The sequence below is a fragment of the Cupressus sempervirens genome, chromosome 7 (genome assembly GCF_028749045.1).
Source record: "Cupressus sempervirens isolate cs-2001-9-10 chromosome 7, ASM2874904v1, whole genome shotgun sequence".
NCBI lineage: Eukaryota > Viridiplantae > Streptophyta > Pinopsida > Cupressales > Cupressaceae > Cupressus > Cupressus sempervirens.
Window position 1 is genome coordinate 716,138,444 of NC_143124.1, and position 144,179 is coordinate 716,282,622.

The following is a 144,179-nucleotide window of genomic DNA, read 5'->3' on the forward strand; positions in this document are numbered from 1 at the left end:
TAAGCAACCTAACTATCAAACTAAATAATTAATCAATTATTTTTTTCAATTAATAAACTCAACTTCAATTGAGTTAGTTACAAGAGTGCCTAATATGAATTAAACTTGGAGTAAGGTCAACCCTAACAATGTGGTATATTTAGCTTGGAAAAGTCTCTTGATAGCAAATGACTTACCTCTAAATCACTATGTCATGCTAGTTCATCTATCAACTAGACAACAAATTATTTTTGACCTTTATAATGAGAACACAATTTCTAATTAAAAAAGCAAAAAAAGCTCTTGATTTTCCTAGAAAAATCCAATGAGTAGTGAGAGTAAATGAAGGAATGAATGATTTTAATGATGTCCATGAGACTTATCTTTAGACTCTTTTTGATATTGGATCCCTTACTATGAATGAGTGGATAGATGTAAGTTTTAAATAACATCTACGAGACCAAACGACCTATGGGGCCCATAGATAGCCACATAACTGATAAGTGATAAGAACCCAAAGCTCGAACAAAAAAACCCAAAACACTATGCCAAAATAATCTCTTTTCCTTATGCATCTTGTATCTTCTAGTGTGTATCTTAATACTTCAACCTTTTTCTCTCACCTTTTTCTCAATAATGTGTTTTCGTATAATACAATGATCAACTCTCGATTGAAACTAGCTTGCCCTTTCTCATGTTTATGCTTTTCTTCTACCCATTTGGTAATACTATTTTCTACCATGTTGGCAGATAGTTTTTCAAACCAAACGATTAATCATTATCCTTCTCTAATTAGAGAGATCATTGAGATCAATGCTCATAAAAAGCGGCAATGCTAAACTAATTGTCCAATCTTTAGAAAATCTTTGTTTGCTAATATTACTGAAGAGATTTTCATAATACATGGTAGATGCATTTTCATACCCCACTTGAAATACTATGCTGCAAGCTCAACCAAGTCTTTTTCTTACCAAACACCCAAGTTTTTAATATTCATACGTAAAAAGATTTGTGGTATTATTGATCAAGATTGCCACATCAACACCTCACACTTTTGTTCAGAAAGAGGGCCCCCAAAATAACCCAATTTTGACACTTGTTGAGATATGAATCCTACCAGGCACATTGATTGTTCAACTTCTCATGACTGTTCGTTGATGGTCATTGTGAATGTAAAAATAGATGTATTATGTCATGTATGACATCAATGTATCATACATTTGATTAATATAAGAATTCTCTACTGAAATGTAGAGATAGCCACAAATTGTGACGGACAAATAAATACTCTCTATTATGTTTCTTCTCCTTTGTTCTATTTCATTTAATTTCTTTGCTCATTTAATTTTTAAACACACATCCAATCTATTTTAGCTATGGAGGGGCCAAAATGCACCTGCATAACCAATTTGTTTATATTTTTTAATAAATTAAAATTCATAAAACTGTTATAAGTAATTTTAAAATTAATTAATAAAAGTGCCCATCCAATCTGAAGAAGCTGTAGGCCCTACCATGTCATTCTTCAATGATTCCAATTCCCAACGCCTTGCAATTATTACTCTCTCTATTTTCAAGCTATGACATCACTTCCCAAACATCAAGGGATAAGCGAGCCAGTGCCACGTCAGCGGGCCAGATTCCCAGCCGTGTTGGACAGCCACGTGTCATGACAAAGCGGCGACTGGAAGTAGATTCGAACCAGACTTCTGAAAAGTGAACAGAAAACAACAATGCGAAAGTAAGCGGTCGACGCAAGCAGGCAGAGAGGTTAAAGGCGAGGGTTCGAGAATCTCGATGATGAAGGCTTCGATCCCTCGACCTGTACTAGGTACCTATGTCTCTTCTTTCAAACTCAATTCACGCAGAAAATACGATAGCACCATCGCTTCCCAGAGCGGCACGTCATTTACCTCTCAGTTCGGAGAATCCGGGGTCAATTTTCCTGGTAACCTGTCATATTTCTCTCTTTTATCTTTCTGAACTTTTTGCCTTTAGTGGAAGTTACGTCTCTTTCGATATTTTCATGATTAGTTATTGCTTGCACGTTTTTCTCGCTTTGGATTTGGGGAGAAGTTACGCACTTTTTCAAATCACGGGGTTCGGCTTGTAATTGCAGAAATTGTGAAAGTTTCCAGGTGTAATTGTTTAAACCAGGGCTTGTGTTGTTGTTTGTCATTTAGAATTCGTTTTGGAATTTAACTTTTACTCGTACAGAAACGAAAGTCTGATTTGTGCAGACATCAAAATAAAATGAAAACATTTTTGTCGTCTCTGCAGAAAGACCTAATGTAAACTCTGTGCTCAAGTCCAATTATCTCTTCTTTTTTTCAATAATGCTGTGCACATCTGTAGTTCGGCTAAGTTACAGTGCTGCGAAGTTTGTATTTACTGTGTCCAATTTACCGCCGGCTTGCATCTGGCCTTCTGCCATATTCGTACTTCTCAATGCTTAGAATTTTGTGATTTGTATGTTAGGTATTCTCTGGTGTTATTCTTTGAAACATTGTGCCTTTGGAGATGGATGGTGTAGCTTAGCTATTCTTAGAATTATAAAAAAAATTTAGCAAGGAAAGGTAAGTCTTTGTCACGAGTGCAATTAGAACAAATATTTGTCAGTTTATGTTTGTTTTTAAAGAATGCACGGGCTAGATAGATAGAGCTTAACTAGAATAAGTGTCAATGTGAGATGTCTATATTAACATAAAAATTGTCATTGACATGGGAGTTTCGTAAAAGATAACTGGGATCATCAGGACACAAAACTGTTGTTGAAACTTATAGCTTTTTCTGGATTCATCACTGCTGCAATAACCTTTATGTAACATGGTCTATTTCTTTCCAAGTATGATTAGACGCAGTATTTTAGTATAATGGCAATATCGAACTGGCATTTTTCACAACTGCTAGAGTTGCTTTGTGAAACATCTGTATTTTGATAAGAATTATTACTAACTTTCGCATTTTCTCAATACTTTAATATGTATTATTTTCTGCCGTGGCAGAAAATATGCCAAATAAGAAATTAGTGGTCATGAGAATAATTTTACAGATAATTTGTTTATTTAGTGTCAATGTGAATTTGCAGTGGCACTTCTTGTAATGCTTAGCATAAATATTGCCATTGACATGTATTTAGCAATCACGGGAACTTTTGTAAAAAGAATTTTGGAGCCTCAACACTAGAATGACAAATACTCATGATCATTGCCACTGCTTCTTTCTTGATCCATCATTAACAATGGATCAATATGCTTAGCCGTTTAGTTTTCTCTTTTTAGAATCTGTAATTCCTTGTCTGTTAAGTTTTCTCAATGCAGCACTTGTTGGACAAAACCATGGAAACATGGGACTTTTCTCAAAGAACAAGAAGACCAGCAATAAAAACCAAACATTTTATATCAGAAAAGAAGAAAGAAAGAAAAAAAAAAAACTATTCAGTGAAAGAAACAAGACATGAACAGGAAAAGAATCTTAGTTGACAGGAATTCTTCTGATTCTCATTTGTTTTGTATGCATATTGGTAGATGTGATTCCCAGCATGTGCTTCTGTGTATTGCTAGGGGTTTCTCTCAGACTCAATTTGTGAACTGGATATAGTGGCAGCAAGTTTTCTCTGTAGTCAAGGATCTCTACTAATAGATTAGTTACATGAAATAAGTTTTGCCATGTAATCAATCTTGTTTAAGTTTATGCATGATATTAATATTTCTTGTGGCTGTTGTTGGAGTCTAGGCTGGGGAGACCGTGAGGAAACTGTATTTTTATTTAGTGATCACTTTATAGCATAATTTGCAATTGCATAATCTTTGACTTATAGTTTTGAAAGCAACGTCAGACATTTTTAGAATGAGATTATGTAAAATTATTCAGATTGTTATATCTTCTATTTTATATAGTGGAAATGAGTTGAAAATATTGAAAATCATTTTCGCAGTTTTAAGTTTCAGGAGGAGAAAGGTTGGCGGTGAGCTTGGAGCAATGCTTAGCAGTCAGGGAATGATTCAAACAGTGCAGCAAGATGGAATGGGTGCTGATATTCAACCTGATCATCTGCTAGTCCTTGTTCATGGAATCCTGGCAAGGTTTAAATCACTTTAAGAGTTTCTAAATTTTTTTCTTTGTGTTTATAAAATTGTAGATCATACTCTCAAAACTGAAAATAGATGTTGCTTGTGCTTTGGTAATTTTATTCACATATTTGTTGAATATTTCAATTCAAGAACTTGTTTTCCACATTTATGATTTAAGGAATAATCTATTTAATCCATCTTACATGGATTTAAGTTCCTTAATTAATTAGATGGTAATTTTTCATATTGCAATTGATCAAATCTGTGCGGTGGGATTGTAGACAAACAAATTTCACAGTCCTGCTATTTTGCATTTATTACTAAAAGGATTGTTTTATTTTGAAATGTTCAAGCCCAAGTGACTGGAAGTATGTAGAAGCAGAATTGGAAAGGCGGCTTGGAAATCGGTTCTTAATATATGGTATGGTAACTTTCTGGCATTTTACCTTATTTGACAATTCATACAATTTCATAGGATTGTGTCTACATCCTTAGCATTTCCCTATTCTGAAAGTATATCTTAAGCTGTTCTTTTTTCTTTTTTGTTTGATTAATTGAGTGTTCTATTGGGGTCCTCACCCACAAAATTATACATAGTACAATGGTTGGATATATCTGAATGCCAATTACAACTGCCAACATCCTAATATTGGCCAATTGAAAAATCCCTGTTCCTGCAGTTGCATAACCTAACTTCCTAGACTCCCAACCTCAAAGGACAAAATCCATTAAGCTTACAACTACCACTCTCAAAACGGAAAGGCAAAAGGAGGTATTCTTTCACTATAGATTAGGGATTTATGCCATGTCTTTGAGTGACAAAATACCCCATTACGTCTGTAGAAGGTGCAAACTTTTTAGAGTGGCCCATCCTCCACAACCACACTCTGTAATCTTGAATCATGTATATTTTTTTTAATGATAATACAAAGCATGCAATCAAATAGGAATGTTTGCAACAATACCCAAATGAGATAACTAACACTAATTAACACTGATATCTTAATTTTTTGAAATGTTCACAAGCTGCACTTAATTTTCAGAACTGTTGCAAAGTTTGAACAACAATATACAGATGAAAGTAGCCATAGCCAGATGGCCAAATTGTCTCAATATGACCATACTCATTTGCTGCTGTTGCAAATCAAAATGCGTAATAACCCAGCCATTAGATCAATATTTTTTTTTGATAAAAATAAAATAAAATTTGGTACATAAAATCAGCATGTATAAGAGTACCAAATCCAATTTAGAACAGCCATTGCAGATTGAAATCATACTAATAATCGTATAAGAAAATAAATAAGTACATGATCATTAATTCAGATTTCAGCCAAGAAGATAATTTGTAAGGGTCATGTTGATCATCATGATTGTCTGGGTTTCCTTTTGTGTTTTTATGCAGTGCAACAATCCCAACTATGTGAACTGATGCCCTATCCATCCAATCCATGTGGTCCTAGAAAGCTATCTCAAGAACAACTTGTAAGTGCCATCATTGTAGGCTTAAAGGGTGATTGGCTTGATGAAAGTTCAATAACAAAGAGGTTGCAGTACATCCCATACTACATTGTGGGTTTCTCCTCATCGCAATAGAGTTAGGCCTGAGTCAGTATAAGATATGTATGCAGGGAGAGCATAACTTAATTCCATCCTGTTCTAGTGCAGGCCAATATAAAAGGAATGTTGGTGTATTGCATGCTACATCATGGATACCATCTATTTTTCAGTCTTCTGCACCAGAAAAAAAGGTAGCGAGCACGAGTCAATAGGCATTGGTTAACTAGGTAGAGGATTCATTGTATCCCATACTACAATAGGATCCATTCTCCAACCCATTAGTCATATGGGCTTAAGAGAGAATGCCAAGGAGTGAATCTCTCAACCCAATATATTCCACCTAGCATCACCTATAGGCCATTGACGAAGATTTCCACCTAGGAAGAATTAGCATCCAATATATAACATCTTGTGATCTAAGTGATATAGTCAACTATCTTCTTCCCAACCCTAGTAGCACATGGCATTGGTCACCCTTGTGCTATAGGTGATTGCCAATGTATCCTTTGATACAATGACTAGGTACTGTTAATGTTAGCCACACGATAAGGTAGCTATCCATGTAACCATTCCCATATCATATCTAGGGTAGTTTTCAACAATTCTTTAACTCTGTGAACCAGGTGAAGGCTGGCTAATCCCTAGCAATAGCCCAAGCATTTTGGCAAGGTTCAATGACTGTCATTGCTTGAATAATTTCAAAGGTTCAATCTTGGGTCATCTCTTGCCAGGGGCTTCTAAGGGAATCATTTCTAGTCTATAGAATAATAGAGGAGATAATTTGTGAGCGATAGTTCCAACCATAGTTTAAAAAACCTGCAGTATTTCATCAAAACTTCAAAATATCGTGCAACATTTAGATTGCCAAAATAAACATAGTATATATCACAGGCTAAATAAACTCAAATAATGTTTCAATTTTTCCTATTCATATTGTGTGAAAAACAAAAAACACGGTGAAAAAAATGTTGAAAAGTCATCTTTACTTTAGGTTTTAGCAAGCCAACACATATTGGACTTAAAAGTTAAAGTTTATCAGTTTTTAGCTAAGGCGTTTTGTTCTTTGATGATGATTTTTGGATTCCATTTGGCGACTGTGGATTCATATTCCACTTGCTTTTGCAAGCAACTCTGCATCGCAACACATTGATTCGTTTTTTGAAGGAGGTGAAACTTTTTTTTGTGACATTAGAACATTGTGGGGATTCATCAACCTTTAGATTCAACCTCCACAAGGCACTTCCAGTGGGTCTTTCTCACAATGACATCACCCATTTGAGTTGGACATCCATATTGAGCTGACAGACCCCATTCTCACTGCACAATCCACTCATCGCAGGCTGCAACACTTCATTCATCACATTCAATCATTCATCACATGTTGCAAGTTGTTAGTTTGTGGTGACTGATCAAGAAAGTATTGTACATACTTCATAATTTTTTTTTTGGTACTATTTGTAGATTCGCCACTAAAGTAATGGCTAATATTCGCCAATTTATGGCTGACATGTAGTAACCCTAAAGTGGTTTAATACTTGTATAAAAGGGCTTAGGGTTAGGGTTGTAGTATAGTGGTGATGCGAAATTGGTTCTTGTGGCAGTATTGAGCTGTAAGGGATTACGGATTGTAATCAGGTTGTAATCACTGGATCATAAAAATATTAGACTTGTTGTTTGCTGGATGTAGCCCAAGGATTGGGTGAACCACGTTAAATCTTGGTGCCTTGTGTTCTTTTTTGTGTGATCTATTATTTTCTGTTATTGGTTATATTTGCATATAATTGTTATTTCTATTTGCTGTTTAATCCTAACACAAGTCGACACTTCCAAGGTAGGTTTAAAATTTAAAAAAATATTTTGCAAATTTTAATTCATTTGTAATTTAGTTTAAAAAATGTTTAAAACTTAATTATTTTGTGAAATTAAATGCTAAAAATTAAAACATATTAAATAATTTATAACTTTTTTATTTATTTTTGATAAATTTTTTAAGGTTTAAAATACAGTAAAATTCATAAGTAAACTGTAAGTCACTGTATTATTATTTAGTATTTATTATTTAAAATTGACTATATTACTGTTTTTTTCGCAATTCATATAATTGTTATCCAACAATATTTAACAAATTAACAATTGTTTTAAATTATAATATATTCAAATTTTAAAATACTAAATTATAAATCTTTAAAAAAAATACACCTATTACTGTTATATATGAATTATAATAATTAAATAAAATAGCATTACTGTAATTAAATTTACAGTTTGATTGGAATTTATGTAACACTATTTAGAAAATTTACAATAATGCTATTTTATTTAACTAGTATAATTTATATATAACAATATTGGAAGTATTTTTAAAAAGATTTATTATTTAGTTTTTGGATTTTTAATAGATAATGTACTTTTTCTAACTATACATTGTCTATTTTTTGTTCGGTTCTCTAAGTCTACAAGATGACTAGTGGTGGCAGAGATAAGGACCCTTTAAGGAAACATGGGATCCCAAGGGTAATCAATGGAAATGTCCAATGTATTCATTGCCTTAAGCATATGACTTCAGGCATAAGACGATTGAAACATCATTTTGCAAAGATTCCAAACAATGATATTACATTGTGTGATGTATGTTTAGAAGAGGTTACGAGAGAGGCTTTGACAAACCTACGAAAATATGCACAAACTAAGGCAGCAAAAGAGAGGACATTCGAGGCCATGACAACATTAATGGGGAAATTTAGTTCTACAGGGTCACAAATAGGTGAGAGGGTTCTATTGGGCCTCAGGTACGAGGATCGGGAAGTGTGAGTGGTTCTTTAACAGACCTTTGGGTTCCACGTAACACTTCTTGTGCTCAACCCAACTTTCTAGGCATTGCATGGAGCAAAGAGATGCATGAGAAGACAAAGGTGGCGATTACAAGATTTTGGATCTGCAATGATATCCCTTCAATGCTTTATGTAGTCTGTATTGGGATCAAGTGGTAACTTAATTTTCTCTTTCTAGTAAGGGGTTCAAGCCTCCAACTCCTTATGAGGTGAGTGGATCATTGTTAGATGGCAAGGTAAGAAACATTCATCAGCTTGTGGAAGAGCAAAGAAAAGTTTGGGAACAGAAGAGCTGCACTATTATATCTAATGGGTGGATAGATGGAAGGAATAGGACGCTCATCAACTTTATAGTTGCTTCAAGGGGACACTTGGTATTTCTAAAATCAGCTGATGCTTCTGATCAAGTAAAAAATGTAGAAAATTTGTGCAACATGTTAGATGAGGTGGTAATAGAAGTGGGAGTGTTATCTAGATTGTGACTGATAATGCAACTGCGTATGTGGCAGCCGGTAGACTTTTGATGGAGAGACATCCCACATTAATTTGGAGCCTTTGTGCTGCCCATTGTCTTGATTTGCTTCTTGAGGATCTAGGGAAATTGAGGTGGGTGGAGAAGGTGGTTGAGGATGGAAGGAATATTGTGAAGTACATCTACAATCATACATGGGTCTTGAGTTTTATGAGAGAGCACGCTAGTGGTAAGGATCTTGTACAAGCAAGGGTCACATGCTTTGCTACTAATTTTCTACACTTGCAAAGCATCTCTGAGACATGTTAGACTTGAGGGGCATGTTTCTAGATAAGAAATGTGAGGAAGTCTGAAGTAGAAAAGATTGTGAGGATTGGGTTTGATGCTAGCTTTGAAAAGCTAATGGAGGAGATCCTCAAAGTAAGTTTTCAAGTCTTTATTGATAATTTAGTATTTAATTTTGAAATATTTTCATTGGCTGATTTTTGTATAAATTTTGAAATATATTCATTGATGATTTGGTATTTAATTTTGAAATATTTTCATCGGCTGAAATATTAGTTGTCGGTTTAGAACCGTTGGTGAAGGTTCTATGAATTGTGGATGGGGACAAAAACCCCACAGGGTTTCTATATGAGGCTATGAATAGGGCCAAAGAGGTCACTCAACACTTATATAGGTCAAATGAGACCACATATAGATCCATATGAAACATCATTGATTGTAGGTGGAATTGACAACTCCACCAACATATTCATGTAGTTGCCTACTACTTGAACCCCAAGTTCTATTTCTCCAACACTTTTAGAGTAGATGCAGAGGTTCAAAATGGCTTGGACACATGTATTCAAAGATTGGTTGCTGATTTGGACCTCCAAGACCTCATACTTGATGAGTTGTAGAGCTACAAGAGGGAATAGGGGCCATTGTTCTCTTATCTTGATTGAAAGCATAGGAGATACTCCTTACAGCCAGGTAAAAAAGAACATGTGTTTAGTTCTATCATACCATTTGTTTCACTCATAAGTTTATTGGAAGTTTTACCACATCATAAATGATTTTTTTAAATCTTTGTAGATTTGTGGTGGGAAGAATATGGTGCCACAACGCCTAATCTTCAAAAGCTTGCCATTTGAAATTTTTGCAGACTTGTAGTGCTTCTGGTTGTGAGAGAAATTAGAGTACTTTTCAGAACATACACACAGAGAAACGTGATAGGTTGACTCAAAAGCACTTGAATGATTGTGTTTATGTGAAGTACAACCTTCACTTGCATGAGAAGAAGGTGGAAGGGCAAGCTTGATATGCAACACTTGACTTGGATGACATTGATCCATATTCAACAGATTGGATTGCTCTTCTTGATGGTGAGGATGCAGATGCGGATGTGGGTGATCCTTTATATGAGCAGCTAGCTGAGTTTGATATGGAGGCAGATGATTGGAATGCGGATATGGAAGCATGTGAGGAGGAGCATGAGCTTGGCCATCCATCAGAGACTTTTGTCAAGCTTGAGGCACCTATTCAGGCACCCGTTGAGGATATCGTCACAATAACTACTTAAACACCACCCACCTAGCAACAACAATCTCTTTTGAGAAAGGTTGCATGGGTACTCGTACCCATACCCTTGGTATACGTACCCACCTACCCAAGTACTGAGTACACATATCCCAAGTACTCGGTACTCAATGGAGAGCATCATAGCTAAGGACCTTGATTAAGATTTCTGATTTTTTTTTTCAATTTTTTGTGTGTATTAGCTTGCATCATCTCTGCAATTTCTCCCAACTCTTTCTCCTTTCCTGCTGCCACTTGTTCCTTTACTATCCCTTGCTTCCTTCGTCACTCTTGGGGACGGTGTCATATTCATAATAGCCGTACGCAATTGTGGCATTGTGAGGAGGTCATTTAGTTTAATAGGCACTTTTGTTTGCATTATCTGCCTCATCATGTTTTGTTCCGCCAAGTTCGTTTTTGAAGTTTCGGCAGTGTCTTTGACTAGTGATTTCTTTGCTTTCATCTGCTTTTCTATCTCTGTTCCTGCTTTTTGTAGCCTCTCCTTCTCTTCTTTTGCATCCGGGTATTTCACTTTCTTCGCTTGCTCCCGTGTAACTACCAGTACTTTCTCATCACACGTTTCAATGCTTAATAGATTTACCCCTTGTTTTGGACATTTTGCATCTTCGTGGTTCCCTAGACCATACCATCTGTATAGTAGTTGTGATGTCTCCTTCGTAGTACAGTCCCTAGCAAAATGGCCCCAAAGATTGCATGCCTGACACTGTATCATTGGCCATCCACTTGCATCGTACTGTATTCGACTCTAGCCTCCATTGTTACTATTGTTGTTTCCACCCCTTCCGCATTTATTATTGTTGCGATATCCCCCCGAAGTTGCATCGTTGCTTGTGTTATTGCTGTTGGATGCTTCCTGTGTTAGTAACACTTGTTGGTGTCTTTTTGATTTAATGTTAAATGGGCACTCTTTTAGGGAATGTCCGACCACCTAATAGATGTCACAAAACTGTTTCTTTGGGCATGAGCCCTTCGTATGGCCATCCCCTTTACAGTTTGTGCACCACAGTTCTTCCTTCATTGTGTCTGGATTCCTTTTCAAATTCTTAAATTCTTTCATCATTCAGAGCATATCTTTCTGTAATGCTCTAACCTTCTTGTTTGATTCCTCATCACTACTGCTACTTTCAGATGATGAATCGTCTGAATCTGAGGATTTATGCTTTTTCTTCTTACTTGTATTTTGTTCACTTTCTAGATCCATTGCATGACTATACGTGTCAGGTGGTACAATCTTCATCTTCTTTTTTAGGGCCGGCCATAGCCCCTCCACAAACCATCATTTTTTCAAACCATTTGCCGGTTGACTTTCCATCTTCCCAACCAGCTCTTTCAGTCATCTGGCATATAGGCCTGTACTATTTCATTCTTCCCTTACTTAGTACTATATATCTCCGCTACTATTTCATTATCATTCCGAAGCAATCTGAACTCTGCTATGAACTCTTCTCTAACGTTTGCCAATGTAGTCAGTTTCTGAGGGTCGGCGTCGGGAAACCAATCAATTGCCACACCCCGTAGGTTTGTTGGGAATTGTCTGATCCAATCGTCCTCGTCTGTCACACCATTTGCCATCCATATGGTTTCGCACGTTTTGCAATGTCGGATTGGGTCTGCCGTGCCATCACCATTAAACTTGGGTAATTTTTCTTTGGGACTTGCCATCGTTACTTTCTTTTGATTCTTAGGTACTTGTTGAGCACCCACGCTGTTCTGAGCACCCATGCTGTTCTGCACACCCACGCTGCTTTGGATAACAGCCTTGCTTCCAACAACCGCGTTGCCTGGTAAAAGGTCTTCTTCAAGTGAAGTTGTTCGATTCTCCGCTTGTATCCGTTCGTCTGATGTATCAAGAACGAAGAGTTCACTCCACATTTGTGCTCCTTCGACACTTCAAGCCGTGCGAGTTGCTTCCCTTCTGTTTGGACACTCTCCCCTTGGTGTATACAGGTTAAGGAACTCCTCCTTTGTTTCTTCCACCAAATTTAATCGTTGTCGAGTCTCCTCTAGCAATTCGTCGACACTCCTCAGTCTACTAGGTGACTGCACTCCCTCTGTCTGTGCCTCTTCACCCCTTCGGTGCCTGTCAGCAATCTGCTGAAGCTTCTGCCTGTGCTCTGCTTGCTGTGCTAAAATTAAAACTTCTTGTGTTGTACGTATTTCATCTTTGTCTCTTACCTTGTTCCTATCTTTGTTAAGCAAATTCGGCATTAATCTTCATCACATTCCTTTGTTCTAGGTTCGTCTGACAACGACGCCAAATGTTTACTGTACAGGGTAAAAGGATAATTAACACATGTAGTATAGCACGATACAACACAGAATAGATACTTTATTCATAGATGCAGTCAATGATTACAATCCGAATACAATGATTACCATGATGATCCAAAGTCCATCTTGGACGGTGTACATATATCTTCCGAAGGGGTGACTCAAGCATCATGTGCCCGTTTGGTACTATTCTACCCGTCGGCTACAATATAGATTTTACTAACAGCACCAACCATGTGGAGGTTTTGCAATAGCTCTTTGTTATAGTTTCTTTAAAATCTAAATTGTGGGTTTAATGCTAGATATCTATTGGTAAATTAGTTGGATTTTCTTTATATGAGAGTTATAATGAGGTTTTCCTATTACGAAGCCTCCTCAATACTTTGGAAAAATTCTTGGTATCAATGCCTAAAATACTTTCCAATAACTAAATTATCTTATGGTTGGTTCCAGTGGGCATGAAATTTATGTATAGTGTTGACAGGGAAGAAGAGTTGTTGTTATGCATGGAGACACATAATGTGCAGTGAGTTGTAGGTGATTGCCCTTGTCTTTAAGGATGCTCTTTGCGAGATAATTTTGATCAAGTGAATTAAGATAATAAGGGAAAATATTTTTTTATATAAATGCAAGAAATATTATAAAAGAAATGATGAGCTGGAACCTTATTATTGGCAACTTAATTCAAGCTGTCCTATGTTTGCTTCTCCTTAAGAATGTAACAGGGGTAAAGTGTGTTTCTACCTTCTTAAACTACATATTAATCAGGACATCATCATGGGGAAAGAACAATGAAACTGCTCACATGACTAGAGCAGCTTATTAATTTTTTAATTAACCCTTCTAACCCAGGTTGACACTATCACCAAGGTTTTCTATTTCTAGTGGAAGTTAATGCTTTTTAACAGTCTTGCAATGATGATCTTTTCCTTACAAGGAGGTTGGGCTGTCTATTTCCCAGAGAGATGCATCACTGGACTGAAAATGAAGGAATATTAAAACTATCTTCTATGCTAAAGGTTGCTGCAGGCTGCAGTCTGGTTATTAGGAGTTTCAACGGCTAGATCAGATTACCAAGTTGTTCCATTTTTTATTCAACACAAGAAGATCTATTTAATTCCTACATCCACCATGGTCATGTAGGGTTCATAATCTAAAAACAATTTCATTCTAGATGCAAATAAATGAATAACCTTACACCATAACTTCTACAAATGGCATGGATTAGCCAAAATCACAAAGATTTGAGAGGGCTTAAAAAATTAGTAGAACCTGGTTGTTGGTAGAAACTATGGGAATTTGCACTTTTCTTGAGGGATTCCTATGCCTCATGTGTTGGAGACTGTAGCTGCAATAGAAATCTTTATCTTTGGGCATTAGTACCGTTATGGTCACCTTCAGCTGAAAAAGACATTTATGATAAATTGTAATATTAAATATAAAGACGTGTCATACAACATGTGTTAAGGCATGGAAATATGAAGAGTTGTATTTGAAAATAAAGAGTTATTGTTTGAAAATTGGAGAGACCTTTGGTTGGAATGTAAAGAGTCTCTCTTTATGTTATATATGTCGCTTCAAGCGAAAGACATTGTACACTTGAATTTTATTATCAATAAAATGAACTTTTGTTGTGTGGTTGGGTTTTTCCCTTCATTCTCGAAGGGTTTCCCAGGGTATCTAGTGGTGTTTGTTTTAGTGTTATGTTTCCCTTTTTGCTGATTATCATTGATTTTTGGCTTAGTTACTGGTTCAATTTTGATTCGAAATATGGGATTGAAGAGCCGGTTCGTCAGTTCGGCAAAATTTTGGAAAGAATTTGAGTTCGTTTGGATTTGTTTGGACAAAACCATGTAAAAGTTATAAATAAATATATACACACACACATATTTTTGAAGCCTAGAAGTATAGAGTATCATAAAATCATATGATTGAGTTAATCATTTAAACAAAAAAAACACCATAGGCATAAACTTTAAACTTGTAAGTTGTAATCATAGCATCATGAATCAAGATCATACCATCATATATTTCAATTTTAAATTTTCAAGTTCAGCATCAAAGATTCAAAACATTTAAAGTAAATCATGATCCATGAATCATAACATCAAGTTCAAGTATCATTGTTTCAAGTTCAAGCTTCAACAAATCATATTGTATAAAATATTAATATTCATCTTCTTCTTCTTCTTCTTCTTGTAGTCCTTTCGTATTAGTTGACTCAGCAATAGAGCTAAGGCCAATGGGATCAACACCAACAACAATAGTATGGGCATCAAATTCTTCAAAGTCTTCAATTGTAAGCCAAGAAGCAGAAGCATCCAAGCTGCCAACTCTACATCTACATCCCATCCCTTTGTCTCCCCTTCTTTGTATTCTTTAGTCTTGTGTGAGAGGAGACACAAGTTGTAATGCACAAACACCAAGTTCTCTGCTCTTTCTGATTGCAACCTATTGCACTTCACTAAATGGATGAAAGAATATGTGCTCCAATTTCTCTTTGAAGCGGATGAACTAGCAATCTATGGAGACATGACATGTAAACAAATAAAAGACAATTTAAAATTTAAATTATTTATCATAAATCTTAGAATTTCTACCAATTTATGAAGACAAAGGAAACTAATAACATTTTTTTAAAAGATTAAACTTACTTGTGATATCACTTTGATTGCAAGGGGCTGCAACGTTTGCAATCTGTGGCCATGGAGGTACCACCAACTATGAGCATCCTTCTTAAACCGATGACGAAGAGTACCATTACTTAAATTTTTTTGCATCCACAAACTGTATGAAGTCATCCGTAATCAAATCTCGCCTTTCATCATCAGGAAATAGTCTTTCAAATGCTGCCTTATATCCATCAAGCACTTATATGTCTCTATAGGGTGGTAGCCTTCTTGGTAGATCAGTATACTGGGTCCTATAGTATTTGGGCGTTAATGCATAGGCAAGCGAATGTAGAGGAGTGGTCATTTTGTTCCCATCTCTCTATAACAATTGCTTGTAATTGTTTGAAGAAGGTCTCTTGAGGATCTTGTTCCTTTCCATTTACAATTTGCTTGATCTTCTCAAGCATTGAGTCTATGCCATCATAGATCTCTCCAAGGCAAGGCCCATCCGTGTTTGCGTACCTAAGCATGATCATAATGGGTGCGGTGAGATTTATGAGATATTCCACACGTTCCCACCAACTTTCATCCAATATCCTCTTCCTTATTTTGGTTGCCTTCTCAGTGTTGCTTTGCCTCCATATAGCCTAATTGTTGCTGATTACCATATTGGTAAGTGCCTTTTTTACTTGCATAAGTCGTCTCAAGATGATTACATTTGATGTAAAACGTGTCTTAGCAACCTATAACATAAAATAGAGAAAAAAAAATACAAATTGTTAGATACATACTTGATAAAGGAATACACATTATTACATAATCAAAATATCAGAAATTGTAAGATACTATTTAAAAAAAAAATCAAGTAACTTGAGTTCAAGTAACAACTCCAAACATGAGAACATTATGAATATCCCTTGAGTCATGTGGTGGTTTGTGATGAACATCTAGATGTCCTCAACTTCTGCATACACCTCCTTGATCCACTAAATGCTCTTCCCAATATTTTGTAGCATAAGATTGAATGAATGAACTGCACAAGGTGTCTAAGAAATATGTTGGTATCTCTCTTCAACCAACAACTCTACAATTCTTTGTGTTGTCCATTGTGACTTGGACAATGTTTCTTGCACCCACTTGTTCAATAGCCTCAATTAGTATAGTAGCAATAAATGGCCCATCTTTTACTTTCCCCTCACAATCCACTACTTTCAAAAACATTGCCCCTTTAGGGGACACCGCCAAAACATTGATCAATGGACGATTTCTAGCATCTTTCCACCCGTTTGAAACAATTGTTACCCTTGTCTCAATCCATGAATCCTTGATGGGCTTCAATTGCTCATCCATCAACTTGGCCTCGTCATCAAACAAGGTGATTCATACTCTCTCAAAACCAGGACTTGAATACCCTGTAGGTGCTTTATTAGCACTTCTCAACATTTGCTTGAAATATGGAGAGTGAACAAGATTGAAAGACAACCCATTTGCATACAAGCATCTTGCCACATCAATGTCGGCAATTTCTGTATTCTGATTTTGAAATGTAGTTTCAAGTGGTCCCTTTCTTTTGTGTGGAATGGGTACTTCATTTTGAGAATTAGGGGCAATTGAGGTAGTATAGAAGGGGTGATTTTCAATCCAAACATCTAGTTTGCTTTTTTCTTATTTTTATTGCCATCAATAGCATTTTGTCTAAGTTCATCTCTCTCTTCAGCTAGCTCATGCACTTCAATATATTTTATTACTAATGAGTTTGGCATAGGGCATTTATTTTCTAGGACATTTCTTCACTCCTCTACCAGGTATCCACACAAATGACCCACCACACTATAATATGAACTATTTCTTTCTACATCACAATCTCGACATTTGCAACGGAAGCCACCACCTCCTGGAAGAGGTTGTATAATATCCACATACTTCCACAAGGGAGAATCAGATGGAGGTTCTATTCTTTTTGGGATACTGGCATTGCCTATTGAGGAATATGTAGATCCCTTTGAAGCTCCTTTTCCTATCAAAGGAAATTGTGTACATATTGACATATTGTTATTGAGAATAAAATTTTAGCCTTTAGGGAATATAATAGCTAGATCTTATTGGCAATCAAAGATATTTGAAAAAGTAAACGAAAAAAGCTTAAACAAAACATCGAAACAAAAGAAAAATAGAACAAGAACTTACCTCTTCCTATCATTGTAAGCTTGCAAAGATGTAGCAATGAGACACAAACACTTCAATATAGCAAACATCCAATCTTCCAACTCCACCTTGCACAAACTTACTTTTGCTCAATCACCTATTTGCTCACAAAATCACCTATTTGCACACCACAAATGATGTTAGAAGCCAAAATAACCTATTTACATTCACTTTTTTGTGCAATCAGAACTCAAAAAATATCAAATTTGTTATAAAAACACTTGCAAAGTGTCTGTCGGCGCAAATTCGCCTTGATTTGCACCAAATTCAACTTGGGCAACATAAATTCGCCCGAGTTTGAATTCTTGGTTTGTGGGTTTGAACCAGCCCAAGGAAAGCTAGCCCTGTTCGAACTTGGGCCGAACCAAACCAATATTTCAAACCGGTTCAAACCTAGGTAGGGTTCTTGGGCCAAACTAGCAAATCCAGGTAACTAAGTATAAACTTGATCACCACTTTTTTATACTTTATGATATTTATAGGAGAGTTCCCATAATTACTCTCTAACATAGATGAGTTGATGTAGAATGGTAATTAACACAAATTATATAGAGCAATATAACATAGATTCAATAGTAACAATAGAACATTTATTACTCGTACTAGTAATACCATGATGGCGAGAAAATATTATTACTTTATTGATTACCAAAAACACAAGCACATCATCCATATTCCAAAGTTCTTATATGATGGTCGGTTGGGAAAACCAATGGACGCATCCCCTCGCCTCCTAACTACCCATCCCAACAAACGAAAACTAATGCTTAAATACAAAATTACATTAATATATACTATAGTTTTTTTAACAGCTCACAATGCAAGAAAAAAGAACTCGCAGAAACAATATTGTATACATGATATTCAAACAAATCATAAATACTCATGGCTAGTAACAAACTAAAGAAAACTAACAATTGACTATTAGACACCAACTAACCTAAAGCTATGGGAGAGTTGTGATGCGATTTGAAAGCTTAGATTCCTAGATGAGGACAACTACTGGTTTTAAAATGATAGTAGCCTTTTTAGCAATCTTTTCTTCTCATGTGTACTAAGGCCCCTGAGAGTGTAAGAGAGAACCCTTACATCTCCATGGATAGATCTCACTCTCTCCCTCAGTTTATAATTTGTGTGATTTAATCTTGTTGACTCTCCTCAATATCAACTTGAGTTTCATGGCGAAGAGCTTCTGTTCTTAAAGGCCTCTCCCATTTTCTTGTGTTTGTTGTATCAAATTACCAATAGCTAACATTGAACTATCTGTCAATCCATGGGTTTGCCTCATGATCCACTTTGCACAGGATTGACCTCCTTTGATTTTGAAGGTTCCCATTAGAACAATGATTGTAGGCTTGAGGATGCCACCACTTTCCTAGAAGTTAGAAGCACCCCAATAACTTCATTGTCTTCAACCGCTGCAACAATCACTTGTGAAGCTACTACCATAGGCAAAAAGCATAGTAACATGGGGACGCATCCCCCCCCCGTTTTTGTCCTATGCACCGGGGATTTGGGGACTTCGTTCCCCTGTCCCCAGTGGTGCCACCAGATTCCACCACCTCCACCAAGGATGGGGGGACGTCTTGGTGTTAACTACTTGCTGATTTGACTATTGTTTAATGTTTGATGTTCCAATTCAATATAATGTTCAAGTATTTACTCTTTTACATCTTTATATCTTATATTGAAATAAATCTTTTCATAACTAGCATTTTAAATACCATATGTATAATATATACAACCCCTATGATCCCCCTATCGCTGTCCCCTCGTCGTCCCCCTGCTATTGTCGTCCCAAATTAAGGTCCCTTTGTCCCCTTGTCTCGGAAACTTGTCCCCTCGTTCCCCCATTCCCTTGTCCCCCAGGGTGGTGTAACTATGCAAAAAAGAGCCATTGTTAGAGCAGTTTACACACTTGGCATTGCTTTTGTTGAAATCTCCTTGCCTAGTAGGGGAACAATGGCGGGTGTTGCATGTAGAAGCAACAAACACTTAATCCTTTTTAGGTTTTTTCATTTTAGTGCTGAGGCTTGTATCTTGTGCAGAATTTTTCTGAAGCATAGGTCTGAAATTGAGGCCATCATGATAGAGGTAAATGTCCTTATAATAGTTTGTACATCTGAAAGATAAGTTCTCATGAGCCATGACCAACCATTGAACACCAATTTGAGCCACATCAATGCAGAGTAAAATCCTTAGGGAAGGGAGAATTTAACTTTATCTACATGCAGATCTGCGCAAAGGCTCCTGCTATTAGGTAAGCTTCTTTGTATATGCATGTGGTTCTACATAACACATTGCCAGTCTCACCAAGAGGATCCTTGCTTGAAATTTCCCCTGGCAACAAATGTAAGATTCCAGTGACAAGACTAGGAGTCCAGGAACAAAGGGATAGATATTCATTTTGAAGAATGACTAGCCGCATGCCAATGCTTCTTGGCATGCAATCAGAGAGGAAAACACAGCCAAGAAAAAAATCACTGGTAAGAAGTGAAGCCCTACAATCAGAATGGAAGGACCAATGATATTTGGCCCAACCTAGAAGGTCCTTTGCAGACATCTAGGCTCCAGTGAAATATCCAATAAGATCCCTGGACTCCAGTACCTTCTTTCTGGTTTGGATCAGTGCCCACCAAAAACTTGATGTGGACAGGAACATTTGCAGCAGGAAGACAACCAGACTTCCTGCTTGTTGATATTATTGTAGCTATGGTCGGATTCCCTCAAACCGAGATAGAGGTCGTGATAATATAATTATTGTATTAGTTTAAGCAATAATTATATATGAAATTGGAAATATAATTATTATATAATAATATGATAATTATTATATTACATTAATAATATAATTATAATTACACCTTAATGAAAAGTGGTGTCCCTTGGCTATGGGGCACCACAAACATATATGTAAGAAGATTCCATCTTTCTATAAGGTGAATTAAAATATACATACAATGAGATCCTCAACACCGCTCACCCAAATTTTCCTCATTTCTATTGGATTATGGCACCAAGAATCTTGTCTTTTTGCAGTTGTAGTATTCATTTGAGACACTTGCATATCTGCTATTTTCCCTGAAAATGCAGCCTTTCTTTTGCTTCATGCACACGTTCTTTTAACTGCTCTTTATTCTTGTAAATATATTGAGCAGCTTCTTATAATAAATAGTATTTGACCATTGCCAGACAAATTTATAGTGTTTGTAAAGCTCATGAGTCATGTTATATGCCTAAACAAATATTATAAGTTATCATGCAGCAAGTGCAGGCAACTCCTACACCCAAACTTTACATGGAGTTGACATTGCTGGGAGACGTTTGGCGGAGGAGGTAAACTGCTTACCCAAGTATCTCAAGCCTTACCAAGTATCTCAAGCCTCTTTAATCTGTGCATTGCGGTCTATTTTGATATTTTTGTGTCACTGTGTTTAGGTACAACAACTCATTCAAAAGATGCCCAGCCTGAGGAGAATTTCATTTTTAGCCCATTCTCTAGGTGGATTATTTGCCAGATATGCAATTGCTGTTCTGTATAGAGAAAATTCTGAGGCACATGGAACTTCTAGCAAACAGGTTTTTGCAGAAAAAATGTCAGAGAATAATAGTACTGATCTGGGTGGTCAAGATATGGGAGTTTTGAAAGGTAGTAGTATAGGTGGATTAGAGGCTATGAATTTTATTACATTGGCAACTCCACACTTGGGGGTACGAGGAAAAAAACAGGTGAGAGGTTGAGTAAAATCAGAAGGCTTATGGGTACTAAGTTACTAACATGTTACTTTATTTCTTTGGCTCAAGAGTAGGAGCTGCTACTTTAAAAAAATACAAAAATTCTTACAAACATCAGTATTCAGTTTTTAGTTCAGTTAAATTATTTGTTATCTGATATATATCTGACTGTGGTACTTGATGCAGCTTCCTTTTCTTTTTGGAGTTCCTTTATTGGAAAAGCTTGCTCCACCCTTAGCACAATATGTGATAAGAAGAACTGGTCGGCAGCTATTTCTGACAGATGGAAAAGCTAGTAGGCCTCCACTTCTTTTGCGTATGGCATCTGATTGTGAAGATGGAAAATTTATGTAAGTTAAAAAATTAAAATCATGCTTATGAGGGATTCTTCAGGGTTTCTGAGTTTGAGGTACTACTTTCACTTAGAGTTTATTGAATCTACTTCTGCAGCCATTGTTGCTCACCTAGTTTGTGATTTTACAGATCAGCTCTTGCAGTGTTTAAATCAAGAATACTGTATGCAAATGTTTCATTTGATCGTATCCTCTTTTGCTAGTAGCTTTATTACATTCTATTGCTTCTGATAATATAAAATTATAAATTATGCTTAATTTTACAGCATCACATTTCTCTAGTTCTGTATATTTCTTATCTTCTGGTGGTTGTCCATGTATAAAGCTTGGTTTTTTCTGTAATATTTATCTTACATAATACAAACATCTGAGAAGGAATTTCAGTGTTTCTTTTGACTTTTTCAAGATATGGTAGGGTGGCGGACGTCCTCCATAAGAAGAGAATTGGAGCTTGTCAAAGTAAGTGCTTCTTGTTGTTAATATTTTGGGAGGTACAGCTATGTAATTTGGTCTATGCTATTTGAATTTCGTGTGAATATATCAAGAGTACATCAAGTGACCATATTTGAGATTTTTTCTCTTTAGCATGTTTGTGAGAGATCATTGAGAAATTTGCAATTTGGAAGCAGATTAGAAAAAAACATTTCCTAGTCTTTTAATAATATAAGTTTATTTCATATGATGCCCTAAGTATTAGAAACTAAACCCAAAGAATTAAATCACCTATAAAATCAGCAGAGAACATTGAAATAATATTCTCAAGTTTCCTGGCAGAACTTGTAATATCCCTTTCCGGATATTTACTAAAAACCTTTGATATAAAACTAGCAAATTTAAAACGGAACAGTAAACCAATATTTGATATAAATTCCAGTACATTAATTGATTTATAACCAGCAGATATGCATACGAGAAAACCTATAAAAGTGCGTTTATTTCTTTCAATATTCAGAAGTACATATTTAAATGAGCAATTAACACAAATAGTTGCCAACTGACATTGCTGTATTATACAACAGCAATACAATAACAGGCAATAATCTAGAAAATCCAATCTTACAAATAGAAATAACAGTTAGATTGGCAATATAGATAAACCTGTAAGAAGGCTAGGTTTGCGTCCAACCTCCAAAGCTTCTTCAAGGGTTTGCGTCCTCGAAGAAATAACCAGTAACTGTTTTCAATTTTCAGCTTAATATTTGTTTTGAATATTATAATCTTCATAACTTTCCATGTGGAGCCTGTTGTACCTTTATCATGTTTCCCAATAGGATGCATGCTCTTTCAAGCAATGTGGGATAAAGCACCTTTTTTGTCCTTTAGTCACTTAAGTGAACATAGTAGCCTTTTAAATAAAGTGACAAGTTAAATGAACTTTAATAGTCACTTAGTCAGTAAACCATATAATCATCAGGCATTAAAATAGTTGACCAAATGAACCCAATAAGCACGTGCAATAGCTTGTTGGAAAGCTCTTTGCAAGATGCTTCCAAACCAACACTGAGGTATCGAAAATACTGTGCTTTGTTTACTTACTAAAAATAGTAAGCATCCGGATAACCTGCCAAAACTGCTCTGATGGGTCTGAAGCTGAAAATGTCATGTTCCCTTTTTAGCGACACAATTCCTATAGTAGATTTGCCTATCACCGACTCTCGTAGGCAAATAATCTTGGAGAGAGAGTCATCTCGTCGCCAGAAGATTGCATTTTGCTACATTCAGTAAATGGGGTCTACATATTCTAATAGTGAATTAAGATTGCACTTTTAATTTAATTAAGTTATTTAATTTTTATAAAAAGTTATTTGATAATAAAAGTGCATTATAATAAGATATTATAAAGGACGATTCTAGAAGCTTCCAGTGATTTCTAAAAAAAGTGAATAAATAGAGGACAAGAGGCACCCATTTGGACAAGCGGTTTTGTGGATTCGACTTCTATTCCAATTGGAGCAATTTGTAGTCATTTGGTCTGCAAATTCTCAGATTATCTTTGGGAACGATAACTCCCATTGATAAGCGATTTTGAGGGTGGAATATCACCCGAATTATTGCAAAATCTAGAGGTGACGCCACAGTCATTTCACCTGAGCAGAGATTTGAGGCCTAAGGCCAAAAATGTTGTAGCTTGATGATCATTGAAGGGTCAGTAGAAGAAATTAATTATTGCAGAACCGGAGGAATTTGGAGGAAATCAGAAATACAGTGGAAATCATAAATCTCTCCTGATCTTAATTGCGCATGAATTATTATCAGGTCACCCGACGGTTCAGGTTTACATCAGGTCCAGCTTTCGATTGAAGGTTGCAAATAATAATAAAATCGCATCAAGCCAATTAATGTGGAAATCGCGTGCAAAATAGTTGCAGGGTCATCATTAATAACCAGACGGCTCAGTCTTCATCTGAGCAGGTAGAACAATGGAGGGATTGAATATCGCGTCTAGCCGACCATAGGAGAAAATTAGATCGGAGAACAGCTTGGGAATTTCCGGTTTCGTCTCATTCTCCTGCGGGTAGCTGGTTTAGAGGGTAGAGGGAGGTCAACGGACGGGAGAGGCGTCTTTAACATTAACTCCGGCGACTTCTTCCGCAGATTTTATTGTTGTTAGCATAGAATTCGGGAGGATCGTTTTAAAATCGCAGGCATTCCTAATGTATTGCAGGGGTCGCCATTGATTTGTAACTACGGGTCATGGATAAATCCACAGCAAGACTAGCTAAACAGGCGGAATGAATCAGAGCTTAATTCAACCCAGACTGACTAGTTTCAAGGAAGAAAACCGCCATCAGTATTTCATGTGGAGGCTTGAACTTCAGGTTTTGACATTCATTTGGTCGTTATAAAAATATAGATGAATTGTTATTTATTTGCAAATCAAGTTGCGTCTGAACCAGGCTTGTTGTTCATTTCCATTATTGAATACAAGAAGAATTTGTTCCTTGGTTATAGATCTACACTAAATACTGTTGGACTTGTTATTTTGGGTAAATTGTTATTACATTCTTTCCTCATGAGTATGCCAAGTATTTGACAAATTTCCGCAGACCAGTATTGTCCTTACAAGGCCCTCGTGGTAAGGGTCATTTTAGAAAATGTCTAGGCCAAACCTTGAACTTAACCCCGTAAAGAACCTTTTCGCCCCCGAAACCTAGGCAAAGTGAGCCGGCAACTTAGAATTATAATGTCCCAAAAAAAGGGGACATTACAAAGCCTCCCTTCTCAAAGATTGCTTGCCTTCAAGCAATCCGCTCATACCTACAAAAACCAAATGCCAGGATCCCATACTCGCCTTGAGAATGAGATTCTACACCTCAGCTGATGTACCCCGACATGCATCTTCCCTAACTCGAAATGGTGAAACAGTACAATAGGGATCGATGTGCCAAATAACTGAATGCTAGGATCCCAAGGCTCACCATTAAGGGACACCAATTGCCATACACTGTTGCCCTGTGTACCAATACCTTTAGTCAGAATGAATGTCTCACTCCATGAGTGACCCTGCAAGTCTCTATTGTTAAGTGAAGATGGGAGCTCGGCAATATACCAATATCCACCACAAGATAACAACCAAACTCTCCTCCTAGCTTCCCGATAAAAGACAATACATAGGGATGCTCCCCTTGGATCCCAAGTGAGAACTCGTGCGCTATTTGAGATACCATTGACCAGCTCCTGTAATATTTGCACCACTGTACCACTGTACCACTCTTGCAAAAGCTGTACTGATGATAATGACCGATCCGGCCAATCTGACTCCACTATATCACCCTGGTGGAAACAGAGTAATCCTAATCTCTGGAATTCTAATGTGTTAGAAGGTTGAAACAAATAGATCATAATCCTGTGACTATGTAACAACACAATATAATCCTCCAAATGTAAGATACTATTAACACATGGATCCTCGATCACCCAATCAACATGATCCTGGATTAAGGAAAGAGTGGTTGGTGAATCACCAACATCATGAAGGCTAACACTATCTTCTACTGCTGAATAAAAAATGTAGACACCTCATGTGGGATGTAGGATAATGTGTGTTCTCCCCACTCATCTACAAATAACTCACTGACCCTTGAAGGCCAAATAGAATCAGCGAAAATACTACTAATATACACAGGTAAATCACTAATAGCTGGAATATACAAACAAGTAAAATCACCAATCAACAAGTAAGCCATGGCCATCTCAGAAGAGCTGGGTGATAAAACTCTAGGTAAGCTGAAAAATCCCTCAGAGCATACTAAGGATAAATTTGAACTTCCTACTTCACCATAAGTGCCCTTACTTGTGTCAAAGTCTTCGTAAAAGGATGGTTCACCATTAATAGAAATCTCTAAATTACCCTCACTTGTATCACTAACCATTTGTTCATGTGAAGATATACAACTACTGTCATAAAAATCAGAATTTCCAAACTCATCAACTAGCTGATCCATAGAAGTTTTCTCATCATAGAAAGTCTCAGACGGGGAGCATGTGATTGAATTACATTGTTTCCCTTCACATCTACCCACTTTATGAATTTCTTCAATGATTTGCATAATTTCTTGTCCCCTTGAACCACAATTATCTTCTTCATAAATGACTGCCCCACTCATTTGATTTTCAGCTTTGTAGATGGAGTAATGTGTAAAGCTTAATTGAATGCATAGCTCATCTACCTCACTCTCCTTGTCCCTTCCAAATTTTATTGCTAGGACTCTATCAATTAATAGTTGCAAGTACTCATATTTTATCATTTTCAAAGTTTCAATAATAGTATGTAAAAGAGGACTTGTGACACCACATACAATACCATGTCTCTCTTCTATCACAATCTTCCGCATGAGATTCTCAACCAATTTGGAAGAATCATCCATCCTTGTCAACACTTGGACAATCTTGTCCTCTTTGACCAAAAGTATATCCAATAAGTCAAGGAGCGATAATGGTTTTTGACCATCTCCTTCAAACACAAGTGGGCTGCTCTCCATAGAATTTTCTGATTTTTCATCACTTAGGGGAATAGCATTTTCAGATATGTCCTCTAACTCAATGCACACTAGATCATCTGTGCTGCCAACATTGCGGTCCATTTGCTCCTCAAAATTTGACATAATTTTCAGTCTAGTATCACCATAAAATTTATCAAAGTTAATTTCCATGTCACCAAATACGATGCTGGTGTTTTCCATGTTTAAATAAGATGGGGAGTTGTCAACGTTGGCGGGGGCCATCAATATACTCATCAGAAGGACTAGTGTAAATAGCTCCATAAGATACTTCTGTCTCCCAATTACTTGTTAGTATACTTGTGCCATTATTAGTACTACTATCAAGTTGATTGCTCTCTTCCCTATGCAAATTTCTGTAACTATCCTTTGCAAGGAGATCTCAAGCCAATGCATAGTATTCGTTTCTTATTATATCCGTCTTGTTTTGCAGTTCTAGCTAAAAGTCCACATAATTAATGAAAGAAAATTCTTTTTGAAGCTTTGACAAAAATTTGTTATAATCATCATATAATCTCCTTACTTCAGTTTTACATTCATAAGGATCTTTGGCTTGCCCATCATGAGTGTACCTAGAATTCTTATTTTTTTGAAGGTCTGTTGTAGCCATGATTTGTGTCTTCAACAATTCTCATCTTCCTATACTTGTATTGAAAGACTGATCAAGATTATGCTTTCGACTCAATGCCAATCACTTTAATCAACTTCCCAATTTCTGACCAATAATTCGGTGAACTTAAAGCTACAGTCCGATTGCCAATTGTTGCTGAACTCTAAACGTAAATGGTATTTTGTCAAACTGCTGTAATAAACTTCACAATTCTAACCTGAACAGAGAGTTTAAATGTTTGCTGTAGGAATTTGGTCAAACACTTGGTGTACATTCTCTGATGTTTGTATGGCTTGCAAAGCATAAATAAATGCCAAAGTAAAATGAATGGCTGGTGATGTTTAATTGGGCTCTTTTTCCTGCCTCACGTCTGCTGCCAAAGGTAACAAATTCTGTTTTCTTTCTACGAATATTGCTGCTTCAACTTCGTTACCAGCTGTAGATGGTGTGGGGTGATTCCTGGTGTGTACGGCTAGGTGTAGTAATTAATGAAATTGTTGAATGTCCCATTCAATATCACTCATCTGAACCGAATTTGCTATTTCAATCAATAACCAAACTGAAGCCAAGAAAATCACTTCTTTATGTGGCACTAACTCCTCTCCTCATGATGCATGGTCCAGCTAATGCATTAAAATAATTATCAAATTACTTCTTCTGTACTAGTCTGCTAATTCTGATATGAAATTTCTGCTCTTTAGAATCTTTAGATACTTCCAAACAGCATACCTTCTGCGAAGATAATAATCTTATCCAAAATTGATACCACTGTAATAAACTTGACTAATTTTAGTAGCAGAATTCTGAGACTGTAATTGGGTAATTTTGTCAAACACTTGTCAAGAAGTCCAGCTTGGTACAAAATACTGAATATTGGTGTAGAAGTTACTAGCAGAAAATGATGTATTGGGGATTGCTAAACAACAAAGAATTTGAATTTTTTCACCAGGTCTCTAAATGATCTCCAATATGTTTAATATTGCAACAAGAGTAATTTAATAACCAATCCGATAATTGAATACTTAAATCTTGAGAACAATATCAATGAGTAATGCAATGTTAAAAAATAGACAAAGGTGTAAATACAGTCAAGTTGGAGAGTATCCCAAATGGTGGTTCCATCTCACTTCTTCTCATACTTTGACCCATCACCAAGAATGCTTGCCTCTAACACCTCAGTAAAACCCGACTGTATGGTAAGTCGGCGACTAAAGTTATTAGACTTCACGTGCTTTGTTGTGATCCTTATCCGTGATATGATTAAGTTCCTTGTTGTTGCGGACAAGGAACTCAAGCTTCCTAAGGCTGCCACGACACACCCAAGACACTTACTGTTACTTGCGGAACCTGCACCCTTCCACGACTGGTGAACGCTGCACTAACAGTCGGCTCGTGAAGAAAACTCTCCTGCAACCTTCCAATGCCGATGAAGTATGTGCTGAGTGTAGAAGATGCCAATATAGAAGGTTCTACTGGTGAACTGAAACTTTGTCTTTCCTGCTAGTATACTCGTGCTCCACACTACGTTATTCTCCTTGGTCACTTCGTTCAGATACCAGCCCTCGCATCCAAAAGAAAAATGGCTCTACCACTGAAATTTCGAAATCATGGATTCAAACTATGAGTTGTTGGCTTGCCTAAATGTTCTTGCCTCCATTTACTACGACTTTTGAACATCTTTTCCATTGCCGATTTTTCGGCCCAACCTACTGCTGTCTAAGATTTGGTCTCAACCTGTGGGAAGTGTAACGCTTAAAGCAGGAGTCGGCTTCACCCGTGGAGAGTATACGCGTACTGTAACGTTTGACATTTACCTAAACAATGTCGAGCTCACCCCCTGCTTTCCTTGGCAGTCACGTTCTTTGTATCCGGCTGGAAATGATGACTCCAACACTCCCAATAGTTTGACGTAAGTTTCCTTAGATTTGTGATCCCTCATTGAACACTCCCGGCTGGTTATTTCAACCTGTCCATATAGTATTCATGGTAGGTATGTAATCTTCAGGTATGTTAACTTCTTCCCCTATGACCTTAAGTTTGTCATTTTACTTTGCCGACTACCCAATGCTGAACCTGATAGACTCTAAAAGCCTTATTTTAACTCACTATAGAAATAACAGCATGCTCTTGTAGTTCAACTCAGCTTGCCAATTTCTGCCTGGTATTATTAAGTTTTTTTCCAAGAAGGATTGGGGTGACGTCCAATTTTACTCGCAACTCGAGGGCTTTCGTCCTCAGAGTTTGCCCAGTCACTTCAAAGCAACCAGAATTCTAGAATATTTGAGTTCATAAATTCTTGTGTTAATTCCTTCTGCGATTTAATTGCTGATATAATTTCACAGGCTGGCAGGATGCATGGCTCTGATACCATTGTAATATCCCTTTATGGATATTTACTAAAAACCCTTGATATTAAACTAGCAAATTTAAAACCGAACAATAAACCAATATTTGATATAAATTCTAGAATGTTAATCGATTTATAACCAACAGATATGCATACGAGAAAACCCAAAAAAGTGTGTATTTCCTCCAATATTCAGAAGTACATATTAAAACTAGCAATTAACACAAATAGTTGCCAAATGACGTTATTGTATTATACAATAGCAATACAATAACACACAATAATCTAGAAAATCCAATCTTATAAATAAAAATAACAGTTAGATTGACAATATAAATAAACTTGTAAGAAGGCTAGGTTTGCGTCCAACCTTCAAAGCTTCTTCAAGGGTTTGCGTCCTAGAAGAAATAACCAGTAACTGCTTCCAGCTTCCAACTTAATATTTGTTTTAAATATTATAATCTTCATAACTTCTCATGTGGAGCCTGTTGTACCTTTATCACTTTTCCCAATGGGATGCGCACACTTTCATGCAATGTGGGATAAAGCACCTTTTTTGTCCTTTAGTCACTTAAGTGAACATAGTGTCATCGGTAGAAACTGTGTAGCCAACGGGCTTATGTTGTCAGTAAAGATTTTGTAGCTGACAGGTAGATTAGTATTGTTATGTAGCCGACGGACCCCTTCGGGAAGGTTCGACGAGAAGTATTTATACCCCATTTGGGATCATTGTAAATCATCTTATCAAGCATAATGTAATGTCTCTGACATATGCGAATAATACAAGTTCTACTGTTCTTTTCTATTGCCTGTATGCATTAATCTCTTTACCGTAGTACGGTAAACATTTGGTGCCGTTGCCTGATGGACTTGGAACAAAGGTTGAGGAATGACGACTAATGTCGAATCAATTAAACAAAAATAAGAATAAGCTGAAGGACAAAGATGAAATCCGCACAGCTCAAGGAAATTTAATTTTGGTGCAACAGGCCGAACGCAGACGAAGGTTTCAGAAGATTGTCGACGGACACCGAAGCCCTGAGGAATTGTTGGAGACTCGACAATGGGTGGAATTGGTGGAAGAAGCAAGGGAGGAATTTTTGAACTTGTATTTGCCGAGGGAAGAGAATCCAGACGGAAGGGAATTAACTCGCACAGCTCAGAGTTTCGAGGGAGCACAAGCGTGGAGTGAACTCTTTGTCTGCGATACACTTTTGGAATGGGAAGACCCTTCTTCACCAGAGAACATAGCTATTGGAGATAAGACAACTGTTGGAGAGAGTGCCGACGTGGGAGTGCAGAGCGCCGGTGTGGGAGTGCAGATCGCCGGTGTGGGAGTGCAGAGCGCCATTGTGAGAGTGCAAAGCGCTAGTGTGGGAGTGCACAGTGCCGGTGTGAGAGTGAATAGCGCCAGTGTTGTAGGACCAAACAATGCTCGTGCACAAAATCCAGTAGTGATGGCTAGACCAAAGGAAAAGCTGCCGAAGTTTGATGGTGATGGTACAGCTGATCCAATCCGACATTGTAAAATATGCGAAACAATTTGGAGGGCGAATGACATCACAGATACAAACAAATGGGTCCGACAATTTCTGGCAACCCTACGAGGTGTCGCAATTGATTGGTTCACTGATACAGATCCCCAAAAGTTAATCGATTGGGGCAACATTAAAAAGTAACTTATCATAGAATTTCAATTGTTGTGTGACGACAATGAGATCGTAGCAGAGATATACAATATAAAGTAGGGGAAGAATGAAACTGTCCGAGTATACGCCAGGGAATCAAAAGACCTAATAAACAAAATGGAAAATAAGCCAGCAGATTGGCTGCAAAAAAGATTCGTTGAAGGCCTACGTCCGAAATTGCAGAAGAAGATGAAGATTGTGCTGCCGTCGTCATACACTGAAGAATACAATTGAGCAATGAACTTAGAAAGTGAGCAAAAGACAAAAAAGAAAAAGAAGAGTAGTTAATCTGATTCAGATGATGACGTGTCCTCGAGAGAAGATAGCAACGATGATGAAAACAACAGCAAAAAGGTCCGAGCTCTCTAGAAGGACATGATTTGCATGATGAAGGAATTTAAGAACATGCAAAAAGAAATGAAGGGAAGTGAACTATGGTGCACAGAATGTAAGGCAAAAGGTCGCACAAAGGGATCCTGTGCAAAGAACCAGTTCTGCAAGATCTGCCAGATCATGGGACATTCCATAAAAGAATGCCCCTTCAATATGAAAACTAGAGGACCTCAACAAGTGCTCCTGACACAGGCAGCTTCTACGTCGGGAGGGAATGAAAACACAAACATTGATGGTACCACTTCGGGTGGGTATAGAAATAATAGCAGAGGGCAAAACAACAACAACAATGCAAACAATAACAATAACAATAACAATGGCAGCCGAAGTCGAATTCAGTACGATGCAAACGGCCGACCGATGGTTCAATGGTGAGCATGTAATTTGTGGGGCCACTTTGCCCGAGACTGTACAATGACAAACGCATCGAAATTATTATGTAGATGGTGTGGACCTGGTGATCATGAAGATGCCAAGTGCCCAAAGTCCAGAGTGAACATGATCACCATCGGGACAGACGAAGAGGAGGTTCTGGCAATCACACGGAAGCAAGCAAAATTATACCCCGACCTGACGGAAGAAAAGAAGAGGTTGGCAGAAGCACGGGCGAAAATTGGAAAAGTAGCATAGGTGGAGACATCTTAGTTGAAGGACACCATCGGTACCTCAGCAAGGAACTGTGTGGAACAAAACATCGTACGCCAGATATTACAAACTGAGGTACCCGTCAAAATAGGCGATCTGTTGCTCATAATGCCTTGACTTCGATCGGCACTCATAAATATCGCGCCAACTGCTAAGTTACCAGGAGAACCAGGAAGAGGGAAGGAAATTGCCCCAAGTGGAGAAGACCCAATGCTGCTAGCACCCACATTCGGCGGTCGTCGAGATGGGGATTTTGGGAAATGTGCTAACGGACACAATTATCGATGGAGGGTCCGGCGTGAATGTCTTACCCGAGGATACCTAGAAGAGGTTGGGACAACCGACGTTGTGGCCACCTATATTCCAGTTGCTGACAGCAGACCAACACGGCATTAAACCTCTCGGCGTCCTGATGGCACAATCGGTGACAATTGGAACACAGCCATTCCTGCTTGACTTTGTCGCTATCCCGCTGAAGAGGAAAGGGTACGATGTCATTCTAGGCCAGGGATGGCTCATACAAGCTAGAGTTAAACACGATTGGAAGAAAAACACTCTATCACTTGAAAGCAAAGGGCGGAAATTCGTCATTGATTTACACACAAATGGTAGGTGAGGAGGCAGCGTCGTCAAACTCAGAAGGTGAAGGCAAAAGTGACGACAAAGGAAAGAAGAGAATGGAACTGGACAAAGGAGTATTGAGACTAGGAGGATCGAATGATGACGACCTAGAATCAGTGAATGGCCTTTTCCACTGGCAGATAGAAGACTACGAACTCTTTCCGAGTTGTAATATGTTAAGGGTCAACGAAGGTGAGAAAAAAAAGGAAAATTAATGTTTGAAAGAATACAAAGAAGCAGAAGAAGGAAAGGCGATTATGGCTGAAGTTGGGGAGAAGAACATACAGTATGAACCCAGAAAAAGGAAAGATCCCACCGTCCGGTATAGGGTGAACGGACCGCACAGGAAAAAAAGAATACATCACACCATAAAATTAGTTGAAGGGTGCCGACAGCAAGGAAATAATCTGGATGAGCGACGACCGCAGGCACAAAGGGCCATGGAGGTGACACAAAATAGATGCAAAGCGTAGCATGATAAGCACCTGGAACTGAACAGGTTTCACTCAGGGCAGTTGGTGTTGAAGTATGATGGACGAAATAAACCAGGGAAGTTTAAGGTCAGGTGGGTTGGGCCATACCAAATCCGGGAGGTAGGTGATAATGGAGCAATAAAATTGTGGACTTTAGACGGACAAGAAGTACCCTAGGTAGTCAATGGTTCCGATCTAAAGATGTACCATGCCAGGAAGACTCTCATTGTCACAGAATAACGAAGTCTGCACGACTCCCTCATCATCACCGCATGGCGAAGTTTGGAGGGAAAATTGAGTTTGTTGTATTTAAAAAAAAAGAAAAAAAGAGAAAAAAAGAAAAAGAAAAAGAAAAAAATGAAAAAAATTAGAAAAGTAAAGTGAGGCATGACGAGGACACGGTCTTGCGGACAGGTCTCCACGGGACAACAGTGTGTTCCGCGAGCAGTTTGTCTTTCTGTGGGAAGTTTTTTAATAAAGCCGCGCATTCATTTCCATGGGTGTCTTTTATTTCCATGGCGTTGCACTCCATCTTCGGTGAAAGTGTTAGACTCTGGTGGTGTTTTTCCATAGGATGGTGTTGGTATTTTAATGCCATGAGTTTTTCATTCCCATGGCTAATGGTTATCTTTTAAATCCTCTGCAGACGGAATAAATCACAGTCCTGAGCATCCATGCGCAAGAGGAAGGAAGAGATGGCTTCATCGTAGGCAATGATAGTTGTTTTCATTCGTTGGGTTCAAGTCAGGCATTGAATTTTTGCAGCGGCAACACTCTCGTGGATTGTTTTTTTTCCCGTCCTTCGACAAGCAGAGGAAGGAGAAAAAAAAAAACGATGACAGATTGAAACAGTTCGGAATGAGTAACACATGATGCCAAAGGGAAGAGAAAACATAAGCAGTTGCCAGAAAGAGTGTGGAATCGGAAGAAAATAACAAAAAAGGTTTATTCCATGCAGTTTTGTGTGGGTTTCAGAGTGGTAATTTGGTGTTGGTTGCGGGGGCGCTGACCCTTGACCCCGCCTTGTATTGCGACAGGGAGCGCACCTCGTGGGGGCGCTGCCCCTCAACCTCGCTGGGGGTGTTGCCCCCTAGACTCCCAGTCGTTGCAGTTAATCAATCATGGGAAGTATGACCAGTTGATGAGACCTGGAGCTACTGTAGGCATAGAGTGGTTGTATACTAGAGGTGGAGAGAACAACAGAGCAAGCCTTTTGAGAGGGGTGATATGCTTTGAGGCACTTGGAGTAGGTGTTGGACGTGAAGCTATCTTGGTGGATGCATAGAGAGCTCGAGAGGAGTTGATCATCCAGTTGAAGGCAGTTCAGCAACACTTGGCTTAGGGTACCCAAGAGTTGGAAGCAGAGAAAGTCGTACGGGTGGCTATCAAGGTCAGCTTGAACAAGGAGACAGTATTGTGTTAGTAGAGGCTGCAGATGCAACGTGGTTTGGAGACCAGTTTGGTGTAGGCACAGGACGAATGTGAAAGTGATGTGACAGAAACAGATCTATCTTTTTGTAGTTCGTGAGTTAATGTATTTTGTTTGTTAATTTGTCTTGGATATTTTGTAATTATCGTCAGGAGACAACTTTTCTTTTGGGGGGGATGATGTCATCGGTAGAAATTGTGTAGCTGACAGGCTCATGTTGTCGGTAAAGATTTTGTAGCTGACGGGTAGATTAGTATTGTTATGTAGTCGACGGATCCCTTCGGGAAGGTTCGGTGGGAAGTATTTATACCCCATTCGGGATCATTGTAAATCATCTTATCAAGCATAATGTAATGTTTTTGGCATATGTGAATAATACAAGGAGTTCTGCTGTTTTTATCTATTGCCTGTATGCATTAATTTCTTTACCCTAGTACGGTAAACACATAGCACCCTTTTAAATAAAGTGACAAGTTAAATGAACTTCAATAGTCACTCAGTTAGTAAACCATATAATTATCAGGCATTAAAATAGCTGACCAAATGAACTTAGATAAGCACGTGCAATAGCTCGTTGGAAAGCTCTCAGCGAGACGCTTCCAAACCAACACTGAGGTACCAAAAATATTGTGCTTTGTTTACTTACTAAAAATAGTAAGCATCCAGATAACTTGCCAAAACTGCTCTGATGGGTCTGAAACTGGAAATGTCTAGGCCAAACCTTGAACTGAACCCTGTAAAGAACCTTTTCGCCCCCGAAACCTAGCCGAAGTGAGCCGGCAACACAGAATTATAATGTCCCAAAAAAAGGGGACATTACAGAACCAAGAGCAGTATGCCCTCCAGAAGGTCAATGTAGGATCCAAACATAGTTATCATCCTTATTTGGTTCTTGGAAGAAAGCTGCATGTAAATGCTCCTTGGGGAGGTTAACATAGTTTTGTAGCTTTTTTCATTCTGGGAGAAGGAAAGTATTAGGTGATGCTTCTACCTCTTCTTTTGTCCATCTGGTTGATTAAGTTGTGGTCACTGAAACATGAATATTGAAATTTCAGATGTTGGCAGCGTATCAATTTTTTGATCATTTGATTTTCTAGTGGAATCAAATGCTTCTATGTGCTATCTTCTTCTACATCTTTTTTGAGTGAATCTTTGAAGGGCACTAGTGAAAGCTGCCCAAGAACTGTAATCACTAATTCCCCTTCATTGCGAGGCTTTTGAGGTTGAGTCGAACCTTCAAATATTTCAAAACTGTTAGTGCACAGTGAATCCTGATCACATATTTTGTTGGAATACAGATACTATCTAGTAAAAGTTCCCTTTGCTGAACTAGTTGGTGGATGGTTGTATCATTCATTAAAGGCTTAAACCTGGCATTGGGTCTGAAACATATAAGCCTGCATTGTCCTTCCAAAGACCATTTGCCTGCTATCATTTGTTTGGATTATAAATAACATAATTTTTTTGCAAAGATCTTTTATATCATGGACCTTTGGGCTCCATGGATTACCAAAGAATTTTCCTTATTCTTAAAGGTATAGCATTTATCTTGAATGTTCTTTACCCCCATGGCTGACATGACTTAAGATTAGTCAGAATCCAACTTCATAGTCTGTGCTGGATTGAATTCTAGAGTATTTTAGAAGCTAAGACAACCCAGGCTTTGGGCTAAGTTAGTTTTGGAGCAGGAATCGGAGGGAATTCAAAGTGATTTCAACACTTTGCAACGATTTTTTTTGCATGATTATGAGCAATGTCCTCGTTAGCTCAGGATTTAGGTAGACTAATTGTTTCATAACCTGTGATTTTGGCATTAAATGAGATGCAAAAGTGTACTCAGATTATAGTGTTGATACTTGCGAAGGACCCAGCGAGAGTAGCAAGTCATTATCTGAAGCACCTATAGCGATTCTGCCGATTAGACTTGCGGACTCAGCAAATCAGAGTCTGGAATCACCATGTCTGCAGGGTTGGCAGGAAAAAGATCATTTAGAAAAGTAGTGCACTTAAAAAAAAATTCCTTTGTCTATCCTAAAAACCTGCTAGCCTTTTAGAATATTCACTTGCCACTTGCCTGTTAAATTTCATACTGATTTTATTACGAAGTAATTGGTAAAATACTTGCTTGTTATTAGACCGAGAGGTCTATACATACAAAAGAATAAAGCGATGTTTCCTTAGGAAACGATCGTAAAGAATAGAAATATTCTATTCTAGCCAAAAGAAAGCTAAAGAAAGCTAATGGATAACTACAGCTAACTAAATATTAGAAATACTCTAATATTTACAATAGATAACAAACAGATAACCATTAACTAATAATAGAAGCTTATCTATTATCATAATACCCTCCCTTAATGGTTAATCTATCCACAACACCAAGTTGTCCTTTTAATTTGACAAACTTATCATGACCAAGAGACTTGGTGAGAATGTCTGCAGTCTGATCTGTGGTACGAACATAATGCAAGTTTATTGTCTCGTCTTCAACCAGTTGTCATATGTAGTGACAATGAACATCCACATGCTTGGTTTGTTCATGGAAGATTGGATTTCGTGCTAACTTGATAATGCTTTCATTATCAACAAACAAAGTGGTCGGTACTGCTGGTGACATTTGCATATCCCCAAGCATCCGACGAAGCCAAACAACTTCACAACCTTCCTTGACTGTCTCTTTATATTTGACTTCTGTAGAGGAGAGAGTAACCGCCTGTTACTTCTTATCGGTCCATGTGACGACACTTGATCCCCAACTGAATAGTTATCGAGAAGTTGACTTTATATCATCAATAGAGTTTGTTCAATCTGAATTTGTGGACCCATTGAGTCTAGGATTAGAACTTCGAGAGTAAAGAAGTCCATATTTGAAGTGCCCTTCACATAACGAAGCACACACTTTGCCACCATCCAATGATTAGCCTTAGGAGCTATCATAAAGCATGAGATGTAGTTGACTGTGAAGCTGATACTAGGCCTAGTAGCAAAGAGGTAGATGACGCTGCCTACTAGTTGCCTATATGTAGTATCATCAATAAAAGGAGAATTAGACTTGGTTGATAACTTGAGACCTTTCTCCATGGGTGTAGATGCAGGCTTGCAATCTTGCATATAGAAGCTGTCTAATAGAGCCCTAGCATATGTGGACTAATAGATAAATATACCAGAAGATTGTTGGCAAACCTCAACACGTAGGCAATAATGCATGAGCCCAAGGTCAGTCATATCAAAACACTAGCTTAAATTTTGTTTGATTCCTTGAATCAAAGATGTCGAATTGATAGTGATGATCAAATTATCCACATAAATAACTAGAAGGATGATGTCATCGTCAGTAGTCTTGATGTACAAATTTGAGTCTGAAGAACTCCTCTGGAAGCCTTGATCATTGACGTACTTATCATTTTTTATGTACCATGCCCTAGGGGCTTGTTTCAAGCCATAGAGAGCTTTCACCAATCTGAGAACCTGATGGTGGTCTTTATCGACAACCTTGAACCCAGGAGGCTGCATCATGTAGACCTCTTCATGGAGATCACCATTCTTGAAAGCACTCTTGACGTCCATCAGATGGACCTTCTAGCCAAACTGTGTTGCCATGGCTAGAACTAATCTTTGCAATAGGAGTGAAGGTCTCTTCATAATCAATGCCCGAACGTTGAGAAAAGCCCTTCGCAACTAAATGAGCTTTGTATTAGCCAAAGTACCATCAAATTTGTATTTGATTTTGTAAACCCATTTGCAGCCAATGGGTTTCTTCCCTGGTGGAAGATCAGAAAGGACCTAGGTGTTATTCTTCTGTAGGCTCTAGTGTTCAGATGTCATGGCTTGTTCCCACTCTGGAATTCCTTTAGCCTCAGAATATGTTTGAGGTTCAAACACACTATGAATGATGGCCATGAGAGAAAAGTTAACAGACTTTGTAGGTTTACTCTTTTTTCGAGTAGTTCTCTGATCACTGGGCTCATCATTGCAAAGATCAACAAGTGTCTTAACCGACCACTTAGGCCGAAGAGAACAACTAACATTAGTATCAGGAGATGCTTGGTAATTGGTTTCTCATCAAAAGAATTTGGATCAAACTCAGGTGAAGCATCTACAAATCAAGGTGATTCTGCAGGAGAAGTTGGAGGTGTCTATTCAGGGATCACAGGTATAACTAGTGTTGCAGGAGCTATTGAAGCCCTCTAATCAGGTGGACCTAATGGAAGCCTAAGTCCAAAATTATGAGCCTTCATAGGTTGGTCTGTTGGATTAGGAACAAGAGAAACAAGCATGAATGGTCGTTGCTGCTCATCAAAGACTACATCACGACTGTATAGGATGAGATGCCTTAGTGTCGATCAAGCGGTAGGCTTTGTGAAGACTATTGTATCCAGCAAGGATGAGTTTCTAACTCTTGGCATCCAACTTGGTGCATGATGCATCGGGGATCCAAACAAAAGCAAGGGAGCCAAAAACCTTAAGGTGACTAATTCTGGGCTTGCAATCGAACCAGGCCTCTTTCGGAGTTTTACCTTTGATTGCCACGATGGGTGACGGGTTCAAAAGATAAACTGTAGTGTTAACTGCTTCTACCCAAAATTTCTTTGGAACATCTCTATGTTCAAGCATGGATTGAGTCATCACAGTGATTGTTCTATTGTGAAGTTCAATGACATTGTTCTGTTGTGGTGTGTGGAGTGTGGTTAACCAACATTTGATGCCATGAGTATCCAAGAAGGTAGAGAAATCATTAGAACAAAATTCCCCTCCATTGTTTGACCTTAGAGTAATAATAGATTTCCTAGACTCTTTTTCAACTAAAGATTTGAATTTCTAAAATAGAAGAAATGCATCTGATTTCTTTTAAAGAAAATACACCCACATTTTTCTACTGAAATCATCAACAAACAATAGAAAATACGTGGACCTAAGAATAGAAGGAGTGGTCATAGGGCCGTAGATATCGGCATGAACAAGCTGAAGTACTTGAAAAACTCGCCATGAATTGTCACTGGTGAAATGTATGCAATGTTGCTTCCTAGCTTAGCATGCATTGCAAACTCCAAGCTGTTGAGTCTGAATCTCTGGCAAACTGGGGAAAAGCTCTTCCTGAGCAAGCTGAAAGAGATAATCCACATATAAGTGCCCATATTGTTGATGCCAAAGTGTGCTAATAGAAGACCGCAGAGTAGCCATAGCTAAGTCTTGAGAGTTACTAGAATTAGTATGTTAGAAAAGACCATGATCCTCAAGATCCACTGCAATAATTGGTTGAGTCGCCCTATCAGTGATGGTACACTAATGTGAATTGATGGTGACATCCAACTGTGGAGAATGTCGCAGTAATTGATTGATCGAAAGTAGATTTAGTTCCATCATTGGAATGTAGTACACAACGAGGAAAATGAGATTCCTCCCAACAAATTGAATTTGAATGTTGCCTTTACCGACAATGGTGTACTTCTCTGCCACCAATAATAACGGAATCTAAGTAAGGTTGGTAGTCAATGACGAGAGGTAGCTAAATCAATATATTAGAGGCAACTAAATCAATATACCAGGTAGATGACTTCACATGATTTGCAGGTGATTTGCAGGTGAGATGATGAGAGGCAGCTAAATCAATATACCAAGTAGACGACTTCATATGATTTGCAGGTCTTTTTAACCATGGTGTAAAAGGAAGATTCTGTTTGCTCAATGTGCTCTGCAATTTTTTTTTGGGCTGCAAACCTGATTGCTTAGATTCGGCAGCTAAGCGTTTCTGACAATCAACCTTCATGTGACAAAACTTGTGGCGATAGTTGTATTTAATGTTCTTCTTTTGGGAGCTTTTTGAAGCTGGAGTAGAGGATTACTGCTGAGAAGACTGTTGAGACTTGCCTTTATCCTTCTAAAAGGATTTAGTAGCAAAGGCTTGCTTTGTGGAGGTAGAGTTGGAACTACTACCGAACTGTTATTTCCACTGATCTTGTTGAAGCAGAAGTGTGCAGAGTTCCGTGAATTTCAGATCAACACCAAAAGACGTGATCTTGAGAGTTTCGATAAACTGCTCAGAGGACTTTGGTAAAATCTGGAGAGTGATAACCACAATGTCCTCTTCCTCCATCTTGTAACCAATGGCAAGCAACTGATCACGGATTTCCTGAATCCTATTCAGGTTAGCCTAAAGTGATGTTCGCCCATCCATGATAATAGAAAACAAAATGTTCTTCGAGAAGAAAGCTCTGTTTGACAGAAGTCCCATGAAGATTTTTGAGATGTGCCCATATCTCGGTAGCTGTCTTGCCAGATGGAATTTGAGAGAGTTGTTCATCAACTCCGAATAATTTGAGAAGCATCACTACCTCTTGATTATTCAAATCCTATGTATCTTGATTAGCACTAGGGGCAGTCAGATACTATGTAACACCCATGACGATCTAATCAGTATTCCAATATTTAGAAATTGCTATTATGTGCTACTTCCAAGTGCCATAATTCCAACCATTGAATTTGGAATTGCTCTTGAGCATAATATTAGTCAATGATGCCATAGCACATTTTTCAATGAAAAAGCATGAAAATCTGTGAAGGCATGTTCTTCGAGGCAAAAAAATGGAAGACCTAGAAAATTTGATAGGTAATCTAGAAGAGAGCTCGAAAAACCTAGAAAAACTATGTTGTCGGTTTCTAGATCTGCTAACTTGAAAATCGAGGCACATAGAAAAATAAGATGACAACCTAGTTGAGCTCTCGGAAAACCCATCAAAAATCTTTAATCAAAAAATCTTTTTGAGCCCCTAAATTAGGGTTTCAAACAAAAAAGACCTGGGCTAAAAAAAGCTTGAAATCAATGGTGAATCTGTAGCAAAAAACATCGTTTTTTGGGTGCAAATCTATTACTAAGGGTTTTAAGAAACCCTTGACATTGCTCCTAGCCCTAGATGTGCAGAAAAATGGACGAAAATGCTGAAAAAACAGTAACCTTTTTTAAAAAACAACTAGAAAAAAAACGTGAATATTGATCATCAATATTTTCGGACAAACCCTAGTTCGAAGCAAATATTTCAGAAAAAATAACTTGAAAACAAGGTTTGATAATTTTAGAAAAGAAATTATGAGTTTTGAGAAAATTTAAAGAAGTGGCTCTGATACCATATTATGAAGTAATTGGTAAAATACTTGCTTGTTATTAATAGAGACCGAGAGGTCTATATATATGTATGGTCTTAAGATGGAAGCACTTCCATCTTGATAGGTTTAGCATCCTCTTTTAATGCATTTACCATGAATAGATCTGCATTTAGGATGCATTTGCACTTGATTCCTTCATTCTAGGTGAAATTAGGGTTAGGATCCCAAGGATTCTCCTTGATTTCCCTTCGTTATGGCCCTATTTTCCAGGTAGGATCTAGGTATAGGTTCTCCTAGCCTTTATCATATTTGTCATAGGACTTTGTGCCCTTATTTGGCACTCTACCCTATTTTGTCATCATTTCCAAGTCTCTGGGCATCCCTGGGACCTCCTGTTTTCAACATTGGTTGGATCTGGAGCCCTAGGTCAAGATCAAGGTCGACTTTGACCTAGGTCAAAGTTGAGGTTGTCCTTGACCTCTGGTGGGATTTGATCCCCCTTTGCAAATTTTGGTCTTGGAGGACCTTGAAATTAATGTTGGGGTTCTGGATCCAAATGCAGGAGGGTTTTAATTTGAAATTCATTTAATTCTTTTCCCTCCTTGGTTCGTTATTGTGATTGGATCATAATTCGAGGTGGAATTTGAATTATGGGCCCTTACATTGCCTGAGGAGCCTCACCTTGAAATCTCTATATAAGGATTCTCTTTGTCCTTCATTTATACACGACAAATGTGGGTATCCATTAGGTGGAGACACAATCGATTCAAGCAAGCGATGGTGAAATGATGATGCAAGATTGCAAGAGGATGATATAGAAGATCAAGTTCTTGTCAATATCAAGCGTTTTTGGACAAACTATTATGGACATCCCTTTGAAGCAAGAAAGATCTCTTCTTCCTTGATTTTCCATTTTCAACATTTAAGCATTCAAAGATACAATCATGGGGTAGCAATTATGGATTATGGGTTTCGTGAGAGTACTTTAGCCTTGGGGGCTTGGTATGCTTTCTTTATCATATTCAAATCTATGCATTGCTCTCTCATATCAATTCATGCTAGGGTTTTCAATCTGGAGGATTAGATCTTGGCATTACACGTTCAAATACACACACACATTCTATTATATCCGACTATTTGTGGAGGTAGAGATCACCAAAATGGGGTTTGACTAAGGCAAAACCTTGCATAGCCACCCCAAAAACATCATTTTCAGATATCTACAATTGTTGTTTCGAGAGTTGTAGAGTAGATTTGAGTACCCTTTTTGCCAAACTTTTGGGATCTGCTAACAAAATCTTCGTCGGAGCAGTGTAGGTCAAGGTTAGAAGTAAAGGGGTATGATCTTACCTCGACTTTGTGTCAAGGTCGACCTTCTTGAAAAAGACAAGATTTCTGGGTTTTCTTTGTTTCGGAGTTTCTAGAGCAGATCTGGTTGCAGAATTTCCCAAAATTGAACACAGGCACCAAAAAACAGGTATTTCTAGATCAACATTATAATGAGGTAAGTATCTAATCTTGTTTAAATTCAAAGCATGTCTAGATTTACTTTATCAATTCATATGTATCATGTAAAATGTGGACTTAGGATCTCCATTTGGTACCTTGTTAAAGACCTTACCTATAACCATATTTTATAACTTACATTTTGGTGAACCCATTTACGACAACTCTTTCTTTTTGGTGTTAGGTTTGCATCTTGTGTTAGATCTTGCATGCTTATAAAATTATATTTCTTTTATATTCTTGTAGTTATATTTTGAAAATACAAAATTGTTTTTTGCAAAATTCCTTTAAAAATACTAAAAAATTTACATCTTTCATGCTTGTAGAGTTACTTTGCGTTCAACATGTATGATTCTTGTTTTGAATACTTTGATGAAGCCATTATTGTACAAGAAGATAGATCCCTTAATAAGGTACATGGAAGTGAGGCTGAAAATTGTTCGGATGAGATCTCTATTGATCCTATACCTATTTCACTCTCCTCCACAACCTTTTCAATTAACCTTTACCATAGAGTGTGTGAACGGTTGCCTGGTCCACTATTTTCAATATTAATAAACCTAAAATGATATTTCCTAAACCTTTGTTGACAGTAAAAGGATGTCCTAGAATAACAATTAAGGGTAAACCTAGAGATCTTTTGGATTTATTTGATAACATATACTTTGTTTCACATGCTTATCGCACACGGAATAATCCTCAGCCTACTGGTCCAGTTTCTTTACCGCCTTCTCAACCTATGCTTCCTCAAGCTCCTAGGTTTCCTTCTACCTTTAAGGAGTATGACTTAGTTAATCAACTACGTAATACTCCTGCTAGGATATCTTTATGGGAATTACTTCAAACTTCCCCGACATATCATGAGGCGTTGCAAACAGCTTCATTGATTCCTCCTTGCTTCGCCTCCTAATCAAGAGAACATTCATTCTATTTTGGAATGCGTGCATACTATGCCTTCTGTACCTCCTATTCTGTTTACTAGTGACGATCTACCTTCTTCTGAGGTGTAGAATCAATATGATGCTCTTATGGTTGTTGTTTCTATTAATCAAAGTATTATTCGTAGAACATTAACTAACAACGGATCTGGGCTTAATGTTTGCAGCATGGATATGCTTAAAGCAATTAAAGCTGATCTTACACATATTCAACCTAATAATGTCCCTATACGTGGATTTGACAATATTGCAAAAAGAACTTTGAGCATTATTACCTTACCTATTAAAGTGGGTCTAGTTATGTTAAATACACCCATTCATGTTATGCTTGGACCTCTCAATTATAACCTTCCTTTTAGGAAGACCTTGGTTACATACTATGCATGCGGTTCCTTCTACTCTTCATCGCAAGGTTAGGTTCATTCATATCAACTTAATGTATACATTACATGCGGATGATGCGCCGAATCCTTGCTTAAATAAAGAATATGTTGAAGTCTCTGAGCCTCTTCAACCAAACAAAGAGATTGCATAACAACTTGAGATAAAACAATCGGAAGCCTCATCTTCTTCTTGGATTGAGGATGATTAGGGAACATTGGACTTTAATCCCACTTTCATTGGAGAATATAAGGTCTCTAATTTGGGATTCATGAAACAACAAATTGAATTTGAAAAACAAGTTAAAAAGTAACTTTGTTGCTGCCTCGATGGAAGAAATGATTGAAACAATAAAATCTGATTGTTATGACATCGTGACATATGCTGTTCCTTGGACTCCATCTGAGATGGCTAATACATATGGTTCTGGTTATCATTTGCTCAAAAAGTTAGGATTTAATGGGAAAGGATTTGGTAAATATGAACAGGGTATACACATGCCTTTGGATAATGAAATTTACAATCATACATATGGATTAGGATTTAACCCTTATAAACAACCATCGGTTTTTCCTCTCAATGTCAATCATATTTGCGGTGGACATTTGAAGTTGGTTAACCCGTCCCTCCTTCACATTCATCAAGAATCGACTTTGGATATTTTTCTCGAAGATGAAGCCTTAGCAGACTTTTTAGGGGTTTATGAGGACTTACCTACTTTTCATCACAAATGATAGAAGCCTTATTGCTTATGTGCTGATGCTTACTATGTTTCTCGGGGATGCGTACCTGGCCTAAAACCAGGAGTTTCAGAAACGGGTACGTCTTGGGGATAGGGGGAATGGTATGGGACGTCCCCCAGTCGTCCCCAAAAAAAGGCAAATTAGCAGGGGATGTCCTCAAAACTTGGGGACGGCTGGGAAAAACCGGTACAGAAAGGGGACGCCTAGACGTCCCCCAACCATACCGGGTATGGCTAGCCGTCCCCAAATGTTTTTCTTCTTTTTAATTTTTTAATTTTTTAATTTTAATTTTAAAAAGTCCATGCAAAAATTAAAAAAGTGAATATTAAAAAATAATTTTAGGGCTCCTTACTAGGTCGTCGAGGTGGGCCCCACCCCTCCAAATGCGGTAGAAGCAGAATAGGAGTAGCAGTTAGCTTCATTTTTCTATGTTATGTTTTTTTATGTTGAATGTGAACATGATTATGATACATTGATACTTATTACTTTATGGCCGCCCTCTAGCCTTTAGACGTATAGCTTTAGGCATATTTAGATTTAGATTTTCAGATTTATCATGTTTATCATTATGATATTGTTCACTGATATTGATATGCATTTTGACAATTGAGTACTGAAATCAGATATTATTTCCTAGATGGCATTCAAATGTTTGTTTATTATGGTTCTATAATGTTTAAATGACATGCTTTCTGCTTAGTTTCATATGAATGCCATGTATACTTGCAAATTTCAATGTATATTTTAAAATTTCCCTATATATATATATATAGACGTCCCTGTTTGCCATCCTCCTCCGTCCCCAAAATCACCAAAAAAATTTGCCGTTCTGAAAATCTGTTTGGTCGTCCCCCGTCGTCCCCATACCGGAAACTCGGGGGAACATGGGATGCTTATTTTGGAGAATATGATGAACCAAATATCTCTTCTTTACCAACAAATTCTTCGATACAAAGTGATTTGCTAATGACTAAGACGGTTAATATTCAAATGGATGAAACTGACTCTGAAAAGGTTATAAAAATTGGGAAATGTTTGAATGAAGACGAACATGATCAGTTGGTTTCCCTTTTACGTAGTATCCCCAATGCTACCACCTTAAGAGTTGGAGCAATTTTCTTACAAATTCAATATTCAAGGACCTCTTTCAATTAAATTTTATACTCCAATAGTTTAGATGGTGTTAATTACTTGTAATGGAGGGAGTGACTATTTTAAGCTGGACTGAATCCAGTATCTTAAGGTAAGCTGGCAATTGTATAAGTATCTTATTTGCATGCTAAAGACTTGTATCCCAAAATTATTAATGATCCTAGATATGGTACGTTTATGAATCTTGAATTATATCAATCAACATACCCCCTGCTGATATCTACTTAGTGTAAAGGGGCAATGTTGTTGGGATATCTATATAAATGTTTAATGATCTCATCTTCACATCTATATTTGATAGAGGCCTTAAAAAAATGTCCTTAGGATATACCCATGTGACAATCTGTATCTATATGGAGCCATGACTTTGGTGACAATAATGGGGCAGTTTGATGGATAACTATGTATAATATGAGTGTATTCTCAAGTCCTTTCAAAGTGCTGATTGTATTTAATGAACTGTTCTTCTTTCTGGGCTGCAGACTTATATCAAGGCCAGTTTGTAACCTTTGCAATTTCTTACTTTTCTTCTTATTCGCTGACTGCTGGAGGTTTGTCTTTGTCCCTCTAGCCCTTAGATTCGATATCTTGGAATGCCTCTTATTGTCTTTGTACTGCGTTGGGTGTATATTTTGCAGAGTTGTATGCCAACATGGAGTGCAAGGCGAAGTCTCTGAGTTGGATCTTTTTCTCTGCCCTGTAGACTGCATATGCAATGGCGGTAACTGTACTAATATTTTTATGAGTTTTTGTTCTCCGTCATTACTGCAGAACTGTCCCTGTTTGAGACTTATCGCTGCATAACTTCTTCTGGTCATTTTTACTGAATCATCTGTCAACCCAGGCTGATTGTCTTCAACAATGATGCCCTCTTCAACAATCCACGATGATTCGCTGAATAATACCCTATTCTGTGTAAATTATAATGTTCTTCGTTGGCTCTCTTCCCTGCCACATTGTCCCAAATATATAGTTTTCCTTTACTGAGTTGATCGAGTATGGGAATTTGAAGCACTAAATGCATTCCTTCTCCGTCTAGTTCAAAGTTTAATCCAAAACTACCCAATTAGTCCATTCAATGTCTCCTCCATTGATGTATGATTCACACCTCATATTGTTCGCTGACTATGTATTCTCCATTTTTTATAGCTTTCTGAATAAATACTAATTATTGTTGTTGACTGTATTCTCCGTTCTTGTATAGTTTTCTAAAATAGAATAATATTGTATGTTAGATTCGTCTATAACCTGTCATCTTCCTTTCAGAGGTAATCATACATTTTTCCCCTATCTCATTCCATGATGACTGTCTTTTATATTATTTCAATTAGACACCTTGAAGAGGCATGTCTAATAGATAATATTATTTTTATTTATTCATACATTAAGAGTTTCATTATTTTATAATTATTATATTAATTATAATCTTTGATTAATAGTATATTATATTTGTTTATAATATTATATTATATTATCTTGTATTATTTAATAATAAATTACATTATAATTTATTATTAAATTGATTCATTTGTTTTTATTATATTTATTATTAAATACTATTGTAGGAAAATAGGGGATATGACATTTTGCTTGAATTTAAGGATATTTTTGCTTGAACATATTTGGATATGCCAGGTATTGATTTTAAGATTGTTACTATTACAATAATAGATAAGACGTCTATTATTAGTTAATGGTTATCTTGTAAATATCTTTAGCTTTAGTTTGCTTTCATTTTTTGCTTTCTCTGGAATAGAATGTTTCTATTCTTTACGATCGTTTCCTAAGGAAACATCGTCTCTTCCTTTTGTATAAATTGACCTTTCGGTCTCTGTTATTAATAAGCAAGTATTTACCAATTACCTTGTAATATGGTATCAGAGCTAAATACTTAAATTTTTTCGGAGAAATTTATAATTTCTTCTTGAAATTATTTGTTTAAATTTTTCCAAAATTATTTCAGCTAATTTCTCCAAAACCCACCTAGGGTTTTTCTGCTTGGAGAAATTCCCGAATTACGGGTCTGCAAATCGCGTGGAAATCGTAGCCATTTTTTGAAGACTCGCGTTTTTGGGGTGAAAATCTGCATGTTTCTGTATCAAATCTTCATGCTCTTAGCTGTCTCAGTCCGTCATCGTGCTCTGGGAAGCAGATTCGACCATTTTTCATTAAGAAATCTGAAGTTTTTTCAAGCTTTTTTCAGCTAGGGCCGCTTTTTTTCGAAACCCTAATTTTTGGGGTCGAAAAAGTTTTTTGTTTGCAGATTCTTGGTGGGTTTTTCGAGAGCTCAACTGGGTTGTCCGTTTTTTCTGGGTGCCTTGATTTTTGTGCCTCGATTTTCGAGCCGGCGGATTCAGAAAACGACAGCAGATTCCTTTTGGGTTTTTCGAGCTCTCTTTTGGGTCATTCTCTGATTCTTCTGAGTCTTCCGTATTTTTGCCTCGAAGAACGTGCCTTCACATATTTTCACAGTTTTTCATTGAAAAATGTGCCATGGCATCTCTGAGAAATATTCTGCTCGAGCATAATTCCAAATTCAATGGTCGCAATTATGGAACCTGGAAGCAGCGCATCATCGCAATCTTCGAATATCGAAACACCGATCAACTTGTTCTGGGTGTTAAGCAGTGTCCGACTTCTCCGGGTCCTGATCAAGATACATGGGATCTGAACAATCGAGAGGCAGTAATGCTTCTCAAACTCTCCGTAGCTGATGACCAGCTTTCTCAGATTCCATCCGGCAAGACAGCGGCCGAAATCTGGACACATCTAAAAGGTCTTCATGAGACTTTCGACAAGAGTAGAGCCTTCTTTCTGAAAAACACTTTGTTTTCTATTGTCATGGATGAGCGCACCTTGCTCCAAGCACACCTGAATCGGATTCAGGAAATCCGTGATCAATTACTTGCCATCGGTCGCAAGATGGAGGAAGAGGATATTGTGGTAATCACTCTTCGGAGTTTACCAAATTCCTATGAGCATTTTATCGAGACTCTCAACATCACATCTACTGGTGTTGATCTAAAGTTCACTGATCTCTGCACCCTGCTACTTCAGCAAGATCGGTGGAAACAACAGTTCGGTAGCAGCTCCAATTCCACCTCCACTGAGCAAGCCTTTGCTGCGAAATCCTTTCAGAAGGATAAGGGCAAGTTTCAGCAACCATCTCAGCAGAAGTCTTCTGCTCCAGCATCCGATGGTACCAAAAAGAAGAACATTCAATGCAACTATTGCCACAAGTATGGTCACATGAAGGTTGCATGTTGGAAACACTTAGCTGCCCAGTCTAAGCAATCAGGTTCGCAACCCAAAGCGAACAGTGTAGAGCACACTGAGCAGGTGGAATCTGCCTTTTATGCCTTTATGGCTAAAAGACCTGCAGATCATGTACAATCATCTGCCTGGTACATTGATTCAGGTGCCTCTCGACATTTCACTCACCGCAGAGACTGGTTTACTGACTACCAGCCTTATTCAGATTCTGTTATCTTTGGTGGTGGAGAAGAGTACACGGTTGTTGGTAAAGGCAACATTCAAATTCAGTCTGTTGGGAGGAAGCTCATATTCCTTGATGTGTACTACGTTCCAGGGATGGAACTAAATCTACTCTCGGTCAGTTAGTTGCTGCGACATTCTCCACACTTGGCAGTCACCTTTAGTTCACATTAGTGCACCATCACTGATCGGGCGACTAAGTCTACTATTGCAGTTGGTCTTGAGGATCATGGTCTTTTCAGACTTACTGATTCTGGTGATTCTCAGGACTTAGCTATGGTTGCTCGGCGATCTTCCATCAGCTCACTTTGGCATCAGCGATATGGGCACTTAAATGTGCATTATCTCTCACAACTTGCTCGGGATGAGCTTGTTCTTGGTTTGCCAGAGATTCAAACCCAACACCTTGGAGTTTGTGACGCATGTCAGGCTGGGAAGCAACATCGCACACCTTTCCCCAGTGGCGATTCTTGGCGAGCTTCTCAAGTACTTTAGCTTGTTCATGCTGATATCTGCGGCCCTATGGCCACTCCTTCTGTTCTTGGGTACAAGTATTTTCTGTTGTTTGTAGATGATTTCAGTAGAAAAATGTGGGTGTATTTCCTTAAAAAGAAATCCGGTGCATTTATTGTATTTCAGAAGTTTAAACCCTTAGTTGAAAAAGAGTCTGGGAAATCTATTATTACTCTTAGATCAGACAATGGGGGGGAATTTTGTTCTAATGTTTTCTCCAGCTTCTTGGATACACATGGCATCCAACGCCAGTTCACCACACCCCACACGCCACAACAGAACAGTGTAGTTGAACGTCGGAACAGGACAATCACCGAGATGGCTCGTTCCATGCTCGAACACAGACATGTTCCGAAGCGTTTTTGGGCAGAAGCAGTTAACACTGCAGTTTATCTGTTGAACCGGTCACCCACAGTGGCGGTCAAAGGTAAAACTCCGGAAGAGGCCTGGTCAGGTCGCAAGCCCAGAATCAGTCACCTGAAGGTTTTTGGCTCTCTTGCTTTTGTTTGGATCCCTGATGCTTCACGCACCAAGTTGGATGCCAAGAGTCAGAAACTGATGCTTGCTGGATATAGCAGTCTTCACAAAGCCTACCGCCTTATTGATGTTGAGACATCTCGTCTCATATACAGCCGCGATGTAGTCTTTGATGAGCAGCGAGGACCATTCATGCCTGTTTCTCCTGTTCCTGATCCAGCAGACTAGCCTATGCAGGTTCATGATTTGGGAGTTCGGCTTCCATTAGGTCCACCTGATGGGAGGGCTCCAGTAGCTCCTACAGCTCCAGTCCTGCCAGTGATACCTGTACAGCCACCTCCGGCTTCTCCTGCAGGATCACCTCGTTTTGAAGATGCTTCACCTGAGTTTGATCCAGATTCTTCTGATCAGGATCCTGTTGATCAAGCATCTCCTAGTACTACTGTTGGTCATTCTCCTCTCCGGCCTAAGTGGTGGGCTAAGACACTTGCTGATCTTCATGATGATGAGTTCATTGATGGGAGAACTACTCGAAAAAAGAGCAAAACTATAGATTCTGTTAACTTTGCTCTTATGGCCAACATTCACAGTGTGTTTGAACCTCAAACATATTCCGAGGCTAAAGGAATTCCAGAGTGGGAACAGGCCATGCAATCTGAACACCAGAGCCTGCTGAAGAACAACACTTGGGTCCTTTCTGATCTTCCCCCAGGGAAGAAACCCATTAGCTGCAAATGGGTCTACAAAATCAAATACAAATCAGATGGTACTTTGGATAAGTACAAAGTTCGTTTAGTGGCAAAGGGCTTTTCTCAGCGTCAGGGCATTGATTATGAGGAGACCTTTGCTCCTACTGCAAAGATGAGCACCATCAGATTAGTTTAGCCATGGCAGCACAGTTTGGCTGGAAGGTCCATCAGATGGACGTAAAGAGTGCTTTCCTGAATGGTGATCTCCATGAAGAGGTCTACATGACGCAGCCTCCTAGTTTCAAGGTTGCTGGTAAAGACCATCAAGTATTTACCAATTACCTTGTAATAGTTACTCATAATATTGTTCTTAAACCAAATGTAAAACCTATGAAGCAGAAAATTCGAAAGATGAATCCATGAATTGCTTTATTAGTTAAGGCTGAAATTGAAAAATTATTGGATTCTGGATTTATCTGTTCTATCAATTATTTGGATTGGATTTCAAACATTGTGCCTGTTTCAAATGTAGAAAACAAGATAAGGATGTGTACTGACTTTAGAGATTTAAATAAAGCATCCTTGAAAGATGATTTCTCGTTACCTAATATTGGTATGATTGTGGATTCAACAATGGGTCATGCTCTATTATCTTTTATGGATGGTTTTTCTGGCTATAATCAAATCTTTATTCCTCCCGAAGATCAATTTAAAACAGCATTTATAACACCTTGGGGAACATTTTGTTGGGTTATGATGCCTTTTGGATTAAAAATGCGAGAGCAACTTATCAACGAGCTATGACTTTGATTTTTCATGATTATATTCACAAGATTCTTGAGGATTATGTGGATGATATCTTGGTGAAATCTATACAAAGAGAAGATCATTGTTGCTATTTTATGACAGATATTTGAAAGGATTAGAAGTTACAACATGAGGTTGAATCCTAAGAAATGTGTTTTTGGAGTTAGTTTTGGAAAATTATTAGGATTTCTAATCTCTAAATGAGGCATAGAAGTAGATACTGAAAAGATTGACGCAATTGTTAATATGCCTCCTAAGAATCTTTCTCAATTACGAAGTTTACAAGGAAAAATTTAAGCTATTCGTCATTTGTTTCTAACTTAGTCAATAGAACGATTCCTTTTACTTCTTTGCTTAGAAAAGATACCACTTTCTCTTGGAATGACGAATGTAAACAATCTTTTGAGCAATTTAAGGAGTATCTTGCCAATCCTCCTATTTTGCAGCCGGCTAAATTTGATGAACCCTTTCATTTGTATACTTAAGCCACTTTGAAAGCGGTCAGTGCATTGTTAGCTCAATATGATAATGAAGGTAAAGAAAGACCCGTCTACTACCTTAGTCGGACTTTACTTGATTATGAAACAAGATACACATATTTAGAAAGACAATGCTTAGCTGTAGTTAATGCTTGCCAAAAACTCAGATTGTTAAATTTGATCTTTTCAAACATCTTTTCTCAAAAACTGGTCTCTCTGGCCATTTGGCAAAGTGGGTGATGTTACTCACAGAATTTGATCTGAATTTCATTTCTCAGAAGTCGATTAAGGGACAAGCTTTAACAAATTATTTGGCTGAAGCTCCTTGTCCTCATTCTGATACATGCTCTACTTCAATAGAATTTCCTAATGAAAACATTCCAGTTATTCAACAAGTTGATGTTTGGGAATTATATTTTGATGGGTCTAGATGTAAGATAGGTTCTGGTGTTGGTATTATGTTGATCCCTTCTACAAAAAACTCGATCCCTTTATCATACAAAATAACCTTTCCTTGTACTAATAACATTGCGGAGTATGAAGCTCTTATAGCTGGCCTACGAGCAGCTTCATTCCTCAACATCAAACACTTGCCAATACATGGAGATTCACAATTGATTGTTGAACAAATTAAAGGAGGTTATTAGACTAAGAATGATAAAATGACACAATATAGAGATTTGGCTATCGAAGTGCTTTCATAGTTTTCTTCTTGTAACATTCAAACTTTACCTAGGAAAGATAATTGACATGCAAACACCATGGCAAGCACAACTTCTTTGGTTTGTCGTGAAAATAATGCTGAAAATTTTCAATTTACCATATGAACTCTTAAAAACCTTGTAATTTCTAAGGATACTTCTGATTGTTTCAATTTGCATTTGGATGAATGGTATTTTCATATCTTTCATTTTTTGAAAGATGGTACTTTTCCTGAATCAGCAACATGGAACACGCGTAATCATATTAGGAAAGTTGCCGTGCATTACATCATCTTAGGAGATACGCTTTATAAACGTCCTTATGAGTGTTTACTATTGAGATGTCTTAATAGAACTGAGATTCCAGTAGCTTTAGCAGAAGCTCATTCTAAAGATACCTCTGACTGTTTCAATTTGCATTTGGATGAATGGTATTCACATATCTTTCATTTTTTGAAAGATGGTACTTTTCCTGAATCAGCAACATGGAACACGTGTAGTCGTATTAGGAAAGTTGCAGTGCGTTACATCATCGTAGGAGATACGCTTTATAAACGTTCTTATGAGGGTTTACTATTGAGATGTCTTAATAGAACTGAGATTCCGGTAGCTTTGGTCCATAAAATGCTTAGAATGGGATATTTATTGGCAAGCAATGGAACAAGATTCTTTTACGTTTGTTAAGAAATGTCCTCAATGTCAACATGGCAATTTGGTTCATGCTCCTGCTCGTGAGCTTCGTAATCAAGTTTCTCCATGGCCTTTTAGTAGTTGGGGTTTTGACCTTATTGAAAAAATCTCACCACCTTCTTCTCAAGGACATACGCATATTTTGACTACAATAGATTACTTTACGAAGTAGGTAGAAGCTATTCCTTTTCGTTCAACAACTGCGGATGTTATTTGCAATTTCATTCTTAAGAACATTATAACACGATTTGGTATCCCTTCGACAATAGTTTCAGATAGTGGTACCTCTTTTAAGAACAAAGAAGTTGCAAAATTCTTAGAGAAATATCGAATTCAACATAGATTTTCAACTCCTTATTATCCTCAATCTAATGGTCAAGCTGAAGCATTGAATAAAATTATTGAACAAATTTTGAGAAAAACAGTTAACAAGCATGCAATAGATTGGCATACCCAATTAACATATGCGTTATGGTCTTATAGGACTAGTGTTCGTACTACTACGGGTACTTCTCCTTCCAATCTTGTCTATGGTATTGACGCTATTATGCTGTTGGAATTAGAGATACCTTCTTTACATGTTTTATTTCATGGCATAGTTGATAAGGATACATTTCGAGAGCAACACTTACAAGAATTGGAAATGTTGGATGAATAGCGACTACATGCTTTAGAACATATCAAAGCTCATAATAAATCTCTTCAAAAGCAATATAATCATAAGGTTGTTGAAAGATCATTTTCAATAGGTGATTTAGTATAATATGAGAATCAATGAAATGTGAATGCTTTACCTGGTGACAAAGGAAAATTTAGCTCTAATTGGCTTGGACCTTTTGTTGTGATTGAAGACTTTGGTTCAGGTGCTTATAGACTTGCTGATATGGATGGTGTTTCTCTTAAGGAACCTATCAATATTATGCATCTTAAACGTTACTACCCTTAATTTATTTTCTTTTTTTTTTGTGTATTTATATATTCCTTATAAAATAGTAATTATGTTTGTTTTATAGGTTATGTGGTTCTAGAAAAAATACATTTGAATACATTTATGCACCTTCTTTCTTTCTATTAAGTTTTATATTGATGAAAATATAGTAATCAAACATAGAACTAATTAGTAGAGAAAGTTTTTCATTTATAAAATCCTTTCAGTTTTTGATATATATGAGGCCCATGGCCCTATCTATCACTTTGCCTATCTCTATGCTTTGATGGCCAATGATTCCTTGATCCCCTTGATCTATGATGAGCAGCAGCAGATCTATGACTGGTAGTCTGTGAGTGGCTCCTCGATATGCTCATCTCACACATGTGCTCTTGGGCCCTCTGTAGCTGGTCCATTAGATTATCTTCTCTTTCTATGCACAATCTCAGCTCTTGTTGGACACATGCAAAGATATCGACATGCTTGTTGGGATCTTCGTGACCAATGGAAGACTCTCGTTCGCTAGCTGGTAGTCAATAGATTATAGGATATACATGTATCCTTTAGAACTTCGAATATAAAACTTCTCCACTCCGCCATGCTAGCTGCAAGATGAAAACATATTTATCAATTTAATTCTCTGTATTCATAAAGTGAGTTACATTTTCATTCAAATTTCATTCCACACCTAGATCTCCCTCCTGGACGTCATTGAAGGATTTGGATGGTGGGGGCATGGAGTGACTGCTCTCTCCACGTTGGCTTTGTGTAGGTCTCGAAGATGGTGTCTCTGTGTGGGCGTGTAGAGGTCGTTGTGATCTCAATGGTGATGCGTGAAAAATGTGTACATCTGCACTAGTATCATCGGCTGGGGGCTTCTCCTTTTCTCTCTCCTCCTTTATGAGGTCTCCCTTGGAGATGTGATCCTCATCTCTGAGATCCTCATCCTCTTCTACCATACCACTATACCGGTGTGTCCTCTCCAAAAGACCTGGATCACCTGTAGGGTAATCCTCAAGGAAGATGGGGTGGGTTCCCTTCAGACACCAGTACTTGATGTAGTCTCGGCTCATACTTGAATAGAATACATCTGGTGGTACCTCTATATCCTTTGTTTCGTCTATATCACTGTCTACTATGTCTACTACTGATGGTCGGTGTATGATGCTAGGTCTTTGATAGTACCTCGTTGGATGTGCATAATGAGGTACCACTCTGGGGACTCCCTGTAGAAGGTCTAATTGTCTCATCACTTAATCATAGTAGTATGGCATCACTATATGACTCTGATGTCCCTGTAGCAACTTGCCTTGCTATGAGTGTCTCATTTGGTGTCTTGTATCAAACCACTCTGTCATCTAGCAATAGGGTCTCCATATCACATCTATGTCTAGTATTCGGTCTAGACGTACTCTCTAATAGAGGATATCTCCAAACTGCCAGACATCTTTCAGAGGATAAGCAAAGCCTCTCAGTGTACTAGCATCTACCATCATTGGAACACCTTGTGGTCGTGTATATGCAAAATGCTCAAACAAATAAATCTGCAAAAGTGTGCATATTGAAAGACTCTTTCTAATATCTCACCAGTTGACATAGCTTGTGGTATAGGTAGGCTAACATGCTGTGACCCCATGAGAAGACAATCCTATCACTCTCCATCCTTCGTACAAGATGGGTGAAAAGTTCAAAAAAGACTGCACCCTTTGTTTTGGGTACCACGACCAAGGACAGTATACATAACATCAGTCTCCGTATCAAAGGTGTAGTGCCTGCCAGTATGGATGATAAAGTAATCTGATATGCCCGGGTTCGTATCTGTGGAACCTGTCCCAAACAATACTTTGCATCTGCTAGGATATCATCAGGACCTCGCTGTGTTCTCGGTCTGACAGGCTCGCTTCAAACCAAAAGCCGTAGGATTTTGTAGACATCCTCTAGTGTCACAATGATCTCACCGGAGGGAAGATGGAAGGAGCATGTAGCCTCATTCCAACTCTCTATCAGAGCTAATAACATAGCTCAGTGAAGTTTGACCTATGGTAGGACTATTACCCAGTACAACCCTATGTCTCTTAGCAATTGAATCTCATCCTCACTCATCTCAGACAATTTCTCTCTGACAACCCCTAGTAATCCTCCAAAGGGATGCCCTCGGAGACGAACCAGGTCTTGTAAGCACAACAAACATCATATCAACATTTTGCAACATCAAATTTGTAAATCCTACTTGACTAGGTTGAGGTCAACCTTAGCTAGGTCAAGATCGACTTTCTTGGATTGAGGTCGACGTTTTTGGGTCAAGGTTGACCTCACCCTAGACAAAGTGGAGACCATCTAGTCCATGTCGACCTTTTTGGGTCAAGGTTGACATAACTGGGTCAAGGTCGACCTTTAAGGGTCAGGGTCGACCTTGCCTACAAAAATCAAGAATTTGTGAAATAAAGAAACCAATAACAGCAAAACTCACCTCAACAAACAGTCGTTTGGTAGCTAGGCACTGTCTCAGGAGCTCCATGTGTGTTGCTCGAAGTTCTTCTCTCCTCGGCATCTTGCTTTCTCTTTTCAAATCTGCAAATAGTAAGAATGAGTATGAGTTCTTTTCCCTTATTTATAGTCGAAATTAGGGTTTTCTTAGGGTTTACTCATGTTAAATTCGAATTTCCCTTTATATGCATTTAGACAAACATTTACTCTTTTCATCATATCTTGAGTTTGGTAATTCCATTTTCAGTGCTGTCAACGGCATTGGAATCGTGATTCAAATACCTAGCTCCTTGAATTGGTTTAGGAAGGATAGCGATCCTTCTAATTGGTTTAGTAAAGGACTTTTCAACAAACTGCATATCCAGTGTATAAGGTTATCTTTATCACCCTGTTTCACCTCTGAGAAGTAGAAAACCAAAATAGGGGGGGCATAAGGGGCTTTATGCACTTCTCAATTTTCATTTAGTAAGTTCTAGGTGATTTGTTGATTTTCATTAACCTTGTGTGTTGTAGGTTCTAACGGTTTTTTGCAGGATCTCTACATTGAGGACTTGGTTATATCCTTTTTATTTACTATGATGTTTTCTTACTTTAGCTTGCATATTCACGTAGTGTCATCTCTAAGCTAAAGTGGGGGCTAAATGTATCGTCTTCAAATGGAAGTACTTCCATCTTGCTAGGTTTAACACTCTCTTTGAATGCATTTATCATGATAGACCCTTATTTACGATGCATTTGCATTTGATTCCTTCATTCTAGGTGAAATTAGGGTTAGGGTCTCGAGATTCTCCTGGTTTTCCCTTCATTATGACCTTATTTCTAGGTAGGATTTAGGTATAGGTCCTCCTAGCCTTTTATCATATTCATCGTAGGACTCTGTGCCCTTCTCTAGCACTTTGCCCTATTTTGTCATCATTTCCAAGTCTTTGGGCATCCTCGGGACCTCCTGTTTTCAACACTGGTTGGATCTAGACCCTTAGGTCAAGGTTGAGGTCGTCCTTGACCTCTGGTGGGATTTGATTCCACTTTTCAAATTTTGGTCCCAAGGGACCCCAAAATTAATGTCGGTCTTCTGGATCCAAATGCGGGAGGGTTTTAATTTGTAATTCATTTTATTATTTTCCCTCCTTGATTGGTTATTGTGATTGGATCATAATTCGAGGTGAAATTTGAATTATGGGCCCTTACATTGCCCGAGAGCCTCACCTTGAAATCTCTATATAAGGACTCTTTTGCCTTCATTTACACACAAGTGTGGGTATCCATTAGGTGGAGACACAATCAATTCAAGCAAGCAAACGATGGTGAAATGATGATGCAAGATTGCAAGAGGATGATATAGAAGATCAAGTTCTTGTCTATATCAAGCGTTTTTGGACAAACTATTGTGGGCATCTCTTTGGAGCAAGAAATATCTGTTCTTCCTTGATCCGCCATTTTGAACATTTAAGCATTCAAAGATACAATCATAGGGTAGCAATTATGGATTGTGGGTTTGGTAAGAGTACTTTAGCCTTGGGGGCTTGGTATGCTTTCTTTATCATATTCAAATCTATGCATTGCTCTCTCATATTAATTCATGATAGGGTTTTCACTCTAGAGGATTAGATCTTGGCATTACACATTCAAATACACACATTCTATTATATCCGGCTATTCATAGAGGTGGAGATCACCAAAACGGAGTTTGACTAAGGCAAAACCCTACATAGCCACCCCAAAAACATCATTTTCAGATATCTACAGTCATTGTTTCGGGAGTTGTAGAGTAGATTTGTGTACCCTTTTTGCCAAACTTTTGGGATTTGCGAACAGAATCTCCGTCAGAGCAGTGCAAGTCAAGGTTGAAAATAAAGGGGTAAGATCTTACCCCGGCTTTGGGTCAAGGTCGACCTTCTTTAGAGAGAGAAAATATTTTTGGGTTTTCTTTGTTTTGGGGTTTCCAGGCCAGATCCAGTTGCAGAATTTCCCGAAACTGAACACAGGCACCATAATGTAATGGTCTCGTTATAAAATAAATTATTAATCAAACTATTGTTAATGGGCTGATTGATTTAATGTATCTCAGACCCATTTTTGTTTTGTTTCTGTAGTTTTGTGTAGCCGTCGGCTATCTTTGTACTCCCTCGGAAAGTTTTCCCCAAAGGGTATTTAAGCACGGCTTGTGGGTAGTCGTTAGGTATGCAATTTGGATTATTTTCTCTATACTGTGAATTCCTATTGGAGTTCTCTGTTGTTCACCATTTCGGAAGTGAAAGACCTTCCCTATTTGGTTTGTCCAGTTTTGATGGGGTTTAACCCTCACCCTATTCCATCGCCTTAACTTTTCGCTTAGATCTGGAAAATCGGAGCACCATCTCTTGCCAAATATTAATTCAAGGTTTTTTGTGTTCTAATCTCCATTATTGTTTGATTTTCTCTGATAGATTTGGATCTCTAAGTTTAGATTGTATTCAAAGCTGGTGGGCTAATCATTTTCTGCTCTCACACCTATCCGTACAGCTCACAAACATTCCCACGTTGTTCCCTTATTTACTGTACGACCCGCTACCCTTCGTATGGCCAAGTTAGTAAGCAAATTGACCGTACGGATTGTCATTTGCCTGTCGTATGGCCATCAGGCCTCTCTCGTACGACCATCCAACTAATACACACTCTCTGCCAGCGATACATCCCTTCTTGCCTATCGTATGGTCCACTTACCACCACGTATCACCAATCTATTCATTTCTCCCCCATCTTGCACACCATACGATGTCCACAACAAACCAGTAAGGTACTGTATGACCTATCTAGGCCTTCCTATCGCATGTGGTAGATTGTATTCGAGCATTCTTTAGTCACACACTTGCACGAACTTGTTATTAAGGGCCAGTGGGACATTGGAACATTACAATGGTATCAAAACTTTGATCTTGCCAACTTGTGGATAGTGAATGAGAGTTTATAGCTAGAAGAGAAGAAGAACCCATTCCGTTGATAGAATGGTTGTAGAATTGGAAACCACAGTTGCTAAACTCGTGGCACTACTGAGAGAACTTGCAAGGAATCAAGCACAGATCAGTGATACTCAACGTCTCATGGAAGAAACTCTCAAGAAGTTGGCAAAAAATAAAATATCTAGTGAACAAAATGCTCACAATGTGGACTCGGTGTTGGGTAAAGCAAACCCTCATCGAGTACATTCTCGACCTTCTATGTTGTTTTTTCCCCCACAAACGGAGGCACCATATAGAGGGAAGCAACCAACCTTTGAAGAAATGCAAGAACAACTGAGAGAAGATTGAAAGATTGCGAATTTGGAGGAAGATATATCCTACAAAGATTACGCAGATCTAAGAATGAGATATTAGAGAGGTGGAAACTAAGGATATTTGAACGATGATTTTAGAAGGAAGTTGAGTAAAATAAATGTCTCCATTTGATGGATCTGGATCCATATTTGCACAAGCGTGGGTAATGAAGGCCGATACTTCTGGCTTAATCCTATGCCAAAAGAAGCAATTAAATTTGTTGCATTACACTTGGAGGGAGTTGCACATGAAATTTGGCATCACGACACCATCACACTGGGGCATGATAAAATAAATACCTATGCAAAATTCACTAAGAGATTGGTAGATCTTTTGATGGTAAAGATCTGAAAGTCAATTTCAAAGATTTGGTATAGATGAGGCAAACTGGATCGGTTGACCAATACATTGCGGAATTTCAAAACTCTCTGTTTTGGTCACGGACATTTTTGAAAGAAGACGGATAGTGCTCTTCATGGACAGACAGATAGAACCGCTGAAAGGTTGGGTAAAAGGGTTCAATCCTGCCACCTTGTCGGAGGCCATGAAGAAGGCACAGAGTATGGCATCATCATTGGCGTCATCCTCACAAAGTTACTCTCATTCCAAATCGTCGGTGTTTCCGAGGGACACAGATAATAAACCTTTGTCGAGAAAGCCGTCGTTGGACGAAGCTACTCGACAGGAGCTTCGAAGGAAGAAACTATGTTTCAACTACAAGGGACCATGGGAACTTGGGTACAAATGCCTCAAGAAAGGGAAAATCCACTACATTGAGGTCGTATCTGATGATGAGGACAAACAGGAAGATATACTCTCTGAAGACAACCAACCACATGAGAACACCAAAATGGTTAGTCTGAACCATATGGAAAGAATTGCAGCATTGGTACAACGCGAAGGAACTATCGCCCTAGCTGATAGCTCGAGGTGCATGGTGTTTCATGTACGGGGAACCCTTCAAGGACAAAAGGTTATGGTAATGCTCGATAGCAGAGCCACTCTAAACTTCATAAACTCATCTTAGGTGAAACGAAGAGGTCTACCTACAGAGACACACGCAGGATTCCAAGTCAAGGTTGTCGAAGGACTCTTCTACCCTGCACACACCTTGTTCCTCAGCTAAGTATCACAATGGCGAATCACACGGTGGGTGAGAATTTTTTCATAGTGGACCTTGATGATATGGAGGTTATTCTGGGCATACAATGGATGGAGACACTTGATAAATACACTCAGAGCTTCAAACAAACGGACTTCACTTTTGTTGTTGATGGAAAGAAGGTTGTTCTTTGTGGAATGGCAAATGAGGGTCCAAAGGAAGGTTCTGCACATCGGATGGACTCAATTTTTCAGCATGATGATGTTGCTTGGGTTTCATATTGTTTTGTCGTAGAACCTATAAGAGGGCAACAGACACCTCTTCAGAATGGTGATCTCCAGAATATCTTGAGTGATCATGATAAAGTTTTTATAGACATTCCTCCTGGCATACCTCCTCGTTGAGGGTTTGAACATACTATCGAGTTGGAAGCAGGAGCCAAGCCGGTCATAACCACACCCTACCACCATCCCAAGAAATTCAAATATGAGATCGAAAAGACAATTCATGAACTGCTAGAGAAAGGATGGATCCGTACCAGTTCTAGCCCTTTCGCATTATCAGTGGTATTGGTTAAAAAGGACGGGACAATGTGCATGTGTGTGGACTATTGTGCATTGAACAAATAAACAATAAAAAATAGATATCCCATTCCAAGGATAGATGAGTTGCTGAATGAATTACATGGCGTAGTCTATGTTTTGAAATAGATCTCCATTTCGGATACCATTAGATCCGCATGAGGGAAGAAGATGTGGAAAAGATAGCTTTTCATTGTCACTGCGAGCATTTTGAGTTCCTGGTCATGCCGTTGGATTAACGAATGCATTTGCTACATTCCAATCATGCATGAATCACATTTTTAACAAACAATTGCGTAAGTACTTACTGGTATTTTTTGATGATATTCTTATTTATAGCAGGACATGGAAAGCGCACCTAAAGCATCTGGATGAAGTTCTAAGGATCATGAAAGATCAATCATTGTTCACCAAGTGATCCAAGTGTGAATTCGGTATGACAAAAATATTGTGCCTAGGCCATGTTGTCAGTAAATATGGAGTTTAAGTTCATTAGGAGAAGATTCAGGCTATCCTTGATTGGCCTTCCCCAAAATCACTCACGGAGTTGCAAGGAGTTTTTGGATTGTGCAGTTACTATTGGAGGTTTGTGAAAGGATTCTCTTAGCTCAGCGCCCCATTAGCAGATCTGACAAGAAAGGGCTCCTTCTAGTGGAATGAAGAGGTGCAACTCACTTTTGATAAGCTGAAAGAAGCAATGAGCACTTGTCCTGAACTTGCATTACCTAATTTCAGTGAACTGTTCATTCTAGAGTGCGACGCATCCGGAGAAGGCATTAATGTTGTACTTATGCAAGGTAGACACCCCATAGCCTATGAGACCAAGAAGCTTACGCAAACAGAATGCTTATATTCCATTTATGACAAAGATATTGACCATCGTACATGCACTAACCAAGTTTCAACAATATCTGGTGGGTGTCAAGTTTGTTGTTCATACGGATCACAATAGTTTAAGATATTTTTTGGAGCAATGGGACGTGAATGAGAGGCAACAAAAATGGGTAAGCAAAGTTCAGGCTTTTGATTTTGACATTGAATATGTGAAAGGAAAGAACAATGTGGTTGTAGATGCTTTGTCCAAGAAACCCACCATCTGCTTATTGACCCAGATTTCAGTTGACTGGAAAGCACATTTTTTGGTAGAATATTCCAAAAACACATTTGCCTATGAGCTAATGGATGGAAACACCCAAGATGATCGGTACAAAGTGGTGGATGACATCATTTACTATAAGAATAGGATATATTTAGTGCCAGAATCCAAATTGAAGCAAAAAATCTTGAAGGAGGTATATGACTCACCCCTAGCTAGACACCCGGACTTCCTCAAAACTTACAGATGTCTCAGGGAGAGGTTTTCATGGAAAGGTCTTAAAGGAGATGTATTGCAGTATGTAAGAGAGTGTGCAGTTTGCTAGCAGAATAAATTCGAACATACTCTACCAGCCGGGTTACTGCAACCTCTGTTAATTTCGAAACAAGTGGGAATCTTGATGGATTTCATTACTGGACTTCACAAGGTGAACAGAACAAATTGTATCTTCGTGACAGTTGACAGACTAACGAAGTACACACATTTCTTTGCCATCCCCTCAGATTTTAGGTTGCACAGGTAGCCGATCTATTTTTTAGTGAAGTCTTTCGTCTGCACGAGTTACCTCAAAACATTGTCAATGATTGGGATGGATGATTTATTAGTATCCTTTGGACATAACTATTTTGACTGGCAGGAACAAAATTGACGCCCAGTACTAGTTACCATCCTCAGACAGATGAACAAATGGAGATTGTAAACAAGTGGCTCGAAGGCTACCTTTGGAACTATGTTTCGGCAAAACAACAGGTGTGGGTTAAATGGATGCACTTAGAGGAATATTGCTACAATACCACTTACCACATGTCCATTGGGATGACACCTTTCAAAGAACTATACGGGTATGAACCCCTTTCCTTCATCAACACAATTATGGGTGATACTCATGCACCAAGGGTGGGGGACTGGTTTCAGGAGGGATAGGACATTTTGAGATGCTTTAAGCAAAACTTACAACGGGTACAAAATCAACAAAAGATGTACACCAACAAACATTAAATCAAGAGAAATTTTGAAGTGGGAAACTTGGTCTATCTTAGACTTCAACCATACCGACAATCCTCATTGAAGGAAAAGGGGAAAGAAAAACTGAAGCTACGATTTTATGGCCCTTATTGGGTAGTTCACCGTATTGGTGAAGTTGCCTATAAGCTGAAACTTCTAGAGGGGAGTCGTATTAATAACGTTTTTCATGTCTCCTGTCTTAAGAAAGCTGTAGGACAGAACGTCACGGAAGCTATAGACCTTTCGTCGCTCAATGAAGGAAAGCTCATATTGGAACGGGCAGAGATCATCGAAGTATGTGAGAAGACCCTGTAGAACTGCATGTTGAAGGAATATTTGGTACGTTGGAAACACTTTCCATTGGATGATGTGGCGTGGGAGGGCAAGCACATTCTACAGCATTCGGCATTGCATTTGCTTGAGGAAAAACAAAATTTGGGACGGGAGGACTGTACTATTCCCATTATAAAATAAATTATTAATCAAACTATTGTTAATGAGCCGATTGATTTAATATATCTCAAATCCATTTTTGTTTTATTTCCATAGTTTTGTGTAGCTGTTGGCTATCTTTGTACACCCTCGAAAAGTTTTTCTCGACAGGTATTTATGCACAGCTTGTAGGTAGTTGTTAGGTATGCAATTTGGATTATTTTCTTTGTATTGTGAATTCCTGTTAGAGTTCTTTGTTCTCCATTTCGAAAGTGAAAGATCTTCCTTATTTGGTTTGTTCGGTTTTGGTAGTGTTTAACCCTCACCCTATTCCGTTGCCTGTAACACTTCACGCGGATCTGGCAAATTGGAACACCATCTCTTGAAAAATATTAATTGAAGGTTATTTGTGTTCTAATATCCATTATTGTTTGGTTCTATCTGATAAATTTGGATCTCTAAGTTTAGATTGTATTCACAGTTCGTGGCTTAATCATTTTCCGCTCCCACACCTATCCGTACAGCTCACAAACATTCCCATGTTGTTCCCTTCTTTGCCATACGACCCGCTACCCTTTTGTACGACCAAGTTGGTAAGAAAATTCACCGTACGGACTGTCATCTGCATGCCATACAATCATCCAACTGCTACACACTCTCTGCTAGTCGTACATCCCTTCCTGTCTATCGTACAGTCCACTTACCACCACGTACGACTAGTTTGTTCATTTCTCCCCCATCCTGCACATCGTACAACCTCCACAACAAACCAATAAGGTACTGTACGGCCTATCCAAGCCTTCCTATCACATGTGGTAGATTGTATTTGAGCATTCTTTAGTCACACACTCATACAAACCTGTTACTAAGGGCCAAGGGGACGTTGGAACATTATAGAAAACAAGTATTTCTAGATCAGCATTATAATGAGGTAAGTATCTAATCTTGTTTAAATTCAGAGCATTTCCAGATTTACTTTATCAATTCATATGTATCATGGAAAATGTGGACTTAGGATCTCCATTTGGTACCTTGTTAAAGACTTATATAACCATATTTTATATCTTACAATATACAAAAGAATAAAGTGATGTTTCCTTAGGAAATGATCGTAAAGTTCTAGCTAAAAAAAAGCTAAAGAAAGCTAATAGATAACTACAACTAACTAAATATTAGAAACATTCTAATATTTACAGTAGATTACAAACAGATAACCATTAACTAATAATAGAAGCTTATCTATTATTGTAATAGTTTTCACTTTTCAGTTTTCACCGTAGTTTCATGAGATTGGTTTCAGTTATAGATGAGTGTTGCCACCCTTGGACTAAAGTCTTGTGCCATGTTGGATAGAAAAGCAACAGTTCTTCCCCTTGTATTTCTTAATAAAATTCTTTGTAAAAAAAATTGTTTATACTTCTGTTGTGCAGAGTCAATATAGACTTCAAGTAATGCTACAATCATAGTTGAACTTATTGTTATATGAGATGAAATTTAACAAGGATTTACTGTAAAATTTGCTACAATGACTTTTAGATTTTCTTGGGTTCACAATCGTTTGTCACCAAATTAGAGTCCTGGGCCAAAAAACTGGCTTGCAAAGCCTTTGTCGTGTCTCACTTTCAACATTATGACTCATACACCCTGTTCTGTATCACTCTTTTTTATGTTGCTACTGATGGTATTCCAAATTAAAACTATGTTGTTTGTGAATGTTTTTGAAATTACCTTCAATATATCTTGGTCAAACTCTTAGAAGAGCTATTTAAGCTATGACAGATGCACAATGTCTTTATAGATGTTTGTGTTCCACAATAGCACATTAAATCTTATGATGAATCTTACAATTTTTTATTTGCATGTTTGCAGCCACCCACAAAGTCTTTAGATGGGTATAAGCATGTTGTCAATGTAGAGTATTGTCCTCCAGTTCTGACAAGAACTCCTTCATTCCCACCTGAAACTGCAAAGGCTAAGGAGGAAGCACAGACAACACCTTACAGTAAAGGGGCAAGAGACTACTATGATACTTTAGAAGGTAAGGGAATGCTTTTATACTTATTTCTTGTCATTATCTGGAACTATGGAAAGGTTTGATTTATTTCGTGATGGTAAATCCTGCAAAGCTCACTTTTAGTATTTGTTGCTCTTTTGATTTTATTAACAGAGGAGATGATTCAAGGTTTACAAAGAGTTGGTTGGAAAAAAGTCGATGTCAGCTTTCACTCAGCATTTTGGCCCTTTTTCGCTCACAACAACATTCATGTAGCTTCTTTCTCTTTGATGAGTTTACCTTCTCATTATTCAAGTGATGCATATGTGCATTCTTATATGTTATAAATTTTGGATGTGGTTGAGAAGCTAATATTTTGAGAAGACAGTCTTTTTGTTTCAGGTCTGTTTGCTTATGTTGTATGGAATTTGACTTGTTTTTGCTTATGTTGTCTGGAATTTGATTTGTTTTGGACGTGTCTCAGAAACTGATTATTTGCACTTGAACGTTATAAGATCCATTTATTCAAAACATAGATAATAACATAATTGATCTGTCACCACTAGATAAATATGCCATTATAGATTGCAGAAATATAACAAAATAGAGTAGATTTGGGATGCAAGAGATACTGGTAAGCACCTACTACCTATGTATATTTATGTGAGATTTAGAAGTACAGGGCAATAGTCAAACGAGTGAGAACTCCTTAGGTATGTAAGGCACATACTGTAATGACCCCTATTATGGCTTGGCTTGATTTATCCTAAATTTCCCAACTAGGGTTTGTATTGCACTTGGAAATGGCAAAATCGTAACATTCCTCACTAGAGAAGGCCACTAATTTCCACTGATTAACATACATTACCATGCCTTTAAATGAGATAAAATTAAGAAACAATTTATAATTCACAATACATTTGAGAATTAACATTCTTAGATCCCAATTCCTTCTCTTATAATCATCAACCCTAAGAAAGATGATGGAATTACTGTGCTAGGGCACATGAAACAGTCTACAAGGTGTCTTCCTCAAGGTTCTCACCCATCTTGGGACTCGCCTGTCAAGTGACCAAAATTACTCCTCCTCTAATACACAACTCCCCATCCTCTTAATGGTATCAGCAAGGAATTGATTAATTATATATTACTATCTTGTAGGTGTTACACCTATGTTACCTTGAGTTTCCCGGATGGGGGGATGAGGAAATGGATTTCCAGGACTTTGTTTTTTGGCTGAAATAGGGGACAGTAGGGGACAGCTATATATATTCATGAATTTTAGAATTACATAACATTGTAGCATTCTTCATGTTGGGTGTATATTTTGCAACTGACAATTTTGAATAAAATCTAGTTACAAAATAGGATGAGCAGCCATAGCATGTGAGACAGAGTCTCTCCTACCTTAAAGGGAAGGCTCCTCCTCCTCACCGTACCTTGGATTCACTCAAGGCAAGCAATAGGTTGATAGGTTTTGAAAGGGTATTATTGATATTTTTTCCTCTTAGCTTTTAGGAAAGAATCCATTTACTCTTGAAGTGATTAGTGGGCAAAATGAAACCTTAAACTACACTTCTATTTGGAGTTTCAAATGGTGATACCGATAACCTAAAATTAACTCAAAAGGCTAGTTGAAAGCGTACCAGTTTGGCTCTAAGTCCTGTTTTAATCAACGCTATAAGAATAACCTTTAGTATTGGTGCACAAAGACTTCTAGAGGTAAACAATTCTAACTATTTTGTGAATTAAGAAAGAGATATAAGCTACAGTCAAAGCTTCTAGTGTACATATCTCTAAAACCGCTCCTAGTCAAAGCTTTGGCTCCGATTGCTTCCTAATTCTTTTTATACTCAATTATCAAGAATGCAAAACACATGAATCAAAGATAACAAATGTAAATCACAGTCAAAGATTCTAACTTGTACAAGTTATAATTGCACTCAATCAAAGTTCAGTTTCAATTGATTCTTTGTATTTACTTTTCTTTCAAAATGGCGCTACATAATCAAAGTTATGCTTGCACAATTTCTCCAGAGCTCTCTTGCATATAAAAATAAAAGATGATTTTATAATGAGAGAGCATTCTTTTATATAGGCAAAAGAGTTGAGAAAGAGGAAAATGTGGGAGCAACTTAACCACCTTTGACCTAGTCTAACTAACAAGAGAAATTATTGGATTACATGTCACTACACATGCAAATTGTATTACATGTAATTACACAATTTCATGCAATACATCCTCTTCAGTCTACAAACATGAAAACAAAATAACTATCTTAAAGTTTGTTGCCTTGAATTTGATGATGACTTCAAGCACTGTAGGAAGATCTGAAATCTCCATTGTATTTGAAATGGCTTCTATCCTCACTGCATCGACATATGCTGATTTCACAATCTTGGAATTTGCTGATACAAATCTTGTAAGTGCTTTGCTAAGGATTTGTACAAATCAAACCTATTCTTTGTATGGGAACCAAAATCTTCAAAATCTAAATCAGCATTGATCCTGATTGTATATTCTAAAGTCATCCCTTCAACTACAATCAAATTACCATGTTCATCAAGAATTTGACATCCCATTTGTTCCAAATCACACATGATTCCAGTTTCTATTGCCTCACAATCTTCTAGGTTTTCCTGCAACTTTGTTACAAGCTTTCTTAGTGTCTCTTCTTTATAACCCATGAGTCCATGACATCTATAGAACATTTCACAAGTTGGAAGAACATCACATGTGACCATGGCGTCTAGATCAAATTTGACAATCTTATCCCAATCATTCATAATTTCTTTCAAAGTGTTATCTTCCTGAGTCAAAGATCAAATCATGTACCATTTCTTCCACACTTTTGATATGTCCAAGGACTTTGGCCATATCTATAATGGCCTATACTCTTTCAGAAATGACTTCTCCCATCCAAGACTTTGTAGCTTCTACTATCCTTTTCTCTTTAGGTTTCTTGGATGCAACAACTACATGTGAGGATTGCTGCCGAATGACCTTGTTTAAATGAACAACCTCATGTTTGAGCTGATTTTTCTTCTCCCATAATTCCTGATTCTATTTGACACATTGGCAAGTGCGTCTTTTGCATCTTGTAAACAACCCAATCGTGATTGCTTTCCAATTTCCACTTTGGTGAACTTGTAATCAGAATGGCTAAGTTCTTTAACTGGCTTGTCCACCAATGGCTCGACAACCTCTACAAATTTAGTCTTTTCAGAATCAACTATAATCCTAGAAACAATCTTATCTTTCAAATATTTAGACTTAGTTTTCTTAATAGGAAGGTCGTCAGGGGGTACCACGACCTTTCTTCTCTTCATTTAATCTTGCTCAATCATGCAAACAAACTAAAATTTTCATTTGCAGAAACAGGTACAGTAGAGACCATAGGCATTGATCCTGATTGTATCTCAGTTGTGATTGAGCATGACTCAGTTTGTATAGTTTGATTCATAGGTGCATGATAAGAAGATTCTGTCATAAACAACTCAAAACCAGTCAGGAATGTATCAAGTTGAGAAACTTGACCTTCTGTGAGGGTTGGAAAATCCTCAAAGCACATTCTCTAAGTGTTCGTATTGTTCAACTACTAAAATGGGAGGAGATGTAATGTCCCCTGTCTCGACTAGTGCAAAAAAAAAGGACAATCCAGAGAATCCCTTTAAAAATTACATTTCTAGTTATCACCTTCCCAATCACGTTATTTTTACCTTTGATATGGACAGTATGTATAGGATGGTGATCTAGTTCAAGTGATGGAACTTATCTATTTTAAAATGTGTATTCAATAATATTGTTATAGTCACCGACTGATACTTGGATACTGATTCTGTAAGAGTTTTGGTAATTATTACCACCGCTTGTAAAAATGTTTCAGCTCCTCCTTGTTTCCTTCTATATGTAGTGCAATCTATATTTTTATCGACTTCAATGTTTTATGATTCCCTTCCCTCACCATTAAATTGCTTTGATGTCCCAATTTCACTAATGTCACAGACTCTCCTTAGCAACTTCCGAAGATTACAAGCTTCCTGAATACAGGAAATACGATGGCAATTTGCACTGTATAGTCGTGCTCCTTCCTTGCTGGGTATTCCTGATGTCTAGTTTGTTGTTGTGATATTTGTGTGTGGTAATTGGTTTATGATATCCTCAAAATTGTATGTATTCATTTCACATGCCTTCTTTGTGTATATCTCCTGAATACATGATTAATTAATGTCACTGCCTGTATGTTGGTCTTTGTCGAGCGTATTTGTCATCGACGTTGCTGCTAATGGGTATGTAGTGTCGTCATTTTGCTAGTGGTGGAAGATCCTCTGTTGTCGATACATGTTTTGATTCTATTCCTTTGTGTCCGCCCTTACAATTAGGCTCTACGTGTCTAGATATATCTCCGCTTGAGTATTAAGGATATCTCCTCGTATGTCCTACTATGCTAGGTGCTTATTCCACAGTTTTCTTTGTAGTTATCATATGTTCTTTGTCTTGAACATAACATAATACTAAACGTTCCATTTCTTATTTGATATATTCTATTTTCCAAGTTTATGTTCCTTGTTGAGTGGTTCTAACTACATCTTCCATTTACGATCCAAGTGTCTGCCTGTGCTTATAAATGGAGGGTGATGATTTCTGTTGTTACTTCTACTTTGGATGTCGATGCCAACTCATCTATTTTGTTTTTCTACCATCTACGCTGGTTGTGTCAATTAGTATCATGCTTACTAATGACATGTTGATTGGTCAGTCACGTGTACTATTGACAGAGCTTGTTTCCTGATCATTTCTCTCCATTCGTAGTTCCTAACTGTATATTCTTTGTTCTATACTGTGTATTCCCCTTGTCTATATTGCAGATATAATATCCTTCTGTATTAGCCATTCTTCCATCCTGTACCATGTCCTCTCATGGATCTCCCCCCCCGATCTTTTCATATATGCTCTCCTTGAGCAGTCGTGACTATTCTTAGTGTCACATAGATTAACTATTATGCAATTAATAATTATTGACATAAAAATATTTATTTTAATATTTTGATCATTGATTAGTACTATTATTATATCACACACATATATAATATATATTATTATGGTTATTTATTTATAATATTTTAATAACATATTCTTTTATTATAATTTAGAAGAATAATTCAAAGATAACATATTTGTTGTTTTAGTAATATTAGTGTACTATATTATATTATAATAATAATATAATATGTTATATTAATAACGATTTATGTAATAATCTTATTATGTTCATTATTTATTATTATTTTGTATCTTATTATTTCAATTATATAATTTATTATTACTAGTATTATTTTATAGGGGATAAATTTTATCAACTTATTAAATTCTATTGTTGGAAAGTAGGGCACATGACAGTCCACCCTTCCTCAAATTGCTTGTCCTCAAGCAATTCAATACTATCTTCTTATGATTTGGTTGACAATCTTGCAACAACAATTTAAATTTGGGATTAGATAGTTGAAAATATAAATTTAAATATCACAAGATTAGATTTTAAATTACTAAGATGGCTATTCTTGATTGGTGTTGAAGTCCCTACATCGAGTAGTTGCTCACGAAGTGCAGTGTTGAGAAGCTCTCCCCAAAAAATATTTTTCTTATTACTAATGATTTGAAAAATGAACTTATACATCCATAGTTCAAAATCACTAGAATCCTTGAGATCACATATTCTACCGAGAAGGGTAATCAAGTCTTTGTATTATGGCTTGAAACTGGATCTGTGAATTGTTTTAGGCCATCTTGAGAAATTGCTTCTCTTGGAATCCAACCAATATAAAGTAACATATTTATGATAATTTCCCTTGTTTTCATTCCATATTTCCCAAGATGCTTCCTTTGTCAAATCCACACATTTTGCAATTTGTTGTACTCTAAAATTTTGTTTAATAACCTTAGGATCAAGGCTAATGATGACATTGCCATCTGCATCCTTGATCGTTTTAGACTTTGGATGGAAATGCTTTGCACATCCTAGAACAAATTCTGGTTCCAAAGCAGCCATAGGAAATATAGACACCAAATAAATATTACTCCTTTTGATGTATTTCATCTCATGATTAGTAGGAGCTTCTATTCTTCGCAAGAAATCTATCATACCCACATGCTTGATCTCTATATCTGTCTAACACACTATCAAGAATAGGCGTGACTTGAGATGGAGTTGTATGAGCCAACTCTTTATCATATTGATATTTCATTTTTCCTTTCGATTTTGTGGATGAGGGCATTTCTTGTGCTTATGTTGCAACATGGAAATTCCAAAATGTGAACATGTCATGAGAGGATATTGCATCCATAAAAATGTTGATTCTTGATCAGCAACAAAGGTTTGGAGTATGGATTAGATACTTCAGAGATCTAGTGTAATGATCTTGGAAGGAGATAACATGCTTATGTAAAGGCTGAAATATGACTTGAAAATATGGAAACATGAGGTAGAAGTGAGCTTTTATGGATATGCTTTAAGGCATGAAAGTTGAATGCATGGGAATGCGTGCAAAGAAAAAGTGAATTACATGTATATGTGACATGCAATTGGGAACAAAAAGTGAGATTGCATGTAAATGTGGATGGAGGGTGAGATTACATGTAATTGTATGTAGAGAATGAGATACAATGTGCCTTGACATGGAAAGTGGAATTACATGTAATTACTCTTGAAGTGTAATTGAATATGAAAGGAATGGATGCAATGTGCCTTGGCATGTAATGGCAAATATGGAATGAAATGATGGATGCACTTGCATGCGATGATGGAAGGTGGAGTGAAGTGAAGCATGCTCAAGTTTTTGGGAAAGAACTTGCAACTTCTTCCAAATGAAAAAAAACAAAAAAGTAAGCAAACAAACAACAAAAACAAGCACAAAAGAAACACATACTTAGACTCAAAAATGTCAACAAGAAAGTTACTTCAAGCAAACTTGAGTTTGGAATTTGGGAAAAATCCAAAAGTATGAAAATGAGACTTTTCATCATTTTTAAAGGGAGAGTGCACTTTTCATGGCATCTATATCAACAAATGTGCAATATCAAGTTAAAACATGCATCAAAACAACAAGATAAGCATGAATTAATTAGCAAAATGGAAAATGTCCACTTACTTGAAGATTAATGTGCCAAGAATGAAGGGGAAGAAACTCCAACTTTGAAAAATTCTCAAAACAAATTTGGACCTCTTCAACCTTGCAATGATGAATTCAAAAGGAGCATTCAATGAGGCGTTTTTGGATAGAAATGCCAAAAAGGTACCCTACAATCCCGCAAACACCAAAGTTTTTGATAAACACAAGTTCTTGGGATGTTTTTGGTCAAAAACATGTTTCAAATCTGCCCCAAATGAATTGTTTTTTTGCTAAGGGAAGGCAAAAACGTGATCCCAATAACAATAATATGGATAAAAAACCCCAAATTGATTCCTCCATGAGCCAAAACGTGATCAGCAACACCATAAAAGTGGACGTTTTTGGTAAAACACGTGACTGCAAATCACCATAAAATGAAACAATTTTGGCATGTAATCAAACATCTAGGGCATGATAATGCCAAGAAATACAAAAATGGCCTTTCTCTTGGGAATTTCAAGCCATATTATGGTCAAATCTAAGCATTTTAGTGTAAAACATGTTCTTGGAGGGCATGTGCATGGAGTTTTGCCTTCAATCTTCAAAATTGGGTTTCATGAAGATATATGCATACATTAGAAAGCAAATCTCACCTTTGGGTAAGATTGCATATTTTAAAAACATTTATAAGAGTCTCCCCATTCAAATTGCACCTTTTGGATGCAAATGCATGTTTTAAAAACACATGTAATGGAGTCGATAAGCAAAATCACACCTTTTGGATGCATTTGCATATTTTAAAATTTGCTCACAAATGACCCTTAGTGCAGAATCACACCTTTTGGGGGTCTCTGCATGTTTTGAAAACACTCAAATATGCATGTCTCACCTTTTAGGAGTCATTGCATATTTTAAAACACATGTAGTTACATGTTTTATGTGTTTAAAAATTGCCTTTTCATTCAAAATCATGGTTTCTAGAGACAATTACATATTTTTATGTAAATATGTTTGTAGACATGTTAGCACAACTTAAGTGATGAATTAAGCGTATGCCAATTTAATTTTTTAAGAAATATTACTTAAATGGGTCATAAATAATTTTTTTCACTGCATAGATAAATATATAATGTGCAAATATCATTTTAAAAGTAATATTTACTAAGATGTTTTGAATTAAAAATCAAAAATTAAATCAAACTATATAGTTAATATAGTCACTTAAGTGAAAAATTAAAAAACAACTCAACTTAAAAATATAACATTAAGTGCTCTATAATTACTTTAAGTGAAAAATTAAAATGATAAAGTAGCTTAAAAACATAACATAAAATGAATTTATGTTATAATTTTCAAAAAGTGAATGTTAACTTCAAAATAACATGATGTTTTAATTCATGTAGTTGCACCTACAAAGTCCACTTTTTGGGCACTAAAATGGTCATATCTTTTGATTGCCAAAATTGATTAAGTGCTAAGATGGACCGAATTGAAGGCAAAACCGAAAGCAATAACTTGAGGCAAACCAAAGGACCAAAAACCAACAAACACACACTCAAAAACGAGAAAAATGATGATGAAGGCTTCAAAAATCAAGCATAGGCTCAACAAACAACAGAACTAAAAGGACTTGATGAAATCCTTTAGTAAAATGATTCATTATATCAATTGAACTCAATTGGTTGATCAATACTAACCAATTAAATAATGAATTAAACTTAGAGAAATGCGAAACTAAGTTGAAAAGTTTTGTACTGTTACCTACATTTTGTGGTGACAAAATGCAGGACAACACATCATAGCAACATAACTTAAAATTATCAATTTCATTCATCAAATCAGCATAGAGCATAGCATCAAATCGAATCATCGTCTAAAAATTGGAACATAGGATGACATCAAATGAGAGAATCAATTTTCCATAGATGGACAATATGTTTAGACTTTAGAGCCCTTCTTGTGGGTTTTGGAGGAAAACTGAATTTGTTGTGCCAAATCTTCCTAGACAGGTAACAACCATCTTGTTTGGGCAGTAATCAGCTACAACAATTTATTTCTGGGCAATTATTGTTGCCATCAGAGCATTATCAAAGCTGAAAACAATCCAAGTATTTCTCAACCCAACAACAATCATTTTGAGGTATCTGTTTTTTTTGAATGAGCGGTCTAGGCGGACTGGGTGAACTGAGTGGGAAAAAGTTTTTGGACAACGGTCATGGGGATCTGCTCTATGATCAGAGGAAGGGTCAGCGAAAAGAATGTCCGGTGGAGAAGGATTATGATCTTTGTCAGCTGGAAGAGGTGGAAAATGGGCAGATTGGAATATTGGGAAACGAAAAACTCCTTGAGAACTCTTATTGAGTGGATTCTGGGAGCTCCTTAGGAGTCTTGTGGGTCTCCCTTCTCCTTGGGGGAGCACCTGTTTTGTCCTCCATTAGACCTATCGAAGTAGAAACTGTCAGCATTAAGAATCAAGTACCTAAATAAGGGAAAGATTGGGCTTCACTCTTTAGTAAAATTTCATCGGGTAAGTCTTCTTTTCCTTCTGTTAAGATCTCTTCAAGCTGGGAAAAGGGGGCCTTTCAAATTTTTGTCCTTGATCCCCTTGTTGACCATTCCATCTCCTTGATGATTCTAACCCTAGTGGGTAAGTTCATGGGCCCTAGACCAACTATTGATAACATTAGACTTTTGGTGGGGAAAAAATGGCAGTTTTGTGGTCAAGTGGATGTTGTGGCCATTTAAAAAGGGTTCTTGTCCTTTACTTTCACATGCCATGAGGATAGAGATTTGGTCCTATGTGGGGGCCCATGCCAACTTGGTAACCGCACTCTCCTTGTGAAGAAGTGGGAACCCAATATTGACCTCTCTGATATTTATTTTTCAACCCTAAGATGGGTTAGACTTCTAGATCTCCCAATGGAATTTTGGAATGAGGATATTTTCAAGGGTTTGGCAGAGTCTTTTGGGAGCCTTCTTGTGATTGATCATCTAACAACCTCTAAAGTTAGGTTGGTTTATGCTCATTTGTGTCGAAGTGAATCAAATGAAAAATCTGCCATCTAAGATTGACATTGTCTCCAAACTTGGCACTTGGTCTCAGGACCTAGAATTTGAAGATATGCTTGGGGCTCGTTTCATCTGTAAAAAAGTGGGTCATTGGTTGAAGGCATGTCCTAATATAAATATTAGAGTAACCCGAATCAAATGAAAAATTTGCCGTCTAAGATTGACATTGTCTCCAAACTTGGCACTTGGTCTCAGGACCTGGAATTTGAAGATATGCTTGGGGCTCGTTTCATCTATAAAAGAGTTCATCTATAAAAAAGTGGGTCATTGGTTGAAGGCATGTCCTAAATATAAATATAAGACTAACCCCCCCAAGTTGGCAAATAAACCCTCTTTTAGGAAGGCTAAAGGCCATCCGAAGAAGCTAAAAAAAGGAAAAAAAGCAATAAATGGTATAGAGGCCAACTCCTCCTCAAACCCCTCTCTCGACGATCGACAATTGCTCTCTTCTTCGGTTCCTATGGGCACTGATATGACTCCTTTGGAAGGCATCGCTTTCCAAGATTTGGAAAATCCAGAAGTCTCCTTGTCCCTTGAGTTGCTTTCCCAGCCAACGGACGAGCAAGAGGGTGTTGGATGTGCCCCGTCCCCCTTTGTGGTGGTGGTGTCAAATGGATAGGAGACCTCTGTTGAACCATCAGGGGATATTTCTCTCTTGGATGTTCCTGTTGCAAGGACTGATCAATCAGTTTTGGACATTGGGTTGGGCTCTCTTTGGTGCCTTCTGGCATCCCTGACTCTTGTGAAATGGAGGGTCTTGCCTCTTCTGTTGAGAATCATTGCCTCAAGCTGGATTCTGAATTTGTGGATGTCTCTGCCAAACCGTTATTGATTCTGCCCCTAGCTTCTATTGATGTAAGCCATAAAGAACCTAAGGCTACCAAGCCAACTAAGAAGGCTAATCCAAAGAATTCTGGAGGGGTATTTTTGACTCTTACTAGAGCTACTAGAAGCAAAATTGCAAATGTTGGTGTGTCATACTTCATTGTTGCATCTAGTTCCCCCAAGAAAAGGGGTAGGAAAGGCAATTTAATTGTCAGAGCTCAAGAGATCTTGCAGGATGTAGCGGATGGTAAACAAATTACCATCCTTCAATTTTCCCCAGGTAAAATATGAAGTTCATTACCTAGAATGTGAGGGGACTTAATGATCTCCATTAAATGGAAGTTGTTAGAAATCTTGCTAGAGACCACAAACCTGACATTCTTGTTATTCAAGAAACCAAAATGTCCAAAGAAAAGGCACAAAACTAAAAAGTTTTTAAGCATTGTGGTTTGGCAACTAGAAGTGTTGAAAGTTCCTCTGGTGGCACTCTTACTCTCTCGAATGAAGCTTATATTACTAGTACCACTCTCATGGAGAATAATTTTTTTTCTATGGTTAAGTTCCATCATATTAATCTTAATTATGATTGGATCTTAGTCAACATCTATGCTCCTAACTCTGCCAAAACTAGGAAGTCTTTATGGTCAAATCTGAAGAAACTTTGTTGAACCCAATTGGCTCTTCATTGGTTATTTCAACGGTCCTTTTTATGACCATGAGAAAAAGGGAGGTAATATTGCTAATCTGGAAGGTAGAATGGACCTTTTGGTTTTTATTAACGATGCAGGTCTTATTGATTTTGACCTTAAAGGGATTGAGTTTTCATGGTCTAACAAAAGGACTGGTCAGAACAACATTCAAGCAAGGCTTGACAGAGTGCTAGCCTCAAATAACTGGATTCAGGATTGGAATCGTTCTCTGTTCGTCCATTTCCAAGATCGCTTCAAACCATTTCCCCCTTGTTTTTGTTGCTGATCCATGATCGAATTGGTAAGAAAAGACATGTTCCCTATAGATTTGAGAAAATGTGGATGCAGCACAAGGATTTCAACGACATCTGTCGTACTTGGTGGCAAGCAAAAGTAGATAAAACTGCCATGTACAAAATTGCTAAAAAACTCAAAATTGTCAAAGGCGGAGTTAAAATATCTGGAACAAGTCTTCTTTTGGTGATATTTTAAAAAACAAAGAGGTTTTCCAAAAGGACCTTCAGATCACCCGAGAGAAAATTCAAGTTGCTGCTTACTCGAACGAGCTTATCAAAGAGGAAAATGAAACTCTTTCGAAACTCCATAATGTGATCTCCTATGAAGAGTGTCATTCTAGAGACAAAGATCTAGGGTTATCTAGCTTAAGAAAGGGGATCGCAATTCCAGATACTTTCACATCACCACCTTGAAGCACAGAGCAACTAATAGAATTACCAACCTCAAGATTGATCAAGAAGAGTTCACTAATGATGATGATATAACTACCAAAATTAAGGACTTCTTCTCATCCTTGCTCTCATCAGACAAGAATCTTTGTGATGTTAGCCAAGGCCATTTGCTGGAAATTATTCCTTGCATCATTTCCGACCTTAAGAATTCTGTTTTAGTTGCAATCCCCTAAGCTGTCTTCTTTTTTGAAGGTGTCAAAGTGCCAGGCCCTGATGGTTTCCCTATGCTCTTTTTCCTAAAGCAAAGGAACGTTGTTGGTAAAGATGTGGGTGATGCTGTTAAGGAATTTTTTGGAGCTAGATGCCTCTTAAAAGAGCTTAATTCCACCTTTCTAGCTTTCATTCCTAAGAAGGTTGGGGCTAACTCCCCGAATGCTTTCTGCCTGATCAGCCTTTGTAACTCTGTTTACAAAATCATCTCCAAGGTCCTTACCTTGAGGATCCTTGCTATTCTATCGGACATCATTTCCTCTTAACAGAGTGGCTTTGTCCCCAGTCAACAAATTCTGGATTAGGTTATTATTGCTCATGAAAACATTCATTCTATGGTGGCTTCTCTCAACCAAATGAAGTTAGATCTTTCTAAGGCTTATGATCGTGTGGATTGGAGTTTCTTATTCAAGATCTTAAAGTCCTTTGGTTTTGGTATTAAATGCATCCAACTCATTTCTCATCTTGTTTCGATGACTTCCTTGGCTTTCCTAGTCAATGGCTCTTCGTCTAACTTCTTTACTCCGACTAGAGGACTTAGGCAGGGGAGCCCATCTCTCATATCTTATTTATTATTATGGTAGAGTGTCTGGGAAGATAGATTAAGCATCTCAATGTTCAAGGAAGCATCCATGGTCTCTATCCCTCTTCTTTCTCCAATGCTAGCTCTCATGAATAGTTCGTGGATGAGACAATTCTAATGGGGCTTGCTACGGTGACAAAAGCTAGGAGTTATAAGAATGCCTTAAATCTTTACATTCAAGCCTCTGGTCAACTTATCAATTGGGAGAAGAGTTCGCTCTTCTTTGTGAATACCCCCCTGGAGAGACAAAATAAAATCTCTAGGATTTTGGGCTGTGGTATTGCAACCCTCCTTGGATTATATCTGGGCCTCCCCTTGTGTTCCAAACTGCCTAACTCTTTCTGGGAAATGCTCATTGACAAACACAACAAAAAACCTGCTAGCTGGAAGGATACTTTGCTGAGTCAAGCTGGCAAAATTGTTCTTCTCAAATCTTGCCTCCAAATTCTCTCCATCTGATGCTATGGAAAGAATTCAAAGAAAAAATTTCTTATGGTCTTGGACTGAGAACAAAAAAAAACTTCCTCTCATCGCTTGGGAATTTGTTTGCAAACCCAAGGATCTTGGAGGTCTGGGCATTAGACCTATCAGAGATATGAACAAAGCCCTCCTAGCTAAACAAGGCTAGAGAGTTTTCAATGAAGACAAGGATTGGAGTAAAATCTAGAAGAGTAAATATCTTCAGCACTCTCTGATTCTAAATAGTTTCCTATTTGCTGATCATTTAGTTGTCCAAGTTTCGAAGAATATCCTGACCAAAGGCTACAAATGGAAGCTGGGTGATGGTAAAACTATTTGTTTCTGGGAAGATAGTTGGTTACTGGATTCTCTGCTAAACTTGTTTTACAATAATATTCCTATCATTGATTAATACAAAGCTAACTTTGGAGATAAAGTTTGTGATTACTGGGATAACAATAGATGGGTGGATCTCACTGCTCTGGATATCAATCTTCATCAAATCCAAAAAAAAAAATTCTCCACCTATATCAATCCCAATTCCCTAGACAAGGTCATCTGGGCTCTTCATCCAAGTGGCAACTTAATAGTTTCCTCCCTTTTTTTTGAAAAGAGAATTGGTCTCCCTTGGGTTAAAGCTTGGATCAAAGGTTTAACTCCTAAGATTGAGATTGTCTTCTGGATTGCTCCACAAAATAAAATCCTCACAATTGTGTTGCCTTTGTAGGAAGGATATGGAATCTGTCAACCATATTTTTCTTCATTGCTGTTATGCTAGGGATATTTGGAAGGAAATCTTAAGTTTATGGGAAATTCAATGGACCTTTCAGGAGAACCTTGCCGACAGTTTTATTAGCTAGTGTAGTCCTTTTAGAGGTGAACTTGGTAGCTCCCTCTGGCGGTACTCGCTCCCCCATTTATGCTGGGGCTTATGGAAAGAAAGGAATGATAGAATCTTTAGAGATACCAACACCCTCTCCTGGGTCATAGGTAAAAAGATTATCAGAAACTTAAAGGAGAATTTTATATCTCATTTTGGTCCCTCAACTAATCTCTACATGGAGCATCTTGATCAAAATTGCATAGTTGAAAAGAACAATTTGAGGGAAAATGCCATTTGGTTATCTTCCCCCCATGGTTGGATTAAGACTAATTTTGATGGGGTCTCCAAAGGGAACCCTGGCAAGGTTGGACGTGGGGAAGTCATAAGGGATTGTAACTGTAATATCATTAGGGCTTAGGCTATTCCCCTTGGTATGACTTCAAGTCATAAAGCTGAGATGGTAGGGGCCCATTACATGATCAAATTGGAAGGTGATTCAAGGAATATTCTCAATATCCTTAACAATAAACAAGACCCTGCTTGGAATATTTCTAACCTCAGCGAAAGTATAAAAAACCTAAAAAAAATTCATAATGTGTTGATCTCTCATAACTACTGTGAGACGAACACGCTGGCGGACTGGATGGCCAACCAGGTAGTTCAAAGTAATGATATTTTCATCTGGACTGACCAGCTAAGCATGGATGACGTATTAATTTCAAAAGGGATTTATGAGAGAAACATATCTCGAGAAGGGAAAATCAATTTTTGATACGCCCGCAGCCTCCACTTATCAAGTCATTAATGCTTCCATTTATTATTTTAAATAGAAAGGTTTCTGTGCTTGCATGTCTGTCAGTACCTCACACAAATTATGGGTATTTTTTGGGCCTTTAAGAAGTAATACACATCTTTTCTTGGCACTTCTCTCTGCGTTTTCTTAGTCACAACATTTTGCAAGATACTCTTTGTGAATATGGGTGGGGAAGCGAAAAAATTGGAACCTGAGAAGTGCCACTACTAGAAAAAGAAGAAAGAAGTATGACATCAAAAGGAAAGGTGACCAGTTTCATTGAGAAACTTCTTGGCTACAAACCTCATGTGACGGATAGCTTCTACAAAGCTTGGGATGGAGACAAGGTTACCCTTAATGGTAGACAATTCACCATTAATGCTGAGTTCATTGCTGAAGATACTAGGTTGCTGAATGAAGGAATTAAATTTTTTTAAGCAGAAAAAACCTTTCGAAGAGGTAGTCAAGCGTTTTCCCAAAAATGACCAGGAGTGCTAAATTGGTTAAGGTTGGTACTTTTTATGACCTTGCTCAAATTAAGGATATTTGGCAGGAGGTTCTCACTTGTGTGCGGATGTATTTCATTCTTGATGGTAGGGTTTCTAGGGTTCATCTCTATCACTTTGTTTTTTTTAAATCATTTCCGCTACAAGAAAATAATTTATTTCCTTTTCTACTTGGCAAATTCTCTCATTTCTAGACTTAAAGCTCACAAGCAAAAGGTTTGAAGACCTATTATCCATGAGGGTCTCCTCTTGCTTATCACTAAGTTTTGTCGTGATAACGGCCTTGCTCACTCTATTTCTACTTCTAGTTGCAAATGGAAGAGTGAAACGAAAGGCTTGCCAAGAAAAAAGGAAATTGTTGGTGATTCTTTGTAAAAAAACAAAAGTAGCTATCATCGTGCCTTGGCTATGGAAATGGACTCTGAACACAACTCGGAAGATGTGGAGGAGGTTGAAGCTCCCTTAGATGATGACATTGTCCAGATCGCGATTGATGGGTGCTCCTCTAAGAACAAGGATATCGCTTTAAGTTAGGATGATACCTCGGCTTTGGATTCTCTGCTTTCTTCCCCTAGCACTGTCAGCAAACATGGTAAACACTCCTCTTATAAGGGTAAGGACATTGTTCCCTCCTCAAAGCATAAAAGAATTAAAAAGGTTTTCTCTCATTTGAAAACCAAGGAGGTTACCATTAATGAGGATAGGGAAGCTCTGGTGGAAACAGAGGGTATGAATGATTCGAAGGACACTAGCACTAAAGGCATTGATGAAGCCATCAACTTGTCCTCCCATGCTTAGGAAATAGAGACTTTTGTGACACCTGTTATTGCTACCCTTACGCCTAATCCCGTGTCTATTGATTCTCCTCTTGCCATTAGTGACCATGATGATACTAATCCTGGAAAACCCACTATCCACACCTAGGAACCCATGGAAAAGCCTCAGCTAAAAGAGGTTTTCGATGATTTCTAAACAAAGCCAAAAACAGAGCCAATATTGGGATGGAGCTGGACATTTGGGTGTACAATGAAATAAAAAAACTCCATGTTTCTGTTTCTTCCTTGCAGGATAAGACCCTAAGTTTACAAGCAAAGTTGGTAGAGGAATGCAAGAAGCGGATGATGTTGGAAGTTCTGGTTGGGAATATCCCAACTAAACTTCAGGAGTACGAAGCCTCACTCAAGAAGATGCTAAAGGACAACAAAATGGGAATGTAGGGTGTTACTTCGTCCATCCTGGCTGCTGCAGCGTCAATGAGGAAAGCCTCTCCAGATGAAGTGACTTCGACTAGTCATGCTCTAATGCTGGATGGTGGTCCGAGCAGGTGCACTAGACAAAGTACCAAGAAAGCTGACCCTCTAGATCCCTATGAAGAGCATTCATGATTCTCTTAAAGAGGTCGCTTTGGTAGGTTCTTCTATTTTTGGAGCTATTAAAGAATTGATTTAAGTTTTTTTGTCTATTTCTGGTCTTTTGACCCCTACTGGCTTAGTTGAATTTTTTTGGTTGCCGGTCCATGTAAAACCAGCTAGACTTGGTTGCTGGTCCCTGTAAAACCAACCTTCAAATTTTATTTTGAAACTCTAGGTTACTGGTTCCTATCTTTGTTACTTTTTGTTTGGGGTTTCGAGTCCCCTTCAAACTTGTTTTTACTTGATAAAAAAAAAAAAAGAAAAAACAATCATTTCCAAGTCTGCAATATGAATATTAAATAGAATTCTGATTTACGATCATTTTTAGGTTTGGTTTGTTGAAAAAAAGTTGAAGTTTGAATTTTTAGTCATAGTTGGATGCTAAGTTTGTATGGCTTCCAAAAAATAATTTCAACATGTGTTATATTAACATATTTTATTATTTTAATGTGGGGCCTGCGAATGGGTAGAAAATCACCATTTATTAATGTTATTTTGAGTTAAATTTTATTTCAAAATTGGAAATTTCAAGTAGTCCCCTGGACAAATGGGAAATGGCTACAGAGTCCTTGGGACGGTCAACACCATCTGGAAACACATTGATTGTTTTTGAAGTTTCAGGGATGGGTTTCCAATTTTCTTGCTTTGGTGGGGACGACTTAGAAATGTTTCCAGCCATCTTCAAGTCCTCGAAACAGGGACGGTTTCCGAAACTGAAGGCTTAGGCCTGGAAACGCGTCCTTCCTACTCGCACCATCCCATTAATCACTGTCTTAATTTCACCCATTCATTATTAATAATTGTTGCTTAGTAGTTAGTGTTGTTAAAACTTAATGTTATTACGTCTATTGACCAAAGTGCTTGGAAGTATTAAATTTTGTTTAGATATAATTTGTTTATACAATGCCTTAGTCAATATTCATTACCCCTTATCTATGATGCTTGACCACTATACCTATCATTGTTTAGATTATAGTTATGGGACTCTCTGAGTCCAAGCAGGACTCTGCGAGTCCGAGCGAAAGTCCACATTTTTGAGGCAAATGGCCTTTGGACTGAGACTCAACAAAGTCCTAGTAGAGTCCATGTGGATTTGTTGAGTCCAAAGACTCGGCAGATTGGCTGAGTCCCGAGCTCAGGACTCTCACCGGCAGTTGAAGCCATAAAGAGATAAAATAAATTAAAATAAAAGGTTAAGTAATTTTGTTTTTGTTTTGTATAACATCTATTTGACCTAAAAAGGTCATTCCACCCTTTGCTAATGCTTTTGATAGAGGAAAGAGTTAGAGTATTGGGGCCTTGAGAGAGAAATTAGCAAATCAGTTGGCTCTCCCATATTGATTGCTGATGGTTTGTGCAACTTTATAGCTTGCACTTAAGCATTGAGAGGAGCTTAAGGAAGCATTTGGAGGAGGATTTTACAAACTTACTTCTATGATTCTACACTCTAATTTCTAATTCTATTACCATTTTAATTTGATAAAGTCAAAGTTATTGAATTGAGCTAAAATTTTCTTGTTTTAGATGCATGGTGGGAGATGTTTGGCACTTAGGTGCCAAATTTATAGACGACTATGATTCGCATCTTGAGCCAGCCAACTAGTGCATTAGGATGCAAAGGTAATTAGAGTCTATTCGAGCAGATACACTTGAAGAAGTGCAATAGGTTGGCACTGCAAAAATTGAATGATCTTGTCTTTGTTCACTACAACATTCACCTTCGCCATAGACAGATCCAAGGCATTGATACATCACTGATTGTATTAGAGATTGTTGATCCACATGCAAAGTGGAACACAGAGATTGCTGATCCTGTCTTCTGTGATGAAGATGTGGAATGAGTTGATCAGGTGGATCAAAAGGCTGAGGTAGTAGTGATGGCAATCGAGGAAGGCTAGAGTGTGAGGAGATAGAGTGCAGGACCCTGAGGCTAGGAGTGATGGATTTGAGTCTGATGATGAAGGTTATGTGGGTGAGGGTGAGGATGCTCTTGAGGTTCACCCTCAAACAGAGGGAGAGAGGATGGCTCTACAGTCTTCCATGACTTATCTTAGGCATACTCGTAGGAGGACATAGGATACTATGAGCCTTATTCTTCAACACTCTAGTTGTTATTTTGATATATGTTTTGAACTTTTGATACCATGGATTTCACAATCCATGAATATTGTAGACATTTGACACTGCAGTGACACTATGTTTATTACTTTATATTGTGCTATTCAGTTTTTTTCCTTCAGAAATTCGCTTTTATACTTATGTGATCTATGAAAAATTGTGTGTGTATCGAGTAGCTTCTATTTATCTCAATTATTGTGTATTTGATGTTAATTGACTAAAAGATACATGAAAAAATCTTAAAATCCTAAAAAAATTTGAATTTCATGGGTTTTTCAATTTTTCGAGTCCGGTCGCTAAGTTCGTGTCAGAGCCCAATTTTGACTTTCCTAGTCAAAGGCGAGTTCGAGTCCCGTAACACTGGTTTAGATCTCTATTTGTTTTTTAGTATGAATTCTTTGTTTGTTTCTTTATAATAATCACTGGTTATTCCATTGGTATTGATAACATGTCTCATTGATTATTGCTCCACCCGATAATCTACTTTCATCCTTAATGGTTGCCGGCAGCAGTATCTGATTTGAGATTGGCACCTCTTTATAGTTGAAAATTTCTTATTTAGAGAGTTGTCAATGCCAAAGCCATTGGATCATATTTTGTAATATTTTGCTCAATCAAATTATCACGACCCAAGTAATAGTTCCCCAAACAAGTATTAACGGAAGTGTCAACATAAATGATTTTTTTCGATCCACCAAACATGTAAGTCTAGCTCAATGGAAGATTGCCATTTTCAAAAGTTATCGGGCTCTCTATTTTGGTTATGGTAAGTTTTCCCACAGCAAGCTTGTTTAATTCAAAACAGAACTTTATTCCTCCAAATACAAAATTTAAGGATATCTTTATTTATTTGCACATTATAATTTTATTATTATATCCTATTGCAGAAAGGGGACATCATAATCATGGTTTCAAACAGGGAACATGATACATAATACAGATATAAATGCAGTTTTCAAATGCAAGGCACATTAACAAATGCAAGTTATGCTCGGAAGCTACAGCCTACACACAACCCAATGGTCTACCACAGAAATTGGTAACTCAAAAACACATAACAGGATTGATTTCCCACTTTAACATGCTCTGCTAAAGCACAAGGTGTCGGTATTCCCTAGCTGAACCTCCCCAAAGAAAAGACCTTAACATTACCCCTGATGATAGCTTGTCCAGCCCAAGCAACTCCACAGTTTTACATATTTGATCATTTTCCCTCATTGATCTGGAGTTGAGCATCTTCTATGCCTTCTTCCGAAGCCAATGTTTTATGTAATCTGATTTTTTACCAAGCACTAAAACCCAGTTTGCAAATATGTGAAGAAAGACTATCACATTGGACCATGGTAGTGGGTTTGAATGGCATATCATATATATCTCATATATAGATAGTCTTCAGGCGAAATTCTTCCCTGACAGAAAATAGTATCTAGATTCCGCAAATAATCCCTCACGGGAGTGTAAAATTGCTTATTTATTTAAGTAATAGTTTACAGTGATTGCAATAAACAGTATAAGACAGTTGTCTGACATCCTTATCAAAACTGAGCAACAAGAATTGTGAACCTGTACCATTAGCAATCAAAGCTATTGTCAAAATCACCGTGTGTTGTTTAAAACAGAATATCAATAAATGAGTAGTTCCCTAAGTAATTGCTGCAAACATTAAATTTTTAAGGTATCGTTTTTTTTGTTGGATTTGCATTAGTTTTCATTCCAAGAAGGGTTCTTCTATATAGTTTTTCAAGTCCAAAGTACTTATTTGGATTTTGTACTGATTGTTTAAATTCTGTAGTAAAGGTATGAGTTTGTAACTGTGTTTAAGTTGCATGTCTGGGGATGTTGTCAGCAAAGTTAAAGATTTATTTTATGATGATTCTTATGGAATTGATAGACATCATGAATGATCTCAGTCCAGTTCAGGTATTCTGAAGTGATCAGCAACCTATTTTTTGGGTACTCAAGTCTTCAGTTTAAGGGAAAACTATATTATTAATGTGGGGTTTGTATGTATATCTATGCAAATGGAGAAGATTAATGAAATTCTGAGTGATTGCTGGTTTGATTTGTGGACTCATTTCAAAGAATTGTTTGGAGATTTGATCTTGTTCTGTTGGAAATTTCAGATTGTTGTTCAATCTTCTATGACCACCTTATTTGACTTCAACTATTTGAGTGAGTTTTGAGGGCACCGTGTAAAGCTTAGAGACTCGGTTACTCTGTTTGAGTGCTCAGTCTGCTATGCACAATAAATGGTCAAACCCAAATCCTAGTCTGGAGGCTGTAAACTCAGCGACCATTACTCACCGAATTTGGGTGAATCTAGTCAAGTCTCGTTACTCTTGTTTGAAGATTTCTCTTTTTCCTTTTTCCTTTTTTTTCAAATTCAGGACCAAATATCTAGTAGCTTGGTCAACAATATCTATGACTTCTGGATACTACCTAGAAATTTGATTGTGCTTGCTTGCCAGAAACTTTCCAAAGCCTACTTTGTAATGGTGTGAGAATAACTTCAAATTGACAATGGTGTGCATAGTGAGCAATGCTCTACAAATTCAGGTATACTACTAAGTAAATTGATTGCGAACAATAGGAGTCATGGAAAGACTTTGAGCTTTCATTAACTTCTTGCTTTGCTAAATTGTATTCAAAAGACTATTGTAAGAAAGAATCATGTATTCTGAAATAAGAGAATGCAGCAAAAGAATGCCTATTCTGAAGAAAGAGCAAATGGTGAATGTAATGGCCATCAATTAATTCAGTAGTGTATATAATCTCAAGTTTTTTTTTAATATTAGTTGTTTTCAGTTTTAGTTTAGTATTAGTTGTTTTCAGCAGTAGATTGGGGGAGCCTTGCCTTAATTAGGAGAGACTGTCTCACATGCTGTGGTTGGAATCACTACTGTGCGATTGATCCTTCAAACTTTTGTTTGCAAATATCCACCCAACAAAGCTGAGGTGAACTTGGTCTCTTATATTTGGTTTATTTTTGGAGTGTATACACTTGGCATTTTAAAAATTTATTCTTCGAATGCATCAAATTTTATCTATTTGAAGAAATAAATTTGGTAATGCTGTCTAATGAAAATGTTTATGCTGTTTTAGTTGTACTGTAATTTGATCTTATAGCATACTAATATCCAATTGAAAAGGTCATGAAAAATTCTTAATGAGTTCCTAAAAATATAAGCCAATATAAATTATTTTAGCACCTTATTGAAATCTCCTGGAGCTGAGAGGTGCTTAAAGGATAAATCATAAAGAAAGGACTAATTGCATGCTTCCTGTTAGTTCATTGCGTGACTTGTTAGTTTGACTTCTGTTGCTAGACATCAGACTTGTTACCTGTTTTAGAAAGCTTGTGCATAAACTAACCCATGCTAAATTTCATGTATTTTCTGCCCATGAAAATCTTTGATTGACTAATATATAAATGATAAACTTACATCACTCCTCAAGGAACTTTTGTCTTTTCACACCTACAATTTTCCTATGGTTGACAAAAATGTTAAACTGTAAGTATTTCCTGGTATTAAAGGCTTTTTATTAAAATGAATGTAATGGTTTGATTTTTCTCTACAACTGATAATCAAAGTTGAATTTCTTTGCAGGTAAAACAGGAGTGGTTACATTATGCCGGAGCTGGAGTTGTGGCTCATGTTGCAGACAGTCTGAAGCAACAAGAAATGACTACATTCATTTCAGCCAGCCTTTAAAGAAAGTGAAGGATATCTAGCGTTGTTGTACTTTAATTAAATTTTGGTTCACATCAGTGCATATTCAAAGATGTAATATAATGTCAAATATAACTTTTTGTTCAGAAGCAATTGGTGTAGAAGGTTATTTATAATGGAATGGTGTCATTCTTTACTAATTTAAGAAAAATTGAACACCGGATCCAGTTATGGAATAATATCATTCTTTACTGATATACAAAAATTATAATATTGATCCAAATGAGACCCAGTTTTAATTTATATCTACTTTGTTCAATTTGTACCTCATTTGTTAAGACCAGATGGAAAACTTGCCAAGGCCTGAAAAAAAAAAAAATTGGCCAGTTCTCGGCAAAAATTTGTGAACTTAAAAAATTTCTTAAATTTAATTAGAAATGCATCCTGTTTGTAAAATTCAATGGGAAGATGCATCCAATGAGTCAATAAATGGAAACACAAAAGAAACAAGCTGAGCCAAAGATATATTTAAACACAAGGGGGTACCAAATCACATTTTCAAGAGTAATGCTGATGGCTGAAAACAAAACAGTAAATAGTTTATGTAAACCTACAATTAAATTCATTATTATAATTACATCTTCCTCTTCCAGCACTCGTAAAAACTAAGGGAGAGGTAATGCTAGAGGGTATAACATTAAATTTTACAATGGACATAATTGTGCCTCCTTGCCTCATAATTGTGCCTTCTAGTTCAATGTCTGACTCAGGCTATGTCTCATCTTCCATCTTGGATGTAGCTTGTGCCTCTAGCTTGTGCTAGCGTTGATGTCATGTCCCCTTTTTAGTGACATGTCATTTTTAGTGAATTTGCCTATCATGGACTCTTGTAAGCAGATGATTTTGGTGAGAGAGTCATTCTGATGATTATTTGGGGATTGGATGGTGTTATTTTCTCTTGGAGAGATGGGGTTTATCATAGTTTTATTTTATGTGTTATGCGGGGCCAAAATATTATAATTTTGAATTGAGTTGCACTTTTTATTTTATAAAATTACTTTTTATATAAAAGTGCATTACAAAGGGATTTCATAAGAATATTTTATGGATACTTCTAGAAGTTCTTAGTGGCTTTTTAGGAAAGTGAATAAATAGAGTGTTTGGCCTCTCATTTGGACATCCCATGATTTGAGTTTACACTATTTTTCTCTTTGAACATTTGTGGCGCCATCTTGGTCTGCAGATTGTCATTTGATCATTAGGACCGAAGTTTCTTAAGGATTTGCATAACTGAGGAGGTGAAATATCCTTTGAAGGGTTGCACTTTGGAAGTGGTATTCAACTACTTCAAGTTGGGCTTATTTGAACATTTCTAGTAGGGTTCGATTTTTAGCTTAGACATACATTTTTACTCATACCTCACTGTTGGTTGGGAGTTTGATTTTTATTTTCTAGGAGAATTTTCCTTGGAGCCTGGCAATTATTTCCATAGCATTTTTGGCACCTTTCAGCCGAGCATTTATTTTTTGCCAGGTGTCGTACCAGTCCGTACATGTATGGCTATACTTGCAGGGCATACGATCAGGAAGTTTGAAGGCAGGTTGGAGTTGCATTTTCATCATTTCATCTTTAGTATTCAGTCTCCAGCATTTGCTCAATCTAGGTTCTTTCATTTCAGTTGTAGTTGCAAGAAGTTCTCATTTGCATTTAGCCAGGGAGAGTTTGTTTGTAATTTGCAATGTTGTAATGCTTTGAGTTGAAAATCGCATATCACATGTAAAAACATTTGGTTATCATTGAATAAATATATTGACACTATTTTACATCCGCTATTTGAGTAGATTTGTTGCACAACAATTTCCTTTATTCAACATTTTACTTTCAGCAGCGTATTTAGTTTGCATGTCAAGTGTTTGACAAAATTTCACAGTTCAATATTAGTGGTTATTAGTGGCCTATTGGCAAAGGGTCATTACAGTGGTATCAGAGCGGTGTTCTTGCCATCATGTTGGGTAAAGAATCTTTATGCATTATTCAGCTTTTGGGTATCACAAGTATTATACACACAGGAGAGCAGCACCTAAAGGTGAGCAACAATTCAGAGATATACTTACTATGGGTGAAAGACAGTCACAGAGTCCACCTAGAGTCCCTAGGACTGATGAGGATGAGGCTAGAAACTTCTTTTGGGCTATGGCTACTGGACAGCAGGAGATAGTTCAGTCTATACGTGCATTGACTACTATGATGGACAGAGTTGCTCAGCCGAGGAATCAAGAACAGAGTAGGGGGACACCAGAGCAAGATAACAGGAGTGTAGAAGGTTCACAGGGTGCTCCTAGGCACAGGTCATGGATTGAGAACAAGCCTACACATCCTACATTCCTTAGAGAGGCGACCCAGGAGGCAGTAGAGGATGATATGCCAGAGGACTTTTAGGATGATCTTTGAGTTGTAGATGCAGAATGGAAGGCACTACCTCTACATGTTCGTGAGTTGTTAAATTTTGATCACTACCTGAGTCAGAGAAGAGAGCACATGAGGAGTAGTAGGCAGAATTGGAGGCCTAGAGGAGGTCAGGACAGTGAGTTGTAGTGAGCTACTAGCAAGCTCACCGTACCATCTTTTGACAGCAGTGGACAGTTGACAACACAAGCTTGGATCCATAAGTGAGATACATTCCTAGCATTGAGGCCTATGTCAGAGACGAATGCTATCAAGTATGCCACTTTGCATTTAGAGGGCGCAACACATGATTGGTGGTCACATGGCATGGTTACATTGTAGCATAATCAAGTGGCATCCTATCAGAATTTTGTGGATAGATTGGTAGAGTGCTTTGATAAGAAAGACCTAGAGATCTTCTTCTGTGATCTTGCACAGCTGAGACAGATAGACAGTTTTGAGGTCTACATCAGTGAGTTTCAGAGATTATCAGTGATGGTGCAGGATGTGTCTGAGAGGAGGTTGGTTATACTATTCATAGAGGGGTTCTTTGAACCTCTAAAAGGGTGGATCAAGGCATTCGATCCCCCTTCATTGCAGGAGGCTATGAGGAAGGCACGGAGCATGGAGTTCACAACACTCTCCAACAGGTTCACCTCCAGGAGCACTTCTTCATTCAAGGACAATAGGAATTTTGATAAAAACAAGGGCAAAAAAGGTGACACCAAGGGTAAGTCTACTGCACCTTTGGATATGGAGACATTGAATGACTTGCGTAGGAAGAAGCTATGTTTCTACTGCAAGGGTCCCTTCGACAGAGATCATGATTTTCCTATGAGGCCTAAGGGGAAGGCCAACAAGGTTATGTGGGCTTACTACGAGAATTCAAATTTTGATGATTTTGGACATGAGGTTGATAATAGTGATGCAGAGCCTGAGTCGGAAGTAGAAGCTCCAGAGACTAAGGAGGAGCTCGATTTGCACTTTCAAGAGGCATGCTTGTCTAGCATTTAGTAGGAAGGATCTTTTAGACTGGATGGTGTTCTAGCATGGTAGAGAGTTATGTAGTGCCTGCCCCTAGATCGCATTTCTGTTATCATTGTCAATTTGCTTTAGGTTGATTTTATGCTTTGATTAGTTTAGAGATACTGGATTTACAATATTATGATATTATTTCATGTTTTGGATTACATATATATATACTTGTTGATTTCATTTCACATGACGTTAATGATGTCTTAATGATCCTAGTTAGTAAATATGGTTTCTTTCATAAAAATGTTAACATGATGTCTTTAATGATGATTATGTTGTATTGATAGAGATGCATTATTATATGTACGCATTTGATGTTAGACTTATGATTTTTACAATACTTACCCCATACTTGCATGTGTATGGTGTGCGTGTTTGTTTTATCTTTCTGTCTGACGTGTTTGATGTGGTTAAGGGAGGGAGTCGTAGTCACCTGCTAGTCGGGATCTACATGATGAACCACTCTCTACCATTGCCTGTTTAGTTTAGATATATTATATACATGTACATGCTCGTCTTTTATGCAGGATGCAGGTACCGAGCATCGACTTCCTTGAATTGCCAGGATGAGCGTGCCCTATTACAAATACTCAAATGGTGAGAATGGGAAGATAATGATCGGGTCCAATCCTAGCCATAAGCCTATAATACTTGTTCTGCAAGGAGGACTCGTAACAGACTGTCTACCCTTTTTAAACCCGTGAGTATTTTTGTGCGTATGTTGTTTTGTGAGTCTTTGATGAATTTTCTGTTAATTAAATTAAAAGATTAAATTAATGATTTAATTTAATGGAAAATTATTATGATATTATGAATATTTAATTATATTTAATTAATTGAGAAATTAATTAAATATAAAGAATTAAATTGAAGATAAAAGTTTTAAGATTAAATTTAGAACGTAATAATATTTATTAATTTAATAATAATATATTTAGAGTTCATTTTTAAATAAATGCTAAATATTATTGTTATTTAAGTTAATAAATATTTATCAAATTAAAACGTTCAAAAATATATTAAAAAGGAAAAAGATATTAATTTATGGAAACGATTTAAGCTCGCATGAATGAGTTTTAAATATAAGAGACTAATTTAAAAGATAAAATATGTGAACTTGATTAAGATATTTTATTATAGTGCGCATGAGATTAAAGTTATAAATTTATTAAAGTAAAGTAAAGTGGAAAGTTAAATAAAGTAATTTAACAATTCACTTAAAGTGCATGAAGGAATAATAAAAGAATATTTTAATTTAAAAAGGAAATTAATTGTGCATGAATGAATTAATTAAATAAGAGAGAATTAAATATTGGAGATAAAAGTTAAAGTTTAAATTTAGAACGTGATTATATTTATTTAATTTAATAATAATATATTTAGAGTGCATTTTTAAATAAATGCTAAATATTATTGTTATTTAAGTTAATAAATATTTTATCAATTAAGTTTCTAAAAATGAAATTAAAAATGAAAAGATATTTAATTATCATAAAGATTATAGTCCGCATGATTTATGCATGAGTTGAAAATAAAAGAAATTAATTGAAAAGATTAAACATGTGAAATTAATAAAGATATTTAATCGAATTAAGTGCGCATGAGATTTATAAGTTATAAATTGATTAAAATAGAAGTCGAGTGGAAATTAAATAAAGAGATTTAATAATCCATTTAACATGCATGAAAATATGAAAGATAAGATAAATAAAGGTTGATTTTAGAGTTAACGAAATGGATCAAGAGACCTCTTGGGTAAACGCACAATTAGTGCCCCAATTGTAGGAAGAGAACTCCTTATCAAAATTTGAGGGTTCATTTTTGAAGGGAGATTTTTTGGAGACAGGTTTCAGGGAACACACTTTTGGAAAGGGGAACAAAGAAATCTTTGAAAGCTTGGAAGGGTTCGGATTAGCAAGGGTTTCACCAGATTGTTAGCATCAGATCAAGGTAGGGTTTGTGAACCATTCTAGAAACACTTTCAGATCTTTGTCTTCTTTGTGCTTGTTGAAAGTTGTTTCTCAAATTTTGTTGTCTGAATCTTGCCATCCTTCGTTCTGAATTTTTTACTATTCGATTTCATCTGTGAATCCCGGGTTGAAACAACTATTTAGAAAACCTTGTTTCTACAATTGAAAGGAATTAGTATTAAATCGAGATTTGGGTTGAATTAAAATGGGATTGAGAAATTTAAATTTGGATAAATGTTTGATTTTGGAAATAAAAATTTTAAATTGAAAATTCGAATGGTTAATAGGATTTTCTCTATCAGATGATAATTGCAAAATATATATATATTAAAATTTGATTATTATTAGGAAGGAGAGTTTTGTATTAAATTAAAAAAAATTATTTGAATTATATATATATATATATATATATATATATATATATTCTTTAGAGGGGAGATTGTTTATTTTAAATCTTTTTATAAAAATAAAATAAAAACCAAAATTAATTATTAAATATAATATAATGTATGTTGAGAGGGGTTTCACCACCCCCGACTTACCTCTCATACTGTCGACAGCTTCATGTTTTCTATGCCTGCGTGGATCGCAGTTTGCATGCGATGGGGGTTATTTTGCTTTAAACATAAAAATAAAACACATCTTCATTTTACCCCATACCCCACTTACCATTTTAAGCGGCTGATATAACCGAGCATATAGCGTGGGAGCCATTCTTTAATTCAAGGCGAGCATATGGCGCCTGCATTAATTTAGGCCGCACGTGGTGGTTTAGGTTAAAACCATTTCTTTTAATTAATTTTGTTTAAATGTTCTATATGATATTCAATGTAAATTGTTAGATAAGTTTATTATTAATGTTATATAATTAATTACATATAGTATATTTTTATATATCCATGTTAATATGAATTCATTTAAAATAATATAATTTACTTAATTAAATTTATTTTTAACTCATTAGTCATTATTAATTTTTAATTAATAATTTTATTATTAATTATTTAATTAAGTGGTGAATTAGTAAATCTTATTTACAAAAGGATTTAATTCATACTTTAAATATTAATTATTAATTTGATTATTATGATTTATCTAAGAATTTTACCAATAACTTGATTATTAATTACTTAATAATGTATGCAATTATTAGAATAAGATTGAATTAATGATAAATATCAATTAATGATGTTAGTTATATTTATTATTTAATAATTGGATTATTAATGGAATTGGGAGTATTGAATTTAATAATCAATAAATTGTTAATTTAATAAATGATTACTATTGCTCTTAAGTTATGATATGATTTTCTAATTATAAGAACGACAAATAGGTTAATTGAAAGGGCTAAATGCGGAAACTTATTACTTGAAAATATATGCACTAGAACTTAAACCCTACTTTAATATCAACAATATCTTTTCAAATCAAACCCAAACTATGAAACTGTATTGTTTGCTTATACTGTCTATGCTTTGGGTTTTTGGAGTCGGTTAGATGTTGACCAGTCTAGGATGTACACCAGAGGTCTTGTGAGATTTCTTTGATACTATTTTAAGTGGCTGGATGTTATGATGAGTTTTGTGATTCATATTGGAGATTATATTTATGAGGTTTATCTTGTGGAACATTTATGTGTACTTGGATGGGAGAACGATCTTATTATCAGGTTCCCTGTTAAGGAACCGAGTTTGATCTTTATGGGTGTTGTGGTATGGGACACAACTATGTTTTTATGTGCTTAGGAGAGGTTGTCTAGGTACGTGACTTGGGAGTGGCTTGCATAGGGGTCCGGGACCCAAAGTGGTCAGTACCAGGGTAACCTAATGCAAGTTATGTAATAAGTGATAATCTAGTAACTAAAATTTATGGGGGGAAAAATACACTAAAAAGATAAGTTAGAGATATTTGATCTACCCATGCCTTTAGTGCTTGTATAGACTAAGGATGGGAATGAGATGAGTGCCTCGTCTTCTTGAGAGGGCTTTCTAGTTTCCATATGTGTGATATTGAGGGTCCGGGGTTCATAGTAACCAGTCCAGGGTAACTCAACGCTTGAGGGTCTGGGGTCTCTTAAGAGATCAGTCCAAGGTAACTCAAGCAGCCATGTGATGACACTCCCTAGGATGTAGCCTGAGTCTCCTCTGTAGATTTTGTGTGTACCTCTGGTGGTGTACTTATTGTTGGTGGTGTATCCATTGTCGGATGTGTTTATTATAGTTACTTACTTTCATTGAGGATGATTGGTGATTCATGGATGTTGTACTTTTGACATGTGGCTTTTGACTTGAGATGATTATCTTTCATTGACTTTATCTTATGATCTTGGTATTTGGTTTATACTTGGTTTGTGTATGATGTTTGGTTATGTGGTGTCGGTATTGGATTGAGCGTTCTTACTTTTGGATTATTTTATCTTCTTGAGTAGCATGTGTTACCTTTGAGGTAGTTTTGGCTATTAGGGGTACCTTGCCTAGGAATGTTTTATGTTTGATAGCCGTTTGTGGATCGTTCATTATCTTCCCTGCACGGTGGGAGTGGAAGCCTGACTAGGTAACCACGCGGTCGGGAGGTAGTGCCTTCTTACCATTTGGGTCCCCCTTCACATTGTCAGCTGTTGGATGTTCGTTGCAGAAGATGTACCTTTATCATTCTTATTTCTTATCTTAGAGACTTCTTTTCAGATGATGTATATATGTTATCATGTATTCTGATTTATTGTATCTATTTTCACACACCCTGCGACATGTGCAGTGGATGTTATTTAGTGGATGTACTTTCATTGTATTGTTTATACTTATGCTTTGCTTATGCGATTATGTATCTGTTATTTCTTTATGATCATGAGACATTGTACTCAAAACTTAAACTAATTAATTTAAAATCATTAAATGTGACTCAACGTAAAGGAACTCTTGAGGAATTGAAACTATATCTGTAATTGATTATGTGTATTTGATATGTATGTTCTTATTGCTTCTGCATTAATGTTATCTTGATGTTGTTTAAACTTCAAAAAAAAAAAAAGTTCAGTAAACATTGTAACATGTTAGGTTTATTTCTCTTGGGTTCCCGAGCGGGGCGTTACAAGTTATTACTTTGGTTGATACAAGTGCTACGCACAATTTCATTGATGCACATTTTGTTCAATGTTGTGAAATTATGACTGAGGAGTTTGAAGGACTGCGAGTACAGGTTGTTGATGGTTACACTCTTAAGTGTAACAGGATGGTTATAAATTTTCCCTTACGCCTGAACATCTATGAGTTCAATACGGACTACCATGTTGTCAACATGGGTGATTTGGATATTGCTCTTGGGATGGAGTGGTTGCGCTCATTGGAAGAGGTCACTTTCAGATTGAAGGACATGGAGATTAAGTTTGAAGTGGATGTGAAGCAACACATTTTGAGAGCCATCAGGAATGGAGATATCAAGACTATTTCCTTTAGATGGCTGGAGAGGATAGCCAGACATAATGACATTGAGTGGGCAACCGTATGTACTCTCATGCCTACACAGGAGGGACATCATAAGATAGAGTATCACCCAGACATACAGAGGTTGAGAGTGAAGTATGACAAAGTCTTCAGTGACATCCCCCTTGGCAGACCACCAGATAGAGGTATTGAGCACATTATTGAGTTGGAGGAGGGTGCTAAACCCGTGATGATTACACCATACATGCATCCTAAGAGGTTCAAGGATGAGATCGAGAAAACCATCAAGGAGCTTCTTGCAATGGGTCACATCAGGCCTAACAAGTCTCCTTTTTCTTTTTCGGTGGTGTTGGTGAAGAAAAAGGATGGTACATTAAGGATGTGCATTGATTACAGGGTGTTGAACAAAAGGACAATCAAGAACAGGTACCCCATTCCACGAATTGATGAGTTGATTGATGAGCTTCATGGTGCATGTTACTTCACGAAGATTGATTTGAGATCCGACTACCATCAGATTAGACTTAGAGAGTAGGATATTGAGAAGACTACATTCAGATGTCATTGTGGGCATTTTGAGTTTGTGGTCATGCCACTAATACATTTGGCATCGATTTGCGACGGCCAAGTGTCGGAATTGCGACGCAAATGTGTCGCCACTGCAACGTCAGCAAACATCGTTGTTTTTTAGTCGCAAATTACGACGTCTATTCTTGGACGTTGCAATTTCGACGCCTATCCGTCGCAAGCTCAACATTCTAACCCATCATTGCTCCCGTCGCAATGGATGTGGTTCCCGTCGCAATTCTGACGTCTTCACCACGCATTGCGACGGGGTGGCGTCGGCATCTTCCCACGGGTTCGCTAAGGCGGGAGCCTTTACAGTTCTTTCGTGGGCGTCGCACTTGCGACGTCCATGGAAACTTGCGACGGTGCTAGCGGCACGGTAGCGCTGCTGTCGACGCCACTAGCCGTCGCAATTGCGACACAAAATCATCAATTGCGACAACATCGCTATGCACACGATGCTTATTTTGTCGCAATGCGCGTGCAGACGTCGCAATTGCGACGTCTGTGGTTAGCAATATGGCGGGGCCGTTGTGGCGACGACGCCAACTGCCGTCGCCGCCACAACGGCCCCGCCACAAGCATCATCTTTAGCTGCTAGCTCTAGCAATGTGTTCTCAGTCATGTCGAGTAGTTGTATTGCTCCTTCATCAAATACGGTTGCCCATAGCTCCCTAGTGTGGTCTTGCAATTATAGGCGGACCATGTAGCTATAATTGCATTTCGTAAATTGCTTGTCGCATTTTTTACCATACCATTCTTCATTTGCATTTTCAGACAACTTTTTCTTGCATTGCTTTCCTACCACTTGGTTGGGGCAAGCCGGGTAGGATAGCTTGTCTGTGTTGACCTCTATAATGGTTGCTTTCACGATGCACTTTATAGCACAAGTAGAATGCACAGTTTGATCTTGTATGTCATGAATTGTCATTCTCAATACTGCAAGAGGTTGTGGGGCGTAGCTAATCGATGGCTCACCGTTGTCCTTAACATTGTCATCGAACCATGACTTTAACTCCGCTGTCTCTGGAATTTGGAGATTGATCATCAGTTGTGTATTACCTGTGGTGTTGAGTACTCTTCCATTGAACTCAGTAACACGACCTCCCTTAACCACTAGAACTGTAGTGTCTTGCAAGTAGTAGCTTTGTTGCAATTCACTGTCCACTTGCTCGACTGCTGAGCCCCAAAGCGTCAGATCAATGGGCCTACCAGTCATATCAAGCAATTGGATGGCATGCCGAGAAACTTCCATTCCATTTGCTCTTCTTATCGTGGAGGTTGGTTGTACACATATTGTTTGCCGGTGCCTTGTTGTTGCTCCCTCGGCTGGTGTTGGAGATGGTAATGACATCCTCTCAATCTTCTGACTCCATTATGCGGCTAAATGAAATATATATTCTCGCCTTTTTGCTACCCATGCTTCTAGAATTTATACTTTTTACTATAACATTGTAATTCTCATAAGGTGTAGCTTGCTAAAGAATCACTAGTATGAGGATGAAGCTCCATGGGTTGTGCCAATAGAGATATATACAAGCTTGCTTTAATTTATATCAATAACCAAGTGTCAAATTAAATCATTGTAACAGGAATCAGACATTGAAGTTAGTGAATTACAGGACCATACTATCTTAAACAGAAGAATAGAACACACACATCATTATATGTAAAATCGAGCTTGTTACAATTAAAGAATAAAAATGGAATTTGAATAAGATGATGAGATGCTAATTAATTACAAAACACCTAAAGCAAATTTTGCAATGCAAAATATGAAGTTCAATGAAGTGGCTCATACACCTGCCTATTTAGATGTAATTTATCCGAACTTTAATGGATCCCATCAGAAAGACCCCAGTGTGAAACAACAGCTCGCTTGGAGGTCACGCAATCTGACACAGCCACCAGTAAAGACAGGCAAACTGAATTTCCCGGCCATCACAAGCAGCAGCGTGAGGATTTCAAGGCAGAATGGTTTTGATATAAGTTTTCAGAGGCTAACAACCTCAAGGATCTTGCAGAATAACGATGTAGAAGGGTGGATTGGTAGAACTAAACAATCCAAGAGACCAATACCTACAACAACTAAATTTAGGCCAGTGAAGGCATGGAACAATATTACACAGCCCTAACTGGACATTGTCAATGTTTTCATCATTTGACTGCTCAAGGTTAAAGAGCACAGAAGAGATAAGGAACACAAACTCAATAGTAAAATCGAGACTCCAAATCTATAACAAATTTGTACACGAGTATTAAACAGGGATGAAAGCTAAAAATCCAAATTTCACAACAGAAGAAGCTATCAAACCAAATCAGAACACCATAGAGCATGGAATTGCATAATGGCATTTTACCTAAATCACCGAAGAGAACTCCAAACACTGTTGTCCACCTCTCCTACTGTCGTCCCAGTTCCTGTAAGAGGTAACAAAGAACGATGTAAGAAAAGTTATTGAGAAGCAGAAAACATGCATTCTTTCCAAACGACAGCAATCACACTTATCTATTCTAAATTTTATTAGTTCTTTAAATCCACTTGTTGCACAATCTTCGCAGAAGCAATTCCGTTTAGTAGTATGGATTGCAAGAACTTGCAATCTCTAAGAGAACTCTTTGGACAGATCCATAAAAATATTTAACATGAGTATGTTTGTGCAGGTTCTAAAGCTGAGTATCCCACAAATTTGATAATTTTTTGAAATGAGCTACTATTACTTTCAAATCAATACACCGCAGAAACCTGCAATGAAATGCAAGTTATCTAAAGCAGAAAAAAATTCTTGTGGAAGAGCTACCTTAACAATTCAGACAAAATGGGTATTAGCAAAATTTTGATCCAACCAGAATCCAATGCATTAATTACATAGTTACAAGAAAACCATCCAAACAGCCAGATATGTGGTTTTTAATATCCAATCTCAATTGCCAAATTGTTTTTTGAGGCAGGTTATTAAGAGATTTAGTTTTCATCAAATCAGAACCAAGCACATGGATGAACTACTCGTTAACCCCAACCATGCACATTGTTATTTATAAATTAAATGTATTTTGTAGTATTTGGGGTTGATAGGCATGTAGCATCTTACATCCTCCCAAAATCAATAGTGTATTGGTTGCCCACATTTATGCTGACATGTCACAGAAACCAACCAATATCAATGTAGAAACAGCCAAAGAAAACCAGGCCCTTATTGGCACAATTTGTGTGGCAAGTGAAGGAATCGGGGATTAAGCTGCACAAAATATGACAGAATAAAAATACAATGTCCATGTAAGATTTGGGGTTTTGATGAAATAGTTCTTATTGCCAGGAGATGGGACCAAACTGACGTGGAAGTAGCCATTGATGATGTTGAAAACAATTGTTGTTTAATTTGAGCAGCTGCCAAAGAATGTGGGCATACCAGCCAAAAATAAATTACACCCCAGCTTATAGATCTTAGACCACAAGAATGGATCCATTCACTGCTGTGATTGGTGGGGAGGAGCAGAATATTGTTGTATGTGTCGAGAGGGCTTCCATTGGTAAAACCTTATTCCGCCTTAGGCATATAGTACACACATTTGTTAGAAGAGTCTCATCCCTTTCGGCGGGGTGGTCTTCTTGGGAAGTTTAGTTGGGCAGACTTTAGAAAATTGCATCCTAAATTGAGCTTGCAGATTGATTAAGGTATGGATAGAGACAATTCTATGAGCCTAGGGCTAGCCATAACACAATTTTTGTAATAATTTGAAGCCTGATTAAAAGGCCAGACCATCCAAGTAACATGTCAAACTGCGAGGAAGTGGAGGTTCAAGCTGGAAGGAATCACCAAATGTTTTGAATGGCCTGCAGGGGAAGTATAAGTGTGCCCCTTATAAACTTGAGGACTTGTTTGATCGCCTATATATCATAATGCTCCAATTGACAACCACTCAACAAAACACTACAACACGGGAACAATATTTTTTTTTCATTCTTTGACAATCATTAATAACATTTTCGACATTCCTCTTCTAGGGTTGATGAAGTTAATGACACAGGAATTATCTCATCATGCAATCACTAAATTAATGCATTCAGAAGAATAGCTCTGAAAATTTTCTTAAGTCATCCAATGACATTCTAGAATGATTTCACGATAGTAGCACTACCCCTCAACTTCCTATGAATGTAATGGAAGTTTGAACCTCTTTTGTAAGAATATGTCGGTTCAGCATTGTGATAACATTCTTTGAAGGATGAGGATAGTTTTCCATGAGTATCTTGGGGATGTTTCTCTTATCTAGCAATTTAGGACAATTTATCAGATCCTCAAACAAATGAGTAATGGAAATACATGCACTTCCATTTGTATTCTTTCAATCATATTCTAATCAAATCTTTCAAAACCACTCTTGAAAAATAACATCCTCTTTGCTTTATTCACCATAATAACATTAAATTCCCTATAATAGATTTTGTCATCTCAAAATTGACAATTGCAGAAGCTTCAACTTAAAATTTGGTTGTCTCCCCTCTTAAGCTACAACAAATTTTGTAACATAAAATTCAGTCCACTGCATCATCATGCACCGGTGTTCCTAGCATAATACCAGACGTATGCTATGAAACACCATACTTATCAAACATAGATCCCTTATGAAGCATTGGATCACATAAGTAAATTGAGCTATCTCAACCAAGTATTGGCTTATAGCTTTGGAAAATCAATGTAGGTTCTTTGGCCTACATATTGAAGGCTTGGATGAAGATTGAATGGACAATTTTATTTGGCTTTTTTAAGGAAATGGTATTTGAACTCATAAGAAATTAGAGTGGTGATCTCTTATGAAGCATTGGAGTTTATGAGTGTATCACAACCTATATGGAGAATTAACACACATTCATGTGTTTTGGGGTAGGGTGGTTATTTGAGTATATATCTTATGTTTCTTTTCTCCTCTTGTTTTCTCTTATGTCAACACTCTTCTTAATTTTTATAGATTTGGTTTTGTTGCATTATTATCTTCAACAGTCTAAGGAGGAGTTCATTATAATTTCTTCTAGTATCAATAAAGTAAATATCAAATGTCTTACATGAGGAAGTACAAACAACTTAGATAAGTATTACTTTCAACTAGCCAAAAACTATTGTTATTGACACAAAATTTTCTTGTGCATTAACAAGTTATAAGTTTTTTTAATGTTGTGATGTTGCTATCAAGATTCAATTGTGTAGTTTTCGGTCAAACTCATTGGTCTATGTTTATGAGTAGTGTTTCACAATAACTTCTTTCTCATTAGAATGAATAGAACACTAAATACTCATTGCATCTAGGTTTGCTCACGGAGGTGAAGCGTTGGGCTTTCTCGAGATGTTACCCACCCAAGCACCACTCCAACCCAAATGTTCTTAACCATGGAGTTTTTTAAAGGTTAATGTCATGCTCAAAAATCAAGGCTAAAGCACACACAATTTTTTTAAAAAAAGGTAATAACAAGTATCTTATTGAGCTTCACTTTGTTTCGAGAATAGTTTAATATTCTCTACTAAACAGGGCCAACCACGTGAAGGTGGAAGCTCATTTGGCCCCACCCCCCTCCCCTTAACATCACTCTACATTCCCCGTTAACATCTAACATTCATTCATTCTTTCAACCATTAATAAAATGTAACATTCAATCAATATCACATGATAACATTCATTAACACATTAGATTCGTTAACATGCAACATTCATCAATATTCTGCATTAACACATAATTCATGAACATTCATTAGCACATAATTAAATTCATTGAGACATAAAATACAATCATTATCAATTAAGGTATGTAGTGACAATCATTTCTTTTTTTTCTTTCTATTTCTTTTTTCTATGTAAGCTCTAAGAGGAGCATCAGTGCCATCATCAATTCCCCCCTCATCAGTTGTTCTGTTCTCTATTCTTGATGATCTCAAATTCCTATGTTGTTGCAAAGGGGGGTCCTCTGCAATAACAAATAAAAGAGTTAAATTAAAAATAATTTATTATAATTGTTACAAGTATTTAATTATTTTAAATAACATAACTGTGTCTCTTTACCTGATCTGACCACATCATTTTGTCTGGACTCAACGTCAACACGGTCATGAACATCGACCCCTCGATCCTCTACAGCTACTATACAAAATGTTACGTTAATCCAAACACCAATTGCAATTACATATAAAAAATTTAATAGCAAATGTATACCTCCACCACTAGGATGCACATCATGCGAACCTTCGACATCCACAGATTGTGTAGAAGGATTGTCATGCTGCATTCCAACATCCTATGCATTGTTATCATTGCTTTCTTAAAACAGATATACTCACTTTATATTGGAACTTAACATCAAATAGACTAATTGGTAAAGTATTCAATTTGAAATAAATTTCATTTAGCTTATTTACCCGTGGCTCAGATGCATCAGTATTAGAACCTTCCACACTAATTTCAGCTCGTAGCCGTTCAGCCACGGTTCTATAGCCTTGTTGGAAGCCAATTCTCTTATCGTCTTCTGTGAGGGATCTCTTGAACTCTGAGACCTGCATTTTTGCGTGGTATGGTGACTTTTACTTGCATTGTTTCATCAACCAATGGAGGGTAGTTAAAATATCAACAACAAATCATCTATATCCATCACAATATAATAGGAGAAAAATCGAGTAGTTTTGATGGAGCAATCTACTATATAAATGTTGCGTGTTTGTATGCTTTTCTTGTACCAACATATTTTCTCCAAATTCTTAAGTTGGGTAAGAGTTAGTTCAGCTCTTTGGAAATAAAAATGGCTGCAAGTGCTGCTGCATTCCCTCATTCTTTCAATCACTGCCTTTATTCTCAACTATTGGAGGAAAATTCAGTCAAGGGTGAGATTTTAAATAATGTCATATTAGTGAATCACAAGTTTTCTTCACTAATCTAATTGTTGAATTGTTTATATTGAATATGAAAATCCACTACTGTTATTATATTCTATTGACCTATTTATAATTGATGAGCTAAATAAGGGAGTCCTAGCATTTCCCTTCACATTATATAAAAAATTTGATACAATTTTTCATTTACTAATACTTACAACTCTTGCTTGAAGTTTCGAAAAACCACCAGAGTCGAGCTTGTGTGTCCCATGCTTTTCTAGTCTTGCCTTTGTTGCCTTTGATGTGTCAGGCAATCTATGAAAAGTTTGAAATATGTTAGATAGTATAAATATGGAGGTTAATTAGTACATAATTAGATTCTCAACAATATCACATACCTTGTTGTTCTCTCCACTGGTGTAATATTATTTTTCTTGTCAGCTTTATACTTTCCATCCAAAATCAGAGCCTGCCACTCAGCCTCAGGAACATAGGGTGGACGCTCGTACCTAGGGTTATCCCGTAATTTTTTTTTGTACTGCCCCCTAATATACTTCAAACATAAACTAGCTTTTTCAAGGAGCTTGTTTCTCTCAAATGCACGAGGTCCAAAGAGTTGGGTCATGCTCTCTATAAGATCATCCTTCAATGGTTTGTGTTGGTGATTCCACCTTTTAAGTAAAAAAAAACATGTTAGACTCATAAATGAAGTGAAGCTACCTTTAATATAGTTCAAGAAATGGACGAAAAGGAAAACTATTATAGCAATGACATGAAATCAAAATAGTGGTTTGGGGTTTTAGTTAGGATATGATGTTCCACCAGGTATGCATGGTGGGCCCAAATATTCACAAACACTCATCACCAAGTTTTCTCCAAAAAAGATCATTCCCTACAAAACAATCATGGGATCATTAGTCAATGAAGAGTGATCAAAAACTAAATTACTATTATATCACTGTAGAATAATAATAACTTTAAAGTACCTGGAACTTTGGCTACTTTTAATGGAATGCCTTCATCGTCGCTGACGATCAATGTGACATCCTTCACCGTTCTCATACTAGGAATATAGGAACATCCAAGAAATGATGTTGCAGGTCCTATTGCAAAAAGTTTCATAAGTTTCATAAGTCTTTGTCATGATCGAAGTATAAAAGAACAAATGATAATTGATGTTATAAAGTTGTAAAAAAGAAACTGTTTGTTGCTGTCATAAGAGAGAAAAAGAGGGATTTGTGTACCAGCAGATGGTGCAACAGTCGATGCATGTAAGCTGTGTGTTGCTGACTCAGCAGTCGGAAAGAGATTTGTGGTTGTCTTGGATGGATGCGGCGTCATCGTAGGATTCAATTGATGTGAAGCTGAAGAATAAAATTGTTAGAGCATGCATAAATATAGAACACGTGGACTAGCATGGACAAGATTGTTAGAGCATTAAAAAAAAGGATTGTTCGAGCATGTATTGTCAATGATTATGATCATTCCTATATATATTCAGTGGAAAATAGAAGTGGGGAATGGAACATGCAATCTACCTGAACCACCTGCAACACCCTCATCATGGGAACGGGGCTCGAAATCAAGCAAAAAACTCTGTAAAGACAACACATCCATATTTTAATTAATGCCATAAAAGAGCATAACATAAAAACCATTATTGAACTCTTTTTATAATTAAAAATTTCATTAATATTTACTTTAAGGACTCATAGGTGTGCAACAATTCAGATACCCTATCTTTTATTTGTTGAGTCATAGGCTTTATGGTTGCCAAACGTAAAATTTCTTTGCTAATTTTCTTTAAATTAATTTTAATCGAACCGATCGGGTCATCGGTCTCTACTAAATCGATATAGAAAGGGTCCTCCTCAGGGGGGACCTGCTAAGGGACTGCAGGTTCCTTTCCCTCCCTTCGACCACTAGCCCTCTGTGACAACAATAGTATTAGTATTATCAAAATTACTCCAAAATAATAAAGAAAACAACATTAAAAAAATAACATTTTGCTTCTATCTAGTTTGCACAATTACAAATGAGTTTTACCTGCTCATGTGTAGATGAACCGAGAGCATCGTCAGCATCCCCTCCGGGCGGTTGCTCCATATTGTGCCCTTGTGTCAAAGATGAAGTATAAAAATGTTAGCCAAAAATTTATTGACTAAATGGTATGTTGGAGTCATTGATTAGAAGTTGGTTTAATAGTATGTACCACCCCCATGATAGTAGCCTTGTTTGTATCTATGCGGTTCAAATTGTAATCAATAAGAAGCTCTTCCCCTACACGTATTGATTTTATCACATAGATGAATACACGATTTCCCTCGCGTGCCTCAAATATGCAATTGGGTTGCTTTATAGTTGACCTAGGTCGTGTACTATTTATAAAACCCGCAATATTCCCTGTTGCTTTTGGCCTTCCATCAATGTATATAGCCACACTTTTACTTTGATTATTGTCTTGCTGTTGTATATGGGCATACCTACGCATACTTTTTTTATATTTAACAATATGCATCCAACTTTTGTAATCGTAACATGGTCCAACATACTCCATCAATTCAGAAACTTTGTTGTAAGACACCTTTATGCCGTCCATAGAAAATAGGCCCAAACCATGTAGTGATGATGGTGCTATGTGATATATCCTCTCGTTAACACAAAAATCAGTGTTTATTGGAGGAAGTTCCTTGGGTACCCAATGTTTCTGTAGATGTTGGTACCTCAAGGGCACCTTGATGTCGCCTTTCGTCTCATCATCATAAGAACATGACCCCCCTTGAGCAAGGAAAAATTTCATGCGTTTATTGAATTTCCTTCTAGTCCTTTGACCTCTAGTTAATCTCTCTGTTCTAGATAAACTGCATGTCTCACTCTCCTCTTCTATTCTTATATTTCCCTCACTCGAGGAAGACACTTCTGACAAATACCTATTCGTTGGTACCTGCAAATGGGAGAGATCTTAGAAGACATCAATCTTACTATTGATAAGTGTATTAAATAGACTGTCTATAAGGAGTATTGACTTATACCTGTCGATCCATGAGACTGTGCGGGATGCTCCTGAAAGGGGTTCAATTTACTGCAAATGTAATTCAATTATCGTGAGCATAATCACATCATAATCATAATCACATCCATCATTAGCATCACATAAAAATTAAAAACATTAAAAGGTACACAATAAAACACTTAAATCAGGCTCACATTATAAGCTTACTAGGGAAGTAGGCCTAGTGAAGGGCTAAAACTGGGTTTTTGTATCAGCTGATGAGTTGAGGGCTTAGTCACCTTGGGGACATGCTATTTGAAGTTGTTTGATGTGTGTGGAGGTGGAGGAAACACCTAGACTAAAGCCACTTGCATAACATTTTGAAATTTAGTTAGATATTTTATATTAATTAAGATAACTGTAATTTCTTCCAAAACCCATTATAATAATTTTAAAATGGATTACTGGTTTCTTTTTACTTACCGTGTAAATCCCATAGATCCAAATACATGTACTGAAATAAGTTTTCTTGTTTTAGTCTGTAAATCAACATACTGATACAATCTTATTCCTATTCTAAAATGAAATGTTAGAGATACTTGAATTATTAACCAACAAATTGGGTAAGCAGTTATATTATGTTTTCCCTATGAATTTTATTCTAGGTACAACTCCCTTTTATAGATATTTAATGAATTCCCTTTTCTAAACTAAACACTTACAAATGCTTTTGACCTGAAAGAAAATAAGGCTCAATACATTCACGCATCAATATGTGTTTTAAATAGTTTTATTTAATTAATTTAGATTAATAGTTAATTTAGATTAGCGATATTCTATTTGTAGTTGAAAAATACTTTCTTTGACTTTATTCCTAAGATTATTTGTAAAAATTTGACCAACCGCCTGAAGGTCTTATTTCAAGAGACCTTACAACATTAAGCCACTAAAAGCAATTTCAAAACATATAAGCTAAAAGTCTAGTTAAAATATACATTAGAATTAAAAAAAAACAATTTTCATACCCGAGCGCGCGGCTATAACTCGTGCAACGACCTTCTTGCTTAGCTGTAGAAGCTCTCCAGCAATCAAATTATACAAACTACAAGGCCTAACAAAAATTTCAAAACATATAAGCTACAAGTCTAGTTAAAATATACATTAGATTAGATTCAACAATAGTAAGCAATGTTATTCAGAATTAGATTCAACAAACCTTAGCAGTGTAAATAGCCATCTCCTCTAAACTGGACTCCAAACATGAGGGGGCATTCACATACTCTTCCCCTAAAGGTATCCTGAAGAACAAAAGCCACTATTCTTGAGTTTGTGAATTGCACCTCGAGATGAATGAAGCTTAAAAGGAATGAAAATTGTTTTCATACATTTAAATCAGGATGTAATATTTATTCATAAGTATATACCTTGCAAGCACTTAAAATTGTTGTTATATGTGTTGCGGGAAAAGAAGAATTTTATACTTATGTGTATAGACGCACTTCCTGTATGTGATCCAAAGCTCGAATGTTATCAAGTGTGTCCAATGATGGGGAGAGACCTCCATGCAAGCAGAAGATCTGCAATGAAACAAAAAAAAAAAAAAAAAATCTTATAGTAAGAACAAGTTTGTTGTGCTGCACAGGGTACTAACAAAATAGTGTATAATATCTTTTTCTTTACTTGGCTTTCAATTCAGCATGAGAGCCTTTAATAGAAAAGTCAAGTTGATAACATATTTAACAAGAGTTGCAGGGCAACATAGTTCCCGCGTAAGTCCAAGAAAATGTGTGAGGATTGACATAGATTTGCGTAAGTCCAAGAAGATGTGTGAGCATTGACATAGATTTGCGTAAGTCCAAGAAGATGTGTGAGCATTGACATAGATTTTGTGAATATTTTCTATGTAATGAAGATTTTACTGCAAATGGAATGAACCTAGGGGTGGACTGGTAAACTGATTATTTGTATCAAATGGTGTAAAATTGATTGGCCACGCCACTCATGGACTGTTCCTCCATATGTTATAATACTTTCATCATATATCACAAATATGAAATAGAATATGTAGCACACTGAAATAAAGCATTAAAAGATAGTGTCTAAATGTAATTAAATATATGGAACTGGTTATAAGAATCTATACAGATCAATCAGAATGGGTTGAAATGAGTGCCCAACTTAAGAAGATCAACACTAATAATATGTCAAATATTTATTGTTAATTTCTTCTCGTAGCTGTAGGGAAATTAGGTAAGTGAGCAACAAAAGAGCTAATAGTTTGTAAGAGTATACCATTTAAACTGTGTATGCTCATTTAACAAGAGAGCCCATAATTTGGCATGAAATACTCAAGACAATATATTTGATATGCATCTTACTTCAGCATTTCATGTAAACGTGCATATCAAGTCCAAGTGTCAAATGTCAGCTATAAGTGCAACAATGCAAGTTTCCATCTGTGTAACTTGTTTTTCTACTACAATGAATGCTGATACATCCTGCTTTAACATAAATAGATTCAAAAGGAAGCATTGTCAACTTAAGAAAAATAGTAAAAATATACAGATGGATAAATGATGCATTTTTTTGGTATATTGTTAACTAGTTGAGCAATAACAGAAGCTACGCCGACTGCTTGAAACTTTTTGTATGGCTTTTCCTGCCCCTGTGAAGAAGATGAAAAAATGCCATAGATAGTAATCAAAAGGAATTAAGCCTACTAACAACAGCATGATTTTCATTGACAGAAAAAACCACAAATCCATACATTTAAAGAATGACTTGAGTGATCTTTCAAACAATTTGAAAATGAGCTCTGAACAAATACTTTTAGCCATATTTCCTTTTATTATGCTATGTCTCCCTAAAAGAAAAATAAATAGATCTACAAGAAAAATATTACACATGCTCATCTGTATGCCAAACTAAACATGCAATTAAACAAGTGTTACACCATTTGTAGAAATGGGAAGCTCAGGAGCACCCTCTGCAAGAATGTTAGGCCCAACACTTTGGTACTTGCTCCCTCATGCCAAAATGTGCCAGCAAGCACAACAACCTTCTGCTCTCTAACATCTAGATGATAGATCATAGAGTGAGATTTGAAACATTGTGATTCAAAAAACATATACAATCTCTTCTAGAAACAACATCAAGTAAAATATTGGATAGCAGAAAAATTGTTATGTATGACAGAAAGTTGTTTTTAAATAAACTTAAGCAATTTTTAATTTACCAAAGTTTTTGCTAAGCCCACATTTGCCAATTGTGTAAGGAACTTCATATGATGCTGCGAGGAATGTGTTGATGAAGCCAAAAAATGTGATTTTTTGATTAATCACTAATTGCCAACGTTCATGATTATGTAATTCTGAAGGACATGTCTGAATTGTATCTACTCTGATTTACAATCAATTTTCATCCTATCACTGTGAAAAATGGTTAAGAAATGTCTGGATAGCAAAAAAGTGAAAGCCCGACTTGGAAGGGAGACATAGTGGTGCATGTGAGGCTGAGCCCAATAACGATGGAGTGAGAGGTTGTTCTTAAAATTGGTTGATACTCTACCAGTTTTGGAGGCCGGTAAGAGTATTTTTGGGAGATTTAATATGCAGAAGCTGATGTGTAATGAGGGGAGAAACCCGATAGAGGGAGCTCGAGAATGGAAGAATGGAGAGCGGGTATGAAACCCGATAGTGGTAATTAGATAGTAGAAGGTAGTAGAAAACTTCAATAGCAGAGTGGGAGATTGCGGGAGCCCGCAAGCAAGGAGGAGCTGAGACTTAGATTGAGGTAAAGAAAAACAAAGGAATATGTGTGATGACAAATTTCCTTACTGGAATTTTGACATTTAAACTAGCATTTCCCATTTTCCCTCCAAAGGAAGAACAAAAAAAAGTAAAATGAACTTAAATTAGTCAATCTAAAAGATCAAACTTGGGAAAGGAAAAAAAATTAAAAATTGCTATAAGGTGAATGTCTGTTTGTTTGTTTTGCACCTTGCCGATGCGAGTTTGTGCCCGACCCTTTCAATGCATCGAGTTCGCCTCGCTCAATGCCCCTCTTTTCCTTTTTGTTGAAGTGATCTCCCGCCTTTCCTTTCCAGAAGAACCCTGTGATCTCTCGCGCGATTTCTTTCAAATGAGGGTTTTCAATTTTTTTTCTCTTATATCTCGCGGCCGTTGCAATTTCGACGCCTGACGTCGCAATTGCGACGACATCAGGCTAAAATTGAAAAAAAAAAGCCAAAAACACATTACCTTTTCTAACCATCACAAATTGACGTTGCAAATTGACCTCTAATGTATTAGTGTGCCATTTGGGTTGACCAATGTGCCTGCTACTTTTCGGTCCACCATGAACAGGGTTTTCCGTCACCAATTGAGGAAGTATGTGTTAGTCTTCTTTGATGATATTTTGATTTATAGTCGGACTTGGCAAGAGCACATGGAGCACTTGGAGACAATTTTGGAGATCCTACAGTCGAAGTCCTTGTACGCCAAGGAGTCCAAATGTGATTTGGGCATAACAGAGTTATTGTATTTAGGTCACGTCATTAGTGCAGAGGGAGTAAGGATGGATCCTGATAAGATCCGCGCTATTGTGGATTGGCCTACTCTAGAGAACCTAACATAGTTGAGAGGGCTTCTTGTGTTGTGTGGTTTCTATCACAGATTTGTCAGTGAGTATTCACGTCATGCAACTCCTATGACAGATTTTCTAAAAAAGGGAGCCTTTGTTTGGACACCTGAGGCACAAGCTTGCTTTGAGAGATTCAAGGAGATCATGACTACATGTCCCGTGTTAGCATTGCCCGACTTCTTGAAGCCATTTGAGCTTCAGTGTGATGCATTTGGAGAGGGTATTGGTGTTGTTCTAATGCAGGACAAACACCCCATTGCATTTGAGAGCAGGAAGCTCTGTGGGCTAGAGAGATCATTTAGTATATATGACAAGGAGATGTTGGCTATTATGCATGCATTGGCTAAATTCAGGCAGTATCTGGTGGGTGGTAAATTTTGCATTAAAAATGAACACAATAGTTTGAGACATTTCCTTGGACAGAGAGATCTCAATGACATGCAGCAAAAGTGGGTTAGTAAACTACAAGCTTATGATTTTGACATCTCCTATGTGAAAGGGACTCAGAATGTGGTGGCAGATGCATTGTCACTTAGATCACATCTTAGTGCTATGATTTAGATATTAGAGGATTGGAGGCACTTGATCATTGCTGAGTATGCTAGAGATTCATGGGCACCCGAGATTGTTGATGGGATAGTTGTTGATACCAGGTATACACTTGTGAAGGATTTGATTACCTACAAGAATAGGATATTCTTAGTCCTAGGATCGAAGGTGAAGCATATTTTTATGAGAGCACTACATGACTCACCTATAACTGGACATGCTGGATACTTCAAAATGTATAGGCAAGTACGTGAGCGATTCACATGGAAGGGGCTCAAGGCAGATGTGTTGCAGTATGTTACAGAGTGCCATATTTGCTAGCAGAACAAACAAAAGCACACCTTTCCAGTAGGGCTCCTACACCCACTTCCCATCCCTGACAGAAAGTGGGAGTGCATATCCATGGATTTCATTATGGGCTTGCCTAAGGGCCAAGGGCAAGATTGCATGTATGTGGTGGTAGATAGGTTGACGAAGTATGCTCACTTTTTACCCATCACTACTACTTATATGATAGTGCAGGTGGTTGAAGTCTTTTTTAGGGAGATTTTCAGACTACATGGGATGCCCCAGAGCATAGTGAGTGACAGGGACAACAAGTTCTTGAGTCATTTTTGGTAGGAGGTGTTTCGTTTATGTGGCATAGAGCTCACACCTAGCACCAGTTACCATCCGCAGACTGATGGGCAGACAAAGATAGTAAATAAGTGGGTGGAGGGATATTTGAGGAACTACGTGGTTGGTCAGCAGAAAGCATGGGTTAGATGGATTTATTTATGTGAGTATTGCTATAATACTACCTATCACATGTCTATTCAGATGACTCCTTTCAGAGCACTATATGGCTATACTGCACCGAGCTTTATTGATTTGCTTATGAGTGATGTTAGAGTTCCTCGTGCTGGAGATTTGCTTTAGGAGAGAAAGGACATTGTTGATGCTCTCAGAGATAATATTGCCAGAGCATAGAATCAACATAAGCAGTATGCAGACCAAAAGAGGACAGGGAGGAGTTTTGAGGTTGGTGACATGGTTTACCTCATGCTGCAGCCTTACTGACAGTCTACTCTCAGGAAGAGGGGGTTAGAGAAGCTTAAGCTTAGATATTATGGCCCTTTCAGGATTATCAAGTGGATAGGTGAGATTGCTTATGAGCTTGAGCTTCCAATAGACAACAGGGTGCACAATGTTTTCCATGTGTCAAGACTCAAGAAGGCATTGGGTCAACATGTTGTGCCTTCAACAGTTCTTCCTCCATTGGATGATGAAGGGAAATTGGTTCTTGTTCCTGAGTACATCATTGATAGCAAAGAGACAACTCCATAGGAGGACTATCAAAGAGTACTTGGTGAAGTGGAGAGATTTACCCGAGGAGGATGCCACATGAGAGGGAGAAGATATTTTGCAACATCCAGCTTTGAGATTGCTTAAGAGCAAACAATTTTAGGAGGAGCAGACTGTCATGTCCCTTTTTTAGTGACATGTCATTTTTAGTGAATTTGCCTATCATGGACTCTCGTAGGAAAATGATTTTGGTGAGAGAGTCACTCTGATGATTATTTGGAGATTGGATGGTCTTATTTGCTCTTGGAGAGATGGGGTTAATCATATTTTTATTTTATGTGTTATGCGGGACCAAAATTTTATAATTTTGAGTTGAACTGAACTTTTTATTTTGTAAAGTTACTTTTTATATAAAAGTGCATTGCAAAGGGATTTAATAAGAATATTTTATAGATACTTCTAGAAGTTCTTAGTGGATTCTTAGGAAAGTGAATAAATAGAGTGCTTGGCCTCTCATCTGGACATCCCATGACTTGAGTTTACACTACTTTTCTCTTTGAGCATTTGTGGTGCCATCTTGGTCTTCAGATTGTCATTTGATCATTACGAACAGAGTCTCCTAAGGATTTGCATAATTGAGGAGGTGAAATATCCTTTGAAGGGTTGCACTTTGGAAGTAGTATTCAGCTACTTCAAGTTGGGCTTATTTGGACATTTTCAATAGGGTTCGATTTTTAGCCTGGACATACATTTTTACTCATTTCTCACTATTGGCTAGGAGTTTGATTTTTATTTTCTGGAAGAATTTTCCTTGGAGCCTGGTGATTATTTCCATAGCATTTTCGACACCTTTCAGCCCAGCATTTATTTTTGCTAGGTGTCGTACTAGTCCATACATGTACGGTTGTACCTGCAGGCTGTACAGTCAAGAAGTTTGAGGGCAGGTTGGAGTTGCATTTTCATCATTTCGTCTTCAGCATTCAGTCTCCAACATTTGCTCAATCCAGGTTCTTTCATTTCAGTTGTAGTTGCAAGAAATTCTAATTTGCATTCAACCAGTGAGAGTTTGTTTGTAATGTACCATGTTGTAATGTTTTGAGTTGAAAATTGCATATCATATGTAAAAGCATTTGGTTATCATTGAATAAATATATTGACACTATTTTACATCTGCTATTTGAGTAGATTTGTTGCACAACAATTTCCTTTATTCAACATTTTACTTTCAGCAATGTATTTAGTTTACATGTCAAGCGTTTGACAAAATTTCACAGTTCAGTATTAGTGGTTATGAGTGGCCTATTGGCAAGGGGCCATTATAATTGACTCAACATTGTCATCCTAAAATTAGAATTTTTTCAAAAGAATAGTGAAAGATTCAACAAAACTTGTCAAAAATAGTGTTAAATTTTGTTTTAATAGCTCAAAATTATTTTTAATTATATGAAAATGATTTTCTTTTCAATTAAATGCAATAATAAATAAATAAAATGATTTAAAAAAAAAAAATTTAAAAATTCAGAAAATGTATTGGGAAATCTGATTTTTCTTCAACAATCGCCTCAGATTTGCTTCAAATCGATGGAAATCAGTTTGCAAGTGTTTGGAAGAGTATCTTTCTCCTTTTGACAAAATACAAGTGAAAAAAATGATGAAATGAAATTCATTTATGTTAATATTGTAGCGTCAGTCCAATTGAATTGATCTAGAAATAATCCTTCTATAATTATTGGTTAAACATCTTTACCTTTAATTAATTATCATTAGACCATTCACACACATATGATTGAGTAATATTTTCAAGCTGTCTAGTGATTATTTAACTTGTAGTTATATAATAATCAATTGGTCTCCTCTTATTATATATAAATGCATAGAAATTCTTGCTATTGGAAAACACATATTGGAAACACGGTGACATCACATTACAGTAATCCTCTATATTGTACAACCATTTAGTCAACATGATATCGGAGCATGTTCCTACTTGCCTCTGAGATTTCACAAATAATAGAGTATTGGATGATATTGCCCAAACCTTTGAAAAGAACATTCGCATAAATTAATTCATCATCAGGCTCATTTTACTCTAGTAACAAATTAAAGGTTTTATGGCTCATCTTACTTCTGTGATAAATTAAAGTTTCTATGAGAAGCAAACTGAGCAATCGCAAATAAATAAATGAATTTGAATAAATAAATAAATTTGGGGATAGCAAGAGCCATAGGTGGGTAATGGAGGATGGACGGTGAAATATTTGATCAAAAACAGTCGAACACAATATAAAAGAGCTAAAAAATATACTCCAAAATCATGAAATATATAGAGGAATTCACCATTCCCCGCGAAGAGCAAACGATACATGAACTTCGCCAAAGTTTATGGAGGAGGAGACGTCTATGAAAACTGATGTGAGCCTTTAATGTAGGGAGGTTCAAATAAATGAAATGAATAAATAAAAAGAATTGAGCAATAAGGAATGACGAGTCTATAGTAATTGCATTATTCCAAGCCAGCGACACCAAGAAGATACATTTTTTATACCACAGAAGGCAAATATGAACAACGATGTCAGTATTTAAGTAGACAAGTCTCAGGCAGGGGTTGACTTGAAAGTTAGAGGAAATGAAATAGCGAATAACTACCTTGGACAACGTCAACAAGGGAGGGAATAACATGATACATCATCAAACATGGATCTCTTCCATATTTAACGAGAAGAGACAATAAAAGCCGGTCAGCGAAAGCTTATTCATTCTTGTGGTAGCACCGATGGTGGTTGTCGTTAATTGGAGGGAACCGAACATGATTAATGTCACTCATAAGTAAGATCCAGATATATGATTTAAGATTGGACTTTATTATTCCTACATGGGAGAGGCACCATGACTTTTAAGGGTCATAGCTCAAACAAAGTAATTAAGATGCATCTTAATATTGAGTATCAAAGTTAATCTGAATCAATTACTTGAATATATGATAAGGGAGTAGGAGTGAGATTATTGGGGTCATTTGTGAAAATTAACACTATTGCAGTCACTAATTATTAATTTCCTATCATAAACGATTATTAAACTGCTGAAAATAAATTCTTAGCTAATATTTAAACATAATACAACTGCAACTGTACCAATAAAATACGGAAATAAATTTAGAACACAAAGAATACAATATTTTCAGACAAATCGTCCATAGAAAAACCCCTAAAGGAAAACCAGTTCTACAGCTGGAAAACATATTAACTTTAGCAAATCAAGAGATACAAAATTTCTTGCCTCTCATTGGTAGAATTCAGACTACCTCATAATTTCTCTAGCTGATATTTCTCACTGCTATCCCCAACGCTATCACTACGCTCTTGCTAACACTGCAAGATTGTTTTCTATCACTGCAAATTTATTTGCTAACACTACAAATGCTTCTACAACTCTTTTTGTTCTCTGTACTATTCCGTTCTCCAAATGCCTCTCTTGACCCCCTTTTATATTACTTAACCAAGATGTTTCTAGTTGCTTTTTGATCAAGAAGTTTCTAGTTGCTTTTCGATTAAAACAACCTAACCAATAGGTTACTAGTGGCTTTTAGGAGGAGTCAATTAATCAACAAATATTTGTCGTAACTCTAACAATTTTTTGCCAATTAATCACATATGGACGAACAACTATCCAAGCTACCTAAAACTAACACTCCCTCTTAGCGAGAAGGTTGTTTTGCATAACACCTAACTGATCACTGAAGAAGATGAATTTTGCCTTCCCCAATGCCTTTGTCTTAATGTCTACTACCTACTCCTTTGTAGGTATGTACTGTAACTGAATTAAACCCCCATTGTACACAATCTCTGATGTTTATATGTTTAGACTTATCATGAAATACTAAATTCTCAAACAACTTGATGCAACTTTGATTGTCGCAATGTATCACAGTAGTCTCAACCTTCTAACCAAACAAGGCTACTAAAAACTTTTGAAGCCATATAGCTTCACATGTCCCCATGCTAGCTACTATGTATTCTGCTTCTGCTAAATTCAGAGCCACAGATTTTTGCTTCTTGTTGAACCAAGATACAACTCTTGATTCCAAACTGAAACAACACCTTGAAGTGCTCCCTTTGTTCGTTGTACTTCCTACCCAATCTGCATCAGTATAACCCATCAACCTGATACTTTCACCTCAAATATATATGATCCCATACTCAACTGTACCACACAAGTAATGCAATACATGCTTGGCCGCTGTCCAATGCATTCTCTTTGGTTCAACCATGAACTAACTAAGATAGTTTACTGCAAATGCTATATCTGGCCTAGTTTTGACCAAATACATAAGCGAACCAATCAATTGTCTATATAAGGTGGGATCTACATCCTTCTCCTTAGATGTATCCACCTTCCTCCAATTCGTGATCATGGGTGTAGACATGGCTTTGCAATCCTCCATCTCGAATCTCTTCAAGATTTCAATGTAATATTTCCCTTGACCAAGGAAAATCTCTCCATCTGTCTGCCACACCTCCATGCCTAGAAAGTAGTGCATGAGTCCTAAGTCCTTCATCTCAAACTCTTCTACAAGGTTCCTCTTGTAGTCTTTTATGAGCCCTAGTGGACCTATAAGAAACAAGTTGTCCACATAAAGAACAAGAATGAGAATCTCACCCCCAACCACCAAGTAGTAGAGGTTAGCATCTGCTTCACTCTTCACAAAGCCCATTTCCTGCAAGTAAGTACCAATGCGCTCATACCATGCTCTAGGAGCCTACTTGAATCCATACAATGCTTTCTTTAATCTGCACACATGGGTCTCTTTGTTGTGTGCTACAAAGCCTTTTGGTTGCTCTATGTATACCTCCTTTATCTCACCATTAAGGAACACTGTCTTGACATCCATTTGATGGATCTGCCATTCCATCTATATTGCAAACGAGATCACACCTCATATAGAAGTATACCTGGCCACTGGAGCAAATGTCTCCTCATAGTCTATTCCCTCGTTCTGAGAGAACCCCTTGGTGTAACATCCAGATTTTTCAGGCCTAAATTAACATCTAACATATGCATAGAATATAGTTATAACTTCGATTTCATAAGAAAATAGTTACATCATTCAAGTTCATGTGAAGAAGATTTGTCGTTAAAGTCAATTAAACAAAAATTTCTTAACTAAATACTTGAAATACCTTTTAATGAAATTACTTCAGAAATTGAAATCACATACCTTGGAAAAACTGATATTGAAAATCATCTAAGTATATGCTTCTACAACCACCCGGATTAGTCCACAAATACACTATAACAATTTCTCAAATCGACTGCTATCTCAAAAAAAATCATTTGATGAATACCACTAAATACCAATATAACTTAAATTAGGGCATCACATATCATCTTACCAATTAGGGCATCAATTACCATCGATTTATTTAGGGCTTCTGATACTGCTTTACCACTTAGGGCTTTCACGACCACGAATTCAATTTAGGGCTTCCACGACAACGGATTTTATCTAGGGTTTTTGCAATGACAGATTCAATTTAAGGCTTCCGCAACCACGGATTCAACTAGGGCTTTTGATACCACAGATTCAATTAGGGCTTCCAATACCACCATATCAATTAAGGTTCCAGCTGTTAATCAATTAGGGCTTCAGATTTCTTTTCCTTTCGATTGCTTATCTGTGACAATTTCTCAAGATTAGATAATTACTTATATTCAGTATTCATTTATATGAAGTAAAATGATGATAACAATGAAATACTTCAATTTAATCTTACCTTCTCATAAATAAAAATGATAATACCTATTTTCGATAAACAATTGAATACATGCCTTATCTCTGTCCGACGCATATCCGACATCTTGAGAAAGGTGAAACATTGTCAAGGGTTTAACCACCCAACCTCGGACCACAATATATATATCCCCACACAATCTCTAATGAGAAAGGCCCTCCCTACCCAGGATAGACAGGGGTCATCTTGCCATCCACTAGGCTTCCTGAAAATTTATGACTTGGCAGCAGGAGATCACAATAGTAGGGAAGTGCATGAGTTATTATTTAATTCATAGTAAATGATGACTATTGATATGACATAACTAATACTAAATCTTATTATTACAGATTCCTCTCTTTTACCTTGTCACCCTTTTGCTTGGCTACACAGCCGAGTGAGTCCAAGAGTTAGTAATTCTCAGATTAATTGGTTCTGTTAATTTTACATGCATTCAACCTTTCACAAACTATGATCTTAAAATTATGTTCTTTAAAGATCTCAAATTGAATATCTAATTAATTATCTTCACCTCTTCACCGTATTGCCTGATGAGTTTTCCATGGTGTATGGAGTCTTGATAATGTTTTTAACTATGTATTGTATAAATAAATGTATTACATTTCTAAGCCAGTTTTAATTGCTTACAGCTTCCATTACATCTCTATCTCTTGTACGCATGATTGATTTAATCTTATGAAATAAGAATCATCTATGGTTTAAGATCAGTTTTCCAAGAACTTTAAATCTTTTACTGCCCAACATGATTTAGTATGTGATTATTATTAGTGCCAATAGGTTGGTTTTGCTTTACATTTCTTTACCTCAACAAGCATCATTGTTGATGAATTGGTGTCCTGATTTTCAAAATCTCCATTGCAAGTATATAAAAAAAAGTATTTGGTTCTAAACTAAGATGGTTAATATTACATAAATTATCATGTCATGGATTACTTCAAACTACAGAATGAATCTATTTACTATCCCTTGGAAGAAACAAATATATCATGATATGGGTTCAGTACCTCTATCAACATACTACTGACGTTATACTAAGAAAGGTAGTAATAAGGAACCAACAGTGTATGAGTTATTAGAATTTAAACTAGCGAATATAGAACATATAACATACTTGACTATTGACAGATGTCTTACGTGACCTCCACAATGAATCTTGGACAAAGCATTCTACTTGTGATTTTGGTTTGACCTTCCTACTAAGGTCCCATGGTTGGTGATGTTCTGCAGTAATCTAAACGTTCATGAATATAGACATGTCGGCTCCAGATCAACTCACAAGAACAGACTTCCCATGCTCTCCTTGGAGGAGCTACCATATCGTGCACAGGGACTGAACATGACCTTCCACGAAAAAAATATATTAATGCAGGGACTACACTAGGAAACTCCATTGCAACGGCTACCATTCAGACCAAGTCTTCTCCTCACTAGAAACACATAAGCAAAATATGAAAAGACAAATGAAAGAAGTGTTATGGGTTTGCACACCAAGGTCCCAGTTATACAATCGAAGAAACCATTAAAAGAGATGCTTGGCTCTTCAAGTACCTAATAGTTACAAAGAAAACCATTCGAATTTCCCTCAACTCAATTTTTAAAAGGAAAAGAAAGGAGGAAGGAAAGGAAGAAATAAAATAGGAAGTTTATAGGTTATAATAATTATTAAAATCTAATATGAATAAGCAACCATCACTAAATTGATTATTAAATTATATTGGGGCTAAAATGATTTTATATTTAGATGTACGAAATAAATAATTATTAAAAATAATATAATGAAAGATAAATTCAATATCTTTTAAGATAAATTTTTAAGATACATTTTATAATTTATCCTAACTATTTTAATTAAATTATTAAATAACTCATACAAGTCCCGCTAATGTATTCTGGCTAGGTCTTTTACCCATCTGCCCAGTGATGGTGATGCCCTGCCTAATTCTTTTCTGACAATGCTTTCACCCCTTCGACATGCTCCCTGCAAGGAATTTCTCCATAATTTAATTATAAATTATATAATCATAATAGTTAACCTTTCACCTTAATTCCATGAATTTGCAATCAACGATCAACTAACATGTCATCTTCACTTGAAATCATAACGACCAACTATCTTACCATTTCACCAGATTATATCAAATCAAACTGCCAACTGACTTCATGCGAACCTCAATGGCTATATTTCAAGCTAGGTCACAAATTGGTATGTAACACTTGGCCATGAACCTTGCCTTGTATTTCTTGATGCTACCATCTATATTGTGCTTTATATAGATCCAATGTGATCCAACTACTACTCTATCTATTGGTCAAGGGACTACCTCCCACACATCATTTTGCATAATTAAGTTATACTTCTCAACCATAGCACCCTGCCATACTTGATGCTTTGCAACCTCTTGATAGCTGGAAGGTTCACTATCTACCAACTGACTAACTAATGCCACATAGTCATTGAACTTGGTTGGTTATCTCTGCTATCTAGTGCTCTTCCTAGGAGCTCCCACAAACTCCTGAGTATCCCTTTGTGTCTCTTGAATCTCACAGTTCTTGCTGCCAATTGTAGAGGATGAGATATCAACCTCTAAGTCTTCTAGATGCATTTTCTACTGCGCTTGTTCCTCCATGCTCTGTGAATCTTCACCACCTAAGCCTACACTTGTACTGGTAACTGTACTTGTGCTTTGCTACCCTTGATTAGGCCTTGGAGCTTCTGCTGGCTACTCACTCTGATCATCTGTTGGCAAATCTTTAGGCCTTCTAAATGCCTTGTCCTCCATGAACTTAACATCATGTCTAATAATAACTCTTTTGGTCCCAGGGATAAAAATCCTATATGCTTTTAAGGTTTCACTGTACCCAACAAAGTACCCCCTCTCTGCAGTCCGATCTAACTTGATATGTGTATCACTTGGAATATGACAATATGCCAAACTCCCAAATATTTTGAAATGGCTAACATCAGGCTTCTTACATGTGAAAGCTTCCTCTGGTGTCATCCTCCCTAGTACCTTGTGTGGAACCCTATTCTGAATGTAGACTGTTGTACTACATGCTCCTACCCATAAGTAGTGAGGCATATCCTAGTCATGTAGCATGGCTCTTGCCGTCTCCAATATAGAATGGTCCTTCCTCTCAAAAATTCCATTTTGCTGTGAATTGTAAGGAACAATCAACTCTCTCTTGATTCCTTCCCTGGTATAGAACTCCTGGAAGTTATTTCCTTTGTACTCACCTCCATTGTCTAACCGAATAACCTTTTGTTGGAATTTTTTTAGAATAACTGAGAGCCAGGGGGGGGGGGGGTTGTGAATTAGTTATCCAAGGTCTAAATACCCTAATAATACTTTTTCACTAATTATAGTGAGCCCATTAAACTACTCATCCATCCAAGCTTAAAAGACAACATCATTTCACAGTTTTGATGTGTGTATATCATATACAAAATATGCTTTCCAAACATATGTACATTCATATATTGATGCAATTATCTCTACCAACTAGTTGCAAAGGTTCCACCCTTTGTAATAATAAATACAAGACAACATACATATGCCCTATATTAGGAGATGGAAAAACAATAAGGGAAACTATTACAGAGATAAGATAACTAATATGAAAAGAAGATTTCTGACCCCATATAGTCTAGATTAATATGTCCATGCAAGGATTATCTTATGAAGACTAATAGAAATTGTACTCTTATGAATTGATACGGACAAAAATGCTCTATGATAACCCATTTGTAGCAAACAATTATAGTTGACCAAGTCTTCCAAATATAATAAGCTTGCCTAGGAATTTGTAGAAGTAAAATGAGAATTCCTTATTCAAGGAACTCAAAGGCAGGAATATGGTGAATGGAGTGATTGATATATAGTTGAGATAATGAACACCACTACAAATTGTCATCTCCAAGTACAAATTAAAATCTAACTAGAAGTTTTAGAGAAAATTAAGCAAGGTCCTACCAAGGGACATTAAGTTTAATTTCCTAATCGAAGAAGGATTCTCAAGGAGGATTATATAACTTTAACAAACATAGATCACATCCACTCCTCATACTTGAGGTTCCATGTATTATGTTAGAGATAGCCTTGTAGATTATCCAAAGATACACATTTTATTGTGCAGAGTTAAGTCAATCAAGAGTAGTTCCACGTTATTTTTGTAGGCATCATGGAAAACTAGGTAGTCTTGACGACTAATTTTTATGTGCATGGATATCCACATTTGAAGCAATATTTGATAATAATGAATTATTATTATGGGTAACTAATTGGATTAGTTATTGGGTTGTCATTGATATCAACCATCAGTTGGCTATGAACTGCTTACTGAGAAGCTCAGTTCTTCACTATGCAGATGATAAATCAAGTTTGTGGTTAATTTTTGTGAAGAGTTAGAGTGTGCGATAGAAATGAGAGACAAAGATATTTTTAGTTGTTGTATATGTAATTTCATGTACTACACATAAGAATTTAGTGAGTTATGATTGATTGAAGTCAAACAATTCAATTAGGTTATTAGTTTATGACAGACAATGAATGATTTGATTGGTCTATCAAATTTGTGATGTTTCATGAGATAAAATTCATGATTTATGATGTTTACTAGGTTGTTTGATCATGATGGTTGTGTGTGATTTGGTTTATAGGAAGATGTCTTTTGAATGGATTGAATATAGTTTAGGAGGGAAAACTGTTGAGGGAATGATATTAGATGTAATACCTTAATTTTAATTTTACACACACACACACACACACACACACACACACAATTGTTCTTTTGATATTATGCTGATATAATTCCTTTTTCCTATCCATATTCAGGGCTATGAATCTAAAATAATAAATAATATGTAAATATTATTGTGGGCTACTACTTGTAATGGCACTATTGTATATTCTATGTTTTTCAAGTACAACCCTCGATGAGATAAATATATCTGATGTGGAATAGTCAAGAGACATGTCTCTATGTGGCTTACAACCATGTCTTGGACATGTCTCCACATGAGGCATGTCTGATCAATTTTAACAAAACAAGGTGATGATTCATTAATCACTAGTAATAACGATAACACACAAATCAATTTGTGCTTATTATACTTGTTTTCATCACCCGATACCTATCGGGGTTAACACAATCATTGTAACTTATATACTCGCTTGATAATAGTATTATTAGGATGATACTAATTATCCCAATAATACTATTATCAGGATTATATTTCTTATTGAATTAGATCAATTTGCATCCACATCTTTGAGCAATAATCATTATATATTAAATAACACTATTCAACACACACACACACACACACATATGTATACATATATACATACATATCTATCTATCTATCTATCTATCTATGTATATATATATATATATATATATATATATAAGATTTGATCAAAGACGATGTCTATTTAGAATATATAATGAATTCTATATATTGATCAAACCATATTTCTGACCAAACTAATCTAACCGAAGCTATAACATTAACACTCCCTCTTAGCTAGGGAGGATTATTTGAGAGATTAACACATGGGATTCTCGAGTTATCATCTCGATATGATAACATTGAAATATTGTGGAGGATAGTCATTTATCAAAGACGATGTCTATTTAGAATATATAATGAATTCTATATATTGATCAAACCATATTTCTGACCAAACTAATCTAACCGAAGCTATAACATTAACACTCCCTCTTAGCTAGGGAGGATTATTTGAGAGATTAACACATGGGATTCTCGAGTTATCATCTCGATATGATAGCATTGAAATATTGTGGAGGATAGTCATTTATCAATAATTAAGATGTTACCTTACAATATCATCAAAAGTATGGTACATCCAAGAATGTATCCCATAAGATATTCATCATACTTATATTTCCCTTGGTATCTGCACCACCATCAAGTCTCGTGATGCCTACAAAGGAAAATATATGCACATGGTGTCTCCATATACTAAGTCTCATAGTATACACCATGCCATATCTTAGTAACTACTAACTTAATTACACGAGATATGTACTATCATGATCTCTAGAAATATCATTATAACATCCTTAATGAGAGCAAAAGAGACTAATGCAATATTAGTGACTATTAACTCAGTTACATGAGATATGCACTATCATGATCTCCAGGGACAACATTATAACATCCATCATGATAGTAGGTTAGACTATTGTAAGATCATCATGTCTCTAGGAGTTTTCACAAGATTAAGTAATAACTCACATGACATGCACCATGAACATTCCTACAGGGTGGAACAAGGGCTTTCACCTCAACCTTCTCTCACATAGAGAAAGATGTGATAGAGTACATATTAAGTGGTTATTGATGTTGAAAACTCTTTCTTAGTTAGGGCTTTGTTTGACAACTCCAAGCTTGTCTAAAAAATGCACAATCTTCGCTTTGGCAAAAGGCTTGGAAAAACATCGATTGTCAGTTCTTTAGAGAGAATGCACTTTGAATGAATAGTATTAAATGTATCCATCTACAACTAATGTTTTCACATAAAATCTTTCAGGCAACACACATGAAACTTCACCTCATGAATCATAGTCCTCTTGATTGTTACAATTTTTTGGTGACTAGAGTAACCATCATGACATGTTCTACTCCCTTTGACTCAATATGACCAATGATCCTTGAAAATTCAAAGAAATAGAACCTCTAAATGATCCTTCTGAAGCTTAGGATCTTATATCAACCTTTTGACCTTCTCATTAAAGTTTTCTTCTAATGAACTATTATACTTCCTTTGAATTTGATATCAATCTTCTAATTTCCTCGTTCAAGGTTACCTCTCATGAGCTATTAGACTTTGTCTATCATAAAATCATACATAGCCCTAATCAAGAAAATATCTTGTTTGAAGAGACTCTCATCATTTGGTGCATGATCATTTACACCATGTTAAAATTATCATCACAACATTGTTCATAGGAGTAGTTTCTTGTACACAAATGTACTTGTCTAATTCCATAATAACACGAGTAAATGTTATGAAAAAACCATTCATGATAATGTGGCTCCCTTTTCAAGCATCAACCTTATAACCTCCTCATCCAATGTTATTTTAGATGAAATGTCAAACTCGCTTTCACTAGAAGAGTCCCCTTGTCTCGACTAGATGTTGCCATCACCAACACAATTGTTTTGATGGTATTTCTAATGCATCGTTCTTCTTTTCTTGCAAAAGACCATCCCCATGGACCAAGGAGAAGAGTAAGAGAATTACAAGGAAAATGACTCTTATAGTACATATAGAGATACAAATAAGAGACCTACTACTATGAGTAAAATAAAAAATAGTACTTGGGAGATAAAATCAAAAAAGAACTTATCTCATTATTAACATCATTTTTGATGTAGTATTCTTCTTCATCAAGATATCATCATTTCCCACATTGTATTTCTTGCTAGACTACTCCTTCACTAAGCCAATCTCCATATTATTTTTGCTTTCGAGATTCATGGCAAGTTAATATTCAAGTAACGTAATACAACTCTTTATTATTGATGCTTTTGTAATGCATATGAAAATACTAATCAATCCATATCATCTCTTTGATGTGATGATGCCCGATACTCATATGGTAATCTATCATCTTCATATGGGGGATTATCATTGATCAATACTGATAGTGAAGAACATAGTTGAAATCTCTGTTTGTCTTTGATGTAAACATTCTTTCTCATTGATACCAATAATGTTTATACGATAATCATTCTCTTTGTAGTTAAACATGATTATTCCTAGTAGCTTGGCTATCAAACTTGAGTCAAAGTTTCTCTATACCATTTGTCTTAATTGTGATTCTATGCATATTCTCTGATGCCACATAATTTTCCCACATATATACAACTATATTATGCTAATATCTCTTCATTGTTTAACTATTTTTTCCACTTCAATACACCTTATGACAGGTTCTAGGGTTGTCAATGCTCCATATATTGAAATGACCAACTCAAGTTGAGCTCTATAATGTAATTAAGTATTTACCACCATTATAAAAATTTCAAACATATTAATAAAATGCCCAATGGCTAAAGAAAATAGAATCTTATTTTTGTACCAAATCTTGTTGTTGTACCTCCACATTGCATTGCTTTGTAGTACCTGGATTAATCATGGACGATCATCTCTCCCACACTTTGAAGCCATGTGCCCTACCATTTTTGTAGAATGATTATATGTCAACATCATATGAGGATCAAATATTGGAGATAATAATAGTGGTCCTATATCAATGACATTCAATGCATTCGATAGCTGACATTGATGACATCAATAATGATCACAGATTGGCCATATGGCTTAAACATCACACACAAAGGCTTAATTCCTAGGCTAAAAGTGTTAAATAGTCAAAGTAGACTTATTTTTGCAAGCTTAATTCCTTCCTTAGTGTGTGATGTTTAAGGATGGCCCAAATTGGCATCACTTATTAGATATAAGCATGGAGCGACATCATGGTCACATATATGGGGTGGTTCGAAAACATAATCAAAAGTGACATTTTTACGACAATAAACAATCATAGAGGATAAACATACTAATCTTGGATTTTCTTGGATTCATCACTTGTGAGAGTGACTTCTCTCCCACGGGTCAAATATATATTATATTTGTTTCCATCACCTGAAACCCATTGGGATTAATATAGTTGTCATAACTTATATACTTGCCCAATAATGGTATTATCAGAATGATATCAATAAACCTATAATATATTATTAGAATTATATTGCTCATCGAATCAGATCAATTTACATTCACATCTCTAATCAATAACTATTATATATTTAATAACATATTTAGTTTCTATATATATGTATATATATATAAGAACATTAATATGTAAATATAATAAGATTTGATTAGAGATGATGTTTATTTAGAATATATAACAAATCCTATATACTGATCAAACTATATTTTTGACCAAACTAACATGATACAAGCTATAACATTAATACTGCCTCTTAGCTAGGGAGAAATATTTGAGAGATCAACACATGAGATTTTTGAGTTATCATCTCAAAATGATAGCATAGAACTAGCTCGTGTGGAGGATAGCATCATCTATCAATTAGTAAGATGTTACCTTATGGTATCATCAAAAGTATGGTACATCCAAGAATTTATACCATAAGATAATTTCTATACTTATATTTCCCTTGGTATATGCACTGACATGAAGTCTCATGATGCCTATTGAGGAAACTATCTACACATGGAGTCTCTGTATACTAAGTCTCATAGTACACACCATGCCATATCATAGTAACTACTAATTCAGTTACATGAGATATGTACTATCATGATCTTCAAGAACATTATTATAATATCCATCATGATAGCATTAGAGACTAATGCAATATCTCAGTAACTACTAACTCATTCACATGAGATATGCACTATCATGATCTCTAGGGACATTATTATAACATCCATCATGATAGTAGGTTAGACTATTGTAAGATTGTCACCTTAGAATAGTAACCCCAAATGAACTTCATTGAAAGATGATCACCTCTCAAGAAGTTTTCCAAAGATTATGGAATAACTCACATGCCATTCACCATGAACATTTCCAAAGGGCAGAAAAGGGGCTTTCACCTCAACCATTTATCTCATAGAGAAATATGTGATAAAGTACATCTCATGTGGTTATTGATGTTGAAAACTCCTTAGTGAGGGCTTTATTTTACAACTCCAAGCTTGTCTCAAAAATGCACAAACTTTACTTTGATAGAAGGCTTAGAAAAACATTAGTTGTTAGTTCTTTAGAGAGAATGTACTCTGAATGAATAGTATTCCAAGTATTCATCTATAAATGATGCATTTTCATAAATTCATTCCAACCAATGCACATGGAACTTCATCTCATGAATCATAGTCCTCTTAACTATTATAATTTTCTAATCACTAGGGTAGCCATCATGACATGCTCTACACCCTATGAATAACATGACCAATGATCCTCAAAACTCCAAAGAAGTAGAACCTCTAGATTATCCGTCTAAACTTAGGATCTTATATTGGCCTTTGAACCTTCTCATTCAAGATTTCTTCTTATGAACAGTTAAACCCCGTTTGAATTTGATATCAATCTTTTGATTTCCTTGTTAAAGGTTACCTCTCATGAGCTAATAGACTCCCTCTGTCATAGAAGCATGCTTGGCCCTAATCAAGAAAATATCTTGTTCCAAGAGACTCATCATCTAGTACATGATCATTTACACTATGTTAAAATTATGATCACAACATTACTTGAACATAGGAGTAGTTTCTCATATACAAATGTACTTTTTTGATTCCATAATAACATGAATGAATGTTATAAATTGTGGATTCATCCTTAGGATTGGTAACACCAAACATTCATGATAATGTGGCTCCTATTTCGAGCCTCAAATATAAGCATCAACATTCTAACCCCCTCATCCAATGTTTCTTTAGATAAAATGTCAGTGTCACTCTCACTGGAAGAGCACCCTATCTCGACTTTTCTAGATGTTTCCATCACCAACAAAAATGTTTGGGTAGCATTTCTAATGCATCATTATTTTTTTCTTGCTAAAAACCATCTCCGAGACCAAGGACAAGAGAAAGATCATTACAAGACAAATGAATCACATAGTACATACATGGATACAAATAAGAGACCTTTTACTATAAGTAAAATAAAAAAATAGTACTCAAGAGATATAACAAAAAAGAACTTATCTCATTATCAAGATCCTTTTTTTATGTAGTCTTCTTCTTCAACAAGATACCATTTTTTCCCACACTGTATTTCTTGCTAGAAAACTCCTTCGTCAAGACATAATTTATATTATTTATGCTTTTGAGAATCATGGCAAGTTAATATTCAAGTAACTTAATATGACTCTTTATCATTGATGCTTTTGTAATGCATATGTAAATACTAATCATAGTATCTCTATCATCTCTCTACTATGAAGATGCACAATACTCATATAGTAACCTATCACTTTCATTTGGGGGATTATAATTTTTTAATATTGATAGTGAAGAACATAGTCGATATCTTGAGTACTCCATTACAAGTAGCAACCCACAATAATATTTACATATTATTTATTCTTTCAGATTATAGCCCTACATATAGAGAGGAAAAGGGGATTATATAAGCATTATATCAAAAGAGAAATTAAATTAAAAAATAAATTAAAATTAAGATATTAATTTTAATACCTTGAATAGATGTGGAGGCTGAGTATACAAGACCTAATGGGACACTAATTGTAGATGAATTAAAGGTGGATATATAAAACATACAAATCTTGAATGCAATTGTATGTACGTTATCTAATGCTAACTTTGGTACTATTCATGGACTTGATAATGCACATGATGAATGGGTTCAACTTAAGTTAGTCTATGGTAGATTTTTTCATGTTCAAAAGGATATGTTTGAGATTTCTAAAGGTAAATATGATGACATAAAAATGGTATAAGGCGAGAATGTTGCCTAGTATGGTCATAGGTTGAAGGAGATAGTTGTTGTAATCATAAATGTTGGTGGAACTATAGAAGATGATGTTGTGGTGATTAAAATATTGAGAACTTGAGTGCTTGTGTATGCAATGAGAATTTCTACAATTCATGGGCTAAGAACTTTTGAGAAATTTTCTATTGATGGGATAAATAGTAATCTTACTTCTTTTGAGATGAAAAATTATGATGATTGTATTCCTAAGGTTGAAGTTGCTTTTGGTGCCTCCTTATCATTAAATCTAAGAAGTAGATGTAGATAAATCACTAGTCAATCTAGTCTTAGTGATCTTGTGTCATTCTTTGACAAATGCAATGAAACAAGATGAGTTTGTAGCTTTGCTCATAAAAAGATTACTTAGAGGTCCTGGCAAGTACAAGGGAAAATTATCGTTGGTTTGCTTCTCATGAAAGAAGATTTTTCATAGTTTTGCAAGATGTTCTAATGCAAATCAAAAAGAGAAAAGGAGAATATTCAATGACAAAGAGAAGAAACAATACTATGTTGTTGTTGATGAAGAAGAAATTGATGATGATGAATCTGATGATAATGATGGAGATGAAGTTATTTTTTTGCAATTAGGGAAGATATGATTGATGCTTAGAAAGTTCTTGTTACTCATGTGGAACCTAATCCTGAATGGGTTATTGATAATGGTTGTTCACATCACATGAGTGGTGATAGAAGTAACTTTATCAAGCTTGAAGAGTTTGATGGTGGTTTTTAAAGATTTGGTAACAATACTCCATGTGTGGTGCAAGGTAAAGTGTCTATTTATTTTAATGAAAAGAGTGGTGATGATGATGTTCATTTTGTTGAAGGTCTAAAGCATAACTTTATTAGTATTGGGAACAAGAACGAAAAAGAATATATTTTAGAGTTCAAGGGAGATATGTGCAAGATTCATGGGAGCTTGGGAGGTTTGATTTCTATTAGGAGACAAAGAAAATGTAACTTATTCCTTTTAGTACTAAATTAATAGTTTTTTGGTTGCAAAGGTTGAAGATAATTGATAATGGCATAAAAGGTGTTTTCATGTGAACTTTGACAATTTGATAAATAGAAGAAAGACTAATGCAGTTAGAGGATTGTCTTCTTTAGTGAGACCAAACAATGTTATGTAAAATGAATGCTAATTAGGTTAGTTGACAAGTTCTACTTTCAGTAACAATTCATTTTCAGTAACAGTTCATATTCATCTCATAACATTTTAGATTTGGTGCATATTGTTCTATGTGGACCAATCAAAACTAGACTTTATCACAAACAAGTATTTCATGTTACTTGTTGATGACTATGCCATCTTAAATTGGAAGCACTCCAATTTAATGAAGGTTTGACACCTATTTAATGTGAGATCATCAATCTCCTTACACCTTTCCCTCTTTCTTCTCTTTTTTGTCCATTCTCCTAGGTGTAATTGGGGTGAAAGCTAATAGATCCTCTTTAAAGCTCCTATTTTTGTGGTGTTAAGCTTGAGGTAGGATCTATTACCTTAGGTCCTCCCTCACCTTCATTTATCTTCTTGGAATCTGATCTCTACACCAAAAAGTCTATATCTTAGAATCTGTGCCTAATTTCTAGGTTATAGGACCTATTTTGGGATCCTAAAAGGATCTTAGAGGTTTTGGTCTCTATTTTTTAGTAGTGTAGTGTGCCCCTAATGGGTCGATCAAGACCAGAGTGCACCCTGATTGGGACCTATTTTGTATCCTTTGTTTGGGTCCCATGTCTAGATACCTTTAGGGTATTAGTTCCTAGGAAGATCAATTTGTGGGAGTTAGTCAATTTTGAGATCTATATAAACCATTCCATTTTCTCTATTTCTCAATCCATCAATATTAGTCACAAGTACTTGTGCACTAACACTCAAGTTCAAGAACTTGCACTCAAGAATTCCACCATTGAAGATCAAGGATTCAAAAATTCAACAAATTCAAGGAGTTTATCTTCAAGATCTTATTCAATCCATTCAAGGTCCTTTATTGCATCTTCTACATCCATTCATCTTCATCTTCTTGATAAAAATCAATTGGAGAAGTAAGCACATCACATTCAAGAGATCCTACTATTGTAAGGTGAATTCGTATATTTAATTTACATTCATGCTATTTCAATTATTACAATTCAAGATTAATTCTTAAACTAGGGTTTGACCAAGGAAATCCTCCCATCAACAACAAAAATACTTTTCATTATAGGTTGTGAATACCAAATCGACAAACAAGTTGTAGATTTGAGTATTTTTTTGGCTTTCTTTAGAACTCTGAAATTAGAACTAGTGTCACATACATTCCATCAGGGTGGATCGAACCACCCCTAATGCATCAATGGTGATTGGGCTAGCTACCAATTTGCCCCTAACAAATTACAAAAAAAATTCTTGGTTTTGTCCATTGCACAATTTTGGCCCTAGATCTAATGATTTTCATTCATTTTGATTAGTACAACAACCATAAAAATAGATAACAAATGCGTGTTCTTTAACTTCTTTATTCTTTCAACATATTTACTTATATCTAGCTCTAGATTCTCAAGTCATCTAGGGTTTTCAAGGATTTGGATATATTTCCCCCTATTCTTTGTAGACCTAGTTTTCATTGTGCTCCTTACTTCTTTGGTTAGCACTAATCTCTCTAGACCTAGCTCTTTAGAATTGTGATTGAAAGGAATTATCTACTTGACTTCCCTGCCTATGTTATGTTATGTATGTGTGGTTATGTGATGAACATAGGCTCCATATCCTTCATTCAAATTTCCAACACTACAATGACTATTCTAGAATGATATGGGTTACTTTCCTAAGAGGAAAATTAGAATCTTTTTATAAGTTCAAAATATCTAAAGCTTTAGTTGAAAAGGAAAGTGAAAGGAATCATAAATTCTTAAGATCTAACAAAGCTGGTGAGTACATTTCTTGGGAATTTGTTGACTATTGTGATAGGAATGGAATTAAAAGACAAATATTAACTCTAAGGAATGCTCAATAGAAGGATATAGAAGAAAGGAAAAATAAAAAAATTATTGATTTTGAAAGAAAAATGTTGTTGTAAGAAAATGATGCAAAGATGTTTTAGAGAGAAGATATAAGCACTGTAGTTTATACACTAAACAATGTAGAAGTCAAGAAATGAAATAGTAAGATGCCCTATGAATTATGAATGATCATACTCCTAGTGTAAATTATTTCAAAGTCTTTGGAAGCAAATTTAATATCAAAAGAGATGATTTTATTTAAAAGTTTGATGCAAGCGTTATGATGAAGTATTCTTTTTCTATTCTACCAAGAGTAAAACATACAAGTGTTGGAATAAAAAAACTAACAAAATGATTGAAACTACTAATGTGAAGATAGATGAATTTTTAAACATATTTGGAGTGCATGATTATTCAAATAAGAAAGAAATAGAAATAGACTAGGACACAATATTTGCACAATTGGAAGTGCAATGTATTGTTATGCAAAAGAATGAAGAAAATATAGAGGTGCAATTGATAAACACAGAAGAGAAAATGTTTCAATGGATAATACCAAATCATGTGAGATTGAATTATTCTTATAATAAAATTAGTAGATACAAGAATGCAGGAGTGTATACTAGAAGGAAGATTAGGAAAAGTATGTGTTTGATTTCTAATTTTGAGCCTAGAACAAATGAATGAAGCTTTGAAAAAGTGATGATTAGGTCAAAGCAATGGAAGAGGAACTTGGTTTGATTGACAAGAATGATACTTGAAATTTGGTTCCTAAACCAGAGAACAAGAATGTGATTGAAACAAAGTCGTTATTCAGGAATAAATTCAATAAAGATGGTACAGTTGTTAGGAACAAAGCTATATTGGTGTGAAAAGGATATACTCAAGACGAAGCTTTTGATTATGATGAGACTTTCCTCTAGTAGCCAAAGTCATAGGTGTTATAATGTTACTAGTATATGCAAGTTATAAGAAGTTTAAATTCTTTGAGATGGATGTCAAATCTTCTTTTTTGAATTTTGTATTGGAAGAGAAAGTATATATTAAACAAGATGGTGGGTTTTCTTTATCAGAAGATGAAGATATGGTTTGAAGAAAGATATGAGGAAATGGTATGAAAGGTTACATTCATATTTTACTAAGATTGGTTTCAAAAGAAAAAATGAAGATAGAAATTTGAAATTGAAGATGGAAGGTGATAGGTTGTTGACTATAAAAGTATTTGGTGATGATATTATCTTTGGAGATGATGAAAAAATTAATATGAATTTGTTGAAGAGATAAAGAAATAATTTGAAATATCCATGATTGGTGAGATGAAATTATTTGTTTGATTACAAGTGATGTAGATGGAAGATGTAATTTTTATTTGAAAACCCAAATATATTGAGGAAGTAGTGAAGATTTTTGGTATAAAAAATTCAAAAGTAGTAGGTACACCTATGGTCAGAAGATGTAAGTTATGTAAGGATTACACTTCAAGTTCAATTAATGACTAATATTGCTTATGCACTTGGGATAGTTTGTAGATTCTAGTCAAATCCAAAGGAAAGACATATGGTGGCAGTGGAGAAGAAATTTAGATATCTTAAATGAGAAATTGGTTATGGCCTTTGGTAACCTCACAGTGATGATTTTATTTTGAAAGTATTTACTGATGCATATTGGGTAGGTAATATTGATGATAGGAAGAACACAAGTGGTGGAGCATTCTTTCTAGGAGGAATACTTGTTTCTTAGATCACTAAGAAACAAAATTGTATATCTCTGTCAACAATTGAAGCTAAATATGTTGTTGCCTTAAGTTTTTCACAAATAAATTTGGGTTAAGAAACTCTTGGAAGAGATAAATGAGAAGGTAAAAGGACTAGTTACTATATATTTTTGTAATACAAGTGCAATTAACATATCAAAGAATCCAATCTGACACCCCAAGACAAAACATATGGAAATTAAGTATTATTTTCTAAGGAAAAAAGTACAAGAGAAGTAAGAATGGATTATGTGACATCAAATGAACAAATTGTAGACATCATATTCACTAAGTCATTACCTAAAGATTTTTTTGAGTGTATAAGAGGTAAGCTAGGGGTCATTCCACTACAAGAGAAGAATTGAGATGCTATTACTACATTAATCCTCTAAACCTATTAGTATATATTTTATGGATTGATGTAATAAGGAATACTTCTCAAAAAAGAGTAAATGGTTGGTTTATCAGTTATTTCTTGGTAATTTTTTTTCAGAGATACAAAGTATGAAAGTGAATTCAAAAATGAGTGAAATGCCTAATGCAAGTAAGGATGAATTGGGACAAGGCAAAGTCCAAATTAGTCTAGGTGAGATTCCAAAGAAATATCCAATCTCCAATATGGATCAAACCATAAGGTAAATAGGTAAAGGGATATCTCTCTCCAATTTACCTAAAAATCTCTTTATTACTACTCTAACATTCACAACTCCACCTAACTCCAACTTGACTCCTTACCTTCTTTAACCTTTGTGAGCACCCCCTTAGGATCTTTCAACACCCAAGGATACAAGGCATCCAAGGATCGTTCTAGTGATAATAGGTAAATATTTTAATTTTTTTCAACTATTTTGAAGATTTCAAGCTTAAACTACAATGACCACAACCTTAAATTGTTAACAAGGCCCAAATAGATCTAATACAATTAGGCCTCAAATTCCAATTTTTGGCTAATAGTTCCAAATTTATCCAAAACAACCCAAAATATAATTTTATATTTTGTTAACCATTTATAGGGTCTCTTAGATTCCAAAGTTAAATACTCTCAAGTCACTTCCATGGTACAAAGCCCAAAATTACCCAAGAAATGAGGGTTCCAAGCCTAAATAACTACAAATTTTCCAAATTTCATTTTTTAATGGAAACCCAATTAAAATAACTCCACAAAAAATTGGAGAGAACCTAAAATTAACTTTCCCATACCTTCAATTCCATTCTACACCTTATTTGACCATTGTTGTTACTTGTTGTTATGTTTTCCATGTTTGTCAGATGCTCATGTCTAGTCTCAACTTGACTAGTTTTTGCAAAGACCTGGTGAGCGGTAAGTAAAATAGAAAAGGAATCCTATAGTATACATGCATACCCATCTCCCTACAAATAATCTTGAATTCTCAATAGTGGAATTGAGATGAATAGGCCATTATTTATTAAACCTTGGCATTATGCTAGAATAAGGTTAGAGAACTTAAACAGTTTGCCTAGACATGAAAACTTAAGTATCACCACCTATAAATGCATGAATTATGAATGAATTATATATATCATCCTTAATTCATTCATAAAAATAATTATTCAAGGAAAATTAAAAATTGCAAGTGAATAAATACTTACTGACTACCATAGTCATGAAATCTCTCACCACAATCCATGCATTATTTCATCAATCCTTCCAAATTTCTTACATACAACTTCAATAAATGAGGGAGATGAATCTCCAACTCCCCAAATGTATCTCCATGGCCAAAAGACAAACTAACCCTTCAACTTTTTCAAAAATACAAAAGCTTGCATTTTTGCAACATTGCAACATTTTCTTGCAAAGTTGCAACTTCTGGCATCTTTCAACATATGACCTCATCAACATGACCAAATAACCATAAAATATGACAAAATATTATTTATGACTTCTTAATCCAAAATTCCCCTTTTACTAACCCTTTGACTAATGTTGACTTGTGTGGACCAATAGACAAACAATACAATATAGAAGCAAAAACGTGACCAAATCATTACAACTTGAAATGACATGACTCACACATGCATAAAATACATACAAACTTCCATATAATGACTGAACAAAAAAAATGAAGGGAGAAGGGAAGGATCATGCATGATGCTCCTGTATCATACTCCCCATGACTTGAAAACTCAAGTCCCTTGAGTTTCCATCTCTTGAAAAGTGAATAGATGCTTGATAATCATTCTCTAAAATCCATATTTTCTCAATCTCTGGAAGGCCTTTCCATTTGACCAAGCTCTCTTTATAGGTACTATTCCGTGTCTTCCTAGCTATCATGGTGCCTATAGTCACCTAAAAATGGTCATCTAGACTATTAGCCCCCTTCTCAGCATTTTGGCTAAATTATTTAGTCATTTGCCTAGGCCAAGTTGCTAAAAAATCAATTTATTTGATTTAACATATAGTTTGAATATACTATCCTAAGTCCATATTTTATTGAAAGAACATGTCCCCTTTTAATTAAATAATAGACCTCATTCTTCTAACCCACTCAATGTGCACACATAAAGTCTTTTTCCTATTTACAAATTAAAAGAAAAGGCTTTTGTCTCACATGAAAATTCAACTCTCTCTCATTGGTTGAATTGATCTTGCACATGGATCATGCCAAAATTCAACCCCCACCCTTGATCCTCCATTTCATGATCTTGATCTCAACCATTTGTATACCTTTAAAAGAGATAGCTCTCTCCCCCTCTAAGGATCACAAATTTTGAGCTAATATTATGTTGCAAGTTTCTTGATAGGTTTCCTTAGAGATTTGTGGAGAACTTCTTGCTTCTTGTCTCATTCTCTCATCATCATTCTCATTCTAGTTTAGATGCATTTGCAATAGATTAGCTTTTCTATTCACATTAGCATAGATCACATAACTTAATTAAAATGGTTGTAATATGCTCATCTTGCTTAGTCTAGTTGTACTCTTGAATTTCATTCTAGCATAGATATTTATTGCATTAAATCTTTGAGAGCTCCCTTTGACATTGCACTCTTGATCTTGTCTAAAGAATCTCCCATTGCATGGTTTACTAGCAAGGGTTATGTCTCAAGGCTTAGCTAAGAGTTCCTCATATGCACAAACGCACACCTTTGCACTCCATGGATAGGGAGCTCCAAGTCGCCATTTAAGCATTCCAATCTATGGGATACCTTAGATAGAAGGGTTTAGGGAAGTGCACAAACTAAGTGTACATTTTTGACGCCCACCATGGGGTGGAACATCCTCATTTTTCCTTTCAATCTACACTTTTATCTTGTTGTTTTGTCTTTTTTTTCTTTGTAGTCATGATTATCATGTGATACTTTATTAGTATCATATGATAGTTCTCAGTACTATTATGCGATAATTTTATAGTAAAAGTATCATACACACATATAGAACTCTATTACACCAGTATACAAAGTCTTATCACAAGGGTATAGGGAGAAATGTCACATAAAACATAAATATTGTACCCTTATACTGAAAAATATCGTATGATATTCTATGAGTAGAAAACTATCACCCAACTTGGAACTTGTTGCTATTTGAGTTCTTTAGTTAATTTTTGGTCTTTGACATTCTTCTTTTTGGGGTTTTTAGATTTATTAATGTCTGATAGAGCTTTTATTGTAGGTTTTTACCTTATTTTGGACTAATCCTCTTGTTAGACTAACATTTTTGCTTCTAGGGTTATTCTAAATGCTTGCAAAGTTGCTTTAAAAAGAACACATGTCAAAGATTCAAATGCAAAAAGGATACTAATGATTGTTTGTAGCACTTCCTAAAAGCATAAAACCCAAAAAAACAAGTGTTCTTGTATGTCCTTTATTTTTTGGAGCGACATTCTACTAGTTGTTCATTTTTAGGCACATAAAACTTGCAATTAGAGTTTTTTGGTGGTAGGAAAGTATGCTCTTCACCCTTGTGGTGAATCATAAATCTTGAACCACCCTTAGATTTCAAAAGTAAGTAGAATAATTGAGCTTCTTGATGTGTTTGGAGAAAATAATTAGAATAGGAGAGTATGCTCTTCACCCTTGTGGTGAATTAGAAATTTGACCTCCAAAAGTAGACCCATTTTGTGTAGTTTAGAATCCTTTACAGGGAATGGTCTTGAGAAATCAAGAGGAATGACCCAAGTGGGGACAAGAAAACCTAGCTATTCTGATCCACTATAAACTCAAAGCTATGAAGGACACAAAACCTTGGTGAACGTAGTGCTTGTCTTCACTTAGTATGAGTACTTGTGGGATTGGGACTATGAGGAAAATGTTAGGAAAGAATGCTTAAGGTACTCTTGTGGCCATGAGGTCTATTACTTGCTGTAAGGTAAGGTGTCCCATAATTGGGATCAAGGGGAGTGCTATGAATGGAAGCCCTTTCTAGACACCATAGATTAGAAGCTACCTTAATTTTATGCTCAACATCTTGGTGCAAGGGTCAATCCTTGAGGATTACCTAGATCACCCCAAGATTTTACACTCACCATTTGTGTCTCCTTGGTTGTGCCAATGGTGCTTCCATGACAAAGCCAATATCTCTTGTGGTAACCACTTGGTGTGAGGTGAAGGGGCAGGAAGCATGGGCCAAGTTGTTAAGTGATGAATCATGACCTTAGGTAGTATTGCTTGTCATGTGTCTTCAAATGTGAACAGACCCATTTAAATGTTCTTGAACATCAAACAATCTTATTAGCATTCGTAGTAATTTTCTTTGATATCCCAATTGTGTGTTGGCAAGGTTGCTCTATCCCTTTCCAACTGATTGAGACATGTTAAATCCCCTTACTATTTTCAAACCATGTTATTTTCTACTACAAATTGAGGTCCTATATAGTCTACACTATGCTCTAGTTTGAAACATTCACAAAATCAACTCAAAACATAGAATTTTCAAGTCTTAAACTACATTTTTCACAATTCATTGGCTCTTTATCACATGACTTATTGAGACATATCATGCGATATTTTGCACCTATCAAAGTATCATTTGCCTATTGTAAACTCTATCACTTGCTAGTTGTAAATTCTATCACCTTGTTTAAGGAATTCTATTGCATGAAAGAAAAGTATTGCCCAATTCTTGTGAAGTGTATCATATGATACATTGTGCTGACCAAATATCGCCTACTTCTCTAAGAAATATTGCCTAGTCTCTGCTGCTTCCAAAACATAGTCAAAATTGCATCTTAGCTGATCTAGGGGTATCATCATTTCATCCTACTTGAATTTGGTCTACAATCTTCATGTTAGGTATTGTTCTAAGTTGAAAATATGGGTCTATTTTGTGAGATGTAAGCTAAAAATGTCACTAATGGTCACTTGTAAGGAACTTCTATGCTCTTAGTATGAACTTTATGCACGAAGACAATTACCTTATGAGGTTGTTTCCTAGGAGCTTGAGGGGCCAAGCTATGTAATGGTTCACAAAGTTGTTTCCTTGTCTCAATTCATTTGAAAAACTTGCATAATGTTTCATCCAGCAATATTCTTATAGCATTCAACATCCTATTACTATGTTGGACTTGTAAAATATAAAGCAAAAACAAGGTGAACCCTTTGCTATGTACCTCCAACTATGGAGATCTTTACATTGTAGGTACCCTTGAAAGATTCCTAAGACTGAGAAGATTGGCATTTTTGTCAATACACTTGTACTTGAACTCTATTATGACCTTAGGAAACAACTATTCACATCCTTCAATGACATGGTCAATAGTGCTTACTGTATTGAGGATGTTGTTGTTAGGAAAGGTAACATTGTGTTGTTCATAGATAAAAATGGCAATGGGAATGGAAAAGACAAGATAAGCCTTGAAATACAAACAAGTATG

General features: G+C 36.5%; 2 protein-coding genes across 7 annotated transcripts; one reads left to right on the forward strand and one right to left on the reverse strand.

Annotated features, from left to right (window-relative positions):
• Positions 1–1,682: 1,682 nt before the first annotated feature.
• Positions 1,683–90,787, forward strand: LOC149549230 (Hydrolase-like protein family). 6 transcript variants are annotated; one of them, XM_089792642.1, is made up of 11 exons: positions 1,683–1,927; positions 3,917–4,064; positions 4,406–4,473; positions 20,850–20,920; positions 21,023–21,313; positions 21,506–21,669; positions 21,803–21,858; positions 22,079–22,131; positions 67,344–67,512; positions 67,642–67,739; positions 90,422–90,787. In XM_089792642.1, the coding sequence occupies exons 1-11, from the start codon at positions 1,777–1,779 to the stop codon at positions 90,524–90,526; spliced, it is 1,374 nt and encodes a 457-aa protein (XP_089648768.1). In that variant the 5' UTR covers positions 1,683–1,776; the 3' UTR covers positions 90,527–90,787. The 6 variants fall into 6 exon arrangements, with proteins under 6 accessions (XP_089648768.1, XP_089648772.1, XP_089648770.1 ...); XM_089792646.1 differs by having other exon boundaries at positions 3,917–4,059; XM_089792644.1 differs by having other exon boundaries at positions 3,930–4,064.
• Positions 90,788–100,455: 9,668 nt separating this feature from the next.
• Positions 100,456–101,298, reverse strand: LOC149549231 (replication protein A 70 kDa DNA-binding subunit A-like). Its single transcript, XM_089794289.1, has 2 exons — positions 100,700–101,298; positions 100,456–100,618 (listed from the first exon to the last, which is right to left on the reverse strand). The coding sequence occupies exons 1-2, from the start codon at positions 101,296–101,298 to the stop codon at positions 100,456–100,458; spliced, it is 762 nt and encodes a 253-aa protein (XP_089650415.1).
• Positions 101,299–144,179: the final 42,881 nt, after the last annotated feature.

Coding starts and splice junctions, on each gene's coding strand:
- LOC149549230 (XM_089792642.1), top strand. CDS start 1,777: ATGATGAAGGCTTCGATCCCTCGACCTGTACTAGGTACCTATGTCTCT. Junction 4,065..4,405: donor GTTCATGGAATCCTGGCAAG/GTTTAAATCACT, acceptor GAAATGTTCAAG/CCCAAGTGACTGGAAGTATG. Junction 21,670..21,802: donor TGTGAAGATGGAAAATTTAT/GTAAGTTAAAAA, acceptor GTGATTTTACAG/ATCAGCTCTTGCAGTGTTTA.
- LOC149549231 (XM_089794289.1), bottom strand. CDS start 101,298: ATGTCATTACCATCTCCAACACCAGCCGAGGGAGCAACAACAAGGCAC. Junction 100,619..100,699: donor GAAAATGCAAATGAAGAATG/GTATGGTAAAAA, acceptor AGACCACACTAG/GGAGCTATGGGCAACCGTAT.